At 36.1% G+C, this 144179-nt stretch overlaps 1 protein-coding gene, 1 long non-coding RNA gene and 1 other non-coding gene across 3 annotated transcripts; 1 reads left to right on the top strand and 2 right to left on the bottom strand.

The window, feature by feature from the left end:
* Positions 1–16657: 16657 nt before the first annotated feature.
* LOC129146470 (uncharacterized) lies at positions 16658–81637 on the top strand. Its single transcript, XR_008553248.1, has 3 exons — positions 16658–16670; positions 77469–77509; positions 81613–81637. It is a non-coding gene; the product is annotated as an uncharacterized LOC129146470 (long non-coding RNA).
* LOC119253649 (U1 spliceosomal RNA) lies at positions 81610–81772 on the bottom strand. The gene has a single exon (XR_005127179.1). It is a non-coding gene; the product is annotated as a U1 spliceosomal RNA (small nuclear RNA).
* A 37989-nt stretch (positions 81773–119761) lies between these two features.
* LGSN (lengsin, lens protein with glutamine synthetase domain) lies at positions 119762–137448 on the bottom strand. The gene is given in 11 exon segments (XM_037518733.1): positions 119762–119955; positions 119958–119992; positions 119994–120085; positions 120888–120958; positions 120961–121094; positions 121364–121540; positions 121542–122016; positions 127438–127516; positions 127518–127557; positions 136598–136722; positions 137443–137448. Coding segments are annotated over 11 exon segments (1428 nt in total).
* Between the last annotated feature and the right edge of the window lie 6731 nt (positions 137449–144179).

The following is a 144179-nucleotide window of genomic DNA, read 5'->3' on the forward strand; positions in this document are numbered from 1 at the left end:
CTTCTTTCAGGAATGGCAAAGATGCTTTATGAGTCCTGGAGCCACTTTATCTGGATTTAATTCTTAACTTCTCCATTTGCTAGCCATGAGGCCTTGGGCAAGTTCCTTAACTTCTCTTTGTCCCAATTCATCTGTAAAATAGGATGATAGTACCTACCTAACAGTTTGATACAGAGCTTTAGATAGCTTTTTTACTTAAAAAACACTTAGAAAAAGTCTCAGCAATTGATAAACAATCTGAGAGAGTTAACTGCTGCTCTTGTTGTTTTCTTGTTGTTATTGCTGTATTTCTTTGTTGGATGATGTGAGCAATACATCATGGTCCCTGAACAAAGCATGTGGCAAATACTGAATGATTCTTGAATTAAATTAGCTTAACAATCTAATGAAAGAGTTTGAGTGCATCTGTCTTTTTGTTTTGATTCCTTTTTGTTTGTTTGCAACATAGTTAATGTGTACAATCTTTTCACTTGGTATTGAATGGGTAATTTTAGTAGCTAACAAATTGAGTTATTTAGAATTAGAATGCTTTCTTCTTAGCAGTGTCTTAAAGGCAAAGTAAATACTGAGTCCATGCAGCTGACTAATGACGTTCAGACAAAATGTTCAAGTATCTGAGTTTCCCACTTTTCAGCACATGTTGTAGTTGTCATCTTGCAAACAGACTTGGCATGCTTCACCTACATTTTCATTAGCTACATTTGCCAAACAGTCACAATCAGTGGTCTCTGAATTTCCCACAGAGAGGATTTAAGACCACAATCAATCACTTAATGCTAAACATGAGATTTTATAGACTTTGCTCTCCAATCATCCTAGATGTGTACGGAAATATAATAAAACAGAAATTTACATAAAATAAGCTTTTATTCTTTCATGTTTTTTATTCATAATATGCTGCATGTGAAAAATAATACTGCAGAAAAGTTATTTGAATTAGAAATAATCAAATATATTATTTTCTCCCTCTCTTCTTGAAATGTGCCTGCATTCTCTTCCCCTCAATTTAGTATCACTCACCTATTCCTTTCCCTATCTCTCTTGCCTTTTTCCCCTATGTACTCTCTTTTAGAATCTGAGCCCAAGGATACTGTCTCTTGTTTTCTCTCTGATGATTTTGGTGTAGACAGTGGATGTGATGGGACCGTGCCGATAAAAAGAGCACTCAGTACCACAAATACCCTCATCTCAGTGGTTTTAAACAGCAAGGTGTAGTTCTTATGTATGTTTCTGCTGTAGCTGTGACTTTGCCACATGTGATCCACCTTCTGGGAATCAGGTTAAGATTTATTTTTATTTATTTATGCATACAAGAACTAGGGTATAGTCCAGAGGTATGGGGGCAGCGGGGAGAGGATTCACCAGAGACAGAGGAGGGAGCAAAACAGGCAGATCTACGGAAATACATTGCTGAGGGGAGCAGTGGATGAGACAGGAGAGGTCTGCTGTGCCATATGGGTCAGCTCCCTGGCTGGGGATCAAACTTGTGCTGCAGTGGCTATGGATAGCTTGATAGCACTGAGACCTTAACCTCTATGCCAACAGGGAGGCCCCATGGAATCAGGTTAATACAGCAGGCATTGTCTCTAGTCACCATATCACGGAGAGGCATATCACTCATCAACTATTAAAACTGTTATCCAGAAATTACCCATAATGCTTCTTACTTTTCACTGGCAAGGCAATTCTCATAACTATAACAAGGCAAGTCTCATAACAACTATCTTGAAAGGGCAGAAGATCTGCCATTCTACCAATCTTAAGAAGAACTGCAAATATTTGTGAAAGAGCTTCCATGCAAAGGTCAACTCAAAGTTAGCCATAATGTGATTCCTTATAGCTGCATGCGTTGGCTAGAAAAAATACAATCCTCTTTGCTATTTTTTTAACATTTTGTTGTTGTTGTATTGTTTTAATATTTATTTATTTATTTATTTATGCATAAAAGAACTGGGATGTAGGCCAGAGGTTCCAGGGCGGGGAAGGGAGGTGAGAGGATTCACCAGAGACAGAATGGGGAACAGAACAGGTGGATCTACTGAAATACACTTGAGGGGATGGTAGCAGCGGGTGAGACAGGAGAGGTCTGCTGCACCCTGTGTGTTAGCTCCCTGGCCGGGGATCAAACTTAGGCTGCAGTGGTGTTAGCGTGATAGTGCTGAGAATTAAACCCTATACCACCAGGGAGGCCTCCTCTGCTAGTTTAAGCTAATATTCATTTCTTTATTTAAAATTAATTTTTTAATATTTTTTCTTTTGCATTCTTATTCAAGAAATAATTTTATAAAATGAGATATGTGTCATTCCTTCAGACCTCTCAAAGAGCAGATTTTCTACTCTTTACTGCAAAAGAGTTTAGTACCAAATTCTGTTTAAATGCTGGTTGGTTTGTGTGGTGGATTGTTCCGTAAATTGGTTATGTTCAATTTAGCTATTATCTAAAACTTAGAAGCCATGAAAGGTATGGTACAGGTCTTTCCCTAAGCCACAGGCATTTGTCTAATAAGAGAGCTAAGTCAAGTCTAAAGGAAAATTGAGAGCTTTTACTCTATTACATGAACCATTTGGGATTAAAGTAATAAAAACTACCCAAGCTGTTTGTTATGATTTATACTGTATTAAAATTTTCCAGTAAGTGATAAAACTATTGTAATCAACATTGAAAGCCACTGAAATATATTTTACATTTAGGTCGTTTCTTTCAATCATCTGATTTTGAGTATGTCCATATCAATTTTGTTTTTGAGATTAAAAGAGAGTTTGACTCTACACATGAAAAAAGGAAACTATTATTATCTCACTGAGAAATTATTAATTATATGTTTATATTGTCTCTATTGGAGCATTCTAAACTAGGGAAATATTGTCTACCAATTGATACCATTTATTTATTTCTACTTTCACCTCACTTTTATAACTTTTCTATGGCTATAAGAACACACTTCCCCAAAGATCTCAAATAAGTACTTGAGTAAAACTACAATATAAGCATAGCTATAAAGAATGCATTTAATTTCAATGGCTGCTATAAAGAATTTTACAAATGGCATGACAGGGTCCTTTTATTGTCCCAAATTTAGTTACATGGACTCCCCAACAACCCTCCAGAGAGCAAAGCAGGCTAATGTCAATCCCTTTTATCAATTCACTCAGTTACAAAAGAAGAACATTATCCTGACATTATGGGTATTGTTCCAGTTATTTTCAGTGTCCTAGTTGTAAGTTTCTCTGAAATATAGTGCTGAGCACAGATGCAGTTTCTGAAGAACCTGCAGTATTGTCATTGGTAATGGGATAAGCTCAAATTTTTTCCAATAAGCCAAAAAGAAAACAACCCATTAGCTAAAAAACAAATGCCTTCTAGAATCGGCACCAGCACTCAAACAAGTTGTGAAGTAGTGAAAAAAAAGTTCTGCTTCTCTTTTCTGTAAGAGTTTTCCAATGAAAGCCCATTTAATAAAGCTGTTACTCAGATAACTATAAAGGCATATATGATGAGATAATCAATAAATTTTCCATCTAAATCAGCACATACCAAATTGGGACCCACAGGTTTCAGAGTTCCACAAATGATCTGTTAAATTTTTAGTTTTGTAATTTTTTGATGGCTGTAATCTTTTCTTCTTTTTATTGAGGTAACATTGATTTACAATGTGGCATATGACTCAGAGATATAGGTTCATATCTCTTTAGATTTATGTTACCACACCACGCATGTATGGCATCCAGTTATTCCAATGCCATTTGTTGAAGATACTTTCCTTTCTCGAATGTATACTTTTGTTGTAGATTACTTTGTTGTAGATTACTTACCATATAATTGTGGGTTTACTTTTGGGCTCTCAATTTTATTCCACTGGTTTATAAATCTATTCTTACTCCAATACCATACTGTTTTTGATTACTGCACCTTTGTATTATTGTGATGGCTATATTTAAAAATAATAACTAGACAAAAATGACGGAAGACTTACAGAATCAGAAAATATTAACACAAGATAGTCTAAGATTACCAAATTCAACAGAGCTTTGGCTTACATCATCAGTATTGTGCTCATCTCTTCAGTAATAACTGATTCTTAAAAAGCAATTTTATATTAAGATAATGCTTCTTTTGGAGAGTCTCAAAGACAGTATACTATTAAAAAAAAAGAGGCAGATACAAAATGGTACACTCCGTATGATTTTATGTCCATGAATCTCAGGAAGAAGCAAAATTAATCTCAAAATAATGTTTATATCAGTGACAAGGAGAAAGAGAATGAATCATATTGACTATGAAAGATGTAAGGGAATTATTTGGTGTGTTGTCAATATTTTACTTCTTGACTTGTGAGTTCACGTGAGTATAAATGTAAATAATGTACATAAAAAATAACATTATACCTGATTGATCTACTTTGTTATATGTCTGCTTCAACGATGAGTGAATGTTGTTAAAGAAATCAAGAGTATATAATGCAGAAAAAGGAAGTTTCTTCAACAAATGGTGCTGGGAAAACTGGACAGCCATATGTAAAAGAATGAAATTGGACTATTTTCTCATGCCATATGTTAATTCAAAATAATTACAAGTTATTTCAAAATATATTAATTAAAAGTAATTGATTACAAATAGATTAATTACAAATAGATCAAATACTTAGATATAATACCATAACCCATAAAATACATAGAAAAACATAGGTATAAAACTCCATGATGTTATCTCCACAGATGTCTTTGGACATCTCTACTTTTACAGCAAGGGTATTCTTCTAGTTATTTGTTCTAGAGCAAAAATAAACAATTTTATTATTTTACTGTCTGTTCTACTCTCCACTTTCTCTGGTGAATCCTCTCTGGTGAATCTTCTCTCTGGTGAGTCCTCTGCATCTCTAGCTTACACCCCAGTTCTTGTATGCATAAATAAATAAATCTTTAAAAAAAAGGAAAGAAAAAAGTACTCATACAACTCAAGAAAACAAAGAATCCAAGCAAAAAAAAAAAATGGGCAGAATAGCTATAGAGTCACTTCTTCAAAGAAGACATACAGGTGACAGATTAGAACATGAAAAAATTATTCATAATCCCTTGTCATCTGGGGAATATAAATTAAGACCACAATGTGATAACATTTACACATGTGAGAATACCCCGTGTCAAAAAGACCAGAAACAACAAGTGTTGGCTTTTGTGTGGAGAAAAGAGAACCTTCTTACTCTCTTGGTAGGAAAGTAGACTGGTCCAGTTCTTATGGAAAACAATATAAAAGTTTTCAAAATATTAAAAAATAGATCTACCACATAATTCAACAATTCTACTCTTAGGTATCTACCAAAGAGCACTAATTCAAATAGATATATGCACTCCTATGTTCATTGCAGTCAAGCAGCCAAACAGATGAGCAGATTAAGAATAATTGGTCTATATACACAATGAAATGGCACTCAGCTATTAAAAAAGATTAACTCTTGCCATTTTTAACAACATAGATGAAATCGGAAAGGATTATGGCAAACCAAATAAGTCAGAAGGAGTCACATTCCAGATGACTCCACTTATATGTGAAATAGGAAGAAACAAAATAAATGACAAGGGTAAGCCTGGAAGATATTATAAAGCCAAGAACAAGTCCTCAAAGTTTTGGAATCTAAGAATTGTCAAATAAACAAAAAATAAAGTTCTTCTGCCAGTTTGCATCCGTGTTTCATATTCCATCATTCCTGAAAACTGGGAAAGTTTTCCTACACAACACCTAGCATCTAGGCAAGCTGGTTGGCTTTGCTCTCATTAAATGCTTTTTCAGATCTTAATGGAATTGCTTTCAGCTTTTCACCATTGAGAATGATACTGGCTGTTGGCTTGTCATAGATGGCCTTTATGATGTTAAGGTATGTTCCTTGTATCCCAAGAATTTCAAGGGCTTTTATCATGAATGGGTGTTGCACTTTGTCGAAAGCTTTCTCAGCATCTATTGATATTATCATATGGTTTTTATATTTCTTTTTGTTGATGTGTTGGATAACGTTGATTGATTTTCAGATGTTAAACCATCCTTGTGTCCCTGGAAAGAATCCTACTTGGTCGTGGTGAATTATCTTATGGATACATTGTTGGATTCTGATGGCTAGAATTTTATTGAGGATTTTTGCATCAGTGTTCATTAGGGAGATTGGCCTGTAGTTTTCCTTTTTTGTGTTGTCCTTGTTCGGTTTTGGTATTAGTGTAATGTTGGCTTCATAGAAAGTGTTTGGTATTGTCCCTTCCTTCTCAATTTTTTGGAAGAGTTTGTGAAGGATAGGCACTAATTCGTCTCTGAATGTTTGGTAGAATTCATTTGTAAATCCATCAGGTCCTGGGCTTTTGTTTTTGGGGAGGTTTTTGATTACCATTTCAATTTCACTAATTGTAATTGGTCTGTTTAGGTGCTCTATTTCTTCTTTATCTAGCTTTGGGTGATTGTAGAGTTGTAGGAATTTGTCCATCTCCTCTAGATTGTTAAATTTGTTTCCATATAACTGTTCATAGTAGTTACTGATTATTCTTTTGATTTCTGCTGTGTCCGTTGTGATTTCTCCTCTTTCATTGATGATCCTGTTTATTTGTGCTTTCTCCCTTTTTTCCTTTGTGAGCCTGGCTAGGGGTTTGTCTATTTTATTGATTTTTTCAAAGAACCAGCTCTTGGTTTCATTGATCTTTTGGATTGTTTTTTTAGTTTCAATTTCATTTATTTCTGCTTTGGTTTTTATTATTTCTTTTCTTCTACTGGTTTTGGGGTTTTTTTGTTGTTCTTTTTCTAGATCTTTGAGCTTCGAGATTAGGTTGTTTCTTTGAGTTCTTTCTTGTTTCTTGATGTGAGCTTCTATTGCTATATATTTTCCTCTTATTACTGCTTTTGCTGCATCCCATACATTTAGGATATTGGTGTCCTCCTTGTCGTTCAATTCAAAAAATTTTTTAATTTCTTCTTTGATCTCCTCATTAGTCCAGTGGTCTTCCAGTAGTGTGGTTTTTAATCTCCATGAGGTAGGAAAGTTCCTTGCCTTCTTTTTATGGTTTATTTCTAGTTTGATGCCTTCATGGTCAGAAAAGATGGTTGATATGATTTCAATCTTGGTGTATCTGTTGATGTTTGTCTTGTGCCTCAGTATGTGATCGATCTGGAGAATGATCCGTGTGCGCTTGAGAAAAATGTGTACTCCTCACCACTGCTTTTCAATATAATACTGGAAGTCCTAGCCAGGGCAATAAGACAAGAGAAAGACATCCAAGGAATCCAAATAGGAAAAGAAGAAGTCAAACTATCACTATTTGCAGACGATATGATATTATACATAGAGAACCCCAAAAACTCCACAGAAAAGCTAATTCAACTCATCAATCAGTTCAGTAAAGTGGCAGGATACAAAATCAACACGCAAAAGTCAGTAGCCTTCCTATACACAAACAATAAATCTGAAGAAGAAGAAATCAAAAAAAACCATCCCTTTCGTTATTGAAACAAAAAAAATCAAATATTTGGGAATAAATCTAACAAAAGAGGTAAAGGACCTATACAAAGAAAACTATAAAACACTGTTAAAAGAAATAGAAGAAGACACAAAGAAATGGAGAGACATCCCCTGCTCATGGATTGGAAGAATAAACATTATTAAAATGGCCATCCTTCCAAAAGCAATATACAGATTCAATGCTATTCCAATCAAAATTTCAATGTCATTCTTCAAAGAAATAGAACAATTATTGATGAAATTCATATGGAATCACAAAAAACCCCGAATAGCCAAAGCTCTCCTGAAAAAAAAAGAAGGGAATGGAGGCATCACACTCCCAGACTTCAAACTCTACTACAAAGCCATAATCATCAAAACTGCATGGTATTGGAACAAGAACAGACATACAGACCAATGGAATCGAATAGAAAATCCAGAAATAAACCCACAGATTTATGGTCAACTAATCTTTGACAAAGGAGCAAAGACTATGCATTGGAGCAAAGAAAGTTTGTTCAATAAATGGTGCTGGGAAAACTGGGTCGCTACATGCAAAAGAATGAAGCTTGACCACTACCTCACACCATACACAAAAATCAACTCAAAATGGATTAAAGAACTAGACATAAGACCTGAAATCATAAAATATATAGAAGGAAATATAGGCGAAACACTACGTGATTTGCACATCAAACACATCTTTACAGACACATCACCCAAAGCAGTGATAGTGAAGGCGAAGATAAATAGATGGGACTACATCAAATTAAAGAGCTTCTGCAGAGCAAAAGAGACAATAACAAAAACAAAGAGAAACCCCACCAACTGGGAGAACATTTTTGCACACAACACTAATAATAAAGGACTGATCACAAAAATCTGCAAAGAGCTGATGAGACTCAACAACAACAAAGAAAATAATGCAGTCAAAAAATGGGCAGAAGAGCTAAAAAGAAACTTCTCTGAAGAGGAAATGCAAATGGCCAACAGGCATATGAAAAAAATGTTCAACATCACTTGTAATCAGGGAAATGCAAATCAAAACTACCATGAGATACCATCTTACACCAGTGAGAATGGCACATATTAAAAAAACTAGCAACAACAAATGTTGGCGAGGGTGTGGAGAAAAAGGAACTCTTCTGCACTGTTGGTGGGAGTGCAAACTGGTCCAACCACTGTGGAGAGCTGTGTGGAGATTTCTGGACCTACTAAACATAGAGCTTCCATATGATCCAGCAATTCCACTCCTAGGAATTTACCCAAAGGACACAGAAACATCAATTCCAAAGAACACCTGCACCCCTATGTTTATAGCAGCACTATTTACAATAGCTAAGCTTTGGAAACAACCCAAATGCCCAAAAATAGATGACTGGATCAAGAAGATGTGGTACATATATACCATGGAATATTACTCAGCATTCAAAAAAGATAAACACATGCAATTTGCAGCAACATGGATGGCGCTGGAAGGGATCATGCTCAGTGAAATAAGCCAAAAAGAAAAAGAAAAATACCGGATGGTCTCACTCATAGCAGGAATCTAGAAAACTTAAATAAGGGACCAGGAAAATGAATAACTATAAGAAAGTGAAAATCAAAATCAACAAAAAACTATGAACCAGAGACACTTTTAGGGGGCGGGGCGGGAGGGGAGGGATTGGGGTCAGAATGGGGGGCTGCAATTGTATGGGGAATATAACAATAAAATTTATTATCTAATAAAAAAAAAAAAGAAAGTGAAAATCAAAATCAACAAACAACTATGAACCAGCGAGACTCTATGGGTCGTGGGGGGCGGGGAGTGGAGGGATTGGGGTCAAAATAAGGGGATTGCAATTGTATGGGGAATATAAAAATTAAAAAAATAAAAATAAAGATGTTACTGAGATGTAAAAAAAAAAAATAAATAAATAAATAAATAAATGCTTTTTCAAATGGAGACCCACATAGAATACTTCCAATATGTTGCATTTTGAACCTTTATTTCTTCCATTCATTTTAGAAGTAGATATATAGATACTCAGTTTCTTGTGAGCTAATCTAATTTGTAAAGATTCAGCACTTTGCCTTCATATGTCAATCCTAGCATTCATCTCCACCAATACACTGAGAATCTTGGCAACAAGCTATCATGAACTTTGCAAGCTTGATATCAATCATGTCCACATAATAAATATTGAAGGAATAAATAAAGGAATGAATATGAGTGAAAATGCAGAGTAACTAAATTTTTTTCATCGAGATAAAAATGATCCTAAATCAACCAGGGAGAAAAATAAGGAATACAAAACTAAGCAACTTTATTATTAAAATCTATATTGCAATTTCAAGAGGCAAAGTTACTGTCAAGAAAGTCAGGCAATTCTCAATTTGTAGTTCAAGGTGAATAGAAATTCAGATACAGTATTCTATTATTGGAAGGTGTTGGCAAGGGATCCCAATTAAGTAAGCTTTCTTAGATGAATAGAAGGAATTTATTTTAAAAAACTGTCTTGGCGTTTAGCCTTTCATTATTATTATTATTTTTTTACCTTATAGGAGTAGCTTTCTCATAGGAAAAATATTTTCAAATTCAGTTGTATTTCTTATAAAATGTTTTTAGAATGACAATTTTATTCATTTCTAGATTTCATATATTCAAATCTATTATAAATCTTATATGAAATGATCATGTGTATGTAGCAAACATAACAATTTTGTCTTGTACTTTAAAAGAGCTAATGTGATACATAATTCCAGTTGTCAAATAACCAGATCTCTCATTGCTGGGTATCACCCACAATAGCACTGAATATTAAGAGCAGTGCAGACTAGTCATGGTTAAAGATGAATTTTGCCTTAAATTTTTTAAATTTGTTTGGCTCAAAAACAGCTTTTGTTTTCCTTTTTGTTTTCCTGTATTAGTAAAATAAACAAACAAATGGTAATAGTTCACCAGATAGAACATTTTGTTCTGGCATATTCTATGGTACTACACCAGATTATTTTTTTTAAATGAGGTATGTATTAGTTTTAGGTGTATAACTTAATTTGATATATGGCGGGAAATAAAAAAAGCAAACATTGTTTAAAAATGAATATATATAGAATATATATAGAATATATATAAATGTATAAATAAAAAATAATCTGGTCTAAAATAGGTAAATAAAAAATAGAAAATGAGAAGTTTGAGTAAGGTATATGGCAAGTATCATGACTCGTTATTGCTCTTTAAGTTTTTTTTCATAAGTGAAGTAGTTTTTATTATCACAAACTTCTTGACAATCTTATTGTGATATTTACATTAGGCAACAGTAACATATTACAGTTAGATGCTTTTACAAGACATTGAAAAATGTGATAAAAAGAAATCCCCATTAGAAGATTGATACTTCTGTTTTGATAAATTATTTACTTACATTTATTGAACACTAATATTTATCAGTCACTGTGGTAGATCCTGAAAATCACCAAATTATAATTCCTATAAGAACTTAATTAAGTAGTTTTATCTTCTAAAGTATACACCAAACTCTCTGGAATGTAATAGACACACATTACATACATACCAAATGAATGAACAAATGGAAAAATTAGTTCTGATAAAGAATACTAGGTGACTGACCCCAGAATACTCAGTAAGCTTCAGAGATATGACTTGAATCCAGTTTTCTCTGTCTCCAGAAGTTGTGTCAATAATCAAATGAAAGCAGAGAAAACCATATAGACATATAGAAATATGTGAGTGTCCAACAAATGTCTTTGTCCTTCCAGAACCTGGAACCCAGTTTCAACATGCTCATCGTGATGTATAAGATTGTTGAAGATCTGTTCAGTCACTAGTAAGAGATGAAAAGAAATACCAAATAACAATCTAATATTTATTCTTCTACTTTCTTGAGAGTTTAACTCCTCCAGTCCTCACTGCCTAGGCAGCACTCTGATATGTTCACACTCATTTTTATGCTTTTCTCATGTTTCTAGTTATTCTTAAACTAGTTCATGATTATCAGTCAGAAATCCGGGATGGAATTTGAACCACAAAACATTTTGAAATATTGAACACAAACTTTTACAATTAAAGAATAAATTTGCTGCTTGATTTTTCTCCCAACATTAAATGTATTTAGCCTAAAAACTGGCAAAAATCTTTTGATCAGCATATCACTAAGTATAACCTTCAGAGTTCCTGATGAGATATACTTAAGTATTAATTAAGAATAGACTTTCAGAGATGCACTACAAATGTACTGAATTAGAAAACTGGGGATAAAATGGGGATTTTTATTTTTAATTAACTTCCTGGTCTATTCTTATAATAGAAATTTAAGACAATTATTATTCTGTTGTATGCAAAGAGATAGTTCACCTCTATATTTGTTTCTCATCTAGTGCTAGAAGAATCACAGGATTTAAAAATCTGGACTCACGATGTGAATTTCTTACAATCTGATATGCTTACCAGTATACTGTAGAGTTAAAAACTCAAATTTTCAACTTTGTTTTAGATAGCTATCTGCAAAGCACACTATAATTTTTGTATTCAAATAAAGTTTACTCCTCAAAATAAATCTATACATTTATGATATCTATTGTTTCCATATTGTCATGTTGTTTGCTTGTTCTACTAAAGAGTTAAAATTTAATCAATTAGAAATTGTAGTAGAACTTTCATAGTATAAAATTTGGGAGGCCTATTGTGAAATTTTATATGTTCTTACGTGTTTTTCTCAAGGTGAAAATTACTGGCTTTAAAACTTAATAGCAACTGATAATTGAAACTTTGGTTTCAAGATATTTCCTCAAGAGAAAATTTCAAAAGATATTTTACATCTTTTGCAGACTTGATAGCTACAGATTAATTGATAAGTCTTCACAATATATAAAAAGCTGGTTTTATTACCTATTCTGTTAGTAGGTAGGTTTTGCTGGGAATGTAAGACTTTTTTACTGTTTTGTTTTTGTTTGCTTGTTGTTTGATTATTTCTCAGAAAGGCCACATTAAATCCAGCCACCAAGGACATTGATAGCAACGGTAAACTTAAATAACAAAAGCAGAAGGATTTTCATGTTAGATACAAACTTAATTCAGACAAGTAGTGATGTTAGCCTTGTAGATAAAATATTGGAGCATTCAGTCATGAAATAAGCTATAATAAAGTTTTAAAAATTAATTTAGAATGAAACTAGATCCTTGTAGAAAAGTATGCCATAAAAATAGATGAATTATATTACTATTAGAGTGCTCCCACTTAAAAAGCCTAGAATATTATTCATCTGAAGTAGCGTTGTGTGGTGGTGAGGTGACCAAACTTTGAAGTTAAAATTCATGGTCTGCCGCTAACCAGCTCTGAAATATTGAGAAAATTACTTAGTCTCTTTTAACCCCACGTCCTATTTTTGTAAAATGGGAATGATAAAAGATCTAACTTCAGACTTGCCATGTTGAGTGATTTAAATTAATGTAAAATATTTAGCATAATGTACAGCACATATAAAATGATAAGATTTAGCTTACTAGTCATCCTTGATTCTTTTATTTTCTACAGTTTTTCATGGCATGTTATATATTTTTGAGTAATTCCATACACATTCAAAACAGAAAAATGTAAAATAGCTAAAATTTTTTTTAGCAACCCATTATGTTTATCATATATCTTTATTTCTACTTTCCCACAAAGTATCTACTAGCTCTCTGATGTTCACTAGTAATCTATGCCCAATGTCATATCCTCCACCTAAATATATTTCCTCTTCTGAGCATGGAAAAAATAGACTTTTTAGTTTTTCTCAGCATCTTCCCAATGTTTCATTCCTTCATCAATTTATATCATGAAATATTAAAAGGTGATAAGGTTAGTTTGTGACACTTGTACAAACACATGTATGAAGTGATTCCTTAGATAAAATGTGACATGTTAGCTTCCTAACTGCCACCCAAATCTTTTTCTTACATTTTTTCATGCCTGGATCTTTATGCTCTCTTGCCATCATATGTCCTCAGCTCTGCTTGCCCAGGTACTTCCATCCATTAATACTATTTCCATTTCTACTGTCGTGAAGTATTTATGACCATTTCTCTCAGATTTTCCTCTTTGGACTGTTACCTGAACTTATCAAATTCAGTTTTGTAATTATAATATAATATTTTTACCTAATAAGTCAACTGTTTGTGTCCTCTTTCTCTAGCTATAGTTTACTGAATATAGGAAATGGAGAGGAATTAGAGGTTGAATCAACCCTAGTGACCAATGATTTAATCAGTAATGCCTGTGTAACAAAGCCCCTGTAAAAACCCTAAAGGATAAAGTTAGGAACACTTCCAGGTTGGTGAACACATGGAAATATAGGGAGATTGGACAAATTCTGAGAGTGTGAAAGCTGAGTGCCCCTGTCTAATACTTTGCTGTAAGCATCAGGCTGTTCTGAGTTGTATCTTTTAATAATAAATCAATAATCTAATGAGTAAAATGTTTGTCTCAGTCCTTTGAACCACTCAATAAGTTAATAAAATCCAAGATGTGGATTTTATGTGGGTGGGGGGGAGGGATATTGGAAACTCCAATCTATAACCATCAGTCAGAAGCACAAATAATCTGGACTTTCGATTGGTATCTGAAGCTGGCGGAAGACAGTCATGTAGGATTGAGCCTTTCACCTGTGGGATTTGACACTATATCCATATAGATAATGTCAGCATTGAGTTAATTGCTTAGTGGAATTGGAAAATACACATGCATTGAAATCAGTCAGAAAGGAAATGTTAAGTGAAATAAAAGGAATATACAAGTTCAGTGTAATCCCTATCAAAACCCCAAAGAGATTCTTCATGGAAATAAGACAAAAAGTCATGAAATTTATTTGGAACTATAAAAGGACCTAAAGAGTAAAAACACTCCTTAGAAAAATGAATAAAAATGGAGGTATCGTGCTTCCTGACTTCGAACTGTATTATAAAGCAATAGTAATTATAACAACTCAATATTGAAATAAAAACAGGCACACAGATCAATGGAACAAATTGAGAACCCAGAAATAAAATCACACAAATATAGATCACAACTATATGACGAAACCAAGAGCTTACACTGAAGAGAGTGAAGTCTTTTCAATAATTGTTGGAAAAACTAAAATATTGCAAAAGAATGAAACTAGGCCACTATCTAATAATGTATACAAAATTATTTTAAAATGGATTAAAGACTTAGATATAAGACCTGGAACCTTAAAATACGTAGATGAAATACAGACCATAGTCTCTCTGACATCAGCCTGATGTCTAATATGTCTTTGGGGACTTAACTATTATGTAAAAAGAGCCAAAAGCAAAAATAAACAAATGGGACTACATCAGACTAAAATACTTCTGCATCAAAATGAGAAGGAGAAAAAATACTAAAAGGCATCCTACTAAATGATAGAAGATTAAACATCATATGGCCAACAGGAGACAATATCCAACTGTGTGAAGAAGAATTCATTAAATTTAACAGTAAAAATCAAATAATGCAATTAAAAAATGAAAAATCTGAATAGACACTTCTCCAAAGAAGACATAAGGATGCCAATAGGTACTTGAAAATATGTTCATCATCTCTTATTATTAGATAAATGCAAATCAAAACAACATTGAGATATTGCCTCACACCTATGAAAATGGCTATTATCCAAAAGACAAGAAACAAGTGTTAGAGAGGATGTGGACAGAGGGAACCCTTATTTATAATTAGTGGATTGTAAAGTGGTGCAGCCATTATGAAAATCAAAAGATTTCTAAAAATAATTGAAAATAAACATTCTATTTAGTTATCCCACTTCTAAGGTATTTACCAAATATACACACACACATATATTTTATATATACATATGTACTAATTCAGAGAGCCATAATCACCTTCATACTTATTGAGTATTTACAATAGACAAGAATTAGAAACAACCTAAGTGCCCAATGATTGAAAAATGAAAAAGAAAATGTGGTATCTGTACACAATAGAATGCTATTCAACTACAGATGAAATTCTGCCACTTGCAACAATATGAATGGACCTAGAGGTATTTCTGCTTAGTGAAATAAGTCAGAAAGACAAACACACCAAATGCGATCATTCATCTGTAGTATATAGCGAAGACAAACAATTGAACTAAATGAAATAAAATAAACTTTTGATTTATCAGACCAATTAGTGGTTTCCACAAAAAAAGGGGGGGGGGAGGAAGTTTGGGTAAGTTGGGAAAAGGGGGGCAATGATAGAGTAAAAGCCAAACTGGACTTTTAGTGGTGAAATTTATGTAGTATATACATGTGCTGATTCTCGACAATGCACACCTGAAACTTATTTAATATTATAATGCAATTCTATTTTAATAATAAAGTTAAAAACAAGTACGTGAGATGAAATAAAATGCCAGTATACTTGTACAATTTAAAATGATGCAAATGATACATGCTAAAGTAGAAAAATGTTAATAACATTGACATCAGTAAAAGTGTTCAGAGTAGATTGTCTTGATGAATTTAGTATTTTACACTTTAAATTACTTTTTATTTAAAATTGCAATTTAATGGCACTATTAAATCTTTTCTTTTGGTAATATAAATACAACTCATTATTTTTTGCCTCTAAGTCAGGCCTTAATTATTTAAAATTGTATTATGTATATTTGACATCAGAATTCACATTTAAGCATATGAAAGAGAATGAGTCTTCTGAAACTTGTAACAGAAAAAGAATTTTTTTATTTTTGTAAAATATTGGGGGAGTTCAAAGAAATTGCTTTAAATATATAATAACTCAGAAAGAAGTTGTAATATAATTGTTTTTTCAAAGCACATTGTTTACTAATTCTAAATGATATTTAAATTCATTTTGAAAAAATGTGTCATGGCTGCAAGTATCTTTACTTTATACTAACCTTAAAAATAACTTTGTCTTATTACAAAACAAAACCTAACTGTAAAATGTATATATATTGACTTCTTTTTCAAGTTTCACCTGTAGGGAGTTTGGAAGTCAGTCATCACTCGGCCTTAACAAGTTAACAGCTGAAGATACTGAAAAATCACCAACTCCCCTTGGAGTCCTAGGAGATGAGAGGGCTCCAGAAATAACTCTGGCCTGGAGCTTGGAGAGATAGGAGAAGACAGTCACAGCTTGCTGGAGCAGAGACTCCTGTGAGTGACACTGTGTTTGGACCAGGGCCAAGGTAGGAAATCCTGAACTGTAATTGATGAACTGCTGGAATTCATTGTGAATAACTTTCAGAGTTAAAAATCTCCTGGTCATAGGCAGGGTGCTACAATATTGGGAGAATTAGCTCAGGAATTTGGGTTCCCACAGTAAATATCTGAGAAATAGCCATCTGTGTTTCCACTATTGAAAAGGGGAAAAAGGAACAATTTTTAAATATAACAGAGCTCTCCATTATTCTTAAGAAGGCCTGTCCTCAGGAGAAACAAGTTAAACAGTGCCTAACCTGCTGGGCAATTTTATCAGTGCTTTACCAACATCTGTGATGGGAAATATCCAAATGCAGTCAGTTCTGGCCTTCCATGGAGAAGGGAAATATCCAACTCCTAGTCACTTAAGTCAACCTATCCAATTTAAGATGGGGAGGGGGGAGGTGAGAGGAGGAAGATCAAAAACATTTGTGAAGTTCATAGTCCAGAGGATTAGGCTCAAGAAAGTCCTAACCATGGAACTGTAGAATGCTTCCTAACCCCCACAACTCACGGTTCCATTACTAAAGACCTACATACAGACACAGTACAAGATCAGAACCGGACACAGATATGGCAGGGATGTTGGGATTATTACATTAAAAATCAGTAAAAATTGCAATTAATATGCCAAGGATTCTAGTGGAAAAAGTAGCACACAAGGACATGTAAGCAATGCGATGGAATTCCTGAAAAAGAATCAAATGAAATTCTAGCGATCAAATATAATGTAACAGAAATGAAGAATGTTTTTAATGGGGCTAGAAATAGACAGGACAAGGCTAGAAAAATCTCTGACTTTGAGAATTTATTAATAGAAACTTCAAAACCTAAAACAAACAGAAAGGAATAGCTAGATTGTGGGACAACTATAAAAGCTGTAATATATGTGTAATGGGAATATCAGAAGAAGAGAGTAAAGAATAGAAGAAAATATTTGAAACAGTAATTATTGAGAATTTCTCCAAATTAATGTCAGACACCAAACCACTAAGCCAGGAAGCTCAGGGAACACCAGGCCGGATAATTGCAAAAACAAAACAAAACTATACCTAGACAGACCATTTTTAAATTACAAAAAATCAAAGGAAAAATCCTAAAGAAATCAAAGGGAAAAACAAAACCTAATAGGTATAAATGTTTTTAATCTTTTTACTGAGTTTATGAGTATATTTTTAAATGTGACATTATACCTCTGAATTTGAATGTTAGTTGTAAAGTGGTAAAAAAAATCTCAAATGATTCATACTCAAGTATTTTAAATATGTATCTATTGCAAAAAAACAAACAGTAGATGTGACACCAAAATAAAAGGATGAGAAATTAATTTGACCTTTTGTTCCCTAGAATCCTGCAGAGTATATGGTCTAAAGTCCATATTTAATAACACTGTACACTGATATGATAATGTATTATCAGTTCATATGGGGAAAATAGAATAAAACATTAAATTTTAAATAGTGTATTTTGTATTAGGGAAAATAACATCATTTCTGTTAATTTTTTCTGCTTGGTATTTCCATTATTGAGACAATTTATATATAATATTTTATTAGTTTTAAGTTTACAGCAAAATGATTTGAAATTTGTATACATTGTAAAATGATCATCACAATAGGTCTAGTTAACAGTCATCACCACACAGTTAAAAATTCTTTTCTTATTATGACAACTTTTAAATCTACTCTCTTAGCAACTTTCAAATATGCAATATAATATTATCATTAACTATACTCCATGTGCTATAGTTTATATCTGTATATTTATTTTATAACATTGGAGGATTGAAGCTTTCAATCACTTTTGCCTATTGTACCCACTCTCTACCCCGCAACCTCTGGCAGCCAGCCATATATTCTCTTTATCTTTGACTATGGTGGTGGTGTTTTTTTTTAAATTTTTCTTGGGGGTTAGTTTTTAGGTTCTGCATGTAAGTGAGACCACACAGTATTTGCCTTTCTCTGTCTTATTTAACTTAGCCTAATACCCATGTTGCCATAGATGACAAGATTTCCTTCATTTTTATGACTGAATACTATTCCTTTATGTGTATGTGTATGTATGTACCTATATAATATTTTCTTTATTCATTCCTCAAAAGATACTTATAGTAGTTTTCATGTGTTGACTATTACATATAATGCTGCAATTAATATAAAGGTGAAGATAACTTTTTAAGATAGTGATTTTGTTTCCTTTATATAAATATCCAGAAGTGGAATTGTTTGGTTATATGGTAGTTCTATTTTTAATTTTGGTATATTAAGTCTCCATACGGTTTTCCATAAGGCTGCACCAATTTATATTCCCACCACTAACAGTACACAGCAGTTTCTTCTTCCATACATCCTCACCAACATTTGTTCTTGTCTTTTATAAAATAGCCGTCCTAACAGGTGAGAAGGGGTATCTCATCGTGGTTTTGATATGCATTTCCCTGTGATTATTGAATGATGAGTATCTGTTGGTCATTGCATGTCTTTGAAAATACGTCTTTTCAGATCCTCTCCCCAGTTTTTTTTTTTTTTTTTTGTGGGACCCTCACCGGTGGCCGGGGAAACGAACCGGCGCTGCAGAGGCTGCAGGCAGCCCCGCAGCCCAGTGCTCAACCACTGCACCACCAGGGGAGGCCCTCTCCCCAGTTTTTAATCAGTGGTTTTTTTTTTTTAATTCTTGTTTGCTGTTGTGTTAGTTGTTTATATATTGTGGATATTAACTCATCAGATATGTGATTTATAAGTATGTTCTCCTATTTGATAAGTTGTTTTTCATTTTGCTCATGGTTTCCTTTAGTGTGCAAAAGCTTTTAGTTTGATGCAGTTGTGCTTGTTCATTTTTTATTTTGTTGCCTTTGCTTTTGGTGTCAAATCCAAAAAAATCATTGCTAAGATTGATGGCAAGGAGCTTACTGACTATGATTTCTTCTAGAGCTTTTATGGTTTCATGTTTTATATTCATGTCTTTAGTCCATTTGAGCTAATTTTTGTGCATGGTATTAAAGAGTGGTCCAGTTTTATTCTTATATGTGTTGATGCCCAGTTTTCCCAGCACCATTTACTGAAGAGACTTTGCTTTTCCCATTGTATATTCCTGCCTCTTTTATCACAAAATAATTGACCAGACACTGTCTACAACATGCTGGAATAGGGAGGTTTTGATAAACCTTTCTCCTGAGTAGTAGTAGGAAATGAAATATTGCTCACAGAAAATTTCACCAATCCATTACAGGTGACAGAGGACTGACCCATGGATATTTCACTGGAGATCAGTGGCTCACTATGGTAGTAAAATAGGGAGTCAGAGAAGGAGTTGCAGACAGGGTGTGGTCATTCTAATCAGTCGAAAAGCTGGGTGCCTTATGCAGGGGATATTTTCACTGCGGGGGCAGTGAAGACCCAGGCACACAGTTGATTCAGTGGAAGATAATCTGACTGTTGACAGCATGGCCAGTGGAGTCCATACCCTCCCCGAGAGAGGAGATCAGAGCAAGAGACCTGCTGCACACGTCAGAGAGGAGTGGCAAGAACATGGGACTGTTAGAATATGGTCCTGCAAAGCAGTGATCAGAGCTTGCTCTGGACCCTCTGCTATGTGGAAGAGCAGGGGTTAAATCTCAGGGCATTTAAACAGAAGCGACTTGAATGGTAAAAGTAAGCAATTTAACAAGTATAAAGAATAGACTTCCATCTCAATCAATCCATACATCGACCTTTCAAACACTGCTGCTAAAAGCTATTTCCAATTAGATACATACAGCTGTGGTTTTTCAGATTTGCATCAAGAAGTTTAGCTATTTCCTAATGAACCACATATCTCTACACTCTGTTGATTGTCTGGATTATACCTAACACTGAAGTGCTTTTCCGTCAGTTGACTATCCTCTAAGACTATCATCAATATCTTTTTGTTGTTGAATATGATGTTGCAGTGAATAGTGTTATTCCATCTCTTCAAAGATTTTATATTATTGAAAATAAATTCATTGATCTTTTTTGTTGTTGTTCATAATCAATATCTTGTGGAATGGAAACATTTTCAAAGGCCTTGGAATAGAAAATCCTCCCTTTAATATGAACGTGCCATGCTTTTCAAGAAAGATCATAGCTGCACACTTTGTACTGATCAGTCAGGCTATAAAGAAGTAGATACAATAGACATAATAACTCAGGATTTATTTTGTACTTACTGAAATCTTCTACTTGTTTGAAAATTTCATCAGTTTCTGCGATGTGTTTATTTTTAATAAGGCTTCTAAACAACCACTTTTCCTTATTGACCAATATAAACATCTGAAAATTGAATGAGTGATGTATTTAATTTATTTTAAAAACAAGAAATTCTTTAAATGTACAAAATTATAATAACTATATACTTCATAATTATAAGCATCCAGATAGACACCACTTAATAACTTGTTACTTTGGCAGTGAGTACAGATGGATAGTTACATTTCAGAAAACATAATAAACACCACATTTTCGACTCATTAAGCAGGTAAAAAGCAGTTTAGTCAAAGTCACTTCTCATCTATATTTACAATTCAATTTTAAGCTAAACAATTAAAAAAGTTAGAGATTTGGGTTGTGTGGTTTTCTGTAAATTTGAACCATATAAGTAAAGTGGGTAATCAAGCTTTTTCTCTCAATATTTTTATATCTGTTTCCTTCAATCCTCCATCCCTCCACCAAACTCTCCTAATTCATAGTTATTCTCTCAATAACACGTGTTTTAGTAAACTAAACATGTGCACTCTTACGATCAGAAAATCTACTAGAAAATAAATATTATCGACAAAGAATTATGCTCCTCTTTAGATACATATTGTATTAGGAGAAGAAAAGAATTTTCAGAGGAATATTTTATCAAAGTAGTCCTTTGGTCTGATTTAAATTCATAAAGTACATAAATATGTCATTAGATTAGATGAATACATCTAAATCATGTAAAAGTAAGTTCAAATAATAACACAAAAATTATCTAAAATTCACCAGCACTATAGATTAAAAAGGAAAAGCTTAAAAATTGCTAAAACCCACACTTGACTGCTTATCATCACTGAAGTGAACACTATTTGTGGGTCATATGTAAACTGTAGATGAGCGCCAGCTGGAAAACCAAGAAATCCTGTGAAGTATGTTCTTTCCAGCCATAGTAGTGTTTAAATCAGTTTCCACTGAATTGTATTTGTTCTAGCAAAGATATTTGTTTTTCTATATAATAGAGGGCATCCATTTACACTGTGTGTTTTAGTTGGGAGCAAGGGGTAAGGTGAATAACCCACCATATTTTGTGAGTTAGGTACATGGTTATTATACCAGAGCAAATAATGCAGGGTCCTTCATTTTCAAACCTTGAATCAGAAATATAAATACGTATACTCTTATAAGAAGGAGAAAAAACTCATAGTGATTTTATAAACTTTATCAATAAATGACAGAAGATCTGATTTTATTGGAATACAATGTTGGCAGATATTGTTTTTAAATATTCATCTGCTTTGTAAGAAAATGAACTGCATGCAAGCAATGATGCAAGAAAAAAATCAGTTTCGGGTAGTGGATAATAAATACAAAAAAAATGCTATTCCAGATATCTAATGTCTGAAATTCAGATCTTTATCTCAGAGACACAGTAAATTAGGTTAAATGATTTCATTTGCCCTGATTACATCTATACAAGTTTTTTGATTAAAGTTAAGACATACTCTTCACTTCCAATGACCGTTAGATTTGTTAATTAAGCACCTATTTGGAATACATGTAAATTTAGTATATTTCTAATATTTATGGTGATGTGGGCAATCCAAAGAAATTCAATACTCCAGTTCAAAACCCCTACACTATATCCCTGATGCACAGTGCTATTAGATGTTTATCAGCCTGATCTCCAGTGGGAGAAGGAGTAATGGAGGGAAGGATGATTTGATGCATTTGCTGATTTCATATATAAATTTTCCCATCACATGATGTCACTGAATCCAGAGTTGGGAAGAATTGAGCACAATGGACTTTCACATACCAGTATGACATATCTTCAACATACCCCTATTTTGTGACTTCCATGATTAATAATAGTGACACTCAATTGCAACTGTCCTTGAAGGGGCGGGGCCTGATAGAAGGATTTCATCTATTTTCTAATGGAAATATTACAAAGTTGCTTGTATAACTAATATCCCAAGACACAGAACAGAGAGATAAGAAATCTGCAGGATTCTTCATACATCTCTTTCTTTCCTTACTGCCTTGCACTTATTCTAGGAACACTGGTGACACTTCATAAAGCTCATCTTCCTCTAAATGAGGAGAAGATAGCTATGTAACAAATGATGATGAGTTCCCACCCACCCCTACCCCCATTATCAGGTTATGTTCCATTTTCCAAAGATTTCCTCACAGAGGAGGTACTCTTGGCCTCATGTTGGTCAAGAAATATGAAGCATTAGCAAACCTAAGAAATATGTGAAAAGCTTAAAACCCAGAATATCTGGACATTTTGGCCCCTATATGACTGAGAAAACTGCAAAGGTTCTCTACAGGTTACACTTCAATCATTTGGAATTTGATTTAACTTTCCTGGTTTAAAATTTATTCTAGTATTACCTGCCCTTAACTGTTTATCCTGTCTCATAAAGCATTAAGGCTGTCCATCTTTTATATAAGTGATTTTATAGGTTTTAGTTTTCCTAGAAAGGTTTAATTGCCAGGTGTTTTTTCACCTGAAATCATTCAATTTGTTATTAGGAATTCCTTTACAAATACAAGAATCATGACAATAAACACCATCTTCTCCCATAGATACTGGCATTTTTTTTTTTTTGGAGATATTGGTACTTTATGAAACGGTGATGTCTGAGGCTTTTATTTAATAGCATATTCTTTTATTTCTTATATGAAAACTTTAAAGTATCAGGAATTACTTATACAATTCAACAAATAACAGAAGGTTTCCTCTTGGATATCTGAGAGTCTGTTCAGAGTCTCATTTCTTAGAAAACTGACACTAAAAATGATGATTCACACATATGACAGAATCTTGAGTTATGAGCCAAGTTTCATACACTCAGAAACTATTAAGGCAGAAATTCAGTATCAAAACTTTTAGAAATATTTTCAGTTGAATATATTGAATCAAATTTCTTTTTGCTGGTTAGCTGCACAATAATAGTAAATCCAAGTGGCCTCAGTCTGTTTGGGCTGCTATCGCAAAGATTAGATGGTTTATAAACAGAGTTTTTGTTTCTTTCTTACAGCTCTAGAGGCTGAGTAGTCCAAAATTAAGGTGCAAGCAAAACTACAATGAGATATCATCTTACACCAGTGAGAATGGCACATATTAAAAAAACTAGCAACAACAAATGTTGGAAAGGATGTGGAGAAAAAGGAACTCCCCTGCACTGCTGGTGGGAGTGCAAACTAGTCCAACCACTATGGAAAGCTGTGTGGAGATTCCTCAGCCTACTAAAGATAGAGCTTCCATATGATCCAGCAATTCCACTCCTAGGTATTTACCCAAATGACACAGAAACATTAATTCCAAAGGGCACCTCCACCCCTATGTTTATTGCAACACTTTTTACAATAGGTAAGCTCTGGAAACAACCCAAATGTCCAAAAATAGATAATTGGATCAAGAAGATGTGGTACACATACACAATGGAATATTACTCAGCAATCAAAAAAGATAAACTCATGCAATTTGCAGCAACATGAATTGAGCTGAAAGGGATCATGCTCAGCTAAATAAGCCAGAAAGAAAAAGAAAAATACCAAATGGTCTCACTTATAGCAGAAATTTAGGAAACCTAAATAAGAGACCAGGAAAAAGACTATAACAAACAAAAAAATCAAAACCAACAAGCAACTATAAACCAGAGACACACAGGGGTGGGGGTGGGGAGAGGAATGATTAGGGTCAAAATAAGGGGAGGGTGCAATTATATGGGGAATATAGCCAAAATGAAAATGCTTACATTGTGCAAAAATGAAAAATGGTGTAAGAATTATATAAAATAAAATATTAAAAAAAAATACTGAGTCCAAAAAAAAATTAAGGTGCAAGCAGATTCACTGAGGATCCACTTCCTAGTTTACAGAAGCACCTTTCACTGTGTCCTCACATGGCAGAGGGGGAGAGGGAGCTCTCTGTGGTCTCTTTTATAGGGGGACTAATTTCTTTCATGGGAGCTTCACTCTAACAACCTAATCATGTCCCAAAGGGTCCAATTCCAAATAGCATCGCATTGGGATTAGGCTTTAGTATGTGACCTTTGAGGGTGGGAATGGGGGGGTAGGGGGCAAACATCAATATATAGCAGTCTGCCTCTGCTCTCCCTAATTCAAGTCTTTCTCACATGCAAAATACATTCACCCATTCCACCTTTGGTGCAATGCTCTGCCTTCCTGACTATTGGGGCTGCAGCTCCACCTCTGTAGTTCTCTAAAGCTGGAACCCCAAGCACAGATGCTACTTGTATGGGACCTCTTGGGCCCTCTCAATCTTGGGGCCCTAAAAAGGGCTCACTGCTCTGGCCCTGATCTTGCCTGGGTCCTACTCCTCAGGGCTGGAATCCCAGTTGTAGGCTCTCCTGGGCTGAGGTCCTGAGCCTGTGACTCTGCTGGGTACACTGAAATGAGAAAGGGGCAGCCATGCCCTCACAGCATGCATTCTCTGTGTTAATAGTTGTGGTGTCTTTGACTTCTGAAAAGGTGGTCACCAAAGTCCATGCCTCACCTGCTCTGCTGGAACCACACCTGAGGTGGAGGAAGAACACAAGGACAGGGGCCTGCTAATGGCAGGCAGAGCCAGGCAGGCGCTGGTCTCAAGGCACCAGCAGCCCTTCCTAGAAACTGCTCTGTTGGTGCACTTGCACTTTGGGCCTGTGGTGGGTGCAGCAGGCATGACAATTTTTGAATTGCTTTCAGGGTAATCCATTCATTGTCTTAAACAATAGATCCCAACCTTGTTAAGGGAGCTAATTAATATCCTTGTAAAAATTTCAGCCACATCCTTAGTGTTTCTTCCAACCTTTCTTCCTCATATTTTATAATCTGAATAGACTGCTATATTCCTAATCTTTAAATTCTGCTTTCTTTTTGATTAATAATTCAGTTGTTAAATCATTTAGTTCATCTCAAATTTTATAATAAGCATTCAGGAGAAATGAAGCACTCCTTCCACATTTTGCTTAGAAAGAGACTCAACTAAAAATCAAATTTCATCTCTTACAAGTTCTACTTTCCATAAAACATTAGTACATGAATACAATTTAGCCAAGTTCTTTACCAGTTTATAACACCTTTCCTCCATTTCCCTTCATTGCCCTCTGAGTCCTCATGTAAATGACTGTTAAACCCATATTTCCACAGATATCTGTTCTGGAATACATATAAAAACATTTGAGCCTTTGTCAATTCAGCTATGCCTTTTAGAGTTTTTTTCTGTTTTCCTCTTTTCTTTCTGTACTTTTGTCAACAATACTCTTAATTCCCTGTTCATTACACTATAGGCTTTTGCCAAAATGTACATCAAAACTCTTCTAGCCTCTACCCTTTATCCCCTTCCGCCATTTTAGTAACTTGTTATAGTAGAACCCTACTTCTAGGTTTTAGCTCAAACACCTCTCACAGTGAAGCTGGTGGGTCCCCAGGTTCAGAGTTCATAATTGTAATGGATATATTTAGCAACTGTCGAACCCCAAATTGGTTCCCTGTCCTATAGGATGAGTGTTATAATGGCAGGAAAGGCCAAGTAGAAACCATTAGAATTTTAGGAACTTTAATATTAGGAAAATAGTAAATTAAAAGCAATATTTCATTCCTGGAAGTAATGCAGGTATTAGTGCCACCACAAGGACTTGAAATATGCAGGGGCAATGATTCCCACCACATCCCCATTCAACTCATGTTTGCCCTTTGCAGAAGACTGATGGAACTCGAAGAATGACTGTGGATTATTGTCAGTTCAACCACATGGTGACTCCAATTGTAGCTAAAGTACCAGATGTGATTGCATTGCTTGAGCAAATTAACTTATTCCTTGGTACCTGGTATACAGTTATTGATCTGGAAATTGCCTTTTCTCCATACCTGTCCATAATCTCCACCAGAAGCAGTTTGTTTTCAGTTGGCAAAGCCAGCAATATACCTTCACTTTTCTGTCTCAGGAGCATATCAACTCCTCAGACCTGTGTCATAATTTAATTCCTAGGTATCTTGATCATCTTTTCCTTCAGAATATATCACAGACTCATTGCATTGATGATATTATGCTAGTGACTAAAAAGTAGCAACTGCACCTGATTTATTGGCAAGACCTTTGTGTATCAGAGGGTAGGAAATAAATAAGTCTCACTTACATTTCTAGGGGCCTAGTTATGCAGGATATGTCAAAATACACATTCAAAGGTATGTACTCTGAATCAGGGTCCAATATAAGGTACTTTTCTTCAATTATCAGGATTCACAGGCCTGGTAACCAAACAGCAGAAGAAAATAGGGGTGGCATCAATCACTGTTCACCTTAGTGACACATTAGCCACACTTTCATTTTCCCTTCCCTCAAGTTTATGCTTTGCTGGCCTAGAGGTCTCAGAGTCTTGATTCTAGAGGAAGAAATACTTCCAGCAGGAGACACGACAGTAATTCTATTGAACTCAAGAACATATCTTCTGTGTTCCCTGTACTGCTAAGATGAGTATAGGAAAATGAATGGACGCTGAAAAATGTGAATTCACTTCCTTCACATACTTACTGTATGATTATGACAAAATCACAACCTCTCTTACCTTAAAAAATAAGATAATTTGCATGGATGACTTCTAAGATATTTCAAATATACATATTTGTAGAGTTTTTAATTTAAAAACTAATACATAGATATAGTTAGAAAAAAAAGTCAATAATTATGAAGGGATTTGTCCTGAAATGAATTTTCCCATTTAAAAATTCTTAGCATTGCACAGTTAAAAACATGAACAGATTAATTCCATAATCATTTAAAAAACATTCTCTACATATAAGGGAACCTGTAAATACACATTCCCTTTTTCACAGATGATCACATAGTATTCATGCTGTTTTAAGCCTTGCTTCTTTGTCATTAACCTTTTCTTGCTGCAGTGTCAGCAATTATCCACTGCTATTTAAGTACATTTAAATTTTAAAAAAATCCTTAGACTATTCTGGAATTGATACCTAAGTAAGCTTCTAATACTCAAGTCTGAAACATCATGATCACCTAAATGAGCCTTATAACTAATTTGAAGTGATCAAGTATATAGTTTTGTTCCAAATATGGGAATAGTTTTAATGCAATTATTTGAAAAAATTATGACAGCTTATGAGAAAAAGAACTCTAATGATATTACCTGGGATAATCCAAATATTTTTTTATCAGAAAAGCAAAAATATCAAAGACAAGAGAATCTGAAATGAGAGAGAGAGTGAATCCTGAGGTAATTTGGGACATGGAACTAAAACAGCTTGAGAATGACAAATTTGCAACAAATTAATGGGATCAACTTAGAGAAGACTCAGGTAAAGTGGCAGTGTTTAATTATAAGAAGAGGTGGCCTCCATACACCTGATTATTAAAAAAAATGTATCTTTTGAGTATTCAAACTCATTTTCATCCATCTTTACCTCAGTATTCCTACACTACCACCCACACAAAACCATGGACTCTGGGATGGGACATCTACTGAGATGTCTGGTGTATATATAGTAGGAATCTGGTATATATATATATATACTAAACAAATGAATGCACAAAGGAAAATGCTGCTACCTGGACATTTGACAGTAATGATAGGCAAAGATGTCTACACTGTTCTTACCATCAATGTTTAATACAATCTCATGAACTTGATTTTGTGTGCCATCTGGGGGAAACATTTAATATGTTGGTAATTCAGATGAATGGCAGCTTACAGAAAACTAATCAACTCATAATCAAGAATTTTTCTGTGCAGTTTGGAGCTAAGAAGCAGAAACTATAATTTGAGATTTTCCCCTCAATATTCCTATTTTCAGTAACTTACATACATCTGACTATGATAATATAGAATTGGGGACAGCTTCAAAATGTAGTATATAACCTGATTTGGGGGATGGTGCTAGTTCATATGTGTAACAAATAAGAACTTCAGGATACAAGTTAATTATTTTATAAACTAGTTTTTAGATATACTGGTAGTATATCTAGTATACCTAGTATATCTAGTAAGCTAGTTTCTAGATATACTGGTATCTGACATTTTGGAATTAGTTTGATGAAGAAAATTATGAGACCAATATGTTACTTCACTGAATTTCACTAAAACACTAAGTTTCTTAGGCTGTCAGTACAGAGAAACTGTCACTAAAATGTATGTTTTTGCCAAAGAATCATCTTTATTTTCTTCAATGACTCAAGTAAACAATTGCTAAAATTATCTTAAGAAATATCTACTAAACATAAACAGGGTAATCTAAAATACTGCTATGTGGGAAAGTGTCTACTTTCATAAATCTGACTTACAAAGACCCCCTTAAAGTTTCACACACAGAAAATTAAATTCTGTCTTGCGCTTGTCCTGTTACTGGGAAAATCCTGAATTCTTAGTTGCTATCAGTGTCAAAACAACAAGGGCTACAGCGAGACAGTGAATGAAAAGAGAAAAGAGGCAAAGATTTGAAATTTGGCTTTTGTCTCTTAGGCAGCAACCACTGGAATAGCCACTTCAGATCATAAAAGTCTCCCAAATGCAGCAGAGCTCTCCTCTCTCCTTTTAAAAAGAGTCATGATTTCCTTTAGGATATCCTTGATGTTCCCTATGGACCAATTAAGGAAAGAAAGATGAGACAATCTCTTAATCCTTGAATATGTCTTTGTTATTACAGCACTAAATGTCCTTAGAAATTTTCAAATAGGTGAGTTCTTGCTTCAGATTTAGGCAAAACTACAAACAGTATTCAGTTCAATCTCAGTGCAGGAAATACAAGAAACTTTGGTACAAATGTACCAAAGCTAATCAACTCATAATCAAAAATTTGTGCAGTTTGGAGTGGCAAAAAGGCAATAGAAATCAGGTAATTTATTGCATAAAGGAGAATGAAACACAAGTGGAGCAGTATCTTAATATTTCCATTTCCATATGTTTGTTTATCAAACATGTTTACATAGCTATTGTTTTTTGTGTGTTTTTAGTTTTTGAAGACTGTTACATTTTCAAATAGACTCAGTTTTGACTAACGGATTATAATAATTTCTTAAGGGAGATCAATCCGAAATGTTCTTTTAGATAAAACTCCTTTTTTACATTTATGTATTACTTTTTTAAGGTCTGTATATATTTTTCCTTCATTGTATGTAATATTTTAAATACCTTGTTCAAATATATTACATAAAATATACAAAATAATTATGATCTATTCATTTGTATAATCAACTTACTATAAGTGCATATGTGGAAAATGTGTGGAAATGCCATTGGAAACACAAAGAATAGAAAAATCCCAGCCGCTTTTTCAAAAATGAATTGTTATTTCAAATGAAAATGGCTAATATATAAAAGAAAATGTTAGAACGAGGATGAGCAAAATATATATATATAGAGAGAAGAGATTTTTGTAAACAATGAACTAGAAGCAGGAAATAGATCATTGTGGAACTCTATAGATAGGGTAGTAATTTTGCAGCAATCAAATCAAAGAACAGGTGGCAGGTGACTAGTCTAATTAATAGTTTTAATAAGAGATTTAATATACAATCTAGAGAATTATTGTTTTGAAAAAAAATCTTAATATTTGGATAGCCCCAAGTATCTATTTAAGTTCTACCCCAAACAAAGAGAATCTTGTTTTAAAACAAAAAGCCTTGTAGAGACTGTAGACAGATGTAATGACCCTTTGAAGAGTCTGTCTTAAATGAGAAATCCAGGGAAATTTTAAGGGGACTCTTACCTCCTTTGGTTCCTTTGGTTGGCCCAATAGTAAATTGACATGAGAGATATTAGCAATAGAAAAGACAAATGTAATTTCATGCACATGGAGGCCCATATGATATAGAACATATTAAATGACTGAACTACCCAGTTCAGATGTTTTTAGAAAAAGAAACAATAAAATTGTATAGAAAAAAATAGGACAAAGAAACTTAAAAATTTTGGTTTGGACAACTACTTTAGAAATGAGTTAACCAGAGCTAGTTTATAAAAGTTTCTCATCCCTGGCTCTACAATAGGGTGTCTTTCCAAGTCTGGGCAGGGGAGCTACCTTTCACATAGATAATTTATTTCATGCTTTCAGGGGAAAAAGAGAGGAGACAGAAAAAATTCCTAATTTTAGGAGAAAGTAAGATGTAAGGTATCACTCACTGACTAATTTTTTTTTTAAAGATTTATTTATACAGGAGCTGGGGTACAGGCCAGAGGTGTGGGAGGGTGACAGGACTCACTAGAGACAGAGCTGGGAGCAGAACAGGCAGACAGACCGAAGACACTAATGAGGGGAGTAGCGGGCGAGGCAGGAGAGGTCTGCTGCACCATGTGGGTAGCTCCCTGGCTGGCCAGGAATCAAACCAACACTGCAGAGGCTGTGGACAGCTCCACAGCATGCCGCTCAACCTGCTGCACCACCAGGGAGACCCCTCACTGACTAATTCTTTAATTCAAAATACTCAATAGGCTACTTTTCCACATCTTAGGGCAGCCTGATCTGGGACCACACACTCATACACATCAGGAGCAGGAACTAACCCTGAGTTTCTCTCATCCTCAAAAGGCACAGTGCCAGTTCTCAATAGCCAATTTGATTAATTCCTAATAGCAAGAGCAAACATTGTGTGGATAAGAATGTTTGCTATTTGTTTACTTGTTAGTTTGCTTTTTTCCCTCATTTTTAACTGATAATTCCCAGTGCTTTGATGAATATCTATACATAGTAGGGAATCAATAAATATTAATTGAATAAATGTAGCTGATTTGCTAACTTTACTCTCAACATTTGGGTACTCTGCACATCTATACGATATTTGGAAATAATGATTTGGAAATAAACACAAAACACAAATTTAAATTTATCCTATCAAAATTAGTTTTGACATGTTCCCAAAGAAAGAATAGCCATACATTCTTGTAATATTTTTCAGAATGCCTTCCCACTTGCTAGTCATTCATAAGCATGACTGGAGAACTAATCTAGAGAATGCATATTCACTTATCTTTCACTGAGCACGTGCTTTGTATATTTGCTTTTCAACCAGAGAATAGGAATCAGTTGGAGATAGAGAAAAAAGGACTTATTATAAAGAATTGACATCCAATTGTAGGGTCTAACAAGTCCATAGGTGGTTGTCAATCTCTTCACAGAAATACCTAGATTGGTGTTGGATTGAATTATTGGAAGGTTTTGTTTTGTTTTGTTTTGTTTTGTTTTGTTTTGTTTTGTTTTGCTACAAAATCACAGTTGTCTCCCTTCTGTCTTTTAAGTCTTATTGGTGAACACTTTTGATAGCAATTTTTCTGAAAACATGCTGGAAAGGGAATTCTGGGAATTGTACTTTAGGGTAGCATCACAAAGTCCTCCATATGGATAGACATTGAAAACACAATAATAACATGACATGGACTCTCATTTAAAGAGGCTTATTGTTTATTAGAAAAGACCGACATATGTTCAGGTAATATGATGTGGTCTTATAAATATTCTAATAGCAGTATACACACTGATGTAATAAAGATAGTATATTGGAAGAGAGTAAGGAGCAATCAATTCTATATTCTTATTACTTAACAGATAAAGTTCAAATTCATTTATATCATGAATTATCTCATGGCCTGATCTCCGCTTTCAGCATTTTCTTTCACTAATCTCACCTATCTGTCCTGCTTATTTGTCACTGAATGAACCAGATTATTGCCTGGCTCTAGGTACTAGCCTATATTTTTTCTTTTCTGTGAAATCCCCACTTTCATCTCTAGTCTAACAGCCTATACCCTACCTACCCTTCAAGAACCATCACTATCTCTTCCCTTGGGCAAAATCAAAATTATGGACATTTAGATATAGATGATATAAATGATGTAGATGTAGATAACTAGAATGTGAATATTTATAAAATTCTAATAATCTGGGAACATTTTACTTATTTTACTGAAATCAAGAGGAAATGTTATCTTTCTATATAATTAGGTCATAAATGAAGAGTGTTTCAAGGAAATATTTGTATAATTGCAAAAGATGAATTTATCATAAGACAGGCTGCTTAAAGAAGACATGGTGGGAGGAGGCAGATAGAAATGAGCTTTTATGGAAAAAAAAGGAGAATTAGTACATTTTTCCAGGCAGAATAAGAGATTCTTATAATCATAGAATCCTGCTGCTTGTAGTACCATCAAAATCATTAACATCAAGCTCTCAATTTATTGACATAGAAATGAAGAAATGAAAAAGTAAAGAATCAGTTCACTTCACTTTTAGAATCAACATACTAAAGCTTGCTAAATATTTATTTTTAACCTAATATATCTTTGCTCTATAATTGCAGTTGTGCCCAATGCAGAGGAATGTTATCATTCATTGGTGATATTAAAGCATTATGCACACCAGTTTTTATAAAGGTTCTCCTCTCCCCCTTAAAAAAATGTAAAGTCAAAAGAAACCAAATATCTACTTCAAAGGATCTGAGACTGTATACTTCTGTGGTAAAAGCTACTATAAAAATCCTTGGATTGGGCCTCCTCGGTGGCGCAGCGGTTGAGCGCTGGGTTGCGAAGCTGCCCACAGCCTCTGCAGCGCTGGTTCGATCCCCGGCTGCTCCCCGGCCACTGGAGGAGGGTCCCACATGGCGTGCAGACCTCTCCTGCTGCCCGCTGCTCCCCTCAGCAGTGTACTTTGGTCCTTCTGCCTGCTCTGCTCCCCGCTCTGGCTCTGGTGAATTCTCTCACCTTCCCACACTTCTGGCTATACCCAGTGCTTGTATAAATAAATAAATATTAAAAAAAAATTTCTCTTAAAAAAAAAATTCTTGGATTAACTATAATTGGAAAGATTAAATATAACATTTTTATGTTCAGTCTAGCAACAATAGAATGAGAAATACCTTCAACTAAAATGGAACTAAGCTTGCAGAATTTAAGCAGCGTATTCAGTTTGTAAACTAATTTCCCCATATCAAGTTATGGGAAACTCCTGATTGCCACAAACAATAAAATATTCCATTAAGTCTATTTTAAAACACTGAATTTAGCCATTCAGTGAAATATCTGGAAGTTGGGGCATCCAGTGATATTCAGTTCTTCAATGATATTGTAGTTCCACATATATGAGGTTTTCTTGGGGTTCTCCTTGTGATTAAAGTTTAAATATCAAGTTTAGTCAGTATTGAAACTAAGAAGGAAGAAGTCAAGCAGAGTACATGTTTTTTCACTTGAGTAATTCTTTTAAGTAGGAGAGAAAAAACTTCCCAGAAGCCTCTAGTGAGAGATTAAAAACATCTCTATAACAGCCTATACCCTATGGCACAGAAGTGATGCTGTGATAATTTTAAAGCAAGACTCCAAGAAACACTGCCCATTTCTACACACACACATACACGCACATACATATTATATGATTAATTGTCACATGAAAAGGCCTGCCCAGTTGACGACAGACATGGAATTCAGTCTGTTATTCCTTTGCTTTGGCTAAAAGACTGTTAAGCACTAGATGTGTGAGAATGGTCATTCTAGATCATACAACTACCTGCCCAACTGTCAGATGAATGCAGACTTATGAGCAAACCCAGGATAGATTAGTTAAGATTACCTGGACCATAAGAAACACCCACCAAACCACAGAATCATGAATTAAATAAGTCATTAATGTTTTAAACCACTAGGAATAGGCTTGGAAGAGGTTTATTATCCAGAAAAGTTACCTAATATGTCTTCTATCAGCCCTTTCCTTAAATTGCTTCTGTCAGAAGCCAAGTTGCATTTCCATATCTAGCACATGCGTGCAAAGAGGGAATTATAATTATTGAGCTACTTCATTCCTTGACATTGGACATGTTAAACCACCAGAATAAAAAGTAGATTGTAAATGGTGGTTGCCAGAGGGGAAGAAGAAAGGAAAGCATGGGAAGAGGATGCCAATTGGTTGTTGGTAGATTGTGACTAGACATATAATGTTGAGAGTGGTATGAAAAATACCACCTTGTTGAGGTGAAAAAGAGTATACTTGAAAATTATATGGTGTTGTAAATTAGTGTTGCCTCTATAAAAAGAGGAAACAATGAAGATATATTAACAGGAAAGTAAATGTATTGGTTTTAGGCAAGCAAGCAACAGTATCATCTACTGAAATTTCAGTCTTTAGAGAAAATAAGAAAGGAAATATTAGAGGAATTAAGAAATCAAGAACTTGCCTTGACACATCCTAGTTATGAACCTAATATAAAATACCCAGCTTAAACTTATGCTAGAAATTAGAGTGTAAAGTTTTTTAAGTTAATAATTTCTCTTTCCTTTCAGGGCAGTTACTATTTGTTATTTCCTGATGATCAAAATTTAATTTAGACTCACTTTCTTTCTAGAACTGAGATTAAGATAATATCCAGAGTACGCAAAGTGACCTAAAAACCACTACAATTCCTAGCAAAACTCCAAAGATACTTTTTTACAGAAATGAAAAGTTAATCAACTTTTCTATATAACAAACTTTTTCCAAACCTAGAGATTTAAAACATTAATGATTTATTCATATGAAACCACAAAAAACTGAGTAGTCAAAATAATTTTGAGCAAGAAAAACAAAGCTGAAGGCATAACATTTCCTAATTGAAAATATATTGCAAGCTATAGTAAATAAAAACAGTATAGTACTCACATAAAAACATACACACCAATGAAATGGAGTAAAGAGCCCAGAAATAAACCCATGCATTTATAGTCAACTTACCTTCAACAAAGATGCCAAGAGTACACAATGGGGAAAGGATAATTTCTTCAATAAGTTGTGTTGGGGTATCTGACTATCAACATGAAAAAGGGTAACATTGGGACCCTGTATTACAGCATAATCAAAAATTAATTTGAAATGGAAAGACTTAAGACCTGAAACCACAAAATTTCTAGAAGAAAGTATAGAGGAAAAGCTTCCTGTTGTTTTTCTTGGCGGTGACATTTGGAATGTGACACAAAAAGCCAAGACAACAAAAGCAAATATAAACAAGAAAGACTATATAAAACTAAAAAGTTTCTGTACAAAAAGGGAAACCATCATAAAATGAAAAAGCTACTTGCATAATGCAATGAAATTTCAAACAACTTATCTCATAAAAGGTTAATGTCCAAAATATATAGGGAAGTCCAAAAATCTCAACAGACTAATAAATAACTTCATGAAAATATGGCAAAAAATCTGCATGGACATTTCTCCAAAGAAAACTATGCCGACATGAAAAAGTGTTAAACATCACTAAACATCATGAAAATCTAAACTTAAACCACAGTGAGATGTCATCTGACATCAATTAAAATAGCTACTATTTAAAAAACAATAACAAACATTGATAAGGATGTGAAAAATAAAAGAGACCCTGGTACATTATTGGTGGAAATGTAAATTGAAACAGCCACTGTGGAAAATTGTAAGGAGCTTCCACAGAAAAATTAGAAGTGGAACTACCATATGATCCAGCAATCCCATTTCTGCGTACATATCCTAAGGAATTGAATTCAGGATGTCAATGAGATATCTGTACTCCCCTGTTCATTGCAGCATTAATCACAACAATGAGGGCATAAAAGCAACCTAAATGTTCAGTGAGAGATAAATGGATAAAGAAGATGTAGTATGTACATACAATGGAATACTAATATTTTAAAAAATAAGGAAATCCTACCATTTACGACAACATAGATAAACCTAAAGGACATTATGTTAAGTGAAATAAGCCAGACATAGAAAAGCAGATATTACATGATACCCCTTATATGAATAATCTATGAGTGAATCTCGCAATAGTGGCGAATAGAATGATAATTTCCAGGGACTGTGGGGAGAGGGAAATGAAAGGTATCGGTCAAGAGAACAAAGTTTCAGTTGTGTAGAATGAGTAGTCCTAGAGATCAACTGTACAGCATAGTGCCTATAGGTAACAATACTGTGTTGCACACTTAAAAATTTGCTAATAAGGTATATCTTATGTTCATTTCACATAGTAAGAACAATGAAGATGAATAAATAGGGTAGGAGGAAACGTTTGTGGGACAGATATGTATGTATGGGATAGATTATGACAGTGGTTTCAGGAACATATATATATATCTCCATACTTAGCAAGTTGTATACATTAAATATGGATAGCTTTTATATGTTATTCATAACTCAATAGAACAATTTAAAAAACAGAAAATTTTAGAAAGTACATTTTGGAAAGAAAGGGCATAGTAACTGTAGGAGGTGAAAGATCTCACAACTACAGTTTGAAGAATAAAAGAAATAGCCTCTATTTTATAGCATTAAAAATGACACAGGACTGCTACTGCATTTTGAGGGCAAGAAAGTGTATGGCCAAATACAACTTCTCTACTAGCTAAAATCTCCAAAATTATGTATGTGTAGTTTTAGGAAACAAAAAATAGAGGGCTAGTGGACATGAGGGCTTGATATAGATTGCACTATGTTGGCTTACAAGTATAGCTGGCTATAAGTTAATTATCCAAGTGGAAAACATGGCCTTCTTAGGTGGATAGAAGCTCTCAGTATGGCTCATATATTAAGAATTTTTAAGTGGAGTCTAGGAATAAAACTCATTCTATTATAATTGGTTGCACCTGAAATGCTCTTCAATTAGGTAGTGTAGATTAGTTAAGGCTAATGTCCAGGCTACCGGTGTATTCAAGTAATAAATGGCCCCAGCAGTTGATTAAATGAAAAATGAATCTGATGTGTTTAATCAACCACAAATGCCTCTTTATGGCAAATAAGTACACTTTAACACATGGGTCATTATAACTTCTTTGTATCAAGGGAAAACTTTCAGCATGTTTGTCCAGAAGATAATGGAAATATCATACTATAATGGAGTCTTTTTGCCTCCAACTGATCATAGCCGCATCCACAGAGAGCTACCAAATTGATTATATTACAGAGTTAGACAAAATAACCAATCGCTATTTGGTTATAGCCAAAAAAAAAAAAGAAAAAAAAACAGATGTTTTTATTCTTCAGTTAGTGAAGTTGAATGGACTAACAGTACACAAGTGGCAGAATATTATCTAACCCAATAAATGTAATTAAATCAAGAAAATTATTTGAAGTAGTTAAATCTTGAAAAGCTGTAAGAGTATTGTGTAGCGTGACCAAATGTCCTCTCCTTTTCCAAGGGAGAGATAGAAGTATTGCCACGGTTTTGGTATTCTGCTTTCCCACCCCTTCTTACCACTTGTTACAAACCCGAATCTTCTCTTAGACTCTGTGACCTCTTCACTCTTATTTGCCTGTTGACTCATGGCACCTGCTAGTAAAATCGCCCTGATATTGTTCCAGGAGGGGGACAAGGAAATTCAGAACATTCCTCTCTTTCCTCTAAGACTTATAGAATTCTTTTTCCTCTTTTCAGTGACATAAAAGACCAAATTCTCTGTGCACCACCCCTGCTTTGTACAAACCTAGCTACACTAGGGAAATGAATCCAAGTCTATGGAAAAGAAGAAAATTCTTAGCAATAATTGCATCTATTTCCACTTTTTTTTTTAAAATAATAAATTTTATTTTTATATTCCCCCACACAATTGCAAACCCCCCATTCTGACCCCAATCCCTCCCCTCCCGCCCCCCACCCCCCAAAAAGTGTCTCTGGTTCATAGTTTTTTGTTGATTTTGATTTTCACTTTCTTATATTCATTTTCCTGGTCCCTTATTTAAGTTTTCTAGATTCCTGCTATGAGTGAGACCATCCGGTATTTTTCTTTTTCTTTCTGGCTTATTTCGCTGAGCATGATCCCTTCCAACGCCATCCATGTTGCTGCAAATTGCATGTGTTTATCTTTTTTGAATGTTGAGTAATATTCCATGGTGTATATGTACCACATCTTCTTGATCCAGTCATCTATTTTTGGGCATTTGGGCTGTTTCCAAAGCTTAGCTATTGTAAACAGTGCTGCTATAAACATAGGGGTGCAGGTGTTCTTTGGAATTGATGTTTCTGTGTCCTTTGGGTAAATACCTAGGAGTGGAATTGCTGGATCATATGGAAGCTCTATGTTTAGTAGGTCCAGAAATCTCCACACAGCTCTCCACAGTGGTTGGACCAGTTTGCACTCCCACCAACAGTGCAGAAGAGTTCCTTTTTCTCCACACCCTCGCCAACATTTGTTGTTGCTAGTTTTTTTAATATGTGCCATTCTCACTGGTGTGAGATGGTATCTCATGGTAGTTTTGATTTGCATTTCCCTGATTACAAGTGATGTTGAACATTTTTTCATATGCCTGTTGGCCATTTGCATTTCCTCTTCAGAGAAGTTTCTTTTTAGCTCTTCTGCCCATTTTTTGATTGGATTATTTTCTTTGTTGTTGCTGAGTCTCATCAGCTCTTTACAGATTTTTGTGATCAGTCTTTTATCATTAGTGTTGGGTGCAAAAATGTTCTCCCAGTTGGTGGGGTTTCTCTTTGTTTTTGTTATTGTCTCTTTTGCTGTGCAGAAGCTCTTTAATTTGATGTAGTCCCAGCTGTTTATCTTTGCCTTCACTATCACTGCTTTGGGTGATATGTCTGTAAAGATGTCTTTGATGTGCAAATCCCGTAGTGTTTCGCCTATATTTCCTTCTATGTATTTTATGATTTCAGGTCTTATGACAAAGGAGCAAAGACTATGCATTGGAGCAAAGAAAGTTTGTTCAATAAATGGTGCTGGGAAAACTGGGTCACTACATGCAAAAGAATGAAGCTTGACCACTACCTCACATCTATTTCCACTTAAAGCAGACATTTTTATTATTTTTATAGTGTACCTGTTTCCTCAAGCTGCTATATCAAATTACCAGAAATTAAATGATATAAAGCAAAAGAAACTTGTTCTCAGTTCTGGAGGTCAGACTTCTGAAATTGAGGTGTTAGCCATACTCCTTCTGGACTGAGTGAGAGAAGTAGAGAAGATTTAGGGCTCACCCAGATAACCCAGGATAACCTTCTCTCACTCATTCTCTCCTGTAAGATAATATTTCTCGTTCTGTAAGGTAATATTCACTCCTTTGCCATATAAATCAATATTCATATATTCCAGCTGTTGGGGTCCAAAGGAAATCAGCCCTTACTCCCCTGGGTTCTTCTAGGCTGGCAAATAGTATCAGACAGATTGATAAGAGAAAAAAAGTAAAGCAACATAGATACTTCCTATTTCCTGGTAGAGACCCAGCAAAACCGAGTAACTCCCTTAAGTGACCTCAGATGCTATCTTGAATTGTGTAGCTAAAAAAGAATTACTGGGAGAAGGAAGGGGAATTTCAGTTAGGGAGTTTACCAAGGAAGGCACAACAAACAAAAGGCCTGCAGATTAGTTCTGCCTTTTCCATTGAAAAGGGGTAAGGAGATGAGGTCTTTGCATGCCCTTACAGAAATGTGTATAAATACTTTATTGAAAAGTAACCTCCACTTAGTCTTTATAGCCCATTCCATGAAATTAGCCTTATGTCACAGACAGGTTTGGAGGGGACAGATTTTTGCTCTCCTGTACAGGCATTAGGATGTGTTAGAGGCTGCAGTGTGGCAGGATGCTCTGGACTCCACTCCCACCTCTGCACCTCTGACATCAGGTATTGAGCATTACAACTCAGCATGTCATAACCTCGACTTTCTCAATGTGGAGGGATAGGGGCTGCTGAACAGCCATGTTGAACTTAAAAAAATGAACATAGCTGAGCCCTCTCTTTTCCAGCTTTAGAACTTTGGACAAGCAGCATGATCCCACTTTCTTAGCATAATCCCCTCCCATTTCATTCTTTTTGTTTTTCCCAATTTCATTCTTGATAGTCACAAATGAAAAGAGTTTTTATCTATTTATTTTAAAATTTATTTTATTTATTTATGCCTACAAGATCTAGGGTGTAGGCCAGAGGCATGGGGCCAAGGGGTGAGAGGATTCACCAGAGACAGAGTGGAGAACAGAACAGGCAGATGGACTGAAATACACTGCTGAGGGGAGCAGTGGGCGAGACAGGAGAGGTCTGCTGTGCCATGTGGATAGCTCCCTGGCCGGGGATCACTCATGCTACAGTGGCTGCTGATAGCTTCATAGTGCTGAGACTTAACCCCTTGTGCCAGCAGTGTTTAATAATATTCCAAAAGTCATTATATTTTAAAAAGGTTATTTTTATTATATTTTAAAAAGGGAGTTCTAATTATCCTTTAAATTTTAGTTTAAAAGTTGGTAGTTTTAGGGCTCTCTCTTGACACAATGCTCTCATCTCTTCATGTTCTGCACTTATAATCTCTTCTACACTCTTGATTTTAACCACCACCTACATGCTGATGATTCTACAAAGCATTTATTGTTCTCCATGTTTCAGATTTATTTATTCAAATAGATCTAAGACAACTTGATGGTCAATGAACACCTCTAAGAGCACATGAATAAATCTAAATTTAACTTCCTGTCCTCCGAACATATACTTGCCATCACAGTTCCCTATCACAGTTCATAGATTCTCATTTAATAACCCAGGGAAAAACTTGAAAATCATCTAAGACTTTCTTCCTCCCTCCCTCTAATAGTCAATACTAAATGTTACTAATTTTGCTTCCTGGCTATTTGTTAAATCTACCCTCTCCCCTCCATTCATAATACAAGGACATGTTCATGAGGGTCTCAATTACGTCAGTCAGCAAGAAAATGATTGCAATTGTGTATATATGAATGCAATGCTATACAATAACTTTTCTTTAGTATGTCCATCTAAAATCCATCTGCTGTACTGTTTTGAATGTGATCTATTCAAAATCATATTATTTTCCTTCTTAAAAACCTTCATTAGCTTTTACCATTGAGACAATGAAAATCATTATATACATTTCCCTTCCTAACCTAACCTTCCCTGTTGGTTTAAGTCATTTTCCATGACCTAGTTTCAGTGTTTGCCTAATTATACCACATCATGGGTCTCTGTTCATAAGTTTTCTTATGTCTCGAATATGCTTCTCCAGACTTTTTTTTACCTCTAATAGCTATTCACCCTTGAAGCTTACCTTCTTTGTAAATTTTTCTTTCCCACTTCTTTCTGCTTTTACAGATCTCTGTGCATATTTCTATCAATAAACTTTCCATATTTCATTTATCATGTTTACATGTCTGTATTCTCCTCTAAGATATAATATCCTAAAGTACACAGGTTGTGGGCCTCCCCTGTGGCGCAGCGGTTGAGCGCTGGGTTGCGAAGCTGCCCGCGGCCTCTGCGGCGCCGGTTCGAAACCCGGCTGCTCCCCAGCCACCAGAGGAGGGTCCCACATGGCGCGCAGACCTCTCCTGCCGCCCGCTGCTCCCCTCAGCAGTGTACTTCGGTCCTTCTGCCTGCTCTGCTCCCCGCTCTGGCTCTGGTGAATTCTCTCACCCTCCTATGCTTCTGACTGTACCCAGTGCTTGTATAAATAAATAAATCAATCTTTAAAAAAAAAAAGTACACAGATTGTAATTCATCTTTGTACCCCTTTCTTTGGATATAGCACAGGTTGACTCACAGTATGTACTCCACAAATATTAGTTTAAATGGACTATGGAGATGTTGAATAATTAGACTTGTTACCTGAGGAATAACCTCACTCTATTTGCATAGTCCCTTTGAGCCAGCAACTTAGAATTAATGTTGTGAATTATGTCTTTGTGTCCTAGACTATCAGGAGAAAGCTATTCCTCTGTGTTCCAAAGCAAGTGTTTGAACTCCTTTTGATTGGAAGATTAACTTCCTTATTAGGGAACTATTTTGGAAAATAGAGGAGGACCCCACTGAATAGAATTAAGGATGCTATGATATTATGTTTAACCATTAACTTTCTCCCTAGATGCAAAATTCCAGGAAATTGAAGTTTAATTGCATCATCATGCGGGCTTGAAAAATTGCTCACCCTGAGTCTCCAGTTATGTTTTTAAGATTGTGATAATTTTTACTGAGGTGTATTGGTTTACAGTGCTGTATATGATTTAGGAGTATGGGTTCACACATCTTCAGATATGTTACACACAATGCCTACCATCAAATGATCCATAGTCCTCCATAGACCGCAGACCATTGGACCCCTCCCGCCTTTGTTCCCAGCCTCAATCATACCCCTCTAGTAGCCTTAATTCTGTAAGTCTAGAATTTACTTTGATTCATTCTGTCTGTTTCTTTTTTTTCTCTATACTCTACCTATGAGTGAAACCATCCAGTATTTATCTTTCTCCTTCTGCCTTGTTATTCCTAGTGGGTCTATATTAATGATGGTAACTTTTGGAAAACACCTGAAGATGGGGGCTGGTTGTCAGGGAAACCAACATGCGAGAGGCAATCAAAAACCTGATTTCTGAGGAGAGGCTAGGGGATAGAGGTTGAGTTCAATTATAAAGTTCAATGATTTGACCAATCATGCCTATATAATGAAATTGCCATAAAAGGGAGGTGCTTCCAGGTTGGGGAACAAGAGTGATCCCATGGGCCACACTGCCAGACCTCAAGCTCCAGGAGAACAGAAGCTCCTTTGTTCAGAAACTCATCCTATATTTCTCTTCATCTGACTGTTGATTCACATCCTTTATTATTTTTTCTAAGAGATGGTGATCTAGAGTAAACTAGTTTCCAGAGTTCTGTGAGCCATTCTAGCAAAGTAATCAGAGTCAGAAAGGGGTCCTGGGAAACTCAGATTTATAACCAGTTGGTCAGAAGCCCAAGTACACCTGATGTGATGGTTGGCATCTGAATTAAGGGGTGGTCTTGAGACTCTGAGCCCATAATATGTGGAATCTGATGCTATCTCTGGGTAGATAGTTTCAGAATTGAGTTGTATTCTCAGTTAATCTGTTGGTGTTGGAGAATAGAATAGCTTTGTGGTATGGGGTAGCCCCCACACACTCACGTTGGAATTAGATCCAGGAATACAGCACAATGACTGAGTTCCAATTGTAGGTTTGTCTTGTCTATCTTCTCTGTACCATGCTTTTCCCTATAAGTAAATGGAGAATGGACATTATTTTTTCATTTTGTTGTTGTGAAAACTCAATGAGTTATTACAGGTGAAGTGTGTAGAAGTGCCCCTGGCAAATAAAAGGCTAGTAACTATAGAACCATCAGCAGCTATAGAAGTGGTATAATTTTCATTCCAACATGAGATAAGGACAGTATTACAGGTCAATATCAACCTCAAACTTAGATATAAAATTCCTTCACAAAATATTAGAAAACTAAAATACAACGTTTTCAAAGATTACATCTTGACAATGTTAGGTCTAGTCAAGTAATGCATAATGACTGCATATTAGAAAATCTATTGCTGTACCTAAATAGATTTTAAAAATTGATAAAAATTAATAACCATTTATGATTTTTAAAAACTGTATACAAAATAGAAATAGAAGATGTATGTCTTAACCTAATAAGAGTGTCATACAAAAAACCTGCAGAAAATACCTTACAAAAATAGCAAAACTTTAAAATATAAGAAACAAGACACATTATCTCTCTATTGGCACCTTTGGTTAACATTGTAGTAGAGTTCCCAACCTGCACAATAAAAGAGGGGGGAAAGAAATAATTAAAAGGAGAACTCATTCCCTCACTATTATTTACACCTACAAAATAATTTATAAATTCCTAGAACTGGTGGGTGTTAACAACATTTCCAACCAAATATATTTTATACACCAGCAGCAAAAATTTGGAAGATTAGAAACAGAAAATATAAGCTGCAAAAAATAATGTTCTTTGTCCTGTGGGAAATTTTAAGGCTTCTGTAAGATGCCAAAAAAGTTGAAATGTATGAGGAGACCTAGAAATTCATGAAGTAGAAGGTATCTTTTTCAAAAAGCAGAATAATTGTACTTTTGATCAAAACTCCCAACTCTGTTTTACAGAACTTGAGATGCTTATTTTAATTTTCTGTGGAAAAGACAAGCTATTTCTGAAGAATAATAACAAAATAATAGGACTTGACATTGCAAAAACTAACTATAGACTATTGTAATTAAGAATGTGTGGCAACACCCTAAGAAGTAAACAAATAATTCAATGTAATAAAATAGTAAATGCTAAAATAAACATATATATAGGGAAATTTGTGATATGGTATAGAAACAGAATTACAGATCAACTAGAAAATGAAGGTATTTGGAAAACTGGCTGCCTGGATCAGAGGGAAAATAGCTGAATCCCCCTTACTCATGTCATGCACAAAAAAAGAATGTTAAATAACTTAAATATGAATGGTAAAACCTTAAAACTTTTCTTAAAATCTACAAGAAATATTTTATTACCTTGCTATGAAGTACTTTTTAGGAATTAGATAAATGGATAAATAGATGATAGATATATGATAGGTAGGTAAGTAGATGACAGATAGATAATTGATAGATGATTGATAGGTAGTAGATAACAGATAAATGATAGAGAGAGAATAAATGATTGTAAAAGCAAGAAATGGCACAATTTTCAGGGTAGTATAGTCTCTGAAGGAGAGGAAGGAAGTGTCAGGACATCAATGATACTTCAAGGATAATTAGTTGTCTATTGTTTTACACTGAATGTTGAAAATATAACTTTATTTCATCATTATTTTTATTTATTCACAAAAACACATTTAAACTCTTGAATATGCCCAAGCATTTCCAAAATGTTTTAAAATTCCAAAAGAATTTCCAAAAGAATTGTGTAAAAAATTCTATCAATGTCAGTTATAGAAGATAATATTAGCATTTCCTCTAAATGCTTTTCTAATCTGCTTCTTCAAAGGACAATTATAGAAAAGGAGTTGTTGATCCTAATATCTGCTTTTGGAAATTTACTTCACCAATATTTAGAAGAGGGAAACCTCATGTTTTCTATATGTGGAGTCACACAATCACATTTTATGAGCTTTACTATAGTCAGTGTAGAGGGCATATATTACTGGTCTGAAATTAATATTATACTCAAATTTTGATTTTTTAAAAATTTTTCAAAGTTTAATATTCAATATGCTGTAATTTCAGGTTTTCCTGTTGGATATTTCTGATGCATTTTTAGTGTCTGTAAATGTTAATGCCTCATATATTCCAGCCAAGCCAATAACAAAAATTAAAACATTCTCAAAAAAGCAGATTTTATAAATGATTTCAGTGAGAAAATAGAAATTTAATCAAAGCAGCGTTTATCTAATAAGCACCTTCTGTTTCATTTACAGTGAGTAATCAGGGCAAGTGTGATTTTGCTGGCAGCTGTGTTCCCCGTGTTAGGATTATGCAATTCAGGGGCATGACTGAGGCTGCAGCTCCATTAGAATTTGCTTCATTAAAAATATACTGCTAATTTCATTAAAAATATACTGCTAATGCTTGGCATAGCCTTTCTAGTAACCTACACATCTCTAAACTATCTTCTCAATTGTGGATGAAGTTGGCCTACCATGTTGTACTAAGAGGCTATCTTGAAACTGAAATCTTTCCTTCAAGATTTCCTAAGAAATGTTTAAATTGCAACCTATGTCATATTACTGACACCCCCACAGTCTGGAACTTTGACTATTCTCATACATAAGATGTACAAGGGGGTTCCTTAAAGACTGTGTTAAATATAGTTCATTGAATTCTTAGCTAATATCATAAGGAATCCTCGGATAGAAAGAAAGCACTACTCTATATCCTTAACATGACCAATCTAGAGTTTTCCAAAATAAAGTACAACATATCCCAATACTGCTTTATGGCCCAATAAACTGCAAAGTTATAGAATAGTCAATCTGATAAATCCACTGATGGTTATGTGGTTCTATGATCAGTGTGTAAGGATTTTTATAACTCAGTAAAACACAGGACAGCTTTACAACCCAAGTCTAAACCTGTGATAAAGAGAAAAAAAAAATAAAAGGTGTATACATATTAAAGGGAATCTTCAAAAGTCTCAGAAAGATGTATTTGCATATTAAAATCACACATGTCTGAAATCCAGACCACTTCAAAAAGCAGATAGAATTTTTCCTAAGGTATGAAACACAATTGATATTCATTATAATGACCCTTAAGGACTATTTGATCCTAAATGCCTTCAGGAAATAAACCCTAAATTAAAACCTATGTAGTATGACTATGGCTTAATTGTATTATATTCTAGTTCATTTAAAACTTGCCATTCATATCTTATAATGGTTAATTGGAAATTCAGCTAAACAATATGCCTTTTCTTATCATTTAGCATTAATAAGAATTTATTCATTAAGAAATTTTAAAAGGTATTCCAAAAGGCTCCCCTCCAAAAGAAAAGAAGGGCAGAGGTAATAAAGAAGGAGAAAGGGGAAGAGGTGTAGCATTGGCTGTAACCGCATTTCTTGTCATTTTAAAACTATGCATAGAAAGCATCCTATTTCTCAGATTTGTGGTTCAACACATTTATGGTTTCCAGAATCACTTGGATCTTCACTATTGCTGCAACCCTATTTGTTTCCCTTGTCAAATCTCATCCCCATTTTCCACATCAACCAGTTAAGACATTCTCCAATCTGCATATTTACATAATGTCATAGGTGCATAATGAGAAGAGATTGGAAATCAGCCCTGTCCATAATAAAGGAACTAGTTATGCAAGCTATGACACATCTACAAAATGGAATACTGTGCAAAAAAATAACTGCCCATAGTTTCTTAGTGTAATAGTTTTAGCATTCGTGCCCATTAATTTTGAAATACATGTGCAAATTTGTTTTTTTTTTTTGTTTGTTTGTTTTTTTTAAATTTTTTTTTTTTTAAAGATTTATTTATTTATACAAGCACTGGGTACAGTCAGAAGCGCGGGAGGGTGAGAGAATTCACCAGAGCCAGAGCGGGGAGCAGAGCAGGCAGACTGACGAAATACACTGCTGAGGGGAGCAGTGGGTGGCAGGAGAGGTCTGCGCACCATGCGGGACCCTCACCGGTGGCCGGGGATCGAACTGGCACTGCAGAGGCTGCGGGCAGCTTTGCAACCCAGCGCTCAACCGCTGCACCACCAGGGAGGCCCTACATGTGCAAATTTGAAAACTGTATTGAAGCTTCGGTTTATCTTTGGCAGGTCTGCTTGTTTTATCAATTTGTCACATGAAATACACCACTAAAAATATTATGTGCTCCATTTGTATTTCTGCCTTTTCAAATAATAATTTGGAAGTTGACATTTTAAAATATTATTTTAATCATTTTTTAAAGAAAAAACAATTTAAGAATTTATATACCAGTCAGTGACTTTGCAAATAAAAAAGCAGCCTCATTTGAGAGGTTGTTTTTTTTTTTCAGTGTCATTTAAGAGAAACCTGAAATGAGATAGCATTCTGCTTGCATATGTTATTTGAATTATGAATTTTATCTTAGCTCTCTAATAAAAATAAGTGATTTTGATCAGAGAACGTCTCAAGGAAAGCTATCATACCGAATGATAGAAGTTCCCAGAATTCCTTTGAATACAATATCCATTGTTCTTTGGATTATTAATGATAACTCTATACTACTGAAAAATAATACCCCTTGTATGCTTTGTGTTCTCTCTGGAGATAAACTGATTACTCAGAACACTGAAGACATTTATTTTACTGAATAGAAATGAATCACCTAAGGGAACCGAGAACTCTCTAGTTGGAGGAAGTATTGTTCATATATTTTCATCCCTGTTAGAAAATTCAACATGCCTGCCTTATAAAATTGCCATCATGTTAGATTAAATCAGAGGGGACTGCTTTCCTTATTATATTGCTTTTGCTTTGGTTATTTATACATTATATAACTCACACTTTTACTTTAAATTCCACTTTAGAAGATATCATAAATTAGCTTGTCAAAAACAATTCAAACCAGGAAACTTTGATATTGCATTTAGAATGAAGCTGGTACACTTAAATTTATTCTAGAAAGATCCATTAGACAAAACATATAGAATAAAGAATCCAGCACCATGGAAGCTGTACTATAAATCAGTCTTCTGTTTTTCCTTATTGGATATCAAATTAACATTATCTTGAACACCTTAAAAGTGAATCACTTTAAAATTTGATGTAAAATACATACAAAAATATCATTATATGTATATGTTAAAAATAAAATAATTCTCAGCAAACTAAGTAAATAAGATAATTGGCATTTTCAGGTTCTCATCCTGAATTGAGTATGGTTCTATAACCTAAATGCCTGAACATTTGTTATTATGTTTCAACTCACTGCATTCGCTTTGAATAAAAATGTTAATTTTAATGCTGATACTTCAGCAATAAATATCCTTCAATCATGTGAACATGAACAATGAAAGCCCTTTCTTTCATTTTGCATTATATTTATAAATAATAAAGCTACATTGATGAAATTCTAGAGAAGCATGTGGAGAATGTGATTCATCCATTCTCTGTTGCATTCTCTGCCAAATTCAATCGAAAAGAGTACTCTCTTCACTAAATGGCGTTGCAATAATTGGACATTGACATACAAAACATGAGACCATACAAAAAAACTAACTCAAAATGAATTAAAAACATGTGCATAAGACCTGAAACCCTAAAACCCTTAGAGGAAAGCATTGATGGTAAGCTCCTTAACATATCTTTTGGCCATGGTTATTTGGATTTGATGCCCAAATCATAGGTAACAAAAGCAAAAATTAACAAGTGGAACTACATCAAACTAAAAGCTTCTCATAACAAAGGAAACCATCAACAAAATAAAAAGAAAACCTGTCAAATAGAAGAAATATTTGCAAATCATATATCTGAGATGGGTTAAAATCTAGAACACCAAAATACATAACTCATTCAACTCAATAGCTAACATATAAAATTAAAAAATGGGCAGAAGATCTGAATAGACATTTTTTCCTAAAAAGATAAACAGATAGCCAACAGGTACATGAAAAGATTTTCATGTCACTAATCATCAGGGAATAAATCAAAACCACCACAAGATATTGCTTCATACCTAATAGAAGGGCTATTATCAAAAAAGACAGTAAGTGTTGGAAAGGATGTGAAGAAGTGGGAAGCCTTGTGTTGGTGGAAATACAAAGTGAGACAACTGCCGTATGTATGGCCATTACTTAAAAAAATAAAAATATAATTACCATATAAGCTGGCATTTCCACTTCTGGGCATGTATCTAAAAGAATTGAAAGCATGGTCATTAAAAAATATTTATATACCTATTTTCATATCAGCATTATTCACTATTATGGGCTGAACACATACCCCAAAAAAGTTATATATCAAAATCCCAACTCCCAAAATGATAGTTCTAGGAGGTGGACCTTTAGAAAGTAATAGGCTATGAGAGTTGAACCCTCATGTATGGGATCTGTGTCCTTATTAAAGAGACTCCATCATGTGAAAAAATAGCTAGAAGTAATCTGTGAACCAGGAAGCAGGACATCACCAGACCCTGAATCTGCTGGTACCTTGACCTTGGACTTCCCAGACCCAGAACTGTGTGAAAAAAAAAAAAATCTCTTGTGTAATAGCCACCAGTATATGGCATTTTGTGATAGAAGCCCAGCAAACTAAGACATTCATGGTAGCTAAAAGATAGAACATCAGTGATGAAGTATATATAAACAAATCACACACACACAGAGTATTATCACAAAGGAAGGTATAATGGTGGTTCCCAAGGACTAATGTGAAGTTATCTAATAGATAAAGAATTACAGTTTCACAAGAAGTAAAGTTCTGGAGGGGCCTCCCTGGTGGTGCAAGAGGTTAAGATGCAGTACTATGAAGATATCCACAGCCACTGCAGCACAAGTTCGATCCCTGGCCAGGAAGGTAACCCACATGGCGCAGCAGACCTCTTCTGACTTGCCCGCTGCTACTCTCAGCAGTGTATTTTAATCAGTCCATCTGTTCTGTTCCCCACTCTGTCTCCGGTGAATCCTCTCACCCCCGCCCCCACACACACACACCTCTGGCCTGTACCCCAGTTCTTATATGGATATCTTATATGGATAAATAAATAAATCTTAAAAAAAAAAAGAAGTAAAGTTCTGGAGATGAATGATTGCAATGGCATAACTTTATGAATGTATTTATTACCACTGAACTATACACCTGAAAATAGTTAAGATGCTAAATTGTATATCTTGCCACAATAAAAAATTATAACAAATATCCTGTTAATAATGATCTACATTACCTAGACTATAAAAATATTACATTAAAATTTCATCAGTAGAATCATAGATTCTCTTTTTAATATTACAGATTTGCATTTCTCAAATTTTCCTTTTTACTTGCATTCTATAACCACACAAGGGCAAGAAAAACAGCAATCATTAAAGTACCAAATTTTGCATAGTTAAAATTCAATCAACTAATACTTGGAGTGGTTTTATGGTCTTGGACAGACTTCCTTGGATTTTAGTTCCTGGTTTAGTTGTATGACCTCGATAATGTTAGTTACCTTTGCCTAATTTGCTTCCTTATCAACAAAATGAAGTGTGTATTTGGTTATTTGATTTTATAGGTTAAATTAGAATGGAGGTGCAATGTTGGCTTAATTGTGGGACAAACCTTATTAGAAGAAATATACCTCACCCCATATCAGGGTTCCTCAACCTCTGCTTCCTCCTAGAAGTAAAAAAGGAAATAAGACAAATAGGATTCCACAAAGCCTGTTCCCCACTGGACTGATGGATTGGGCAAGCTCTTGTGGTTCAATAACATGGAACCAGCAACTGATGTATCTGGTAAGATCTAGGTGTAGACATAGGTGGTTTGAAGATGAGGAAACAAATATGGCAGATAATTAGAAAGGAAACTATTTGCCCTCATTCTTCATAAGAACCAACAATAATCCAGAACCCCCAAGACTGGCAGGTTTAGAAGGGAACAGTCAGAATCAGGTTGCTTTACATTGACTTTGAAAGTTCCAACACACTCAGTGGCCATGTGGCTTCTCGATCAGTAAATGTGGACAGATGGCTATCAGAAGAGGATGAAAAAAGTAATACCCTTTATAACTGTAGCCAACTGGCTGGATTATGAGAACATCTGCAGTCTCGTTTGAGTAGTTCTGAAACTAATGGGAAACACTTTAAGAGGGATATACATTCAACAACCCACAGAGATGAAGGTTCATGGAATTCTAATTTCAAAATAAACAGTTTTATTGTAATTTGTAAACACAGGCTGGTGAAGACTACGCCATAGCTGTTACATGTAACTGACTCAATATTATCTTCATCTTACCAATAGTTTATAAATAATCGTATTTTTCCTCCTTTCTTCCCTTTACATCCTGAAATACAGGAGGCATTGAAGTATTGCATTGTTATTTGGGTTAATGTTTTTCCTCTAAAGTGACTGCATTTTAAAACCAGTATGTGTACCTTATCATTCACAACTAAAAAGTCAGAGTTTAGCAGATAATTGTTAAGATGCTGGTGTTGTCCCATAGCAACTAGGTAAGAAAAAATGTAGCTCCACAATGTTATAAATTTTGAATTCTAAATTTTGTAATCATTCACCCTTCATGGTGGAAATGTCATTGTATTTTTGTCATCCATAGTGTACAAAATTGAAAATGGAATTTTTCAAACATTTATTGTAGTGCAGAATGTGACAACTCCAAATTTTCAGAGCCAGAATAAATCTTCGACTTAAGATTTAACTTCCAAATACCATAACACAGTCAGTGATGTATATAAAGAAATAAAAATTATCATCATTATGTTATCAATACATTCAGAAAGTTTAGCAACAAACTCTGATATCTAGTGTATAAGGAATCTCTAACATTTTTTCCATGCAGACTAAGTATAAATTCATTGCTAGTTTAATTATTTAATCCATTATACTGAAGATTTTCTTCTCTTGCTAACAACTGGAGTTTTCTGATCTCATGCAAATATGAGCTAGGAATACATCATGAGGGATCCTTGGGGATTATACAGATACATGTAATTTTGGCAGGGCACAGACACTCATATAATAAGAATAAATTTCAAAAGCTGCATTCCTGTCTCATGGTAATTGCCAGTCCTCTCAATTTCCAATCATCAACATCCTGTAATTCTTAATATTCGTGAAATATGAGCCACTGTCATACTATTAAAATTGGCTTCTTTCCTGCTTTCTTAACAGAGTTATATTAAACCCCACAAGAAAATAATTTCAGTGTTGCTCTTGCTTTTTTTTTTTCTTAATGTAGGCAGGAATCACTCCATTACATACCTTTGGCTTCATGCAGTATAGTCATGTGAAAGGGTTTTGAGGTTATGCTGTCTCTCCCATTGAATTTTTAAGTCCAGTATAAATTTTTCACATGCTAAATTCTTCTAAGCAAAGAAAAAATAGAGAGAACCACATTGTACCAAGTATTTTTCACAACAATCCAATGAGGTAACATTAAAATAGCAGATAGGGGAATGAATAGATGTCTCCTAAATGCTAAGTAATAATAATAAACACATCTAGTTGTAAAACAAGCCAGGATTTTAACTCAGGTCTAGCTTTTCTGATACCCCACTGCCCTGTAAAATTTCAGCCCAGAAATGTGAGAGAGTTATTGACACATGGCCAACTCTCAACCAATGGATAGAGGAGCTGAAGGGTAAATGCTACCCGTTTGCCTGGATCATTAATTCTTCAGACTCTCATATTTATTTCCCAGGATATCCCAGTGGAATAGAATCCTCATTCCTAAGAGCAGTGGCCTTAGAAATATGCCATAATATTAACTTTTTCTTCTGTCTTCTCTTTCCCCTAATCCTCACTCTTGCTATCTTAAATGATCTCTCTAGTAAACTCTGCATCCAAGTCCTTGTCTCAGCTTCTGCTTCTGGGATACGCAAACTACCATGGTCATATGTTTCTATCATGTCTTAATCGTATGTGTATAGCATGTCTTACTGCTCTCTATGGAGGTTGTCCCCAACAGGATTATGTTGATTTAATTTTATAGACTACCAATAGTTATATTTTTTAAAAAACACCAGATGCCATAGAGGAAGTAGACAGCAATGGAAAGAATGTTGGGTTGGTAGAGTGAACACCTTACAGGGCTTTGAGCCAGTTACACCTCTGTGCCAGTGTTCTCATCTGGAAGAGTAGAACTTCATAGTTTATCAGTTATTTCCTTCCCAGGACCTAAATTCAGTATTCCAAAGTCTCTTAAGTAAGAAAGAGATATTAAATTAATCAATAGGTATAACTTAAATTTGTCTAACCTGGAATAATGAAGTGCTAAAATTAGTTCATCTTTATGGGAAGTCAGTGACCCATAGTCTAGGTGGTATGACATGAGAGTATTTTAATAATTGCCAGACACTTTTTCTGAAAGTATTTACGTTTTTCTTTGTCAGCCACAGTGGAATTTATGGGGCTCCATTTCTATTGACATTACCTAAGAGAATTGCTCTCTATAGCTATGAAGAGAAATGTTATACAATGAAATGATAGACTGAAGTCAAACTTGAGAAAAAACTAAATTTAGCAGACTATATATTACCTATAGAAGAAATTTTTGCTCATTATTGAAATAGCAAAAGGATAAAAGGAAACATTTTTTCTCTAGCTTTTGCATCTTGGGAGTCATAAACCAGTTTAATTTCAGAATAAACAGGAAGTGGGTGGGGGAATCATTAAGCCCATTGCTTCCTGGGTTCTCTCCAATGTGTCATAAGTGACTAGGATGTTCTGTCTGAATGGAATGAATCTTGTTCCAGAAGGTAAGATCATGATAGATGGACTAACTGCAATGATCTCTTTCTGCCACTGCTTTTATGAGAAAACTTTTTTTTTTCATTTTGGGGACAAAAAAAAAAATATATATATATATATATATGAAATCTTTTCCATTTTGAAATTTTACCCCGTCATAAGGTCATTCTTACACATACTTATGATGTACCCATATTTACATCCCTGTCTAAAATAGTTTTTCTCTGTTCTAGTCATAGATACCAAACTATATGCAAATATATAGGAATTTTGGGAAACACAAAACATAGCTACATAATATATTACCAGGATCCCCTCAAATTCCATATATTTCTTCCAAGCAAAACACATATATTACATTCCAACAATTTCAAAATTCCTAACCCACTCCAATATCAATTCTAAAGTTTATAGTCACCTTCAATACCATCTAAATAACATATGGGTGATTTTTGAGATATGGTTCATCCTGAAGCCAAATTCCTCTCCAGCTATGAATCTGGGAAACCAAATGAGCTATGTGCTTCCAAAATACAAAGGCATATAACAGATATCCCATTCCAGAAAAGGAGCCAATCAGAAATAAAGAAAGGGGTGACAGGTCCCAAGCAAGTCCAAAACCTAGCAGATAGTCCAAGGACCATAACTATGACTCATCCACCTCTCCTCTTCATTCTAAATTCTTTTCTCTCTCATTTGTCACTCAGCAGGTAGACTACCTGGTGGTGTTATACAAATCTTCATTTCAAATGAGCCATTGGCCCATACCTTTCTCAGTCCAGGACTTATATCATCCCCCTGGCTGTAAACAAGAATGACTATGTTTGCTTCTCCTAGTGATATTGGTGCCACTCTCACCAGAACATTCTTTTATTATTGTTATATATATATATATATATATATATATACATATTTTACATCATTGTTCATTTTTGTAGAATGTTTGATTTCTCCTCTCAGGTGTGATCCCCATAAAATTCCCACCACCAAGTCACCCAGGAACTGTCACCATAGTCTCTTGTGCTTTTCCTTCCCCTGTTTCAGTCCCTCTCCCTCCCTCTCCCCTGCTGTATGTCTGTGATTTATAGTTTACCTGATAGTTTTGTGTCTGTTTTTCTTTCCCTATCCCTTGTTTCATTTCCCTATATACCTCCAATTATTCCCTATATACCTCTGAAATAAGTGAGACCATCCAACGTCCTTCTTTTTCCATCTGGCTTATTCACTGAGCATAATCCCTTCCAACTCTATCCCTGTTGCTGTAAATAGCATGAGTTTATCTTTTTTTGATTGCTGAGTAGTATGCCATCGTGTATATATATATATATATATATATATATATATATATATGTATACATATATATATATATATACTACATCTGCTTGATCTAGTCATCTATTTTTTGGACATTTAGGTTGTTTCCATAACTTAGCTATTGTGAATAGTGCTGTGATGAACATAGGAGTGCAGATTTCCTTTTGAATTAATGATTTTCTATCCTGTGGGTAGATTCCTAGGAGCATAATTGCTGGGTCATATGGTAGATCTACTTTTAGTAATCTGAAGATCCTCCACACAGCTTTCCATAGTGGTTGGACCAGTTTGCATTCCCACCAGCAATGCACAAGGATTTCTTTTTCTCCACATCCTAACCAGAATTTGCTGCTGTTAGTTTTTTTTGTTTTTTTTTAATGTGGGCCACTCTTACTGGTGTGAGGTGATATCTCATTGTAGCTTTGATTTGCATTTCCCTGATTATAAGAGATGATGAGCATTTTTTCATGTGCCTGTTGACTATCTGCATTTCCTCTTTGGAGAAGTGTCTTTTTAGCTCTTCTGCCCATTTTTTGACTGGATTCTTTATTTTGTTTTTGTTGAGTTGTGTAAGCTCTTTGTCAATCTCTGATACTGTTCCCTTACCAATTGTGTAGAGTGAAAATATTTTCTTCGAATCTAGAGTGTCTCTTCATCTTGGTTATTGTCTTGTCTCTTGCTTTACAGAAGCTTTTTAGTTTGATGTAGTCACAGCTGTTTATCTTTTCTTTCATTTTCTTTACTTTGGGGGAGAAGTCCTTACAGATGTTTCTGAGATGTATACCATGGAGTGTTTTGCCTGTTTTCTTCCACGTATTGTATGGTTTCAGGTCTTTTATCCATTTTGAGCTGGTTTTTGTATATGGTGTTCGGTACTTAGTCCAGTTTTATTCTTTTGTATGTAGCAGTCCAGTTTTCCCAGCACCATTTATTGAAGAAACTGTCCTTGTTCCAATGCATATTCTTTGCTCCTTTATCATATGTTAGATGTCCATATATGTGTGACTTTATTTCTCTCACTAGAACATTCTTAATGGCCATGGCAAATGGTGTTTTCTGACTTCATATGATTTACCCCCCCACCTCCTGGTACACTTCCTTGCTTTGGCCCATTTCTTTCTTTTTTAGCATCTTTAAAGTCAAGAAAAGAATTTCTACTGGGCCATAATCCTTTTCTCAAGGCCTCTAAGATCCTTCTTAGCAGTGAGTTTTCCATATCCCATTGTGTTCTTGCCAAGGTATTAAATCCAATGTCCTGAGACAGTGTCCCCAAGTCAACAGATTCTTGCTTACCCAGCCTGTGTGCTGGCTCCCTTGATCACCATTAAAACTCTAATATGAAAAAAAAAAAAAAAAACTCCAATATGCCATTCCCCTGACTCTCACTGGTAAATGCTAGCTCAATTTTGTAGCTCACTCAGAGTGTAATCTCTTCCTTCATTACTAGACCCAATGTGATCCAGCAGGTTTCTTTTGGGAGATAATCCTATTTACCAACTTGGCAACCAGGAGAGGAGTTAGGACAGTCAAGGTGGGACCACTATTGCTTTGTGGGGGAGAGGCCTCTGCAGCTTCACTCTGTAATAAGGTAAAATGCTCATTCTTACCAGGTGTGGGGGACCTCTGCAACCTCCAAGAGGTTGGAGAGGTCTCCAAGGGCATATACCTAGATTTCCCTACATTATATTCCAGGACCCCAAATTTTTTTCAGCTATGGTCCTGACTTTAGGATAACAGATCTTCACTAAGCATTTAAATGTCTGCTGCTCTAACCACAAAGAAGGTGTGCAACATTCTCTTCTGAACATGAAGCTCTAGATGGTGCATGTACAACTACTTTATGCCAGTGATGATCACTGTTCTGTCCTCTGAAAGGGACAGGACACTCTCTGAGTGGTTCCTAAAAAATAAGTAAATAATATCTTCTGGACCTCTATGACCTTAATCATCAAGTCTGTCTCCTCCTTATATCTAAAAGATATTAGGGCCTGTTTGTAACACACTAATACATCCTCTGTCTCTCACAATTAGCCTTTTACAGTGTGTTAACCACACTCAATTTCTCAGTTCTTCCTTAGAGTAACAGTGCAACTTGATAATAACCAGCTAACTCTACTGTTCTTCCAGGCATTGTCCAACACTGCCTCCAGCACTTTATCTTCTGATTGCTTAAATGATCACTTCAGCCAGACATTTCTCTCCACTGGGATATTATAGTTAAATCATCAGCAGTCAGGCTGCCACAATGATCCAGAAAATCTCCATAGCACACATTTCACTCAGAATGGGGTTCTTCTTGAAAGCCTCCTTGCCAGGTTATGAATAGTGCTATTCAGAGAATGTCTCAGTCAGGCTGAAGGAGAATTCTTGAGCAAAGATCACCTGTTAGAGGAATTCCCCTTCCTCACCCCCACCCAGCAGATATGACCCACCTCCAGTATCCTTCATTGGCTTAGAGCAGCCGAGGAGGAATGTGGTGTATGCAGAAGTAACACAGTAAATCTGAAGGTACAGCAGATGAAGAATGTCAGACAACTGTGCTCTCTGCAGCAGGTTCTCTATTTTTTAATAAATTAATTTTAATTGAGATAATATTTGGATAGCCCTATCAGGTATTGCACCATAGTGTTCCTACCACCAAATCACCCATATCTATTGCAAGAGGTTCTCTTAAAGGGAGATCTTGACAGAAGATAAGCCCATCCACCAAGATGATCAATACCTACCCATTGGGCTTGCATAGCTATAAGCTATGTCTAGAGGGGCCAGACTGGAATAAAGTGATAATGGTAGTGAGTATGTGACCTTTCTGAAAAGGGTGGATTGCTCAGCAATGACTGATGAGTGACACTTAAGAAAAAATTGAATTAGTGGTATCAGAGCTCCCAGTTACTCAAGAGAAATGAGATTTTTTTAAAAAAAAAATTCTAAATATTTAATGAGAGAAGTTAATAAAATTTTAAAACACAAATAATAAAAATAAATAATGAAAAATTTGCATAAGCTTTTTCAAATCTCTTGAGTCACCTCAATTCTCAGATCTGTCACAAATTGTTTCTTTTTAGTAACAGAGAACCAAAATTTGTCAATTTTATTCTTTAAAAATAATGATATACACTTCTCAGTAGGATATAGTTTACTGCCATTGTAAAAACAAGGAAATAAATGTACAATAATAAAATCATATTTTATATTGCCTGAAGACTTGCAAAGAAGTTTAAACAAAATACATTCTGAAGAGAAATAAGACATTACTAAGAGATAATAACTGGCTTTCCTATTTCAGAGTATTTCTGAATATGAACAAAGACTGGAAGAGGACTTTCACAATGTGAGGGACACTACTTCAATGAAGAAAAATCTGGGATATCTTTTAATAACCACATAGTTTGACATGATAGATTGGATCTGGGAGAGAGTTATATTGCAAAGCTAGTTCTTTCCTTCTCAGTTTCTACCTTGGGATTACAACTGATTTCTTCACTGTATGGCTAGGAGCTGGACAAGAAGAACAGAAGATATGTTTTGATGATAAAGTCTTGCTTAAAAGAATTATAATAAGAGTAAACTCCAAGTAAGGATTTTCTCTTGAGACATTTGAAACCAGTGTAATTAAACTAGCTACCCGGTCCTAATCCAGCTCAACATCTGATTGAATCTAAGTGATAAATCCCTTACTCTAGCTTTGAGAAAAGAAAGGAATGCTCACTTTGAAGAAAATAATATCAATTTTGTTTTCTATGGTCTTCTAGTCAGAATGTCTAGCAAATAATAAAATATTAGGAAATATGACCTACAATAAAAGAAAAAGATAATCAATAGAAGTAAAACCAAGTATGATCCAAATGTTAAAATTTCTAAAAAAAGACTTAAAAATAGGTTAGTCCATTGCAAAAAAAAAAAGTTTAAATAGAGAAAACAAAAGATGAATAGCAATGAAGATGAAAAATGGAATCTTTAAAAATGATCCAAAAATGGTATAATTGTAATATTTGCTATAAGAATTCTTGGCATTAAAGAAAAAAAATGATAAAATTTCATGATATCCAGAGGAAAGTGTCAGTGAACCCAAAGACATATCATATAAACACCGAGAAAAAATAATTTAAAAATAATTTAGATAATATTAAATATATCTCACTTTTATTTCAATATGCAATACTGATTGGGGGTAAAAAGTAGAACCATATTTAATTATCTGACATTTTTTGCTAAGTCAGATTAATGTATGCCACAAAGTAGTGACTATATCCACTGTAAGTCTAACCACACACAAAAACAATTCTATACACTAGTCCACATAGAGCCATATTTCTGCTACCAATTCTAACACTCTGGACCTTAGCTTCCAAACCTATAAAAGATTAGTATTGGCTAAATCTTTGGTTTTCAACTGGGACAATGTAACTTAAATGGTTCAGAGAGATTTTGGAAAGATTATATATTCAAGGATAGTTCCATAGGTTCTATGCTTAAGGAATCTGTTTAAGGGTTTTTACTACAAATTGTTTTTATGTCCTATCAGTTTCATTCTGACAGGATTCATATTGCTTGAAGCTCCTTTCCATAATAACCATCACTTTTCAAAGGAAATTATATATCTTACCCACCCTCTATCTTATATTACATTTAGTTTTAAATTTTAACTAATATATTTTAGTTGCAAAAGTTGGTAGTATTGTATAATTAGGAATTTCCATGCATGGATTTGTTAAAATCTTCAAAACAATGAAAAAATGAAAATATGTAACTGAACGCTAGCAACTGTGTAACAAATTGTTATGCTCAAGATATCCAGACCTTAAAAATCAACAAAATTTAAAACCCTCATGAAACTATTAACTGAACTTTAAACATAATCTTCAATGATACATCATAATATAATTTTTGCATGTCTCTAAGAAAGGCACAGTTAAGTGGTATTTTCATTTAAATGCATTTTTATATAAACAAATTTGCTCAGTACTTACAGCTATAATAATGAAAATAAGGAATAGCATTCTTAGAAAAAGTTACTAAGCACAGATGTAGGAATTATTTTAAAATTCCAATCATATTTAACATTTACTTATTTCAAATTGTTTAGTTTTTTGATCAATTGTATTCTAATAAACATAATAATTAGAGGAAATTTTTAGCACCTAAAATCACTGACTATGGAAAATTTAGTTTTAAATTTTATTTTAGTTGCAAAAGTTGGTAGTATAGTCTAATTATGAATTTATATATCATAAATTTATAACATTCATATGGAATTTTATGGGATAAGTGGATTGGAAACACAAATCCTAACAAAGGAGAAATTAGAAAATTTTTGATTGTTAAATGAAGTCATTCATGTACTTTTTTCCAAAAATTTTAAGTATAAGTAAATAGAACTTTTGAAAATAATTTAAGTATCACCTAAGATTATTTTATTGACTATGATTCCAGAAAGCATGAGAGTTTTCTTAGTGATATTTGCTGCTATTGACTGTAGTTGTCTTTAGTTAAAAAAATATGCTTGAAAGATAAATTACAACAACAAAGAGTAAACTACCACAGGGATACATGTTTTCAGGAGGTGATACATCATGTTCAACAAATTTCCAAAAGATAGCATTGGAAGATCTTTAACTTGGAAAGTAAAATTTTTTAAAAAGCCTAATTTGCACTCTCCTGAGAAATCTTCAGATATTTCAGAGAAATTGGAAGTGACCCTTCAGGCATTTAGTTATTTGAAATTCTCCTAAGCAACTTTACATTTTCTTCTCTCTCCCCTAACCCATCCACCAGGCAGGATCTAAAAATAAACATGCCCAGCAATTTTGATACCAGTAAATTTGATCTATTTGTTAAGTTACTAGTATTTTTTAATGTTTGACTGTATAAAGCAAGCAAATATTTTTCCATTGCAAATTCCTGAATCAGTTGGAAACTGAATGCTTTCAGTTGAAAAGAAAACCTTCCCCCTTCCTAAAAAATGTCCTATTTTATTCTATAACTTGATGGATGATATTATAATATAATATTGACATGTTTTGTTTATGGAAATGAAGCATTCATGAATAGCAAATTGTGCAAAGCATGGTTTCATAAATTATATAATGACGAATTACCTGTGAATTAATGTAAATTATAATTTACCTTCTGTTAGTTCTTAATTGGTTAATATGGAATCAAAAATTTTTACTCTCAGTTATGTTTGTTGGATTTTTCCTCAAGGTTTTTTTTTTTTTTGGTTTTGTGTTTTGTTTTTTGTTTTTTTGGGTTTTTTTTGCTGTATTTGTCATTTAAAATTTGGTTTTTAGCCCACTGTTAATAAGGGAATTTAAATTACAGTGAAAACTCACTAGCAAGAAAATTCAATAGAAAAATAGCAATATCCAATCATATGTGTCCAGAGTTCTCATCAATCACAAAACACATGAGATCCATAATTTCAGTACTGGTGCATGACTATAAAAGTTCTAAGATTAACATGCCTCCAGGTAGTATTGAGTTCATTATAGAAAGCTGACAGAGTTTCTTTCAAGCATATAAAAGAAATATAATTATTGACCTCTTGAGGAGACAGTTTGTGTCTACTTTAAATGTCATAGGTGTGATGTTTAGTTTCAGATATTTTTTATAACCTACATTATAACCTATAACGTAGAGAATCTTACTGATTCTCTACGGCAACATAGTTCCCTAAATTGATCTGGTATTTCAGCCAATCTTTTCAGAAACCAATCTCCTTAGCAAAATGACTCTCTTTTTATTTCCTTATCACATAATAAATATGAACTACCCCTTCAAAAACTATTCAAAAATGGTGACAGAATTTCTACAGCTTAACATTTTTGTTTCGGCATTTAAGGTATAACTGTGGTGCTCACTGGCTTCTGTATAAAATGCTCAGAAAAATAGAATTGAAACCTCTGAAAAATGTTGGTTTTTATTTCTAGTGTTCATAGGGATTTTTTAGGAAAAAATGATCACATGAGTTTTAAATAAATGATTTTTCACTATTTTCTTTGAAGGAAATAGTCTCATTGAATCAAGAACTGAATGCCTAAGAAACCTCTACTCTAATAAATATAGTCTTTCCCAAGGAAATCAAAGTGTTTTGATGATATATACTTTTAACTTCCTTATGCACCCCTGGACTATAAATACAATTAATGAAAGTATTCATTAATTCCCAACATTAAGGAAAATGAAAAGAATGTACTTTCAAAAGCAAACTACTTAAAATCTACTTAAAAAAGTGTATGTTACTATTTTCTTTCCTGTATTTTAAACTTTATTCAGATTTACAATAAACAAAAATATATGAATGATATGTGTGTGATCATTTAGGTTTGCTTTAAGTGACAGCAATCAAATGAAAGGAATTAAGGAAAAATCATATGCTCAGGATCTCTACAAGGGTGCTATATGCACACTCAAATCCCATTCTGCCTGTGGAGTAGACCATGAGACTGGCTTTCTTCTTATGGAATGAATTTTGCCAATTTATAGCCAAAACTTAAAATTAGATTAGGTCACACACTTTGATAAAAGAAAAACAAAAAACCTCAAAATTATCTCAGGGATTGCATACAAATGTATTTGTAATTGCTTTTAACTATAATCTTCCTTTACAAACAAATATCTAAACAAACCTCTAGCTAGGCTTACTAAGAAAAAATGGAGAAAACTGATAAATAATATCAAAAATGAAAGAGAAGTAACAATAGACACCCCAGAAATATGGGAAATCTTAAAAGACTACTATCAATGTTTTTATGTGAAAAGACTGGAAAATCTGGGAGAAGTGAACAAATTCTTAGAAATATGCAAACTTTTAAGACTAAGGGAGAGAAGAAAACCTGAACAGATCAATTACAAGCATGAAAATTGAAATAGTGATCAAAAGTCTCCCAAAAAAATAAAAGCCCAGGACCAGATGGTTTTTATAGCCAGTCCTACCAATCCTTCAGAGAGGAATGAATACCTATTCTTCTCAAACTGATCCAGCAAATAGAGGAAGAGGGAATGATTCCAAACATTGTTTATGAGGCCAATACTCTGATATCAAAACCTGACAAGGGGGGGCCTCACTGGTGGTACAAGAGGTTAAGACACAATCTATGAAGCTAACTGCAACCACTGCAGCATGAGTTCTATCCCCAGCCAGGGAGCTACCCACATGATGCAGCAGACCTCTCCTGACTCGCAAGCTACTCCCCTCAGCAGTGTATTTCAGTCTATCTGCCTGTTCTGTTTCCCATTCTCTCTCTGGTGAATCCTCTCACCATCACCACCACCCCACACCTCTGGCCTGTACCCCAGTTCTTGTATGCATAAATAAATAAATCTTTAAAAATAAATAAATAAATAACCTGACAAGGACATCACAAAAAGGAAAACTACAAACCAATAACCCTGAAGAACACAGATGCAAAAAATCCTTAATAAAGTCTTAGCAAACTGAATTCAACAATACATACAAGGGATCATACATGATATCAAGTGGTATTTATTCCAGGGATGCAAGGATGATTCAGCATCAATCAGTGTAATTGACCATATCAACAAAAGGAAAGACAAAAATCACATAATCATATCAGTAGATGCAGAGAAAGCATTTGTCAAGATTCACCATCCATTAGTGATAAAAACTCTTAGTAAAATGGAAACAGAAGGAACCTGCCCTCATCATAATAAAAGTCATATATGCAAAACTCATAGCTAGCATCATACTCAATGGAGAGAAACCAAAATCAAGAATGTCCACTCTCACTGCCACTGTTCAATATAGTATTGAAAGTCCTAGCTAGCACAATTATACAAGGGAAGATATAAAAGGAACCCAAGATAGAAAAGAATAAGTAAATCTATCACTACTTACAGATGATATAATCATATATATAGAAAACCTGAATTTAAAAAGTTGAAAACTCTTAAAAACTCTTAAAAAATGCTAATAGAAACTATAAATCAGGAAAGTGGCATGTTTCAAAATCAATATACAAAAGTTGTTGCATTCCTATATGAAAATAATGAGCTAGAAAAGAGAGATCGAGAAAACAGTCCCATTTACAGAAGCATCAGAAATATTTAAGTACATGGAATAAATCTAACAGAGGTAAAAGACCCATTCAATGCAAACTATAAGACATGCTAAAAGGAATATAAGAAGAAATGGAAAAATATTCCATGCTCGTGAATTAGAAGAATTAACATTGTTAAAATGTTAATTCCCAAAGCAATATATGGATTCAAGGCAACCCCTCTCCAAGTCTCAATGGAATTCTTAAAAGAAATAGAGCAGGGCCTCCCTGGTGGCGCAGCGGTTGAGCGCTGGGCTGCGAAGCTGCCCGCAGCCTCTGCAGCGCTGGTTCGATCCCCAGCTGCCAGCGAGGGTCCCACCTCTCCTGCCGTGCCCGCTGCTCCCCTCAGCAGTGTACTTCATCAGTCTGCCTGTTCTGTTCCCCGCTCTGGCTCTGGTGAATTCTCTCACCCTCCCGCACTTCTGACTATACCCAGTGCTTGTACAAATAAATAAATAAATAAATCCTTAAAAAAAAAAAAAGAAATAGAGCAAATATTACTGAAATCTATATGGAACCATAAAAGATTCTTAACAGCTGAAGAAATCGTGACAAAAAAAGAAGAGGAATGGCAGTATCATGATCCCAGACTTCAACTGTAGTACAATGTCATAGTAATCAAAACAGTAAGAGACTGAGATAAAAACAGGCACACAGACTAATGGAATAAAATTGAGAGCCCAAAAATAAAACTACATTTATCAATATGTGGACAGTTAAACTATGACGAGGGAGCCAATAATATACAATGGAGAAAAGAAAAGTCTCTTTAACAAATGGTGCTGAGAAAACAGGACAGCCACATGCAGAAAAATGGAACTAGACCACTTTCTTACACCATACACAAAAATGACCTCAAAATGGAATAAAAATTTGGACATAAGACCAGAGACCATAAAATACATAGAAGCAAACATAGGCAAATCATTCCACAACAATGGTTTCAGTGTTGTTTTGGGGATTTAATGCCAATGGCAAAGAATACAAAGGAAAAAATTAAAAACAAGGCTACTTCAAACAAAAAGTTTCTGTACAATAAAAGAAACTGTCACCAAAACTAAGGTATCCTACTGAATGGGAGAAAATATTTGCACACAGACATCTGACAAGGAGCTAATATTCAATATCTACAAAGGACTCATGCAACCTTCAACAAACTGAAAACAAAGAACCCAAACAAAAAACAAAGAACCCAATCAAAGAACCTAATCAAAAATATTTAAATAGACAAAGAAGACATATAGATGGCCAATAGGTACATGAAGTATATATGCAGTCACTCCTATTGTACTGTGAATTCAATACACATCTGTAGGTATGGCCTCCAGACATGTGATCTGGGCAATTGAACTGGGCCCTGAACTTTGTTAGACCTTGATTTGCTTTAATATTCTGCTATTGCTGTCCTTAAAATCGTAATAATTTTTAACAAAGGGTCTTATGTTTTCATTTTATGCTGTACCTCACACATTATTTAGGCTTTCTTGAGTATTAGGTATAATGATACAACATTTATGGCAATTTTATTAGCATTGCCTATTTTCAGTCATCCCCACTTTACAGTTAATCCTTGATAGTAGAAAGTTTTATTTTCATTCTCTATAGTCACAAGTAAATTCCTCCTTGAAAACTGATCAGAGTATAACATACTTTCTGAATTCTAAGAACGCATGAAGCAAAACCTCATGATGACTCAAATTGAGAAATAGCTTGGTTGTGATTCATCCTCATCTTCCCCCAAGTTTCCATTCTCAAATGGAAGCAGATGTAGTGTAAGTTCTAATCTTCTGTGGGAAGAGAGGAATAAACCCAGGGAGCTATTAATATCTCAGGATATGAAATGGAACCATGAAGTAGCAGAGGAGAATCTCTCTTCCCCTGTCTTCTCCTGTATTGAGGAACAAGAAGGTTCCTGAAATCACTACCACATGCAGGAAATCCCAATCTCTGAAAGGACTCAGAATCTTTCCCACTGATATTTCTGCTATGTCAGATAACTACCACAAGATGGCGACAAAATACAGCAAAAAAAAATTGAACCTGCTTGTAGTGTTCAACCCAGAATTCACTATCTTCTAGTATTCAGTATCAATGACCTCCACATCTTGCTGTTTGTTTCATTAACCTAGCAGATTTATTTTTGAATACAGTTTGTTGGCATTGACATGTATTTTGTGGCTGGGAAACAAAAACAAATGATTAAAGATAAGTTACATGAATTCTAGAAGATAGATATTTTTTCAATCTTAAAGATTAAAAAAATTTGCTTGAAGATTCATTTTTCCAAATAATAAAGTAGATACCTATAACTGAAAAACTTTCAAGAAAAGTTGTTGAATTGTGTTTAATCTATATATTTTCAATTTACTTTTACTAACATTTTCATACTGAACTTCACAGAAAATGTCTAAGCTATTTGATAAAATAAACTATTTGATAAAATAGTTATCAAAAGATAGAAGGATTCAGAAACAGGAAAATCTGTGTGGCCTGGGAGAATAGGAAAAATACTCAAGGTCTAGCATCTCATTTCTCTGATATCACTTCAAATCTGTGAGACAGAGGTATTTTGTCAAATTCACTGAAACATTCAATTCAATAATATATTCAAAAAGATAACAAATTGACTATTTTGTGGGGCTTTTAAGGGAAAACATTCTTATCAATATTACACAGCAACCATGCAGTAAAACCTTCCATTAAATATTTCTATTTTTCATTCCTCCCTTCTAAAATTCTTCTCCCAACCTGACCACTTAGTCTGTTCTCTTCCCCCATAAAGCTCCCAAGACACATCCAAATAGTACTGAACAATCAACTCCTCCCTTAGCTTGCCAACCCCCATTCTACAAAATAATCATTTACTAGTTACCCAAACAATGGATAGTCACCATTCATCTTTCCTCAAGGAAATCTCTTCATTCTGCCACTTCCTCCTCTGCAAATAGCTTTTCAAAGTACTGGCTTATAAGACTTTTAGCTGCAAAAACCTATTACTGAGAAATTAAAATTTCATCCATATTTTTAAAAAATTAAAGATGAATTCTTGGATATTTTAATTTAAGGATAAAGTCTGACTCCAAGTTTTTTTTTTTTTTTAAGATTTATTTATTTATACAGGAACTGGGGCACAGGCCAGAGATGTGAGGGGGGTGAGAGGATTCACCAGAGTGGGGAACAGAACAGGCAGACTGACTGAAATAACACTGCTGAGGGGAGCAGCAGGCGAGACAGGAGAGGTCTGCTTCACCATGTGGGCTGCTCCCTGGCTGGCTGAGGATCTAACTCGTGCTACAAAGGTTTCAGATTGCTTCATAGTGCAGTGCTTAACCTCTTGTGCTACCAGGGAGGCCCGAGAAATAAAAATTCTTAAAGAAATGATCTCTCCAAAATCCAGGTTTATAAACTGCCTTTCTTCCTTTTTTTTTTCTTCTAAACAAAGTAATCAATCACCTACATGGAAGAAAATACCTCATGTTTTCTACACAATCTAGAGCTGAAATTTTGGTAGCTTTCATCAGTGCCTCGAGTGTTTAATTTAGCTGTATCAAGTGTGTGATTATATACTACATTTACAATATTGTGACAGTTTAAGTCATGGGAGATTTCAGTCTGCATTTTAAACTCCCTATGTTGAAAAGAAATAGGACTTGTTTCTGAAATTTATTAAGACTGGAAAGTCAATTTCTGAAGCAAAGTGCTAGCCACTGAGCAACACTATGCTGGTTAAAATCTGGAGTGTGAAAGTGAACCAGTGGAAATGATGAAGGATGCAGATGAAACACAGAGTTTGCACTATGATAGACCCATAGTGTGTGCAGTTAAACCCAATCATGCAAGCATTCAGTCCATTACAGACAACAAAGTGCCCAAATTAAAATTATTTCAATCAAAATGATAAAATAGCTTTGTATACGTAAAAGGCAATTTCTCTAAAAGACCATTAAGCTTAATGGAAACAGAACTTTGACATAAAGAACAAAATATGTGAGCTTTTTAAATATGTCTTTCATATAAGCTGAGCCCCCAAAGTCTTATGAAACAAAATGAGAAAAATAATTAAATAATGTAGTGGGTAATCATATCAATTATGTGAAACAGTGCAATGCCATTACACAATGAATACATTTCAGTCATTCATTCACCAAACCAATTATGAGAGAAAGCTATTAAGGGAATAGAATGGAGGAATGTATGTTTTCACATTAGATTTGAAAAGCAAAATAACTAGTTGACAAAATGTGCTTAGAGTCTTTCTGGTGTCAATATGGAGATCCTTCTGCAGGACATATGAATAGTAGAGTCCTTATTTGCTCAGAAAATAAATGCGGGAATATCCAATCTCTATAGGTTAAAGAAAATATTTGCCTGACAGAATATCTAACTGAAAGAGATTAGTAAACCTCAATTTTATTTTAAACTTCTTACTTTTTTTCCTTTCCCACCATTGTTTTCTTCCTGATAGGTTTCTTCCTTCCTATTGTGTAACATTTTTAACTTTCAATCTCTTGCTTTCTAAGCTCTTCTGTTATCTTTTCTCTCCTATTGTTTATCTGTTTCCAGTTTAAACATCCTTTCAAGCTGTCAAAGGATAATGTTAATTAAAAAAATTGTAAAAGTTCTAAATTTTAGTACTTGTTCTTAAATATTTGTTTCTCAATAAAATTATGTCAAGTAATATCTGTTTTGTATCTGATTCAAAATGCAGACAAAACTGAAATGTGGAAAATCATTTTTAATTGGGACTTTGCTAAAATATTCCAGATGGAATATTGGGCCACATCATGGATTTCCTTTGCACAGTGGGCCTTTCAATAGTTAATAGTCAGAAAAATCAATAAACCTTAAGAATCTCATGGTTTAAAATCTCAAGGTTGTAGATGAATCAGTAATATTAATATCACTGGTAAAGAACTCACATAAATTTTCCAGCTAAAATGTCTTTGTTCTGATTACACTTTGGAGAGCTGTTAATTCTTCAGAGGAAACCTGAATAAGACAAGGAGTGTATATGAAGATGTCATTTAATGAAGTTTGGGCTTACAAAACTGCTCATAACATAAGTGGAAAATCAACATTTGATGTTTCTATGTCCATGGTGTGAAAGCTGCTAAAAAGATTTCTACATGCTTAAAAAAAAAAAAAAGCCTTGGATCTTAGAAAATTTAACCAGATAAATCTGCACATTACAAGTCTTAAAACTAGATACCATATTATTAACTGTGAAACTATGTAATTAGTTTCTTTATGGGCCTTCAATTTTTTGCTAGATAAAATTAAAACTGCCACCAAAAATTGAGGCGATTATTAACATGACAGGTCATTTGTTGAGAAAAAGGTTATGTAGAAATAGCATCTGATAATTTGTTGGAAATATTAGCATATAGATGGCTATGGAATGTGTGAAGTATTATCAGAAGAATTCTAATAAAAAAATTTTGCAATGTAAGTCAAATATGTTTCCATTCCCAGTGTAGTGTGCTTAGCCCTCATGGCAAACATAAGCTACATGGAATATATTTAACCTGAAGAGAAGTTTGCAATTCTACTATTTTTTAATCTCAAACTGTACATAGGCATAACATCTACAGCAACAAAGAATGAAAACATTTTCTTACCACATAAAAAAAAAAAAAGATATATACAGAAAAACGTATCGTGAAGAATACTGCAAATTAAATTTACTTTTCCATTGACCTGGTGTTTTTGTCACCAAAGGTGCTTGCATTGTCAGCCTGGCCCACTGTGTCTCTCTCTGTCCCGGGAAACCAGATCCCAAACATCCTCCAGCCTTTTATGTTACCATAGTGCAAGACAGAACACACAGAAAGAGTAACAGAAATGTGAATCCATATTCAAAGCACTGAATGACACTCTCAACTGTCTAAATCCTGTCATTTATCTTTAAAATCAGACTTTCTCTCCCTCCTTCTCCCTCACTCCCTCCCCCTCCTTATCCCTCCCTCTCCCCCTGTCTCCCCTCTTCTGGCAAAAACTTGGTAACAGTGTCTCACTAATCACAGCACCCTCTTTAGATGAACAACAGCTAATTAGTCTGAGTAAAAGTTTTAGAGGTTTGTGATAGATCTAACTCCAAGGATGATGAACAGACTGTTTGCAATAAAATAGTAACATTTGCGGAAGAGTTGGAAAAGTTAATTTAGAGATTCTTGAGTGACTAACTCAAGAAATTTCCTCAGAAGGTACTAAAAGGATTTTTAAAGTTTAAAAACATGGTATGAATTTTCAGCTGTGGAATTTTTACAATGAAGAGGGGTAATGTGGCTTGTCTTATAGGTCCTCCTATAAATGAATTGGATTAAACTATTGACTCCTGACATTTTAGTTTCGATTACTCAACACACCAAGTAAAAGTACATTTAAATTAAATGCTTGAAGCCAAAATGCATTTTAATTCTTATTGTAGCAGTTTCAAGTTATGCTTTATTGATTCCTACCCCTTTAGAAAATATATGCAATTGTAAAAATGAATTTTAAAAATGTAAAATAATTAAAGGCACATCAATAGACTATTGCCCCCCAAATCCATTCTCCCCCTTTACCATGGGAAAAACATTTCAACTAGGCACATGGCCAGTCAGGTGAAAACTACCTTTCCTATTCCTCCCTCAGACATAAGAGTCACCCTGTGTCTACATTCCTACCAAGGGACGCTTCAAGGAAAAGAAAGTTCCAGCATCATTTGCCTTTAAGGAACATTGCTTCCCATCCTCACCTTCTCATTCCTTTTTCTTCCTGCTGGAAATGGCTGTAACAATGTTGAGGTGTTTCAGGAGTGAGGGGCAACCCTGTCCGCATGCAGGCTTGAGTGACCTCAAGGAACAGAATCTACCCACTCACCCTGCACTGCTAACTGAAAGGGACTAAACTCTGTCTAGTATGAGCCCCTCCACTTTAGGGTCTCTTTGTTACAACAGCCTAGCCCATACCCTAACTGATCTAGGTCATCCATTTATATGAATCATTTCTTAAATTATAAAAGTTCAACTTATAAGTATTAGACAAATATATTGTTCTCTACTCTTAGTTGCAAACTCATTAATGGGGCTACATATTTATATTTTCGATTTTTTCCACCATTATTGTACTACTTTCTTAACAAGGATATTTCAGATTTCCAAATTATGAGACTTCCATTTCAGGGAGCAAAATAAATTGATTATGTTTAAAAGCAAAAGATTATTCCGGACTCCATGGCTGAAACAGTTTTATTTTCTCATTTCTAATCTTCTGTTAGATCATAGAGTAGCATGATAAACAGATGAATAATCTTGCATGAATAATGCATAAGGAAAAAGGAAGAAAGAAAAGGCAAGAAACAATTGCCCTTTCCATTTAAGAAGTGTTAGTAAGTGTTGCTAAGCTGATGAAGCACTTTAGTGCAGGGCCCTTGAGCCTCACTTGATGCCCTACATCAAATGTATCATCTCAAGGTGAGAAAAATGCAACATCTGGTGTCAAAGGTAAAGAACTCGTGTAACTCCCCCGAGGGACCACTGCTTTGCCCTGTGAATGACAGCCCAATCTCTCCTACCCCCAAGGGACCTGAATCTATGTGACTGTTGGAAGACCTTAAACTCATTCTGTATGGCTAAATCAAAAGATGAATTTACTTCTTTTAAAGAGAAAAGACACAAATGTACTATACTTTAAAAAACTACCATACATATGCAAACAAGATATGGTAAGAAATGTAGACTAAACTCTCATTTTCACCTGAAATTATCTATGGAGGTTGTGCCCAGGTTCTTTCTGTATCTACAATTTATTTTATTTCAGGAGCAATACTAAGAACTTGCCCCAGCAACCTTAACAATAAGATACTGAGACTGGAACTCAATTCAAGCAAATGGCTTTGGCCACTTGCAGAACTTTGGGAAAATTAAAAATACTTTCTTACTGCATTGTGGGAAGATGAAGGTTGTTTTGATGTTGAAATTTGTAAAACAAATAAATCTTGAAATATAAATATACACTCAACACAACTTGCTTGTTATTTTATCAACACAAATGGGACTATAATATATACTTTGTACAATATATTGTATCCTGGAACTTGTTTATTTTCCTCTCAGCTATATGTCACGAGATCTATCATATCTCAGCAATATATCAAAAAGACATGATAAATGACATTGTCGGGCTAACTTGCAATATCATGGGAATATTTCCAAGTCATCATGTCCACCTTTGCCTCATCCTTCTCTGGGGCATCCATAGTATTTTACCAGATAGATTACTAATATTCCTGTAATCACCTTCACATTCAGGTATTTTCCAATATTTTGATATTATAATGTGTTTCTGTGTGTGTGTGTGTGTGTGTGTGTGTGTGTGTTCACTCACATATGACTGAATTATAAATCCTTAATAGTGCAATTACTGGGTCAATGTGCCTTTTCTATTGCATAGATATTGCAAATTTACACTTTAAAATGTTAGAAAATATACTTAGCAGAAATATGCCGCCACCTAAATCCTCATGCTGTTGTCAAATTGGATATTATCAAGGTCTTTTTTTAATTCAAAAAAACATGATGAATGAGATTGTGCTAATTTGCAGATTTAATTGAGAATGAACTTTATTTAGCATTTTTTCTGTGAAATGACTATGCATGTCTCTTGACCTTTTTATTGAAAAATAAGAGGGGCTTGAATACTAAAGAAAATGAGATTTTGTTGTTTGTTTTTAGACTGTTCTTATTTTTCTTCACAGCTTTTAAAAAACTTTTTGTAAGCACTTTTAACAATCTTTTCCTAATGTATGGGTTTTGGGTCTTTCTCTGTTTTTGTGCTTACTCCATTCAAAGTGTATTTTATAAAATTGTTCCTCTTACTTTCTAATATAGATCCTCACACCATCCAAAAGTAGAGCACTCCTATGAAATCTATCCTAGTTGAAACTGGTGTGAAGGAGAGAAGCAATTACCATTCATTTCTATGGAAAAACTCTTGAGTGTTCCCAATCCCAAAAAATAACCAACCAAATCATTACAAATAACATAAAACACAAAATATCAAATACGTAAAACCTAAAACAACACTAACATAAAGAGCAGAATGCTATGATAAATATAAATGCTAAATAAAGTGGTTCTTGCTGCTCAGAATGAGCTGTTTCTAGAATGGCTGCTGCAAAACAATTGCTAGAAACTAGTATTTCTTTTGTTTTTCAGTTTTGCTACAAAAGTGAAAATATTTTTTGAATTTTCTTTAGTTTAGTGAAAAATAGGCACTAATGAAGCTTTTTGTAAAAGTGGTATAAAGTAAACTTTCAAAAAAACAGGGAATACTTGTGTATAATTTTTCACTTATTGTGTTTTGGAATGTCATTTATTATCTAGATGTTTGAGTTATATCTTTATGTAACTTTATATAATTATATATATATCTTTATATAATTTATAGAAATTTCAGAAATGTGATTCCCACATTACATTATGGATACATGCCTCTATTATAAAGATGCACAAGGAAATATGTACATATATGATTGCAGTCATAGGAAAAAGATTTTATACATCAGCCAAATATTATTAAAATTACTTTGTAGGTCTCATTTGTATATCATAATATCTTTTAAAGCTATGGTTTTCCACATATAAATAATTTGAATTATAGATTCTATTAAATAAACAAAAATTTATTTCCTTACATTTTGCCCCCCCCCAAAAAAAAAACCTCCTGACCACAGGCCTTAACTATATAATAAATTATCACACAGAAAGTTGCCCAAATGAAACAGGGTTAAGTGATACTAAAACCTTCCCACAGGCCTTTAATTCTTTATTCTTAAGTAAATGATGATCAGTGCAAACATAGGCAATACAACTTAGTTCATGATGGGAGAAAAATACTTAAGCCTGCGGAAATTAAAATCAAATGCTTCAAACAGCTAAAATTTTATGGCCATCTTTATTTTTTATAACTCCCCCATATAACAATAAAACTTCTATATTTCAAAAACTTATGGAAATAGTATACTCAAATAAGTTACTGTAGCATCCATTAATGTAAAGCAAATATAATACAAGATATCATAAATTCACCAAAAAAAAATGCAGACCAAGATCTTATGCCTTTATACTACATAATACAGGGATGTGTAAAAATAAAATAGATATATGCAGATTTATACATGAAAGTGAATCTATACAACAATAGTGGGTGACTCTTTTAATCATTACAGAGGTCTGCTATTTTCAGAGATCAGTAAATGAAAGTTCCAACATACCCTGGAACTAATATGGTAGCTAACATGTTCTCTAGAGAATTTACCTAAATTCAAAATACAACCATATTCTTGTCATTTTCATCCTGTCTCAAAAAGATTTTTGTCCAGTAATGTAAAATGAACAACTGTTAAATTCTCATTTGTTTTTTATATTCTTTCTCTATTTTCTCTCTTATTTTCCCTGGTGAACAGATATTCAGTTTTTCAGATATACATAACAATCTGAGCCCCAACTACTATGTAAGTTACAAAGACCCGGAGGCTTAAGGTTGAGGTTGTGAATTTCTCGCTGTAGCTGTATCTCAAGCAGATGCTGGCCTAGCAGCTATCTAGAGCCATTAAGAACACAAAGAGAAATATAGCAGCCAATGGCTATGGGAAAAAAATCTCATGATCAGCCAGCTGTAGTGCTTTGAATGCTGCTGAAATATGAGGACAGAAAGGACAATATGAGAGCTCCAAAACATTCAACCATTGTGTAAATGCTTGTAGTGGGAAGATTTTCTGTTTGAGTCCACCAGGGAAAAATAGACAAAGCACATAAAAAGAATAGGAGGGACTAACCTAAAAATTATAGAAACTTATATTTCTGTAGTCTTACACATTAATTAAAATAGACCAAATTGGTCAAGTCTTCAAAGTATATTCTAAATTGGTGCAATATTTTAAAACTAGCCAGAATAATAAATTGGATAATGTTAAATATATCACTTATTTTATATGATTCATTTTACTAGGAATATATTTCTTATTGTTTCAGTTGTTTTATTATTGTTTTCCCCTCTTTTCTTATTGATTTATATTTTTTGATAACTGAATGCCTAAAAAAATACTGAACCAAGTCACACGATATATAATTATTTTTATTTGTCTTTGTCCAGTTTTTTTTTTAGATTTATTTTATTTATTTATGCATACAAAAGCTGGGGTACAGGCCACAGCTGGGGGGAGTGAGAGGATTCACCGGAGACAGAATGGGGATCAGAACAGGCAGATTGACTGAAATACACAGCTGAGGGGAGCAGCAGGAGAAACAGGAGGGGTCTGCCTCACCATGTGGGTTGCTCCCTGGCTGGCTGGGGATCTAACTCGTGCTGCAGAGGCTGTGGATTGCTTCATAGTGCGGTGCTTAACCCCTTGTGCCACCAGGGAGGCCCTGTCCAGTTTTTTTTTTTTTTTAAACTAAAAGAAATAATGTAATGACTCTAAGGTTAAAATATATCAGTCTTCCTAGATTCAAAGCTCCAGCTATCTGGAAAGTGTTTACATTTTGATGGTTCTCTGGCATAGACAATGTCTACAACAGCACCAAAATGCAGACCACTTCAAACTTAGCTAATTATTTCATGGAATTTTGGGGACAATTTTTGTCAACTTGTACAACCTGTTTTGAGGATTAAAACAAATACCAAATAATTTGTAAAATGTTATGAAATGCTGAACAGATGTTGGTTTTTAATAACTCTGAAGTAAAAATTTCTACTGTTAGTTATCTTCTATACCCCCAAAGATATTTTTTAATGGCTGAGGAAGAGCAATTTAGCGTCATTTATAACTAGCATGAATTGAGCACTTAATCATCTACCAGATTATACAAAGGTGTTTTCTTTTTTAAAGATTTATTTATTTATTTATACAAGCACTGGGTACAGTCAGAAGCACAGGAGGGTGAGAATTCACCAGAGCTGGGAACAGAACAGACAGACTGACGAAGTACATTGCTGAGGGGAGCAGCGAGCACAGCAGGAGAGTTCTGCGTGTCATGTGGAACCCTCGCCTGTGGTCGGGGATCGAACCAGCACTGCAGAGGCTGCAGGCAGCTTCACAGCCCAGCGCTCAACCGCTGAGCCACCAAGGGAGGCCCTATAAGAAGGGATTTTAACAAAGGGTTATTTAGTTAATTCTCCCATTGTTTCTATGAAGTAGATACTCAGTATCTCCACTTTACAAGTGAGGAAACTGAGGTTTGGTATTGTTACTTTGTTGAAGATCATACAAGTAATAAGAGTTAGAGTCAGGATGTGATATTGCAATAAATTTTATTACATTCCTAGAGGTTACTTCCACTTTCTATTATTTATCATTTGCAATCATCTTTAAAATTGCCCATATTCACTGGCTTAGTTAGCTATCCTATTTAACCACACTTTTCCTTAGATTTGCTTCCAGTTAACAGGGTTGATGCTTACTAAAGAAGAGAAATTGATCTTACTATTTATATTCCTCTGTGTTCACTGTCATTTTCTTAAGATCTCAACTATTTACTTTGTGAAAGAATGTCTTCTAAAATCCAACCCTCTTATCTATCCAGGAAGTGTGCAGAAAGAACAAAGACTGCATAAGCTGAGACAAGTAAGTTACAAGACAAGAAGTATAATTTTTACAAAGGGGCATTGCTGAGGGTAACCTTACCATGGGCAACCCCTGCAGTGATGAGCATGTGCTCTTGAAACCAGACTGGGTTTATCTGAAATTCAACTCCAACACTTGTGCCTTCATTTCTCATCCATAAGATGGTCTAGCACCCATTTTATAAGGTAGTTTTGAGGATTAAATGCAATTATAATATATAAATGTCTAAAAGAGTACTGAACCCAGTTACAATATATAGTATTTTAAAAGGTAAATTTTTAAATCAACATCTACCATTTGGATGAGTATTTGGAAGTTATTGGCCTCTCCCTGTGTTGACTAGTAGAAAAGCTCATAGACTCAACTTCTGCTCAGAACTCCCCAGAAGCTCAGCCTGAAACCCCGCAGGTCACAGCCTGTCCTGGCATGACATTCCTTTGCTCAGGCTGTTCTCAGTCCCAATGCTTAATGGTCAGAGCCTGGAGTAGGAGTGTGCTGGGTGTAAATCCTAGTGTGACACAATTCCCTGTGTGGTCTTCCACATACTACCTAACCTCTCTTCTGAAAGTTGCAGAAAATGGTTCCATCTCAAACTACAATAATATAAGATGACATTATGAAGGGTCTATGTAGTTCTTTTAGATTAGTTACAGTTGTTGCGATTGCTGATACTTTTCTCATTGTCATCTCTGTCATTTTTTCATGCTCTCAGATTCTCAAAGAATCCTCCATTCTCTCCTAGTCTAAAAGATATGGGACTTAAAGACACTATAAAGGCAAAGTACAAGAATTATCAACTGATGCTTCCAAAACCATTTCTCCAATGCTTGCTCACACTTAGGTTTTTTAAATTACTCACATTTTAGTTTTAGCTTGCTAATTAACTAATTTCCCTTGTGAGAGATCATTTAAGCTAGTTTCAGCAGAAGTGAGAAGTGGGAGATTATTTACCAAACCAAAGAGTATAGGATCAAATCTTTTTCCTAAAGGCCAAATAGTATGGAAGAGAAGGGGAAGGAGGGCAATATGAGAATTATTTCAAAAGGTTGAAAATTTAATAATACACACTTGTAAGTGTCAGGGAAAGATGTGAATGGCTTTCAGAAAAGCAAGTCCATACAATGGAATGTTGTGGGTTTTCTGATTCTGTAAGGATCTGTGTCTTTCATTGTCTTTGATCAGAATATTCCACAGCTTTGTGGCGATGGAAGTTAGCCCTTAGAAAAGTAATGGTATAGTCCTTCCTTTCCTCACCCTTCCCTCCCCCACCCTCCATAGTATATCTCTGGTTTATAGTTGCTTGTTGATTTTGATTTTTTCTTTATTATAATTAGTCTTTTTCCTGGTCCCTTATTTAGATTTTCTAAATTCCTGCTATGAGTGAGACCATGTGGTATTTTTCTTTTTCTTTCTGACTTATCTTGCTGCGCATGATCCCTTCTAGCTCCATCCATGTTGCTGTAAACTGCATGTGTTTATCTTTTTTGATTGCTGAGTAATATTCCATTGTGTATACCCAAAAAGAAAATGCGCACATTGCATTGTGCAAAGATGAAAAAAGATGTAAGAATTATATAAAATAAAATATTTAAATAAATAAAATAAATAAAAAGAAATATTCCTGAAAAAAAAAAAAAAGAAAAGTAATGGTAGTTCAGATGTTCCTTGTCCACAGTAAAGTAAATGACACTTGTTTTGGGCAATGCAAATGAATTTTTCCAGTAAATATATAAATTTCATTTAAGTCCAATCTTATTTGAAGTGGTATAACATCTGGTTCACTCACTAATTGATTAATTAAATTGTTCACATATGCTTTTATTTTATATTTGTATGAGAGACATAATTTCATCATTTTGAAAATTACCTCTTAATGAAAAGCACAAAATTAAGACACATTATCAAATGATTAAATCTCCTGCAATGAGAGAAGAGGTCAAGAAAGACTTGACAGAGCAACTTAACATAAAGATTATTAAAGGAAATAGGAAGAAATTTCCCAACTGACAAGAAGAAATAACTCCTAGGCAGGGGAAATAACAGGCATAAGGATTCACAAACATGAAATGACATTTATTCTTGCAACCTAAAGTGAGAGGCAAAAAAGTTAAGTTATAGTTCCAATTGTCAGGAACTTTAGAGATAAAACAATTAAAATAAGACAGGTTGATGCAGTGTAATAAAAAGTTCAAAAAAAAAAAACAAGGGTTTTGTGACAACACAGAGGAAGGGCATCAGATTTAGAAAGAGAAACTAGAAAAAATTTTAAAGTACTGTTTATAATGAATCATAATAAGTAAATAGAAATCGTCTATATAGAAAAGGGACAGCGGATATTTGAAGCAGAGAGAAAAAAAACATATAGAAGCATGAACCCCTGAGTTTCTGACAGCCTGACAATATTTTGAATCTATGGATCCCCAAGGGTAGCCCCTTGACAAAGTTTTCAACAACTGGGGGAAAAAATGTTAAAAAAAAAAAAAAGCACTGAGCTTTTAATTTATGCCCATAATACTCTAGAAATGGGAAACGAGCAATTCATTGCCCAGAAGCATATCTTACTGTGAAACAAACATGCACATAACCCAAACATTGTTTTTACTGAACTCCCAAGTTAATATTCAGTCAATTCAGTGTATATACTTCACATCCATAAATTTCCCTTCTCCCTCTATTCCCTCACCTCCCTTCTGCTTCTCCCTCCCTTCACCATCCTGCCCATCACAAACACCTTGATCTTTTCATCTGGGCTATTCTCTCAATTTTCCAATTCCTCTATTGTCCCTTTTGGTATAATAAAAAGTTGTCAACCCCAAGTTTGTTCCCCCTTTTTAAGTTTTCTTAGTGATATCCATAAATCAGAGAATTAGACTAGTTAATGTTCAAACAATCTTCCAACAATATTTCGTTGTCAAATCCTTCAGAGCCAGGAGACGATGATCCAGACTCTAAGGGCTCTGTCTGGCCCAGGGTTCTTTCTAGTGCTACATGCTAGAAGATCTCAGAGTACCTGACCACATTGTGTACAACTAAAAAACATTAGTAATATGAGCAATGTAAGTGCTAGCACTGAAAGAAATAATAGTTTAAGATGCATTTTGGTATTGTACAAAATTGACATTCAAATTTATAATCATAACATTCATATTGAACCTATATAGCATGATACTTTCTGAACTCAAGGAACTAAGAGATAATTTAGGTGATTATGCAATCTCATTTCAAGAACTCAAAGATAACATGTCTAAATTATTCATTTGTACTGAATCCTAATAAAATAAGTGGAATAGGTTGTTGTAAAGGGCAGAATTTTACTCCCCTTTAATAAAAAAGCTTTCAAAACCTGAGCCACATGTTTCATGAGAGTAAAAACATTATATTCACCCTTCACAGGTGAAATCCCATGTATTTGTAATGACTCACAGAGCCACACTCAAGCTATTTGAAGTGATAAAAGAGAGAATTTTTAACCCAGTGCATTTAAATGAAAAACAAAGATGAAACCAGAATAATTTTAATGAGAATTTACCAACATGTGTATGCTGACAGGTTGAAATTTTAGATTTTGTTTGAATAATTGAAACATCAGCTTGATAAATACATTAACCAGGTTTTGTTTTGTTTTTACTTTAAAAATCTTCAACTTCCAATAGAAAAGGTCGAAAAAAGTGCTCTATCAACCTCAGACAGGACATCTGAAGATCCTTCTTAAACAATCTTAGCTCAATGAATGAATGAAATGATGCCTCTGTTCTAATTGGAGTATAGATCATTTCTTAATGTTCCTAGTGACATTTTTACAAATTTGATTGTAAGGTTTTACTTAGCACACTAAAAAACATAACATATTCTATGGACTATTTTCCAGATGACATTGTTAAGTGAAAAAAGCAAAATACAAAATATATACTACCTTTATTTAAGAGAGAATGAAAAAATAAAAATAAACATATATATACCTATCTCTACAAAAAGAAACAAGGCAGAAAAATAAGAAAACTGTAACATTTGCTACCTACAAGGTGTAGGCTAGAAGGGAGAAGAATGCTATAGCGGGAAGTGATCACCACTATTTTAGCTTTTCTTTTTTCTTTTCTTTCCAGGAGAAAGCACAAATTTAATCCCTTGCCACCACAAATTATGTGGCTAAGGTTCCCACATTTGGGGAAATCACAGGGGTCAGCACATTCAGAGCGCCATGGATAAGCCTCAGCCTGGGAAGATCACTTTGGTGATCACATGTCTTCCCTGCCAAGTAAGTATGTGACACTTCTATGTAAATACCTTTTTGCATAGTGTTAACTGTTACAAGCAAATTAATCTTCTATATGTTCTTTAAAAATCAAATCAACAAGTATGAAAAATGGATAAGTGAAAGAGACTGAAACGGAAAGCAAATAAACTGAAACTAAAATTGAAATAAATGAATCCAAATGTTATTTGTATTTCAAACAAATAACAAAACCTCAGGGAAGGGCAGAAAAAGGAATGTAATAAAAGTGCTATTAGTGGGGGAAGAACAAGATATTCTTGTGATCTTAAATACTCTCCCTGCGGACCACAAGTGTAGGGGGATAGGAAGGAAGCTTTTAGCCAGACAGAGATAAACACTTCCACCAGGGTATCCAAGAGGATTTCTACTTGTAGCTCCCTGAAAACACTTTCTGGTATAGCTGGACTCCTCGTGCCAGTAAGGCATTAGACCCGTAGATAAAGACCAATAGGCAAAGACTCTGCTGGCAGAGAGGATCAGCTCTGACTACTATGAGGAGCTAAGTAGCTACTAAACAATAGGCATAGAAACATATATATTTCAAACTTATAAAAGTTGCTAGATCATGACTTCCTTTGTCTGTACAGAGGAATAAATGATGAGCAAACAATCGAAATTGCTAGCCAACAAGGTCAAAAGAACTATCAGGAATAAGAACCAGCTTATTCATCAAGGCATTGGCAACTTAAATGTTGTCCCAAAATAGGGGAAATTTAGCATGGGAGGCAGAAGAAGGAGATGATGAATATCAGTTACAGCTGTGAGACCTGCTTGGGGAAACTCTTGTATTAAGTCCCCAAGATTGCAGCAGCTCATGACCTTGACTCTATAATAATGGACTTCATAGAGAAGGCATAGTAGGTCTGAATGAAACAAGAATGGATTGGATGAGCCACCTCTTATTATATCACTTCAGATCCTATAGTTTCACTTCTCACTACGGCTGTGCATACAGATTCATGCAGGCTTCATACAGCTTCTTGCAGATGCAGCTTAACAGTACCTATATTTTTCTTTCTGTCCAGTCACTTCTCTTACTTATGCAGAGCCAAAGTGCAAAGGAGTTTACACCCAAGACCAGCCATGACCAACAGAGGGTGGGAACTGATGATTAAATGTTTCCCAGTTTTGTGCCCCCCACGCCCACCCCAAAAAGTTTTGCAATATATTTCATTAGGCTCCTCAGAAGGTACCAGTGAGATCCTCTCCAGTCATCCACAATGGAGGCCAACTCAACAATGTGTGGCCTTGTATTGCTTTTCTCTCTTTCCTTTCTTCTGAACTTTTCTTGCTCCCTTTTTCAGAATCACTCCCCAGATAAACCACCTCTTTGAATAACTCTGAGTTTCATTTTTATCATACTTACAAGGGGAGTAATTCTTACAACACAGGGCATTTGAGAATCAATAGAGGGACAGTACATAAAGCATCTACGATAGGATCTGGTCCAAACAGCCACTCAACAAATGACAGCTATTATTTCTGTCTCATTTATGCCACAAATCACTATAAATTATCTTCCTCTGAATGACTTAGAGTATGTTTACATGGAAAAATAAGGCAGAAAGCCAGAAACAGAAACACCCACTTATGTTTGTTACTAATTTATTCTGTCCTAGATCATTTTGACATGACTCAAAATAGTACAAATAGGACAAACTTACATTTGTGGCAACCTGTTCTCACAAGAGCTCATAATTTATTCCAACAATAATTTGTAGAAAGATGTGAATCAAGAACATTATTAATAATTGATGGAGCAAAAATCATGCATAGGTGGAAGATGGCAGGATCCACAGCCATATGAAGAAAGTCACCTAGATGTGAAACATCTACTCCTCTTACACAGGTGATAAGAGGGAAGATATAATATGGCAGGACATTTTATAGTAGTACCAGGAAGTTGATGACTTCAGTTTCATTTTATGGCAGAAAAGTCATTTGTTGGGATAAGAGGACGGAAATTAACAAGAGTTTAGCATGGAAAATGTTTAGAATAGTAATATTAGATAGAAAAGAGATGATTCTATCAAATTATTAGATATAAAAAGATAATCTGTGTGAAATGAAAAGATTACTGAGGAAGACTAAAAATTGTGCTGAGACTGGACATAATAAATGTAGACTGGCATTAAATTATGGGTGATCTACCACTTTTCACACCATACACAAAGATTAGTTCAGACTGGATGAAAGACTTGGATGTAAGACCAGAAACCATTAAGTACACAGAAGAAAACATAGGTGATATTATCCTTGATGTGAACCTCAGAGATATGTTTGGAGACTCACTCCAACAGCAAGGCAAGCAAAAGCAAAAGCAAACAAATGGGGCTATATCAAAGTAAAAGATTTCCGTATAGCAAAAGACACTATCATCAAAACAAAAAGCATCCTGCTGAATGGAAGAAAATATTTGCACGTTTAACATCTGACCACAAGATGTCAATATCCAAAACATACAAAGAACACATAAAACTTAACCAAAAAAAACCACCTAATTAAAATAATGGGCAGATGAACAACACATTCAAAGATGGCAACAGACACATAAAAGATATTTATCATCCTTATCAGTAGAGAAATGGAAGTCAAAACAACAATGGGAAACTATATCATGAGCTTCAATAAAGAGTTCCAAATGGCAATGTAAATGTTGTGGTATAGCAAACATTGCCACAGGTTAGACATCTCTATGGATTATTTTGCTTTAAAGAAAAAAGTGTGACAAATCTGGATGTAGGCTACATTTTAGTATTGCTAAACTAGGTAGCATTTAGCATTGCTGCATATTCTTGTGAAGTGTGTTGTTTGTGCACATTCTCACTAAAAATTAGGGTTAATGGCCCTTAAAACCCCAGGAAGTACTTATAAAACTGATTTTTACCAGAAGTTAAACTGAAATTAAGACTTGGAAAATTAACTAAATTGAGCCTTTGGCAGTTGATGAAGACAAGCCTGATGATGTCCTATTAAATGAGTTAAGACTAAACCTGACAAAGTTAGAATTTTTAGTGTTTTGATCATTGTTTCCTTGTGCAGTGTAATGATATTTCTGGGAGCTGAAAGTGAAGTGACACCCTTACGGCTAGGGGTGAGACTGCCAGTTTTCCATTGGCATGCACTAGGCGCACCTTAAGATGTATATCAACAGCTGTCTACTATACAGGGCAGCTGTGCCCAATGAAATGGCAATTTCTAAGGGACTAATAGTAGTAGAATGACCTGGGAGAATGACTGGAAAGCTAGAAAGATGAATTATGTGAGATTATTTCTGAGATAGAAGTGAGAAAGCCTTCTAGAAAACACAGCAATACAAGGTGGGTCATCATGACAGGGAACCGTTTGCCATCAACATGGTTGAACCTCTTGCCATAACACTTTAGTGTATAAAAAGAAATATGACATTGTTTTTTAATCACAAAATGAAAATAAAACAGTTTAGTAATAGAAAAGGAATATACTAGCTGATACACTGCTCAGTCAACATGAGTATTGTGGAATTCAAAATATGACAGTGATGTTTCGTGATGATACATCCAGACAGCTTAAGAATTGCAGGGGTTAACACAAATCTTCTGCCATATTTTCACTAAGGCAAGGTGCTACAGAAAAGTAAGCAATCCACCTCCCAGCACTGTTCAACACAGAACATGGAAAAGGAACCACAGATAATTATTCTCTTCAAGAAAATGCCACCTTCCAATATGTGATGGGTAAAATGATATGTATTAATAATGGAACTGAGATCACACAGAACACATTCACCGTATTATTCATTTTCTCAACAAATTTTTTTGATTGATTACTATATCAGGCATAATGAGAAATGTTGCAAGAGAAAACAAAAGTAATAAGATGGCCCATGTTAGGGAATGTACCATTAGTCTGCATATAAGATTCATGCTAGAAAATCAAGGAAATATAAAGATTCTACTGTTTGTTTGATGGCTAAGAGTAATAGAGTAATGTTGAATTCTTGTTGAAATTAATCCTTGTAGTAGTTCCTTGAAGGCATAGGTTGTGGTAGTTGGTACTTCCAGAGACCTACAATTTTGAAACAGAGACCACTATCTCTCCACCAAAATTCATTCTTATTTCTTCCCTAGTTAAGGAATTATAGGAGATGCTTTGATTCTCTAAGCATGGTCATGCTTTGATTCTCCTCCTATGGTCAACCTTGTATTTTAAATTTTGTCCAGTGAGCAAAAATGATGTGTGTGCCCTCTGGGTCAGGACATTTAGTAAAGCAGACATACCTCCTTCATACTTTCTTCACTCTTCTATCTTCCTCTCTTTTCCAAAGCACTAGACAAAAATGGCATGGTCCAGGTGGTGGTAGGACTTCAAGAAGAAAATCGCTTAGATCACTAAATGACCACATGGAGGAGAGCCACCCCACTCAGGTGAATGCCTAATCTAACCGTTGCATGAGTAGGAAATGAATTTATGTGGTACCAAAACTTCATACATTTTACGTAGTATTTATTAAAGCACTTTGTTCTATGCCAACTTTTTTTTTTTATTTCTACATAGAAGAACTGGGGTGTAGGCCCAAGGTTCAGGGGGGGAAGGGTAAGAGGATTCACCAGAGACAGAGTGGGGAGCAGAACAGGCAGATTTACTGAAAAATACTGCTGAGGGGAGCAGCAGGAAAGACAGGAGAGGTCTGCTGCGCCCTATGTGGGTTTGCTCCCTGGCCAGGAATGGACCTCAGGCCATCGTGGTGATAACACTGAGAACCTAAAGGCCACCATGGAGACCCTGTCTGTGCCAACTTATAGAGATAAAAAAGAATATTGTTTTTAAAAACTTTGTGAAAATTATGTATTTCTTTCCTTGGGAGCTAAGGAGTAAATATCATTGACCTCTGAAGCTATCATCTTGTTTGAGCTGTTTTCTGAAATGTTTTTGAGGACTCAGGTCTCAATTAATGGAACTCAAAAAAAAAAAAAACCTTCTCTTGGCTTGAAGGAACTATATCTCTAAATAAATCTTTGAATAGTTGGCAATAAAAAATTAGCTCACTTCAAAAATCTCTCACCTCCTGGTCTGGAGAAAAGATGTTACATTATTTTCTGCCTGTGCAATAGGCTGAGAAAATTTCCACCCATGATGGAAATTATTATTTAGTAATACTCGTGTTAAAAAAGAATGATATTTGTTTTTAAATAGGAGCTAAGGAATAAGTGATTATTATAAAGTAATTTTTTGATCAATATTTATTCAGCAACTGCTGTGTGCTAGGCACTGTACTACAAACATGACCTCTCTCTCACAGAATTTGGAGTTTTGCAGTAGAAGTTGGCATGTGAGTGTATAAATGCACTGCAGTATGGAAGGGCTGAGAGGGGAGAATAAAAGCTAAAGGAACACATAGTCAGGACACCTACCCTGGGTTTGGGGATTCCAGAAGCACTTCACGGAAGAAACTTCATACAAGTTGAGACTAGAAAGAGAAGCCAAGGAAGGTACAGAATGCTCTAAGAAGAAGGATGAAATGCTTAGCTTCAAAAACTGAGCACCTTTTCAGAGCTTAGAGATGATAGGGATAGATATCAGGGACATTTTATCATGCTATGAAGAACTATTTCTTGTCTGAAAAATACTTTGTTATTCTCTTATTTGCCTTTTTCTTTAAACTATCAATAAGACAAAAGATTATAAGTGAAATTCTGCTTCACTATCAATAAGACAAAAGATTATAAGTGAAATTCAAGCCCTGTGTTGAATGGACAAGGAAGAAATAAAAAGGGTTTTAGTGTTGATAAATTGAAAGAGAGAGGAAGCATTTGTAGACAGAACTTTTACCTCTAGTGGGAACACTTGTAGGACCAATTTTGGTGAATCTCTGAGAGTCCTCTAGGATTTTTCTTTTGTCCTGTTGGATACCAGTAACAGCCTCCAAGGAATGAATCTGTTAACTTTGAGACCATGTCAGATTCACTTTGTGTGGTTCTTACAAAGGTGAATACCAAAGAACCATCACAGCCTACATGGGGACACTGCAATTCTTGAGGGGTCTGCTTTTATAAAGTATAATTATTTTCAGTTTAGCTTACTCAGACTAAGTGAGATACTGTGTGTCTCACTCTTCCTAATGGTGCTGACAGATTTAGTATATATAAAAGTGTCTTTTTTCTGAATTTCAGAGGAACAACAATGATTTTGCTATAATTATGGATCCAGTATCTAGAAATCCTACTTCCTATGAATGGGAGATGTCCTAGAAGGATGTCTGGAGGACCATCATAAATTATTTTTCTCAATGTTTTCTCAATATGCTTAACCTATATTTCATGGTTATCCCCATGTTCCTATATCCTGGAGAGGCACTCAGGTAGAAGTGCTTAAGCAGAGATAAACAGGCATTTGATACCTAGACCTTAAGCATATCAGAAGGTTAGATCTGACCCTGCTCTTTATACCTGCTCTTTATATATATTTTAACTGATACCTCAGGAAAAAGAACATGCATGGAACTATTTAAAGATGGTTTGACATAAAAAATTTTCTATATATCTTTAAAAGGATAATGTATACTCTTTGGGAATCAGTCTAGAGTAAGGCTTACAGCATTATAGGTGGCAGAAACAAAAGAAGTGTTACCCCCTCCCTGCTTTAGTAGATAGGAATGGTTCAACTTTTGGTAAAAACAATGCAAATAATAGCAAACATTTCATCACTCTTTTTATGAATGTGGCATTGTTCTATGTATCAAACACATTTAACTTACCGAATTTTTGCAACCTTCAAATATACAAACAAGCTGAGGGAACTAGCTATAGAGAGTAAATAATTGATTTAATTCACATACTATAGTTTAGGGCCTAGCATATCAGGTTCTTGGGGGTGTATGTGTGTTGTTGCTTTGGATTTCTTTTATTTTTTTTCCTTCACATCTAAATTTTATTTAAAATACTGTACTTTAAAATGATAGTACATAAGAATTATAGTAAGATTTCTTTTTTGAGCTATGGAAGCAAGCCCACACAAATATAAAGCACTGTTGAAAAAGGCCATTTTGAGTAGTTCTACTGACATAATTTTTTTCCTGTGGAACTCAGAGTCATCATTATTACCAGTAGTACCCAAATATCACAGATCTGCTTATGAAACACTATCTTTAGTTGTTTGTTAATAATATTTTTAAAAGAGAAGATACTTTGCTGGAAAATAAGGAATGAAATAATGAATAAATTTATATTTTAAAATATAAATAATGAATAAAATTTGCTGGAAAATAATGAATGCATACTTATATTTTATTAATTTAGCCTATGTCTATTTTTTAGTGAATCTTTATATTTAGAAAAAACCCAAAAAACAAAAATGCTTTCCAATCACAGAGGAGGAATCTCAATAGAGGAAGGTCCATCCAGACCAGGCCCCCAGTCTATGTATTTTGGAAGGCAATAGGGTGGGGCGGGGAATCATCCAAGAAATGAAAATGGTGTGTGTATGTGTGTGTGATGAGAAACAGTGGGGAGTTGTCAGGGGAAGTGGACAGGGGGTCAGTACTGAGAAAGCCACAGTGGGAGGGCATTTCCTAACATTTCTTTTTAGAAATGTTACCAGTAGTACTGGCATTTGACTAATCACCACAGTAACTGGGATGTTGAAGGTGTAGGTTCTGCCATCTTTGTTACAAGTATCCATGGTGGGGCCTCCCTGGTGATGCAGGCAGTTGAGCACCGCACTGTGAAGCTGTCTGCAGCCTTTGCAGTGCCGGTTCAATCCCAGCTGGCCGGGGAGGGGCGCACTTGGTGCAGCAGACCTCTCCTGTCTCTCCCGCTGCTCCCCTCAGCAGTGTATTTCGTCAGTCTGCCTGTTTTGTTCCCCACTCTGTCTCTGGTGAGTCCTCTCACCCTCCCGTGCATCTAGACTGTACCCCAGCTCTTGTATAAAAATAAATAAAATCTTTAAAAAAAAAAAAGTATCTGTGGAAATTCCATATCCTGTGGCAGTAAGTTCTAGATTATAGTTCTAGATTATAGAACTATAGATATAGTTCTAGATTATAGATTATAGAATTTATAGATTAAATTCTAGATTATAGATTATATAATGTTCTATAATACCCCAAGTATTTACCCATCATGAAAAAATTTGACCAATATTTGCCAAACAACAACATTAACTGGTGTGATGTTGGCAAAGATTTTCCAGGGTCAGTGACCCAAAAGGAAGAAAAGTCCTTCAAGCCCACATAGCTGTGTCCTGACAGCCCCCAAAATACTACCTTGTCAGGTTGTGATTTAAATGTGTAGTATCCCCTGAAAAATATGATGAGAAAACTGAATTTTCTATTCAGGTTAAACATCAATCTTTCTTTTCTATTCTTTGCCAGTTGTCACTTTCTATTTAGTGTATAATATCAGTATTCTAACTTTGTGGCACTCTTATCTAGGAATTTTTGAGAGTTTTAGACTTCAAACCTTTTAAACTCAATGCTTATTTAAACAGTGACTTTCATTTAGTTGAGGTCTATTGAGGATTTAGTTGCTGTCCAATATATACTCCACACAACACTGACTCTTGTCAATCTAAAAAGGACTGTGAGATTCTACTCTGCTGAGTCAGTTTTCTTAACTATTGCACAATGCACTCTCATGCAAAAACTCATTTTGAAAGTCACCCAATAGAGACGGAAACACTTGGTTCCAGAAGTGCTACTTTCACACTAAGTGTAGTAACTTGGAATGTTTAGGTCATCCCTAGAATATTTCAGAAATTCAAAAATACTTAGGATTACTTTGAGCTCTTGAAAACAAGCAGTCTCAAATATTTGTTATATTCCTTACAATTAGTTTTTTTTTTGTGCTTTATGCATTTGTCATAAGCTAAGAAATTATTATTTATCTTTTTTAAACTATTATATATTAGAAAGTTGAATTAAGTAAAAAACAGCAATTCCCCTCTGAATCTGCCCACACTCATACTTGAGTGTATACTCTCACCTACAAAAAATCCTTCATTTCTAACTCAAAAAAAAAAAAAAAAGCATCCAATACTCACTGAAAAAAACTAGCAGTTAAACGCCCAAAGTCCTACTCCATAGCCAATGGGAAATTGCTCTAAATATTTATTACAATTGCATTAACTTACACTTTTTTCTTAGAACATTTTGCTGCTTAGAATGTGCTTTGGCTTTTTGTTAATTTATACTCAGTAACTGAATTATTGTGAAACCTATTTGGATATTTTCTTTAAAAAAATTGAAGAGGGGCCTCCCCGGTGGCGCAGCGGTTGAGCGCTGGGTTGCGAAGCTCCCCGCGGCCTCTGTGGCGCCGGTTCGATCCCCGGCTGCTCCCCGGCCACCCAGAGGAGGGTCCCACATGGCACGCAGAACTCTCCTGCCGCCCGCTGCTCCCCTCAGCAGTGTACTTCGGTCCTTCTGCCTGCCCTGCTCCCTGCTCTGGCTCTGATGAATTCTCTTACCCTCCTGTGCTTCTGACTGTACCCAGTGCATGTATAAACAAAACAAAAAACAAATAAATAAACAAACAAACAAATAAATAAATAAAAATACATGCCTCTTTAAAAAAAAAATTGAAGAGGCCTTTCCTTTTCCAATTAAAACAGGTGTACAGTTTTAAAATAGACTTTAATCTCTCTGTCACATCTTGTTTTAGTCATATCTGATATTTTATTGACATTGCATAAAGCAAAGCAATTTAATGAGATGAATACAATTTAAAGATATACACAGATTATCCTTACTTATCTAAACATTAAGTGCATGCTCTAAGATTTTAGTTTCAGAGACAAACTGATTTCTATAAATTTGATTGAAAAAATTTTTAAAAAGCTGAATTCCAAGTACCAGATACATATTCATGTACATACACACATGTATACAGATACACATGCAGATCCTGACAGCTAACTCTGTTTTAATACTATTAATGTGTTCTTAAGAAATCTCAACATAATAAAAATTTTATCTAATAATTATATAATTTTAAAAGTTGAATCATATAAATTAAAAAGTTGGGAAAAAAGATAGACACTGGGACTAACGGATTCATATAACAAAATTATTACATATTTCTAAATTAAAAAATATTAGGGTTTTTTACACAGAAATACATGAATATATTGTCTTTAAAGCTCCAAACAATATAGAAAAAAATATAAATATAGTTCAAGTCCCTTTTTTGGCTTTCCCCTTGTTCCCTTTGAAAGAAATTTAAAAATTATAATGTATCTTCAGTAGGTGCTCAATGTAAACATGTTCTTACCTGTATCAGATAATCCATAGCTTAAAGAACTGATTGTTTTCTCAATGAGATATTATATTATAGGTACAATTTCAGAAGGAACACAACAGAATCAGATTAATATGAAAGAAATACAGTAACATAGACAAGAAATGAGGACAATGGCCTCTTGAGGCTCAACTGTGAGCTAAGTACTATTAGTCCAATTGTTTCAGAATTTTTAGTTAATAAGAGTTTTACATCTTTATCCCAATGCCATGAACACCAGTGTTGATATTATTTACTTACAGTTACTTATTCACTTGCCAGTTGAACCAAGCCAAGTTTACTTTTTTGTCCCACAAGTGTAGGGTTTGTCATGTTCCATTTCAATTCTAGAAAGATGCCTAAAATTTTCCCATTGTTGCTTTTCGTGCTTTGGGTTTCTTCAAAATATATAAATACCTCTTCAAAAAGACAAATATCTATGGTTATATTCAACAAACTACACTAGCCATAATACAGTAGTAACTTACCAGATATTTTACTTTTGATGGGTGGAACATAAGACTCAGCTGGAGAAAGTACAATAATGATAAAAGACTCCAGAAAAAGTTTCGTGATCACATCACCAGTGAGTTTTGCTTCTTCCCAATTTTAACGACAGTTGTCCCTAGTATCCCATTCAAAGACATTAATCTCCAAGACATTCCCAATAGCTTGCTTAATATTGGCAATGCCTGTAATCATGGATTCAAAAAGAATGTATAGTATTCTTATAGCTCTGCATCTATATTAATTGCACAGACACAATTCTGAATCATATTTCTTACTGTTTTTATATACTATCAAGTATATTGACCATGTTAATCAGTAGATCAGCTTTCTAAAATGTAGATTTTGTTTTATTTACATGGATATGCATATGGATATTTATGTGAATATTCCTATTGCCACTGTAACAAACTATCATGTTTGGTTTTTGTTTTTTAATTCTTTTTTTTAAAGATTTATGTATTTATTTATGCAAGCACTGTGTACAGTCAGAAGCACGGGAGGGTGAGAGAATTCACCAGAGCCAGAGCGGGGAACAGAACAGGCAGACTGATGAAGTACACTGCTGAGGGGAGCAGTGAGCGCAGCAGGAGAGGTCTGCGTGCCATGTGGGACCCTCGCTGGGGCCGGGGATCGAACTGACTCTGCAGAGGTTGCGGGCAGCTTCACAGCCCAGTGCTCAACCACTGCACCACCAGGGAGGCCCCCACAAACTATTATGTTTGATAGCTTAAAACAACACAAATGTATTGTCTTATAACTCTAGAGCTCAGAAGTCCAACATCAATCTCACTAGGCTAAAGTTAAGGTATCAGAGAGTTGGTTCCTCTGGAAGTTCTAGGGGGAAATCTGTTTCTTATCTTACAGCTCCTTGAGGTTACCATTAGTCTTTGGCTTATGGCCCCTTCACCATCCTCTGCTTTTATCACATCACCTTTACTAATTTTGATTATCTTTTCTTCCAATTATAAGGAAATTATACATGGTTCTCCCATATAGAGATATAAACAAGAATTTAACTCTGTTGACAACTGAGTAAAAACTAGTATTATTTTACTGAATCAAATATATCATCAATTTTTGAATAGCATAAAATTTTTCAGAAAATGTTGTCCTTTAGTGGATCTAAGTTGTGTCAGTAAAGTCCATGAAGTCATTTTATGGATAGAGGTATTCAAACCTTTCTTTAGTGAGCATTTGCTAAATATGCAAGGGGCTTTTTCCCTTTGAGTTTTTAAGGACAATTTAAAGACTAAATGTGGATGTCAGTAATTTATTCAGCAAAGAACATCATTTAATTAAATAGTAACTAGGATAGTTGTTGCTACTATACCCTCAGGACTCTTTGAAAATATGAAAAGAATGATTCAAATCATTTCTTCTGATTAAAAGTGAGGATTTGATAGAAGCAGTGGCACGTAAGTATAGAAGAAAATTAAAAGCTCTGAGAAGTTTCAAATGCTGAATCTGATCATTTTTTATTGTTGTTCTGACTGTGCCAAGCAGTATGGGAAACAGAGAAGCCTGGATTAGTGGATTGAGCTTAAGGAAAAAGCAGTGCAACTGAACAACCCATATGACAGCACAGTGAAATCACTTCAGTGACTAGAGAGTAAAAGTCTATCTTGTCCTTTCTACCAGATATAGGTCAGAAAAAAAAGCATCTTCATAGAAAAAGAATGTTATTTTTAAGAAAAATATAGTGCTTTAAATTCTCCAAAACTCCCCTTAAGTTTCTACAGCACTTAAAAAGAAAAGATAGGACATTTTATACTGGCTTTTATTTAAAAAAATAATAATAATAATTTGCTCACTTCCTAAGAAATAAGTCTTTGGAAAATGCTAATCCAAATATTTTATCAATAATATATTCATTCAACCTAAAAGGTTGGCAATGTGTTAACAAAAATCTCCATATTTATTGTTTTATTTTGCTGATCATTTTAGCACACTATAGATGAAGCCAAAATTTTATTCAGATTGAAGATAATCATAAATGATGATTTTAAAATATGGATTTTAATTCATAGGATTCATGATCTTATATTTGGATATCTGCTATGTTCCATGCACTACTTGAGGATAAAACAGAAGGCACCAGTTGGGCCCAGAGAAAAAGCAGAAATATTCACAGGGACCTCTAAGTTCCCAAATGTTCTGCTTTCCCCTCTTTACATCTGGATTTCAGCAACTGCTCCTATCTGGAAAGGAGGGCACCCTTTCCAGACATGCCCCCAGGCTGTCTCCTGTCTGAAGACCTTCACCAAAGCCCAGGGACCCTCTTTTTCCAGTTATCTACTTAGCTATTTGCTCACTGGCTGCCTCCTCAAATCTTTGCTTATATCTCTTCCTCAGTGAGTCCTGCTCTGATTGCATTTCCGACACTATCGCATGGTGCGTGTACACCAACCCCACAGGTCCAGTTCCCTCCAGTGTACTCTATTTTTTTTCCTTTCTGTGTCACTGTGACTTTGCAACATTTTATATAACTGATTGATTGATTGATTGATTCATAACTGATTGATTGGTTAATTGATTCTCTCTCTTGAGCTATAAGACAAGTTCCATGATGGCAGGAGTGTTCATCTGTTCTGTCTACTAATGTGTCCCAAGAGGATAGCTTTCTTCCTGGGACAGAGCAAACAATTAATTAATGTATGCTGAATAAGTGAATATAAACAGGGTAGGAATTTTTTGAGTTACATTTTATTCCTTGTAATAAACTAGCTATCATTACTAACTTATTTTTGTAGAAGATTAGACTAAGAATTTGAGAAGTTAAATGGTGTGCTTTTATCATGCAATTAGTAAAAAACCAAGCTAAACCTCAACTCAAAATCTTAAATATTGTCCACCATACCACACTGCAATACCAGGCTTTTTTCCTTTTATTTTTAATTATGTATATTGAGATAAAATCGGTATACATCATTTTACCTGCTTTGAGGGTATTTATGGGTAGAAATACCAGTTTTCATTCTTTAATTCAATAGTTATTTCCTGATTGCCCAAGCATTACAAAGCACCTTGCTACACGAATTATAAAGGAGAATAAAATGTGGAATTTATCCTCAAGATGATTACTGTCTGTTTGATGAATTTTAAAACGAGAACACTCAAATGGGGATAGAATTTATCTAGTCATCCAGTTAAATGTACAGAGTGCTTAAACCTCACCTTGGTCTACCTGTCTCAGCTCCTTCTTCAGTGTCAGATTGAGATTTTAGCATAAATAGCAACTTTTCTAATAACCTACATTTTATCATCTGAGAAAATGAAGAATTCTCTGAATTCTATTTTTTTCCTGAAATATTTTACAACCTACATTTAGAGTCTAGCTAGGTAATTAGAAGCACTTCCTTTAATACCCTTCTTATTTGTTCTATAGAATTTTAATTAAGATGAGTTCTCATTTTCATTTGATCTATGGATTGTGGACATGAAGAGAGTAAATAATTAGCAGAATACTTCAGGCCAAGATTTCATACACTCTCCAAAGTACCTAGAACTTGTACTGGAAACTGAGCAGCTACAAATATATTAAGACAAGTGTTGCATACTGAATGAGTATATCCATTCAAAATTCATTTATTAGAACCCTAATTTGCAAGGTTATGTTATTTGGTATTGGATCCTTGGGAGGTCATTAGATTTAGATTCATTCATAAGGGGGGAGTCCTCATGATGGTATTAGTGCCCTAGTCAGGAGAACAGCCCTCATTCTCTCCCCTGACAAGTCACTGGGGAAAGTTCAAGTGGACACATAGTGAGACTGCAGCAATCTGCAAGTCAGAAAGAAAGCCCCCACCAAGAACTCAATCTGCTGGCACTTTACTTTGAATTTTCCAACCCCCAAGCTGTAAAATCAATGAAAATCTGTTGTCAAGACCACCCAGTCTATGGTATTTTGTTAAAGCAACCTGAGCTAAGACAATAAGACATTAAGAAATAAAGTACCAGATGAAACACTTGAAGAAAAATACCAAAGTTCCCTCCATCTGCATCCTCTTCTAACTCTCTTAATAATAGTCCTTTTCAGGGACTCCCCTGGTGGCGCAGCAGTTGAGCGCTGGGCTGCAACACTGCCTGCAGCCTCTGCAGCGCCGGTTCAATCCCTCTGCAGCGCCGGTTCCATCCCCGGCAGCTGGGCGAAGGTCCCACATGGCGCGCAGACCTCTCCTGCCGCCCGCTGCTCCCCTCAACAGTGTACTTAGTCGGTCTGCCTGTTCTGTTCCCCACTCTGGCTCTGGTGAATTCTCGCACCCTCCGCACTTCTGACTGTACCCAGTGCTTGTATAAATAAATAAATAAATCTTTTTTAAAAAAATGGTCCTTTCAGAACGAAGAGTCAGGTTTTTCTGCTATGTGAAGAAAGTTGAACTAATCAATTGTTTATAAAAGATGTTGTACCATTAATATAGGATTTGTCGATATTGGATGTGAGATCATGTTTGCGTCTTTGAGTCTGGATGCTGCGTCTATTACTCAGAAGATCCTGGCTGAGTTTATGGGATCCATACTTTTCTTCTAATATTCAAGCTAGACCAGGAGTTCAAAGTCCGCCCCCCAAAAAATTATATAGTGTGTGACTTGAAGGAAATAAGAAATAAAAGACAGTGTGATGAACATTGTATTGCAGGTAGTTTTTTTTTTTTTTAAGATTTATTTTATTTATTTGTACAAAAATTGGGGTGTAAGCCAGAGGTGCAGGTAGGTGAGATGATTCACCAGAGACAGAGTGGGGAACAGAACAGGCAGATCTACTGAAATACGCTGCTGAGGGGAGCAGTGGGAAAGATAGGAGGATGTCTGCAGCACCATGTGAGTCACTCCCTGGCTGGGGATTGAACTCATTCTGCAGTGACTGGCCATAGTTTGATAGCCCTGAGACTTTAACCCCTGCACCACCAAGGAAGCCCTGCAGCTAGTCCATCTGAAAATAAACCAAGAGCAAAAGCAATACAATGGTGGAGAAATACCAAGTGAAAACAGGAATTGTGAACAGTTCAGGTTACTGAGTTATGGGGTCTTTGAAGATGAAGGTTGGCTGTGGATAAAAAGTAAATTATTGTTCTATAGGTAGCTGTGAGCTAATAACATCTTTTTTTCCCCCTAGAAGGATATCTGAGCTAAATTAAAAAAAAATAATAATTTATGTGTGAGTAGGATTAAATATTCATATTATTAGCAGGAAAAATGTGAGAAAATAAGATCCTCCATGTATAAGATATCAACCCAGAAAGACATGAAACTCATTAAGAGAAGAGGTATGCTGTGTTGGTACCTAAAAACCGAAATAGGGAACATAGGATGACTAGTGCATAGGTTACCTAAGTTGCCTCCGCTTATCAAGAAAAATGACCAGATGTAAGTTACCTGGGAGACCACAAATATTAAGATTTTGGGTTATTCATTATTCTGCCCAAAATTTTTTTCTGGAGAATCCACCTTTTAAGAAGACCTGAATCCTGGAAGTTTCTGCCTTTTTGTTAACGATATGAGTCCAATCCTTGGAGATATCCCCCTTTTGTGTGAATAACATAAAGTATATTAAGTTCACAAAAACAACTGCTATTCAGATCTTGTAAGAATCCCTGGCACTCTTAGTATATTCTAATGCAAATTTCTCTGGTTTACCCGACTCTGTTGGTCTCTCAAAACCAGTGTGAGCGATTGTAGAATAACCACACATTTAAGCCAGTTATTCTATAATTGTGATCAAATCCAAACTACTATTAAGTAGCTATTCCCCATCAACATTATAAATTTTCTTCATAAAAGAAGTCTATTTGAAATCTCCTTTTCTCTCCTTATACTTTAAATCATTAATTTCTCATGTGTGCTTTGTAGTATTGTTACAGGGCAGGGAGAGGGGCACCCCAGCCCCCCCAAGCCTGCCTGCTCTAAATAGGTTCTGCCATCCACTGCATCAACACAAAACAAATGAGACTTTAATGGGAAGGAACTTTAATACAATTAGGAAACAATACAGGAAAGGCAAAGAATATAGTTTCTAAATCAAGCACCCAAAGTTACTTGTCCCCTCATGGGTAAAAGTCCACCCAAGCAGGATTGGCCCAGAGCAAGGCCCCAAAGCCTGCCATAAGTCTAAAGCATCTTCCAGTGGGGACCCACAGAAAAGGATCAGAAACAACCAGACAAGTCTGAAAGGAAAAGAGCAAAATCAAAATCAAGACAAAAACTGCCGTTGTCACCTCCCCACGGGTCTCTCACCCACATCTGTGTCACCCAGTCCACGACCATAAGGCAAGGGCAGTTTCTTCACGTGTCTCTCTGCTCCATGTGCCTCCTCCAGGTCCCCTTCAGGCTCTCCATCCTGCTTCCTTCCTTCCTCAGTCTCCTCTGCAGCTTCTTTTCTCCCTGCTCAGCTCCACCCTCCCTTGGGTGGGGCAGGGAACCTGGAACCTTCCCCTTTCCTGGGGACCACCCTGTTACAGTATCTCTTGAAACTTGAAGTCCTCACCCCATAGCCTTAAGCTACTGTGAATTCCATTTTTCATCATTACTGGCACTGGAGGTACCTCTAGATTATCTATGGTTTTCAAACCTGCTGCAGGGGGCCTTGCTGCCCCAGCCAGGTAAGACACTGGCAAGCAGCTAAGAAAAGGGCCTCACACCATGGGGCTGAATTTTAAAGAGCTTCACACCATGGGGCTGAAGATTAAACATCCCTTTGTTTTTTATTCTTGGTCATAAAAAGAAAAAACTTCATGGAATATACACTGGGTAATAAATTACACGTATAAGAATATTATAAGTACATGGCATGGAAAATTACTTGCTTAAAAATTAAACACTGAATAATTTGACCCACTTGACAATGGGAAATAATTACTGTGCAAGGGCATGTCTGATAAGCAACCCAGACCTGGTCATAATAATATTCCTCATATGGAAGTTCTGTAGAGAAGCCTTGTAATGAATCATGAAGTTGATTACGTTAGGAGTGTCTAGGTAGAAAAAAGTTCTAACAACCGATTACCTGAAAGCAACTGGTCTGTAGCTACAGCCATATAGATAGAGGAGTCTGCTGATATTGTAGCCTTGGTGATAGGGCGGTACCAAGGACTATTAGCTGACCTAGGTAGTTGGTTAGGCTGAAATAATGAGTCTAAGTTTTAATTATCTAGTAACTTTTAAGATCGTTTCTTTTCTCAAAAATTCGTAGACGCAGCCCACAACCTCTACAGCGCCTGTTCATTCCCCGGCCGCCGGCGAGGGTCCCACAAAAAAAAAAACGAATGTCAAATTCACTAATTTTTCCTGTATTTTAAGAAACTTAGCAGGGTTTTAGAGAAGAGGAAAGTATTCAAAATAATAAAGCCAAAATCAATCTCTTAGGCTATTTTTACATAACTAAGATAGAAAAATAATATTTCTGTGAATGATTATACTACTAGTGATAATTGCAAATGCTCCTGGATGATTAGATAGAAGACACTAATGATCTTAATAGGAAATGCTTCAAAATAAAATTCCATTTTTTAGACCGCCTACTTTTTAAAAACTATATAAGACCAAAATAAAAATAACCTTGAAATTTCTATTTTTTCTAAATAGATGGCAATTAAGCTTTATGATTGCTCCAGACTTGATATGCTTCTGTCTAATTATCCTTGTCTCCTTGTCATCCTCTAAACATGTATTATTTTTCAGAAAAAATCCATATGCTATAAAAATAACAACTGCATCCTACTATTTCCATATGAGGACTTCAATAGGCACCTTACTTAGGTTATTTCATGAGAACTCAATAAAAGATGTGGTCTCATATCCATTTCACAGATGAAAACACAGATTTCTTGAGTTTACACAATGGAAAATGACAGTTCCTGGATGTAACATCAGCTCTTTTGCATCATTCGAAAGTTAATTGTTTGATTTCTACTTAAGCTAGGTTTGGGTGGGTAATTGGGTGAAAGGGGTCAATTGTATGGTGAAAGATAGATTGGACTTTTCATGGTGAACTTAATATAATATATCCATATATTGATTTACAATGACAAACACCTGAAATATACAATGCAATGTTAATTCAATAAAAAAAAAATTGTCTGAAAAGATGGGTTTATCAATAAATAGTATTAAATTCGTCAAAAAATATTTTCTATGTTTCCCTCTGTTCTTCCTACTTGGAAGATTTTTTTCTAGCATAACTTCCACTTCTCTGCAAACTTCTTCCCTCTTCTCATCTGTGAATAATAGTGTCAACTGAAGTTTCTGAGGGACTGAGGCCATAAGCCAGTAGAAGTTGTTCTTTTTAAGATTTCTTTATGCATACAAGATCTGGGGTGTAGGCCAGAGGTGCTGGTGGTGAGAGGATTCACCAATAAAGAGAGGGGAGCAGAACAGGCAGATCCCCTGAAATACACTGCTGAGGGGAACGGCAGGTGAGTCAGGAGAGGTTTGCTGCGCCTAGGTCATTAGAAATTGTTTTGCAATTGTCAGCACAGAAAAAAAATTCTCTTTCTCAAGTGGCTGACTACCTAAAATATCACTGAGGTGGTATTTTCATAAAAGCAGATTGGGGGGTACACACCCTCAAGTAATTCTGCTTTGTCAAGCTGGAATGAGGCCTAGGAATCTGTATCTTTAACAGTCTCCCAAGGTTCTATCACAGGCTAGGGTGAGTAGTACTGGCTAAATCTAAAGCAGAATTGACGGTCAGTAATTCCTTAAGGCCAGCATGAAGGAAAAAAACAGCTGAACATTAGAATCACCTCAACTTTTTTCAATCCTTGATGCTCAAGATCCCAGCCCAGACCTATCACATCAGTATGTCTGAGGTAGAAGCTGAGTACCAATGTTTTTTAAAGTTCCTCAGAAAGCTACCATGTGCAGCCAATGGGAGAACCAGAACTTTAAGAGGTAGAATTCATCAGACAGAGTTGATTTGGCTTGGTTTTTCCCTCAGCTACTCTCTCTTCATTCCTTCTTCCACTCTCTGGGCTGCACTTGAAAATTGTCACCTTAATGTGATGACATATGAACATGTATCTGCTGCTTGACTGAGGTCCCAATAGGGAGCAGGAAACTGAAGCTGCAGCCTCAAGTGGCCTGTCTCCCACTGGATCAAAATATTTAGGTATACAAACTAAAACATGAAAAGAAAATGTTTCATAATTTCATTTATTTCCCCTCTAGTTACATAAACTGAAAGTAAAATTATCTTTCACTTATTGAACGAAATATAGTAGATGATTTTCTATTTCTAACTTGCTTACACACATTCACACAAACTCTGAAACACACACCAATTTACTCATGTAATCTCCTTTGCAAACTATTATTTAAATTTCATCTTTTGGGGCACTGCAGGACTGTAATGGGAAGATAGGAAGGCAGAAGTCTTGGGTGCTCCAGGCTCCTGTGAAAGACTAGACACATAAAAGGTAAAATTAAAATTTCAAAGATTATTGAGTGTTAGAGGTGCCCAAAATAGAGCCAGTAAAAGCTTTAAGTGGAGCAGGGGAATAATTCCAATACCTGAGAGAAAATGAGAGGCCAACGCTGACATAGCTGTGAGCATTGAGGGTCAGGCAATCAAAAGCTAATGAGGTGATAAAGTACTGGAGAACTATGAGTCATCGACACCTGCTGGCATTTTTTCTGGAATAGGCTTGAATACATTTTTTATCTAAAATCTCCCACCACTTCTGTTTTTCCACCTTAACGTGTTTGAATCTAGTCCAAAGAGCTCTGAAATCACCTCAAGGATTGGGATGCTTTCCTCAGTATCTATCATAAGAACATAAAACAGAACGGCAAAAGTCTGGTGATTGGGAAGTAGAGAAAAATTGGAAATTATCTCCAGTTTATGTCTAAGTCAATTTAAATCAGGGGATAGGCCCAAACTCTAGCAGGACAAGCTCACAGTTTTATGAGCCAATTCAAAATGAGTTTTAAAACAAATTTAGTACCCAAAAGGCAATTTAATTCAAAATTCCTCTAGGCAGAAAACCAATAGGACTTTAAAACATGGCAAAATGCAAATAAAAGGGCAGAGTCAAGGGTAAAAATATTTTACAAGTTCCAGTGACAGCACAGAAATTCTATTTAAATATTGTATAGCAGAAAGCTGACATTGTACAGCATTTAAAAAAAAAAGCACTAGATGGAAATTAGCAGATCCTGATATAGTTTTGGCTCTACCAGTAACTAACAGCCTTAGGCAAGTCATATAAAATTTTCAGGATTTAGGTTTCTCATCCCTAAAAGAAAGGCACGAGATCACTGTATCTTTCACATCCCCAAAAGGTTTGATTCTGTATCTGCTAGTAAATATCACACTGAATTCTCTGCAAGCTCTATATCATTTGCTTTTTGATAATTATAATTCCTTCCCTTACAATAGACTAAACCTAACCTGAACTCACCTCACTTAAATTTAGTCCATAGTAAATTAAGTGTTATACCGAAAAAGACAAAAAGTTTCCAGAATTGAGAAAATATTTCAAAATTGGTAAAATATTTCCTCTAGAAATTTTTTTCTTCTTAATAAGCTTAAAGAGAACATAGAATCAATTAACTATTTCTCTTTTGCAAGAAAGAATAAAATTCCTACTAATGGAGGGAAATTTCAATCAATGCTTGACCAGCATGCCTCCACTTTTCTCCTGCAACTTCCTCATTCTCTTTGAAGCTCTTTTCTCACCATCTTGCCTCCCACCAAAAGAAACACTTCCCTTAGCCCTCAATTTCTTCTTTAGTTTTTGGTTCAAAAAATTTTGTCACTTCCAGTAAGTTTTCTCTTTTCCTCCAAGTGATTACAATATTTCACATCATCAAAATTAATTTCTTTATTCTTCAGAAACTCATTACTGATCTTTTTTTTAAGATTAATTCATTTATGTATACAAGAACTGGGATACAGGCCAGAAGTTGGGGGGTGAGAGGATTCACCAGAGACAAAGTAGGGAGCAGAACAGGTAGATTGACTGAAATACACTGCTAAGGGGAGCAGTGGGTGAGACAGACGAGGTCTGCTGCACCATGTGGGTAGCTCCCTGGCCAACCCAGATTGAACTTGTGCTACAAAGGTTGCAGATAACTTCACAGTGCTGTGCTTACCTCATTGTGCCACCAGGGAGGCCCTCATTGGTGATCTTGAGGCAACTCTTGGAAATAAGACTACATTCTTATCAGAAATAGTATGACTATAGCTTTATTGCCATATGTGATAACAGCTATCCCATTTTAAAGTAAACAAAGATACTTGATTTACCATGCAATTCATAGAAGCTAAAAGGTGAATCCTGTTGTGAATCTCCATTGATTTAGAGTAAACCACAGGGAAGCTTACTATGTAATTCTGTTGTAAAATGCTATCAATTACCTGCATGATGTATAGAAGCTCATGGTGTAGCTTTATTGGGAGACTCTTATTCACCTTGCAGTAGTGTGAAACCAACTGAGTTATCCGGTGGCAAAATTCTCTGGGGAAAAAACTCTTCAGGAAAAAAAGCCTTACATAATTTTCTAATTTGAAAATGATATAGAAGCCATAAACTTGTGCTTTTTCCCTTGGTCCTAATGCTGTTATCTTTCTCTTAACTCTTCTTATTCTTAACTTAACATGAAAAATGTACTTAGTAGTAACAAAATGAGTGAATAGTTTGCATTTTTGTATCTTTTGTTCAAGAAACATAATTTAGTATGCTAGAAAGAGTCCTTTCAACTTCACAGGCAGATAAAAATCTATGCTATATGGGATTTCTTCCATAAAGTTTCACTTGGGGATGTCGCCACCTTCTATGTATAAAAAATATAACTGTGAAGAATGTTTGAGGGACTAGTAGAATCTGATATACTATCATATTTTCTGAAGTGTATGTCAAGCAATAAAATATATTTTTAGGAATCATACACACTCAAAAAAAAGTTTTACCTTATCTGTCCTGAGCAATGTGAATTATTTAACACGGGAAAGATAAAAAAAAAAAAAAAAAAAACCTACAGACAGAAGATATCAAGATGACTAAGACTGGTCCTTACACTTGCTTCTTCTGTATACCTTGCCCCAAAGAAACTCTTTTTAAATTATAGCCCCCAACTGCAGAGGTCTCAAACCAAAAGAACAGGGTAAAGGAAAATCTTTGTTGACTCTCTTGTCCCAAACACATAATTCTGTAGTTCACTTGCAGCAGATATTCACTGCATGCTTAACATAAGCAGGGCAGTAATTTCATTAACTAATTTAATCCTCACACAGACTTTTAAGATTTTGACATGTGCCTCATTTTACAGATGTGGAAATTGAGCCCTAAAGGTTTTTAAAAACTGTCTAAGAACAGAGATGGCAAGTAATAGAACTGGGACTTCACCTCATTTCAGAGACTGGGTTACAGGAAACTCTACAGTAGACTTCCCCAGTAGGCATAGTGATTAGAGCCTTTCAAATTGTATAGTTCATGTTCTTTATATAGAGTCTTTGATCTATTATGGCTAAATGCACCATTTCTGTCTCTCATGTTGCTGTGTGTGTGTGCGCACGCGCGTGTCTGATGTGAATAACACATTTCCAAAAAGTCATAAGCCTTTATGAAAATGGACAATGCAGCATGTAAAAAATGGTTTCCTATTTTATGGGTGTGTCCTAATGTAGATATTTTGCCCTACAATAAACAAGCTTATTATTAGAATTGAGGTATTAACAGAATGAAGAGGCATTGCATTACTCCAACCAGTACTGAACAATAACCACATGACTTCTTTTTTAAAAAGATTTGTTTGTTTGTTTGTTGGTTGGTTGGTTGGTTGGTTGGTTGGTTTATGCAAGCACTGGGTACAGTCTGTAGTGTGGGAGGGTGAGAGAATTCACCAGAGCCAGAGCGGGGAGCAGAACAGGCAGACTGATGAAATACACTGCTGAGGGGAGCAGCGGGCGTGGCAGGAGAGGTCTGTCGCACCATGTGGGACCCTCGCCGGGGGCCGGGGATCGAACCAGCGCTGCAGAGGCTGTGGGCAGCTCCGCAGCCCAGCGCTCAACCACTGCGCCACCAGGGGAGACCCACCACATGACTTCTTGATCATGCAAAAATTCACCTCTGAGGAATATCAGATAGCACAATAAGGTTAAATGTGCAGCCAAAATTCTATTCTTAAAAATATCCCAAATCCAGTAAGTTGGGAGCCATTCACTCAGAGACTATTCTTTATAGAGTCTCTTTCCTTTCTTAAAAGAGTAGGTGATGAAGCAAAGTGAGATCATTACATGTCAAGAAGCTTTTAACTGTCTTAGCTGCAAACTTGATTAATAGTCTTCACATTGGACCTAATAGCACAGCAGACAACATATTTTTTTGAAGCGTGTAAAAGCCTTCTGTGGGTATTAAGAAGATATCCTAGGTGTGAGAACAACTGTTCAGCTCCTGTTGCCATTTAGAATAGCAAACACTAGCCCCAGGGGCACAAGAAACTAGAAACGTGAAAGTAGCATCTTGAAAGCAGCAGATGCCTTTGTGTGCTTTTTTCTCCTCAGATTCAAGGCTTATGGAAATCTCGTTGAACTATTGGACAGGTCTTGCTTGATATTACGAGGCAGAGTTTCTGAAATTTAAGCGTGCAAAGGAATGGCCTAGAGCGCTTGTGAAAACACACCTCCCTGGCCTGAGAGTAGGAATTTGTAAAAAGCTGAGAGTTGCTGCTCCCACTGCTGCAAGGACCCCCTCAAACAGCCTGGAATAACCCCTACCTCAGGACAGCCTTGCAACCACTGTGGTTCTGGAAAGTGCCTCACTTTTTCACTATTTTTTTCCTCTTCTCTTGTACCAGCAAGACAGAAACAGCTGTGGTAAACAGGACATGCAAAAACAGTAACTATCCTCTCTCCAAAAATACAAACTATAAGGCCTTCGTGGAGCACAGAGCTTCCTTGACTGGGCACATGAGTACAAAAAAAATGACAATCCCCGAAGTGGAAAAGCCATTCTATTTGACCCTCTCCATGAGTTTTATCTGTGGCAGGTGACCTTGCCAATTGAATCCTTAGGGTGTAGTTTCATACTATAAAGAGAAGTCAAGAGGATTTGAAGTGGAACACCTGGGGGTTCAATTCAGTCAGTACCTTATTTATTCTTCACTCAGCTTTAGGTTTCTATTAATCCAACTCATAGTGACGTTTTCAGTAACTGTTGCCCATTTAAATTATATAATCATTCATTTGGTGGCACACTTTTAAAGGAATACTCATATGAGCTTAGAATAATACATTTGTGAAGCTTCTTAGCAATGTGGTATGATTTTGAATGATTTTTTGGTAAAAAAGAATAAAGGAGAGTTAGGGAAATTATTCTGACAGGTTTGCGGTGTGGATAAGGAGAATAGACTGATTTTCTCAATGAAGGAATTATGGCTCAAAGAAATTAAGATCTTGTCCCAAGAGCATAGAAAGAAGTAGACCCACTGCTGACCACAGGTACGGGGTGAGATGAAGCCTGAATGAAGCTGCCCTGAGGACCATGTAGGCCCATCTGTGGATGGAGGACATGACTGAGACTCAGAGGAACTTTAGTGTGAGAAGAAGATGTGTGGAGCCAGCTTGGCAGATTAGGAGGAACTGATCATGTGACGAAAAGAGATCACAGGTCTCAACTGTCCTCCTGGAATTGAACAATGATGATAAACATAACAAGAGACCTTCTAGAAGGAGGTCAGTGAAGACTTATTGACTAGCAAAATATGTTGAGTCTTAGGTCAAATGAACATGAGTTAAACACCGGCTGTATTGAGTTGAGATGCTTGTAGACATTCCAGTGGAGAAACTGGTCATCATCTACTTATAGATGGAAACTGAAGGTATGGGACTTACCATAGACATTCGCTGTCTTCCCACAAAGAAACCTTCTTCTCTGCTCTATTCACATTGTAATAGAGAGAGCAGCTGTGATTGTGCATTGTGACTACTGCCTTCCAGGGAAGTGAACTGGATAAGGATTGGATACATTTCCCAAACTGAACCAGGCAATTTAGATATGGAACTCTGAAAGTCAAACTTTAGGCAGGTTGCTTGTTGAACATAAAATACATAAATATGGTCTGTTTTTTCAGCAGCCATTTTCCATTGTGTAGAGAAAGAAACAGAGAAAGCCAGTCCAAAGCTAGAAAGAAGGCATGATTCTGGCATGAAGACCAAAAGAGATGGAGAGAGGAAGAAAATATTCTCAGTCACCAACAGTGCTTTGGTCCCTGGTTAGATCCAATCCTGAAACCTTTGTACATTGAATGTCTTAAGGTCCATGAGACATCTATCTGAAGCCCCCAAAGTCTTCCGTTTTGTTTAATTAAGTTCAACTTTTTTCCATGACTTCAAACCAAGAGTTTTAATCAGTGAAAAGTATGAATAATAGATGAGATGTTATGGGGACACTTTTTTGAATGAGGAGAGGAATTTTAGAGAAAGGAAAAGGAACCTGAATAATAGCCAACACTAAACAGATAAGGTTCACAAGAGAAAAGTTCACAGGAGATTGAGAAGTAGCTAGAGTGAGAAGAAAATCTGGAGCCTAACGTGTCTTACAAGTCAAGAGAAAACTAGTTCAACAAAGTGCCAAAGGTCAACTATGTGAAATTCTGCCTGTCCAGTCAGTAGTCATGGTACATAGAAAATGAGATGTACTCAAAGTATTTAACATGAGGGGGGCTTATGATTAACCTTGGTGAGGGCATTTAGTGTGTATTGGTACAGAGCTCTGAGAAATAAATAGAAAAGAGGGTAGAAGAAAGAGCAAGACTATGTAACCTAATCAAAAAATTTAATTTTAAACAGAAGTACCAAGGGTACTTGGTATTAAATTTCTTTCTTTTCCCCTTGGTATATGTATGTACTTCTGTGTTACACACATTGAAACACGTTGGCATGTTTGAATTCTTTTTTTTTTTCTTTTTTTTTTTTTTTTTTGTGGGACCCTCACCAGTGGCTGGGGACCGAACTGGCACTGCAGAGGCTATGGGCAGCCTCTCAGCCCTGAGCTCAACCGCTGCGCCACCAGGGGAGGCCCGACATGTTTGAATTCTTATGCAAAAGAAACATCAGGAGAGGAACATACTGGGGACATGATGGAGAAGGGAGTAATTGGTAGTATTAATGCCTGAGAAGCAATAGGATGGGATGTTGAGAATACCTGAAGGACAGCTCTTAAATTGTAAGTAGAGGAAAGAATGAAATGGAACATGATGAGGCTGAGGGCAGGGAATTAAGGAAAGAGTGGATGACACAGAACTCTTAGTTTTCTTCTCTCCTTCCTAAACCACACTTCTTTTCCTTCTTCAAGAGACATGGGGCCTGATATCCCTTGCAACCTGGGAGAAATAAGGTTAGAGCCAAGGGAATTTGTGATGCAGACAAGACCTTAATTCTGTTTGATCAATGTCTTCTTCCTCTACACTGTTTTGTTCTTTTCCACAATGTATGTCTTCTGTCCTCAATCCATAGACATTTATCAATATGCCTTTATTGACTAAATAGAAAGCTCTCTGTGGGAGAAAAAACCTGTATTATCAAGTTTTGTGTCCTCTTCTTTGATAATTTACATATAAATGACTCAAACAATTATTTAATAAATTGAACCATTTAAAAATCTAGCCAATCCTCTTTCATTTTGGACACTAATGTATCTTAATTTCTAATTATTTCATAAAAAGTGAGTTGGCCTATGTGTTTTCTAGTGGTCTCAAAAAGAAAACTAATACTTTGTAGAATTAGGCTAATTTGTGGAAGTTTTAGAGGTTTTTATAATCTTATTTTTTTAAATGAACCTCCAAATAAGTAACAAATTATAGCTAGATTTTTTATTATTCCATTCGTAGTTCCTTAAACATTTCTTTTTTAGTTCTTTTCAGAACTATTTATTCCAAATCTGTTGCAGATTCATACAGAATTTTTAAAACCTGGATTAGTTTCAGGCACCACATAACGCAGCTAGTGTTTCCATGGTTTCATATTTCTAATGGTTCTTGAATATATCCTTTAATATCAATAATATTATATCCTTCCAATGCCCCACTAACCTCTCCCCCACATATTGAGCCTGTTCTTAATATTTGTTAACCTAAATATATTCAAATGCAAGTAATATGATTGGAAATGCACTTCTGCTGTTAGTATTTCTATTACATTTTTCCAATTTCCATTCATTTCTGATCTGGTTACTTTCATGTTTCATATTGGTTTTGCGATGAATTCTGAGATGCCAGCACTGATTGTTTAATGGTACACTGCTGCCCTCTAGCTTATGTTTTAAAAGTTCTCTAAAATACAATTTATTCAATAAATTTCTTATATATGGCCAACAAATAGATATAAATTAGTGTTCAATGACGCATATGTTGGCAGTTCATACTAATTAAGTGTGCATGGTTAATTAAAGTTACATATAAGTCCTTATTTTCTAAATAAGGTTAATGTGATCTCAGTTAATCATATTAATTTTAATAGGAAAAATCTTAACCAGGAAAGAAAAAATTATATGATCTCATTCTGCCAATTCTCTTTTTACCTTAATTTATATCTTTTCCCTTCATGTAGGCTGACTGTTTTTATAAATCAATGTGCTTTCTTGTTTGTTATCTCTTAAACACATAAGAAGGCAGAAAGAAGTATCAAATCTTTATGCTCTCAGTGAATGCTGAGTACTTCTCAAATGAATTTCTGAATATGGAACAAAGCAATTTTATTTCAAATTGCAAGGGCTGTCAGAAATGTCAACTAGGTGTTTCTATATTTTTTAAAAATGTATACAACTATTTAAGTCTTGAGTTACTTTCTTTCCCTGAGAATAATTCCCAAATAAATTCTTCAGGGCATGAGAATTCCTAGCTATGGGATTTCCTGGTTTAGGTAGAGTTAGAAACAAATAGCTATTACCTGAACAATTCCACATCTGGTTTGCTGAGATTTGTTTGTGGTCAAACATATTGACTGAAACTACACTAAATTGAACTGCATATTAACAAAAAGGATAGATCGAAATATTTACCCGCATTTTGGTACCCACAAGCCTTAAAACTGAAATATAATATACAGCATAATCTTCTGTATTGTACTTGGCTGCAACTGGACAGGGAGTGGCATTTTAGTGGAGCACAGAGACTAACAGATCCAATGGAAACCTAGACTGGGTTCCAGTTCTCAACATCTGACTTCTCTGAGTCTTATATCTCGGAAGTAGGGTCTGTGAAAGTTCTGTAAGCCCTTATTTAAATCAAATATAAACATTAAACTGTTCTGATTTAAGGTGCTCTCTCTGCCTTTATTCCACTCTTCTCATTTATCAAAGTTTTCTTGTTCTTTCTTTGTCCTTCTTATACTATTTTTCAGTCAGATTCCTTTTTTGTAAAGTATAGCTAATTCAAGCAAAAAAAATGAATTTATTAGATATTAGGTAATTCACAGAATCTAGGAGAGTCACAAAACCAGGTTCAGGAGCTACACTAGACTGCTCCATTGATACCATAAATCAGTGTCACTAGACAACAGCAGTGCCACACATGCCACTCCAGGATGCTCCCACTGGGACACCTGTCACTACTGCTGCCTCTCCATTATGCAGAGTGGAGTCTACTAAGGTTGGACTGATTGGCAGAGCCATGGCTGCAAGAGAAACTGGAAAGATGAACACCCATAAACATCAGGAAGCTATTGGAAAGTGCCACATACCCGAAAAGCATGACCATTTCACCCACTGTTTGTTATGACCCCTATCAAGGTGATAAAATTATATTTACTGGGCCTCCCTAGTGGCACTGGCAGTTGAGCGCAGTGCTGTGAAGCTGTCTGCAGCCTCTTGCAGTGCCGGTTCAATCCCCTCCAGCTGTGGAGCAAGCCACGTGGCTCAGCAGACCTCTCCTCTCTTGCCCGCTGCTCCCCTCAGCAGTGTATTTCTGTCATCTGCCTGTTCTGCTCCCCACTCTGTCTCTGATGAATCCTCTCACCCTCCCGCACATCTGGCCTGTACCCTGATTCTTGTATAAATAAATAAATCTTTAAAAAATAAAATAAAATTATATTTACTCAGGAACTCCTAGAACCTGAGAAGCTAAAGATGTACATCTAATGGCAGAGGTTTTAGAACTGATCACAAACCACAATCATCAATTCTCTTATCTGCTGCTCTCTCTGTGTATGTGCATGTATGTGAGAGTATTATACTGTACATGTATAGAATTGTACTGCACTTACACTATGTTGATTGATCGATTGATTGAGTGATTAAATAATTATTGAAGTCCAGAACATCTGCAAGGAATAAGAAATAGAAATATGAATATGAATAAGGTCTGTGCCCTTCATTCTTGGAACTTACATCCTAATTAGAAATCTGTCATGTAAACTACTAATTATAAGGAACATAACAAGCTTTAATAGGGGAGACACTGTGCACATATGTAGTATTTATAGCTACACGTTCTAACACCCATAATAGGAAACCTAAGATTAAAGGTACTGTCAGACAAAACCTATATCACAATACTGGCAAGTCTATTTTGTTAAACATGTGACTGGAGATATGTCAATAGATTATTGAATATTGCTGATAAGTTCAGATTTTAGTGTATGCTTTCAATTTTTATTCATATTAAAGTTTTTAGAGCTTTCATTGTCTTCAAATCATCATTTCAAGCTTCATTTTTATTCAAACACTGTAAAATGAAATTTTAGATCATAAAATGTCCTTGAAAATAGAAACATCTTACTATGATACTAATGTTTTAGTTTCTAGTCTTAAAACATTATAGTTTTAATTTACATTTCTTATGTATACTCATTTAATAACCAACTTTAAATTCAGTAGTCACATTTTCCCCTAAGCTTTGATTAGAACAATTATAGTAAATGAAAATAAGAAAGTAATTTTTGTAAAGAGATTCATAGAGCATCCTTTTCAAATCATAAAGCAGCCTTTGAAATGGCTTTTTTTTTTCATCATTAGGGCTACAAAAAGTGCTCTCCTTAATACCCACAGATGAGCTCATCTTCTTTGTCTTGGTCTCCTCGGTACTGTGGCTCCCAGGGAAGGATTAGCACGGAAAACATGCCTCGTAAATGCTATGGAGTGACTGTCTGGCTCTTCCCTAGACTAAGAAGTTAGAAGCATTGGCAGGAATGTCTCCTCAGAACATAAAAACCTATGAACAGATAAACAGAAAAGAAACAAATAATCCATTGTATATTTACCCCAATTATTCTTTAGCACTAGACTCTCTTGACCAATGTTTGCTTTTGGTTTGCCTTAAAGAACAAATATATAGGTGTTATATATTTCCTCAGGGAAATCTCTGTGAAGATTACCTCACCAAGTTATGTTAGAAACTGAATATTTTCTGTCAACTCACTACTGTACGCTAAACATAAAAAGTAATATAATATTCCTTCACACTGACATCTTGAATATTGTGTTTTTAAGTCAATAAAATGAATAAGGAACAATAATAAAGATGCAAACACTGTGAACAACAGAGTTTTGTAACAGCTCTTACCCATTGTGGTAAAACCAAGCCTAATCACTAGCAATGTCTCCTGAAGCACTGCTCAGTCAGGGTGAGAGACAGAATATGTGGATTGTCTGCATATGTGGATTCCTCTAATTCAATTCTGCTCTCTACAAGACTGAAGAAGAGGTCTTTCATTGGTTCTTATATTTTTATTCTTTCATTCCCAGATCCCTCAAATGTCCTCCCTGAAAGGGTCAGCGTGTTATAGGACAGGGAGAGGGTCAGCCCAAACCCTGCAAACCTGCCTATTCTAAATGGGTTCTGCCATCCGCCGCATCAACACAAAACATGACACTTTAATGGGAAGGATCTTTAATAAAAACTAGGAAACAATACAGGTGAGGCAAAGAGTCTAGTTTCTAAATGAAGCACCCAAAGTTACCCATCCCCTCGTGGGTAAAACTCCATCCATATGGGGTCGGCCCAGAGCAAGGCCCCAAAGCCTGCCACAAGTCTAAAACATCTTCCAGTGGGGACCCACAGAAAAGGGTCACAAACAACCGGACAAGCCCGGAAGGAAAAGAGCAAAATCAACATCCAAATAAAAGCTGCCATTGTCACCTCCCCATGGGTCTCACCCACATCTGTGTCACCCAGTCCACGACCAAAAGACAAGCGCAGTTTCTTCACATGTCTCTAGGCTCCATGCGCCTCCTTCAGGTCTCCTGGCTCCATCCTGCTTCCTTCCTCAGTCTCTTCTTCTGCTTCTCCTCTTGCTGCTCAGCTCCACCCTCCCTTGGGTGGGGCAGGGAACCTCCCCCTTTCCTGGGGACCACCCTGTTGCAATCCCCCCTTTTAATTTTTATTCCACCATATCTATGGTGGCACAAATGTTAGGGTGTAGTCTTAGGAGACAGTCTTTTTTTAGGGTTCCAATGTGTGTAAGAGAAGCAACAATTAGTCAGCAGTATTGTCCATGAATGTCCAGTATGACAGTTTCATTACTTAAAAATAGTCCATTATCCAAGCCAAAAGAAAAAATTTGGAGCATTGGCTAAAACAAGATAGCAAATATATCAAAATCACAGGGAAAAAATGTTAAAATGGTTCAACTGATGTAAAAAACCACAAATTTTCTCAACCTTGATCCCAAACTTTTAACAGCAAAGCAAAAGTTTGCAAACTAAATCTACTTTTAAACCATTTTTCCTATTTTTGCATAAAATCACAGGGCAGAAAATAACTAACAGCAATTTTAGCTGGCTTTGTTGAAATACTCCACACAGGATCAGAGCGAACCGGTGGCATGCAGTCGATGTAGGCTTCAGGTATAAAGTTGGTCTCATCAGACTCCACCTGGGCTTTCCTCTTCTCGAGGGTACCAGGGCATTTTCGTTGGCCGGGTTGTCCAGTCCTGCCAATGGAGGCAAGCTTCCTCACCTTCTTTGGAGGTCTCTGGAACCCTACAAACAAGGCAAACAGGTTCTCTTCTTCTTGGTTCAGTTCTTTTTTAACTTTCTGGAAGAACTCCACACAAAGCCACACAATCAAACTCATGTCCAATTTTTTGTTAAAACAGACAAAATCCCTATGGAAGTTATGCAAAAACAGACTCTGAAATAAGTAGCAAAAATTACTACCACTATTTGTATGCTGTGTTGGTATCAAGGGGAGAGAAAATGTGACAAGTTAGCTTTGCTGGAAAAAAATTACAACCTTTCTGCAGATCCTGGTTACTCAAAACAAAACAAAACAAAATAAAACAAAACTTTGTGGATTCAGGACAAAATGCATAAAAAATTACCAGTATTATGTCAAGGAAAACTTAGTAAATGTCAGGTGTATTTCCAGGTCTATTCAGTCCTTTGTAGTAAAGTTTTTTTACTCTCAACAGTTCCATCAATAGGAATCTGTTGAGACCTTTTTCCCTATATTTCCGGAAACAATTCACTACAAACAAATTACATACAGACACACAGATCTTCAAATCGACATATGAAACAAACACACCGGAGAAACCAAAAATCACATTTGCGCTTATGGTAGCCAGTGCCATAGGGAAGCCCAATTTCCCCATGGGGCTGACTAACCACGGATGGCTCTGTCCTAAATCACGTTGGACGCCAAATCTGTTATAGGACAGGGAGAGGGTCAGCCCAAACCCTGCAAACCTGCCTATTCTAAATGGGTTCTGCCATCCGCCGCATCAACACAAAACATGACACTTTAATGGGAAGGATCTTTAATAAAAACTAGGAAACAATACAGGTGAGGCAAAGAGTCTAGTTTCTAAATGAAGCACCCAAAGTTACCCATCCCCTCGTGGGTAAAACTCCATCCATATGGGGTCGGCCCAGAGCAAGGCCCCAAAGCCTGCCACAAGTCTAAAACATCTTCCAGTGGGGACCCACAGAAAAGGGTCACAAACAACCGGACAAGCCCGGAAGGAAAAGAGCAAAATCAACATCCAAATAAAAGCTGCCATTGTCACCTCCCCATGGGTCTCACCCACATCTGTGTCACCCAGTCCACGACCAAAAGACAAGCGCAGTTTCTTCACATGTCTCTAGGCTCCATGCGCCTCCTTCAGGTCTCCTGGCTCCATCCTGCTTCCTTCCTCAGTCTCTTCTTCTGCTTCTCCTCTTGCTGCTCAGCTCCACCCTCCCTTGGGTGGGGCAGGGAACCTCCCCCTTTCCTGGGGACCACCCTGTTGCAAGCGCAGTAAAGAAAAGAAGAGCCAGGCCAAGTTTCTCAAAGGCCGGGAAAATTTATTGCGCCCCTGGGCAGGACTCATGGACCCAAGATGGGGGTTTGGTGAAGTTGCCCACATTGCCAGGGAGAGGCAGACTTTTATAGGGTGAGGAGAGGTTGGTGGGAAACTGGGTTTGCATGGCGGGGAAAAAGTCTGTAGGGCACAAAGAAAAGATTTGTAGGAAGAAGTTTACTGTCTGATTTTTCCAGGTGGGCTGCCACATTCTTGCCCCCCTGGTGGGCTTCCTGCCCCTAGTGGGCTTTTGCATTCCAGCCCCCTGCATCGACCTTTCACTCCCCAAACATGTGCATGTATGAACACATGCCACACACACATTCACATCCACAGGGACACACACACCCACACCAGTGAAAAGGAAAGTGAGTTTTATCACAAGTAACAAAGTTCCCAAACTATGGTGCATTAAAACAGATAAAAGCTTCTCTCTCAGATAAAAATCTGGGTGTAGGTAAAGCAAACTCTGTTCCAACTAAGCGGAGCTTCCTTGTTTCTCCACCTTGCAAAGCCTCCATTCCCAGGCATCACTCCAGGACTTCATCCGCAGGCCAGCCAGCAGGAAGGTGGGGAAGGGGGAGGAACACAGCAACTGTCCTTTGAGGAAGTTTCCTAGAATTTCCTTACACTTGTGCTTACAGTTCTTTGTTTGCTTTGGTTTGGTTTTCCTAAAGATTTATTTATTTATGCATACAAGAACTGGGGTGTAGGCCAGAGGTAAGGGGATCACCAGCAACAGAGTTGGGAGCAAAACAGGTGGATCTACTGAAATACACTGCTGAGGAGAGCAGCGGGCAAGACAAGGGAAGTCTGCTGTGCCATGTGGACCAGCCTCCTAGCTGGGGATCGAACTCATGCTGCGGTGGTTGGCATTAGCTTCTTAGAGCTGTGTCTTTAACCCCTGTGCCACCAGGAAGGCCCCTGTACTTACAGCTCTTTGACGAAAACCTAATACCATGACCACATTCAGTACCAACAGAAGCTCAGAGATACCATTTTTATTTTTTTTTAAAGATTTATTTATTTATGCATACAAGAGCTGGGGTACAGGCCAGAGATGCAGGGGTGGGGGGTGAGAGGATTCACCAGAGACAGAGCAGGGAACTGAACAGGCAGACTGACGAAATACACTGCTGAGGGGAGCAGCAGGCACAACAGGAGAGGTCTGCGCGCCATTTGGGTTTCTCCCTGGCCAGCCGGGGATCGAACTTGTGCTGCAGAGGCTGCAGATTGCCTCATAGTGTGGTGCTTAACCCCCTGCGCCACCAGGGAAGCCCCCATTTTCATTTTTCATAGTGTGTTTCCAACTGACACATTTAGGTTTTACTGCTGAGAACAGAGGAGAAAATGAATATTGGTTGGCAACTACTAGCAAGTCACCAAAGGTTTCCTCCCTGCTATCCCCTCTATGATATAATTGTTATAGGACAGGGAGAGGGGCAGCCCAAACCCTGCAAACCTGCCTATTCTACATGGGTTCTGCCATCCGCCGCATCAACACAAAACATAGGAGACTTTAATGGGAAGGAACTTTAATAAAACTAGGAAACAACACAGGTAAGGCAAAGAGTCTAGTTTCTAAATGAAGCACCCAAAGTTACCCATCCCCTCGTGGGTAAAAGTCCATCCATATGGGAATGGCGCAGAGCAAGGCCCCAAAGCCTGCCACAAGTCTAAAGCATCTTCCAGTGGGGACCCACAGAAAAGGGTCACAAACAACCGGACAAGCCCGGAAGGAAAAGAGCAAAATCAACATCAAGATAAAAGCTGCCATTGTCACCTCCCCACAGGTCTCACCCACGTCTGTGTCACCCAGTCCACAACCCAAAGACAAGCGCAGTTTCTTCACGTGTCTCTAGGCTCCATGCGCCTCCTCCAGTTCTCCTGGCTCCATCCTGCTTCCTTCCTTCCTCAGTCTCTTCTGCCGCTTCTCCTCTTCCTGCTCAGCTCCACCCTCCCTTGGGAGGGGCAGGGAACCTCCCCCTTTCCTGGGACCACCCTGTTACATAATGTGTGGGATTTCAGGGCAGATTCTGTTATAGGGCAGCCCCGATATTGAATGGATTGCCTGGCTGTGGGTCCTCACCCGTGCGCTTGAAAGGGACTTATTAATACTCCACTACAGGCATACACAAAAGGTTAATAAAAGGTTTATTTACAAGGGAGAAGGAAATAAGAAAATGTACAACTCAGGGAGAAAATAGGGAAATAAAGTCTTTAACGCGTCCTACCTGATCCGCCGACCTGGAAACCCAAAAAACACTCTCAGAGCTGGCCGGATGCTAAGAGCTGGCAGAGAGTCAAAATGGGGGACCCCTCCAAAGCCCACCTGTCTGCCTTTTCTATCCACCTGGCTGCTTAACCCCACCCTCAGGTCCCAGCCACCTTCCCTTTGGTGGTGATGGGATTTGGAGTTCCCAGTGTCTTTGGCTTTGGCCTGGGGTGGGGGTGGAGTCCACAAAGCCTGTACGGAATTAGCTTTAGGACATCATTTTCCCCCTAACAATTCCTTTCCTTCCTCACCAACCAACACTACCTTTGCCTGTATATTTTAATCCACCAAAAGACACATATGCATGTATCTAAACACTCATCTCCTGCTCAAAGGAGGAAATAGAGGAGCAATTAAGGAAGAACAGACTGACTTTCCCAATTTAAGCTACTGAGTACTGTGAATTTGAATAGGAGGATCTGAGCCAAATTCTAATCCTCTTCTTGTGTTTTGCTATCTAAATTGAGACCATAGTCAGTTTTAATTGAACATAAAATCTCCTGTTTGATCCTAAGTGGTAGAATAGGGTTTTCATTTGCTAGTAAGTGGATTTTGGATTTCTTCCCAAAAGAAGCTAAACTTTAGTGATAGTTGCTATATTATCTCATTCAAACAAAGGTCTGACACAATTAGTATTCTCTGGGGCATACCACCCTCTGCGAGTAACACAATCAGTAATTTAAATATAAATCTTAGCTGCAAACATAGCCCTGGTTATCTAGGCAGTTGTTGTCATACCCAACAAGGCTTTAGAGGTATCTTTGAAATCTCTAGTTTCAAATGCAGCAATGCAGGCAGAGCACACCCACCCCCACCCACACATCCCTTCCATCTCTATTTTACCCATTGGAAACATTGAGATGTTGTCTAAAGAAAGATTTTGACTGTTTTTAAACATCTGATCTCATTGTTCCCAACCCAAATTCTAAATATGGATTTATTTCTTGAGGGAACTTCATAACTTTGAAGTCCCTAAACCTTTTAGGAGCTGGGGAAGAGGGTGAAAAAGAAGACATTTGTGAAAACTTCTACTGACTTGTCATGATGCCATGTTTTTTCAAAACATATTTAACATATTTAGAAATTCACAATGATGTTTGCAAAATAGATACTCAATGTGTCTTGAGATTATATTGATACTTTAATCTCTCTGGCAGCCACATATGTGTATGATTGAAATTATTCCTTTTTTTTCAGTCATTTAAATCTTGCTTTCTAATTCTTAAGTATTTTTGTGTGAATATATTTATCACCTAAAAAAAAAATGAGTGTTTCTATGTAGGTCAACATGTTATAGGGCAGCCCCGATACAAAACAAGGTGCCTGGCTGTGGGTCCTCACCCGCGCACTTAAAAGGACTTATTAATACTTTACTGCAGGCCATTGATGACTTTGGTCTGGAGTGGGGGTGGGGTCCACAAAGCCTGTATGGAATTAGCTTAGAACATCCCTTCCCCCTAACAAACATACACAGAAATGATCACTGACTAAAAAACCTTGTAAATTTGCATATTACTGCTTTAACACAACTAACTATTGTTTGTTTCTGTTATCAAAATTCTCTCAGCAGTCCCACATCACCTGTCAAATACTCCATGGGGAAAAAAAGAGAGAAAACTTTGGTAGTCTTTTTGTTGTTATTGCTGTTAATTACAAAGCTCCAATCTTTTCTGGTAGATTAGCTATTAAAGTGAAAATCACATCTCTAAAGGAATAAGTGAAGAATTCCATTCTAAATAAAATACTCTAAGAACTTATTTTTCTCATCATCTGATTCTTCATTTTCCAGCTCATATTTCTTCATGGCAACAAAACATCAAATAAAAGTTTCTCTGAGAGCCTGGCTCAGACATTGATCTCCCAGTGCCACAAGGGCATCTTCCAGTTGCAAAGGGATCTGGAAAGGCTTTGAGTGATAAGCACTATGCTGTCATCTGGACCAACCAAGACACCATTGCTGCCAAGCTTATAGTAACAGTTGCAGCAGCACCAGGTAAGGATATGCTGTGGCTAAGCCCATTTTATTTTCTATCTGGGCACATTTTGCACCATGACACTTGATATTATTATTTTTTTATTGTTTATTCTTTCCTTCAACATTTTATTTTTATTTTTTTAAAGGTTTATTTATTGATGCATACAAGAGCTGGGGTACAGGCCAGAGGTGAGGAGGGTGAGAGGATTCACCAGAGACAGAGAGGGGAACAGAACAGGATGATCGACCGAAATACACTGCTGAGGGGAGCAGCGGGCAAGACAGGAGAGGTCTGCTGCTCAATGTGGGTTGCTCCCTGGCTGGCCGGGGATCAAACTTGTGCTGCAGAGGCTGCAGACAGCTTCATAGGTTGCGTCTTAACCCCTTGCGCCACCATGGAGGTTTTGTTAGGGGGAAAGGATGTCCTGAGCTAATCCCATACAGGCTTTGTGGACTCCACCCCCACTCCAGACCAAAGCCATCAGGACATTGGGAAAGACAAATCCTGTCACCACCAAAGAGAAGGTGGCTGGGACCTGAGGGTGGAGTTAAGCAGCCAGGTTGGGTATAAAAACCAAACACATGGGCCTTGGGGTCTCTCGCTCTGTCGCTCGCCTCCTGGCTTCACAGCTCCTGGCTCGCAGCCAGCTCTCAGAGTGCCATTTGGGATTCCAGATCGGCAGATCGGGTAGGACGCATTTAAAACTTTACCTCCCATTTTTCTCCCTGAGCTGTACATTTCCTCATTTGCCCTTCCCTTGTAAATAAACCTTTTATTAACCTTTCGCGTGTGCCTGCAGTCGAGCATTGGTAAGTCCTTTTAAGCGCGCGGGTGAGGACCCACAGTCAGGCACCCTGTTTTGTATCGGGGCTACCCTATAACAGTTCGACACTTGATGTTAAAAGGACAGCCATTACTGCTAAATCCCCATGTTGGAGGCACACTCTCCTTCAGTCTTTACTCTCCTTGGATTAGCACTTTTGGCAGCTAACAGCAAGAGCCACCAGGCAGCTGAGAGCAATGGAGTGTTTCCAGGGTTCTACCAATCATTTTTTCCCAGTGATTGTGAGCTCCTTGATTCCAAAACTTCTGCATGTTTTTCCTTCTTTTTTAAGATTATTATTTTTTTTTATAGAAAAACTAAGGTGTAGGCCAGAGGTTTGGGGAGTTAGAGGATTCACCAGAGACAGAGTGGGGAGCAGAACAGGCAGATCTACTGAAGTACACTGCTGCAGGGAGCAGCAGGTGAGACAGGAGAGGTCTGCTGTGACATATGTGGGTTAGCTCCCTGGCCTGGGTGGCACTCAGGCTGTGGTGGTATTATTGCTGAGACTTAACCCCTAGGACACCAAGGAGGCCCTCAGAGCAAGTTTTTCTTTCTTTCAACAGCCTAGAGACTATGAGACAAAATTCCTGAATTGCAGGACTAGGTCACAATGAAAAATTTGATAATGTGATTATATATATATTTCTTTGCCATTTCTTTGACACCTGTTCAGAGGGTAAATGTATTATCAGCTGAACGGATGCCAGACAGGCAGAAAACAGATTTCCATCTCACTGTGTCTGGTAAAGGACGAAAAGCTCTCAACTTTGGCTCCAGTGTGAAATAAGCCATCAACAAGTTCCTGAAGGAAGCGCTGGTCCTGATTATTTAGTAATGGTGATGCAGGAAAATATATGGTCTTTGAATTGATAATCAGACACACAAAAACACAAAAATCATAGATGAAGGCAGAGAGCAGGGCAAAGCCAGAATCCTGCTGCTGACGCAGCAGTCTGCCTGCAATGCACCTTGGGGAAGTCAATAGAAGCTCTTCAGCCACGATGAATGTGTCACAAATCACTCTTGCAATTCTCTCAGCCCATGGCAAAACTCTAATGGTTGATAACTCTGGCATTAGGGCTAGGTCACTATTAAAACCTATTGCTCTTATGTGATCCACTTCACTGTTCTTAGGATTCGGTATCAATTCAAGATAACCTTGGGGCATGTAAACACCATTGATCACTTTTTCCTAAATAAATTAAAGGATAGAGAAATCAGGTTTTCAAACTTGGAAACAAACAAGGGAGGAAGAAGAAGCTTTGATAATGAGGGAAAAAAACATGTTTAGCATCTGTTAGTTAATACTATTTTGATATCAGATAAATTTTAAATATCTTAAAACCCCAAGAGATACTTTTATAAGCAACTCAGTATTTTTCAGTTTTGAAGTCTTTATATGCTCTTAGATCTGAAACATCAGTCATCAAAAAAGGTATAATGTTAAAGAAAATATCTTCCTAGCAAAAGACAAAGGTAAAGCTTTACGGAATTTTTGAAATAATTATAGTCAGAAGTACCTTTTAAAGAAGTTTTTTAGGGCCTCCCCGATGGCGCAGCGGTTGAGCGTTGGGTTGCGAAGCTGCCCGCGGCCTCTGCGGTGCCGGTTCGATCCCCGGCTGCTCCCCGGCCACCGGAGGAGGGTCCCACATGGCGCGAAGACCTCTCCTGCCGCCCGCTGCTCCCCTCTGCAGTGTACTTCGTTCCTTCTGCCTGCTCTGCTCCCCGCTCTGGCTCTGGTGAATTCTCTCGCCCTCCCGCGCTTCTGACTGTACCCAGTGCATGTATAAACAAAACAAACAAACGAACAAAACAAAATAAATAAAACATGCCTCTATAAAAAAAAAAAAAAAGAAGTTTTTTATTTTATGGCATAGTTGAGACTATTTCAGTGAAGCTTTATTTGGGCTTAGTGTACTTTAATTCCCATAGTTAACTGACTCTCAAAAATCTATAATAAAGAATCCTCTTCAGTCCTCTGAGAACAGACTGTTGCCAGCCTTACAGCATACAGGACAGTCGTCCAAACAGGCCTGCTGACCGCTGAGCTACTCTTATCCATTTTCACCTAAGAATGAACTGCCCCACTCTCTGATATTCCTAGAACCACTCCCTGTGATGTGACCCATACCCCTAAAGTTATAATTTCCAAAATTGGAAAGTATTTGGAGCCATCAAGTTAGCATGACCGGATATCACCAAATTTGCTTTCTAGGCCTAGATCTTTCATTAATTACTGGCATGGAGTTGAACAAGCCACTGCATTAGGTCCCTCAGCTCACAAGAGTATAACATGAAAGTATTAGACTAGATGACTGCTTAGGCACTGTCTAGCCATATACTTCTAGGGTTCAATGGACTTGGTCATTTATTTAATTTCTACTATGTGCCACATAATAAGGAAGTGATGAGGTTATCAATTTAAACAGACACATTAGCTATATTAATGGGTGGATAAGAAAATTAACTGACTATAAAGTTTGGTTCGTATAATGTCAATGAATACCGCAAAGTTGGAAAAACATAGTTACATTCTGCAAGACTGATTGTTAATGATGTTACCTCCAAATCCCAAAGAGCATGGCTAACAAAGAGAAAGTAATCCTAGCATAAACAATCGACTGGTCTGTTCTTCTGCCTCTGACCATGAACCTCTGACTCTTGTACTTTCTACCATTTCTACACATATTTTCAAATGTTATTTGATTTCACTGATCCAAATCTGCTGTTATCAGTAATAAATGGAATAAGTTGTACACTTCTTAATGTCTCCTTAATATTTCAACTCACTCAAGCACCTGTGTGGGTATGTTTGTATAAATATATAATGCATCCTGAATTTATACACACATACCTTGTGGAATTTTAATGTACTTAAGTAGTACTTTTAGAGGACTTTAATAGACAATCTCTTAATTCATATTTTCACTGTAAAAAATAATATTTCCCTACTTGTCAGTTTTTTTAATTTGAAAACCTACAAGTTAGTTCTGTTGTATCTATAATGCCAGTGTCTTTTATTCATAAGGCTTCCAAGAGTTTCTGTGATTTAAATCTTTTCTTACATTCATTTGATTGTGAATAATAGAATACAACTGGTTACCATTTCACCCTAATAGACCTTGAAATGTAAAACAGCACACTACTTTTCAGGGATTTTAATTTGTATTTTTCTCAGCACTCTTTCTAACACTGTTATTTTCTTTATTCTTTTTTGAACATTCTAAATTTAAACTACTCTTTATTAAATTGTGGGAAATAATTTATAAGCATATCTTGTTCAAAACAATAAATTACAATATTTATGGACATAAAGCACTAGAACAGCTTCACACACTATAGATCATCATGAATTCAATAAAAATTCTTGCAGAATAGCTCAAATCCTTAACAACTGAAATTTGGAACACAGTAAATGTCACTTTTTCAAATAACCAGATTTATGAGTTGTATAAGCATGTTTTGATTAAAATTAGAAAGAATACACCTTATATGCATATAATTTAAATTAAAAACCAATCCTTTGATAGAACAGAAACAATGTAAGTTGGCTGTAAGGTCTAAATAAGTTAATAAGAATAGTCACCACCAATTTATAATAGGTTTATCCTTTGGATTTTTCCGAAGTTTTCCCTCTATTCTTAATAAATGTTTTTGTTTAAAAAATCAATATTTTTTGATTTACTAAGAAAGACCATAGCTCAAATGAAGACTGAAAGGAAATACAAAGGTTAAGAAGGTATAGTAAAAACAAACCCTGAGACTGGAAATAAAGAATCACAATCTGATAGCCAGCTTTGCCATTAACTGCCTGTACAAACTTTAGAAAACTTTCCTTAACTTTTCTGGTCTTCATGTCCCTCATCTATAAATGAAGAGAATAGGTTATATCATCTCTTCTATCCCTTCATGGTTGAACTTTATAATTTTCAAAACATTTTCTACAAATAGTAAAATATTTAATATTATTTTATAAAGATTGAAATTGCTTTTCACTAAGCCCCAAGTAAATTAGAATTATTGACTCCACATTTTGTTTCATGAATTTCCCACACAGAATTTTATATATATGCAAACACACAATGTTTAAATAGATTTGTGAGGATGAGACTATTTTTAATGTCTATTCATAATAAATTTTCAAAATGAATTATTTAGTCTTAAAGTACAAATATTCATGTTACTATTTATACCTTCACAAATTCTGAAATGAATTTAAAGTATTGTCAAAAATATAGGGCCTCCCCGGTGGCGCAGCGGTTGAGCGCTGGGTTGCAAAGCTGCCCGCAGCCTCTGCGGCGCCGGTTCGATCCCCGGCTGCTCCCCGGCCAGTGGAGGAGGGTCCCACATGGCGCGCAGACCTCTCCTGCCGCCCGCTGCTCCCCTCAGCAGTGTGCTTCGGTCCTTCTGCCTGCTCTGCTCCCCGCTCTGGCTCTGGTGAATTCTCTCACCCTCCCGCGCTTCTGACTGTACCCAGTGCATGTATAAACAAAAAACAAACAAACAAACAAATAAAGAAAGAAAGAAAACATGCCTCTATATAAAAATAAATAAATAAATAAATAAATATATGTATAGATATTGTGTAATCCTTAAATAAGAATGAAATAATAATTACTAGGTAATGGAATGTATTAGAAAACTGGGGCTAAGAATAAATATAGCAATTGAGAGAGAGTACAATGAGTTATATTAAAAATCTCATGATAAACAAGCTATTTCACCTAGCTAAACTTGGGGTGGGGGTGCGGGGGACAAGGGGAGAAGTGGTTCTTATATGTACGGTATTGAACGAAATAATGGTTAAGTATTTTCAATAGCAGTTTGAAAATAAGAAAAGGATGCAGACATTTTCTCTTTATGTCACTTCTACCAATCCTACCAAATGTTGGAAGCATATTAAATTACGCTTGCAAAGTAGTTCTACACTAATATTCTAAATCTGTAGCTTTTACATGCCATGAGTGAAGTAAATTATTAGAAGTTAACAAAAACTGAATAGCAATTGGTTTTATAGTGAAGTCACTCACAAGTGCCTACCTGAAGTGCCAGGTATGTTTTCTCATTGTTTTTCTTTTTTCTTTTTTTTTTTTTAATTTATTTATTTATGTATACAAGAGTTGGGTGCAGGCCAGAGGTGTGGGGAAGGGGGGTTGAGAGGATCACCAGAGACAGAGTGGGGAGCAGAACAGGCAGATCCACTGAAATACACTGCTGAGGAGATACCCAGGCAAGTGAGTAGAGGTCTGCTGTGCCATATGTGGGTAGCTCCCTGGCCAGGGATTGAACTCGCACTGCAGTGACTGCAGATAGCTTCATAGTGCTGTGTCTTAACCCCTTGCACCACCAGGGAGACCCTGTTGTCTCATTGTTTGAAAAATTTCATGTGAATTAGAAATGGCCTGTCCACAGTAAATTTCAAGTTTTATTATCAAAATTAAGTAGCATATGTTCTTGTCTGGATGAAGAGGAAGCTATATCTTCAGGCAAGTCTAAAGAATGTCTTAAGAAATAAAGTTAAGGGACCTCCCTGGTGGCGCAGCGGGTTGAGCACAGCACTGTGAAGCTGTCGGCAGCCTCTGCAATGGCTGTTCAATTCCCAGCCGGCCAGGAAGAATCCCACATGGTGCATCAGACCTCTCCTGTCTCGCCCGCTGCTCCCCTTAGCAGTGCATTTCAGTCAGTCTGCCTGTTATGCTGCCCACTCTGTCTCTGGTGAATCCCCCTCACCCTCCCACGACTCTGACCTGTACCCCAGTTCTTGTATAAATAAATAAATCTTTAAAAAAAAAAAAAAGAAAGTTGAATCTGTTGAATTTCATTTAAAAAATATTTTGAAGAAGCCCAGTTTTCCCTAACATAAAGCAAATGAACAAAATTATAATTCAATATTAAAGTAATAAAAGGAAGATAAAATTTTTTAAAAATGAACTTAGACAAAGCTTAGCTCTAATACTTTAATACTTAGTACTGACATGTCCTTAAATTAAAAAATGATGTTTCAACAATTCAATGATTAATCAGTGATAACAAATACATGACATAAACTAATAAAAAATTTTCAGAAAATCTCAAAGTATATCCAAAAATATACTATTTCTTAATGTTACTATTTTCAAGGGTTTGATATTCATTAAGTCATCCAACAACAATAGGGTTTTTTCTTATCAGAATTAGAAGCTAAAAGGGATATGCTTTTTATCTAGCAAGTTCATTCTATTTAATCACTTCATTCCTTTCATATTTGCTCTTGGGTCTTCTGTTGCAATTTTCTCATGTCAAACAAACTATAATCTTCATAATTGCAGTAAGAAAAAAGATAATTCTGTGGAGGGAAATTATTCAAGGAAGGGCAAAAATTACCAGTCTTAATTAGTTTTGTAATTCTGTTGGGTAAAGAATTGCTGCTTGGTAACTAAGAGTATATATTCAGCTTCTTAAGGAGCAGTAATGTGTTTGGGGAAGGACAAGAGAAGAAATAAAATAAATTATTGGTTTTCAACTGAACTGTTGTATAGATTACAAGAAAATAAGAAAGAGTAATAAGGAAACTTTGCTTGCTAATAATCAAGAAGCTATATCAACCATTACTTTACATGTTAAAACTCTCTTGGAAGAAATATGCAGGGATACTCTTAGATCTGGACACACCAGGGAAGTCTGTATCTTCAAATCTCACATAATGGAAGGTGATTTTTGGCCATCTCTTGTTTAATGTGCTTCATTCTAAAGAAATGAAGTGAAGTCGAAATTTAAGTACTGTTGGGGCCTCCCTGGTGGCACAAGGGTTAAAGTCTCAGAGCTATCAAGCTATTGCCAGCCACAGCGGCCTGAGTTCCATCCCAGGCCAGGGAGGTGACACATGGCATAGCAGACCTCTCCTGTCATGCCCCTGCTCCCCTCAGCAGTGTATTTCAGTCAGTCTGCCTGTTCTGTTCCCTGCTCTGTCTCTGGTGAATCCTCTCACCTTCCCTCCTCCCCCACCAGCCCTCTGTCCTACACCCCTGTTCTTGTATGCATAAATTAAAAAAAAATAAATCTTTTAAAGAAATTTGAGTGTTGTCCCTTGTGTCAACTGTAAAGAATGAGAATTCTAAGTCACTACATCATGATGACTGAGAAGAAAGGGAAGCTAGAGAGTCGTGAGTTAGTCATTATGATTAACAAAAGCCTCATTCATGTATCTGATACCGGTTTAGAGTTGATGTTACCATTCTTTCCCTTCAGCATATTGCCAAGAATACAGTCTCTGCGTAGCTTAGAGATTATCTATCACATCAAACTGGGTGAAAGTTAACATTTTTGTGCAAGTATACAGCAATGCCATATGTAAATACTTAATGAAAATGCCTTTGCTTATGGAAATTAGGATACATTTGCATGACTGCACAGTGTTGGCACCATGGAACTCTGTATGGAGAGGACTACGTTAAGAATTTTAACTTCTTGGGCCTCCCCGGTGGCGCAGCGGTTGAGCGCTGGGTTGCGAAACTGCCCACGGCCTCTGCGGTGCCGGTTCGATCCCTGGCTGCTCCCCGGCCACTGGAGGAGGGTCCCACATGGCGCGCAGACCTCTCCTGCCGCCCGCTGCTCCCCTCAGCAGTGTACTTCGGTCCTTCTGCCTGCTCTGCTCCCCCCTCTGGCTCTGGTGAATTCTCTCACCCTCCCGCGCTTCTGACTGTACCCAGTGCTTGCATAAATAAATAAATAAGGGCCTCCCCGGTGGCGCAGCGGTTGAGCGCTGGGTTGCGAAGCTGCGCGCGGCCTCTGCGGCGCCGGTTCGATCCCCGGCTGCTCCCCGGCCACCAGAGGAGGGTCCCACATGGCGCGCAGACCTCTCCTGCCGCCCGCTGCTCCCCTCAGCAGTGTACTTCGGTCCTTCTGCCTGCTCTGCTCCCCGCTCTGGCTCTGGTGAATTCTCTCGCCCTCCCGCGCTTCTGACTGTACCCAGTGCATGTATAAACAAAAAACAAACAAACAAACCAGCAAACAAATAAATAAAGCATGCCTCTATAAAAAATTAAAAAAAAATAAAAATAAATAAATAAATAAATAAATAAAAACATGCCTCTATTAAAAAAAAAAGAAAAAAAAGAATTTTAACTTCTTAAAACCAGACTATTATAAATCAGAGACATCCTGCAGGGGAGGAGGAGGGAGAGGGATCAGAGGGAGGGAGGGAGGAGCACAGGGGACTGAGGTGATGGTGCACAGGTGCATTGGGGAAGGAAATTCTATGGGGACTACACCTGAGGGTGGGGGAAAGCAAATATTGTCTAAAAAATGTAAAAATGATAAGTGTTAAAATTTTAAAAATCTAAAAAAAAGGAAAAAAAGAATTTTAACTTCTTGAGCTAACACTTTAAAGTTCCTATATGCCTGAAGGTAAAATTGTCTGATTTTGCTTATTTTCTGTGGACTTGGGGTTTGTTTTTGTTTTTTGCTTTTGCTTTGTTAACAAAAGGGTTAACAGTGGCACATGAATCTAAGAAGTCTTCATCTCTGTCAAATTTAAACTTTCTGTAAATCAGCAAACAAAGGTGTTTTTCAAGAATGAGTGTAGGAGATAAAATATCTAGGCTGCTTACTCAATTTTTTAATTAAAAACCTTAAATACTGCATTATTTTCAAGACTTTTTAAAAGATTTTTTCAAATTAATTTATTTATTTATACAAGCACTGGGTACAGTCAGAAGCGCGGGAGGGTGAGAGAATTCACCAGAGCCAGAGCTGGGAGCAGAGCAGGCAGAAGGACCGAAGTACACTGCTGAGGGGAGCAGCGGGCGGCAGGAGAGGTCTGCTCGCAATGCGGGACCCTCCTCCAGTGGCTGGGGAGCAACTGGGGATCGAACCGGTGCTGCAGAGGCTGCGGGCAGCTTCACAACCCAGCACTCAACTGCTGCACCACCGGGGAGGCCCTAAAGATTTATTTTTATTTATTAATGCATACAAGAACTGGAGGGTAGGTCAGAGGTGTGGGGTGTGAGAGGATTCACCAGAGACAGAGTGGGGAGCAGAATAGGTGCTTCAACTGAAATACACTGCTGAGGGGAGCAGCAGGTGAGACAGGAGAGGTCTGCTGCACCATGTGTTTAGCAACCTGGGCTGGAGATAGCTTGATAGCCCTAAGACTTTAACCCCTGTGCCACCAGAGAAGGCCTATTTTCAAGACTTTTAAGATAGCCTGCATATTCTAAAACTTTAGAGTTATAAGAGACTTTGGAGATAAATCATGTAATCCAAACAGCTCATTAGCTGGAGTCCCAAAATAGTGTAACTAGGTACCCCAAATCATACTCTCAATTTATTGCCAAAACTTAAAGTAAAATCTGGGCCTTTTAACTTCCAATGGGTGTCTCATTACTGTTAAATAATTGAATGTATCTAAAGCATATAGGAGTCAGGCATCCAGTATACATCCTAAATGTTAGCCCCTGTCGGAAGACTAGAAGCAAGCAGTGTAGCCACTCAGCACAAACACCAAAGCCCATCTGCCTCCCTCCAAATCCTGCTTTTGTCTTGACAACTTTCTTTTAAAAAAAAAAAATTATTTATTTATGCATACAAGATATGGGGTACAGACCAGAGATGTGGTGGGTAAGAGGATTCGCCAGAAACAGAGTGGGAAACAGAACAGGTGCATTGACTGAAATACACTGTGGGGGGGAGCAGCAGGCAGTCAGGAGAGGTCTGTTGCGCCATGTGGGTAGTTCCCTGGCCGGGGATCGAACTCGTGCTGCAGTGGCTGCTGGTAGCTTCATAGTGCTGCATCTGCATCTTAACCCCTTGCGCCACCAGGGAGGCCCCTGTCTTGACAACTTTCTTATCCTCTATGCCTTGGCTTTCTCATTGATTAAATAGTACCTAATTCATAGGCTTGTTATGCCAATTCAAGTTATTTAACAGTTCCTGCAGATAGTAAGCAACATATAAGTGTTTCTTAAACATATAAGGTGAGCATGATTATTCTAACCCTAGTAAATGGCACCATGATCACTCCTGCATCTGAATACCCATCAATCTGTCACATTACTGACATGGAGCAGGTATAATTTTAATGTGATACCTGAGCATCCTTTTTCAAGATATAATTAGGCTCTAAAAATAAGCATAAAGATTGACAGTTTAAAAACATAGATTAAGTAGATTTTAAGTACATGAAGCATGAGGAAAACAAATTACTGGTTCCACCTATGCAAATATATTAAAGATAATGTCCTGTCACTGATACATTTGGCTACTCTAAAACTCCTGAGGCTTTATAACTACCTTCCATTTAACACAAACAATTAAGCTGTAGCAATTACAATGTTTCATGCTAAATTAGTAGTTGTGTTCCCAGCCTATTCTGAAATATTCTGTATCCTGTCCAAGTTGAATAATGTTCCTTAAGGAAAATAACATTTTCCTTAACATTTTAACATTTTACAATATGGAAATTTTCTGATAACCAGTGTTCTAAACGTAATAAACAGTTACGTAAGCTACATATATCTTAACAACATGAAAACATCAGAAGACATATTCTATGAGAGGAATAAGGTCATTTTATTGGCTCACCAGTAATATCATCCTATACCCATTTTCTTCAGAGTCCTTATCACCATCTGACATAACGTGTAATCACATATTTGCTATCAGTGTTCCCCCACTTTCATGTGAGCTCCAGGACTTAGCTTTACTTGCTGCTGTATCCCTGGTATGTGCAGAAGTGCAGCTATATCGTAGGCACTCAGTAACTATTCCTTTTATTAAGTGGGTTATTAGTTATTTAATTAACATATTAATTTAGTAATATATTGATTTATTGATACATCCTGTGTGATCTGACCTTGTCTATTAACTTGTACAAAGTGGCATCACCTATTTCAGTATCTTCAGTATCCATTTTTTCATTTAAAATTTCAATTATCTCACCAAATATGAAAACCCTATCTAATCTAATTTCATCCTCAGAAATCAACTAATCTTGCTGCATCATTATCTGTATTTCTTTTCTTCAAATCAGTCTTTCTTATGAGTTACAATTAAACCTTTTGGTCATCCCTCCCCAGATGCACATGATGAATAACAGGCAGATAGTTGTCGGGTTCAGGGGCTCATTTGTTTTTCTTACAGGGTGATTCCTGGGAGGTATTCTCCTTTTCCATCCCTCAGAGGACTGATAAATTAAATCAATGTGCTTTTATGGAGGAAGTTTTACTGCTGTGAGTGTTTAGGGGGAAAATAAGAAAACATTTAAAAAATATACCAACATTCTATAGCAACTAGAAGGCCTTAGAGAATTGTTGTCCGTGTTCCGTGACAATGAGGACATATTTCAGTTATAGAGAACAAGTCATGGCCACTTATCAAAGTCAGATTGAATAGGCAGTTAGGTTTTCAGCTATCCATTCAGAAAAGGAAAAGTGCATTCAAAGGTAAACTCAGTAATACATTCTGTTTACAGCAGGTCTGGGATGATCTGCAGATTCCTTTCCCAGGCTCTGGCACCTTCATCCATGTGGCTATGCAGTGAGGTACCCTATTAGTACAAAGAGGACCCCCTCCTCCAGCCATATTATGTCAGCCCACTTGTACAGAAAGAAAGCCCAGGTAAATGAATAACCAGTACACAGCAGGGACAAAAGCAAAAACAATAAATATTAGGGTGGGGGGGGGCAACTTCATTTTGAAAACTCAAAATAGTTATCTCAGAGAAGAAAATATCATGTTGAAATGACTTATTGGGAATGAGTTTTATATTTATTTTTAAATTATGTTTGGTGGTGTTGGGGGTTATAACTGTTTTGGTGATGAAGGCCTATAAAAAACTTAATCTAGCGCTGGGTCAAAGAGAGAGTGTCCGAATTAACCAAGTTGAATCAATAATAGTACTTATATGCCTAGTCATAGTTGATTCGTGCAAAGAGAGTTCATGACTACTATTTCATCAGATTTTTTAACTTAAAACTAGTATCTGGTAAACTCCATATTTTTGTTTATTTTTTTTTTAAATAATAAATTTTATTTTTATATTCTCCCATACAATTGCAAACCCCCCATTCTGACCCCAATCCCTCCCCTCCCGCCCCCCACCCCCAAAAAGTGTCTCTGGTTCATAGTTTTTTGTTGATTTTGATTTTCACTTTCTTATAGTTATTCATTTTCCTGGTCCCTTATTTAAGTTTTCTAGATTCCTGCTATGAGTGAGACCATCCGGTATTTTTCTTTTTCTTTTTGGCTTATTTCACTGAGCATGATCCCTTCCAGCGCCATCCATGTTGCTGCAAATTGCATGTGTTTATCTTTTTTGAATGCTGAAACTCCATATTTTTAAATGACTATGTAAAGCAAAGGCTGCAAACTGTGGAAGAGCCAATATAACCAGCAGATATTTTCCACTTTTAATTATTATAATAATTTATTGGTTTGCACCAGTGTATATAATTTAAGGTTAGGTTCCTACCTACTCAGATGTATGCTGCCACACCATATCCACCACCAAAGCACCCAGAGTCCATCAGAGACCCACAAGGCCCCTTCCTCCTTTGTTCCCATGCTACCTTCCCAACCCCTATAGTAGTCTCAATTCTGTATTCATATTTCTGTGGTTTGTTGGTTTTTTGTTTTGGGGCTTTTTTTGGTTTTGTTTTGTCAGTTCTTTGTTTTGTTTCTCTATATTATTTGTTTTTCTCCTTTTCACTTATTTCACTTAGCATAATCCCGTCCAGTTCCATCCATGTTGGTGCAAATGGCAAGCGTTCATCTCTTTTTATAGGTGAGTAGAATTCCATTGCATACATATACCACATTTTCCTGATTCATTCCTCTGTCCTTGGACACTTAGGTTGTTTCTATACCTTGGCTTTTGTAAATAGTGCTTCAGTGTAAATATATCCCTTCAGATTAATGTTTTGTGTTCTTCAAGTAGATACCTAGGAATAGAATTGCCTGATCTTATGGAAATCTTTTTTTTTTTTAAGATTTATTTATTTATACAAGCACTGGGTACAGTCAAAAGCGCAGGAGGGTGAGAGATTTCACCAGAGCCAGAGCAGGGAACAGAACAGGCAGACCGACGAAATACACTGCTGAGGGGAGCAGCAGTAGCAGGAGAGGTCTGCTCGCCATGTGGGACCCTCACCGGCAGCTGGGGATGGAACCGGTGCTGCAGAGGCTGCAGGCAGCTTCACAGCATGGCGCTCAACCGCTGCACCACCAGGGGAGGCCCTGGAAATCTATTTTTAATATTTTGTGGAAACTCCAAACTGTTTCGCATAGAAGTTAACCAGCCAGCATTTCTGCCAACAATATACAGGAGCTCCTTTTTTCTCCACATCATTACCAACATGGTTGTTTCTGTTTGTTTGTTTGTTTGTTTGTTTGTTTGTTTGTTTGTTTTCCATATGGGCCGTTTCCCATGGGAGTGAGGTAGTGTCTCACTGTGGTCCTGATTTGCATTTCCCTGAACATAAGTGATGGTGAGCAGTTTTTCCTCTGCCTCTTGGCCAATGTATGTCTTCTTTGCAGAGGCACCTTTTTACCTCTTCTGCCAATTTTTGTTTGGGTTCTTTTCTTTCTTTTTATTGAGTTGTATGAGTTCTTTCTAGTTTTTTCATTTTAGCCCCTTCACATATTTTCTTAGTAGTCTTCCTGGTGTTTGGAATCTTTTTTAAATTAGTTGACACTTAAATGTTAGAAAATTTTATATAAAAATCTTGAGTACAAGTTCTATTGAAAAAAACTTGATTTGACAGCACTGAGTAGATATTTCCCCATAGCAACCATTGTCTGGGTGCCTAGGTAATCCTGAGGGGGATACACAGACCCTAATTCATAGATTGACAAATGTTTGCTGTAAAAGACCAAATTGTTAATATTTGTGTAGCTTTGCAGGCCATATTTTATCTCTTATAACTACTCAACTGTGCCATTGCAGCACAAAAGGAGTCATAGTCAATACATAAACTTTACTTACAAAAACCAGCCAGCAACTGAAATTTGGCCCATGGGTCACAGTCTGTCAACCTCTGCTGTAGTTTCTCATAATGAGCACAATTGCCTATTTTCTTCACCAGCCCACCTCACTCATTTGTACTCTCTACCAGGCCCCTGTGGTATTTGTATAGGTAACCCCTAAACCTGTCAGTGCTCAAATTCTTTGCTTGTTGGACAAATCCATGAAGCCCTAGCACAGAAAAATGCAAAGATGTAAGACTGTGGTAGGTAGAATTGTCCCCCCAAAATGTGCACTCCCTAAGCCATTGAGCTTATAGAATATGTTAAACTGCAGGATAAATGGGACTTTGTAAATGTAATTAAGGTTATGAACCTCAAATAGGGATAATGTTTTATATTATCCAGGGAACTCCTTAAATGCAAAAAAAAATCTTTCTCCAGCTATAGTAGAAAAGAGTTGTGGAGGGAAATTCAGAGATTCCAAACATGAGAAGGATTTGCTGGCTCTGAGAGATACAGAGCAGCTTCTAGGAACTGACGTCAGCCACCAGTTGACAACCAGCAAGGTAACAGGAACCTAAGTCAGATATTTAGAATAGCATTCACTTTCAGAAAAAAATTGAGAACCCCTAAATCATATCCAGCAATATAAACCAATGTTACCTCAAAAAAAATACAATTAAAAAATACAATTTAAAAAAATGAAAGACTGGAAACATCCTTCATTTTCATCACAGCCCCTTCATTCTCCAGATGAGCTGTATAGTGGGTAAAGAAAACTATAAAGAACTTCTAAATTACAGGTGTATTATTTTAAGAGTTCTGACTTCCAGTCTGGTAGTCCTCAATCAACATTCATTATCTCTAATTCAAATATAAATTTGAGACTAGTGGTCAGAAGTAGATGTCAGTTTGCTCCAGAGTTCTTACCAGCCTGGAGTTTGGGTTTGATTCACCACCTGGAGCACCAGCTGATGTTGGGGGGACAGGGCTTTTTCATTGCTATCTGGGAGGTCCTTGTCATCTTGTGGCAAATGAGCCTCAGCCGAATCAGGTTCTGTGACTGGTTTGTTTGTATCTTTCCATTTGTGGCACAATAAAGAATAGCAATAAAGAAAAATGTTAAGATATGCTGCCATTGTTTTCAACCTTTTTTCAATATGATATGGAGAAGAATACTTGAAAATAACAATTTATTTGTAGGTAGTAACATACCACATCAGAGGCAGTGAGAAGGATTTTCCCTGTTTGCATGTCATAAAGGAGTGCATTGTCTTAAAGAATTTAAAAATATAATCAAATCTATAAAAATTCCAACTTCTTTTATTGTCCCATGCACTGACCATCCCTACTGTCCCTGCCTTTGGACACTACTATGATTGATCCTGTTGTTATCCAAAATGAACTCCTAGTTTCAGCACAGCTTTGATATATTGAGTCCAATTGGAATGTCAACATGTGGTATGAAAATTTGTTCCACACCTTTATCAAACCTCCCAAATCCTTAGTAATGACCTTTGTACTCTTTCTCAGAGCAGAAATGTGATTCTTTTTCAACATATAAGTCCTTTTGTTCTTCCTCTTCTTTTCCACTATCATCATCCTAGTTTTAACCTCTTAAATTCTGAACATTTGGTTATTTTTAGAACATTTTCATTGTAAATATTTTGGGCATCTTTTATATTACTTATATAGGAATAAATTTTATTTCTTTGTTTTTGTTGCTCTCACAGAAGAAAAGAAATTGTTTCCAAACAGGAGGGCAAAATAGAGCATGTCAGTGACCACATATTCTTGATGGGTCATGGAAACTAAGATACCTTACAAGTTGGACATGTCCATTTATCCTACTTCAGTTGAAAAATTATGTGACTTCATAACTTTCTTCCTTTTCCTTCTTAATTTACTCTTCCTACTGGTTTCATTCTCATTGCTTTCATCCCCTGCATCCTATAATAAATAAATAAAATGCCAAATAACAGATCATGCATACAAATAAATTTGATGTTAAGATAGTATGATGATGGGATAGCTAAATTTCAAATTGAGTATAAGTAACTTCTGTAATGAGGTAAATTTTGTCACTTCTATATCCACTTGAATAATTCAAAATTAAGAACCCCAGGCCTCCCTGGCGGTGGAGGCGGTTGAGCACAGCGCTGTGAAGCTGTCCGCAGCCTCTGCAGTGCCGGTTTGATCCCCGCTGGCCTCGGAGCAATCCACATGGCGAGCAGACCTCTCCTGTCGCACCCACTGCTCCCCTCAGCAGTGTATTTCATCACTCTGCCTGTTCTGTTCCCCACTCTGTCTCCGGTGAATCCTCTCACCCTCCTGCGCATCTGGCTTGTACCCCAGTTCTTGTATAAATAAAATCTATAAAAAAAAAAATTTAAGAACGCCAACATTCTGCTGACAGGCTGAATTTTCTGTATCTCCTTTTATATGCGCACCAAAAATATCATCAAGTAAAGCGTTTGTCCAGTTGGTCAAGTTTTCTAACTTTTACCACTCTGAGGTATTTTATATTATTTATTCCTAAATAAATTTACCAAACCCATTTCAGCTAAAGAAAAAGTCCTCTTTATGTGACTTCTGTCATTTTAAAGTCTCTAACTTTTTGAGCAAAGGTATACGTACCTAAAGAATTAGATAGTCTTTCATTTTCCTTACCGTCATTTTTATTGTATTAATAATTATTTTATTTCAAAAACATAGTTGCATTCATACAATGCTATGTTGTGACTATATTTTACATGTGTAAACAAATGTCATAATCAAACTGTTTTATAGCTTGGGGAAATAAAAAAAAAACAAAACAACATTTTAAGCCAAAATAACCTAACTTTTAGAATGTAGTTCTTTTCTTTGACAGGGTCCCTTGAAGGACTTGTCAAAGGCTATTCCCAGCAGGAAGTCAGGCAGTGAGGCTGACGCTGGGGTTGGGGAGTGCAGGTATCTCTGCAACAACAGTAGGCTGAGTCAGCCCAGCAATCCCAGGACCAAAAGCTAACACTGAAAATCATTTAAATGTTTAAGAAAAAAGAAATTGACTTTAGTATTTTTTCATGAGTTTGTAAATTCTTCATTGTGACTTGAGGGGGGAAAAAAAGTGTCAGGTTAGTGTCAAAAACCACATTCTAAAATGTTTTGAGCCATTGTCTTTTTCAAGAGCAGGTTCTGAGAGATTATACAAATATATGTCCAGATTGGCTTCTGAGGAACAGTTATACCAATTCTCAGTAAAAATAATTTACCCTCAGTAGACTAAAGGAGGAAAAAAGAATTTCACTTTATGTGTTTGTTTACAATTATGACACATTATTACTATTGTTACTGTATTAAAGATATCACAGATACGGTCTTTTTAATGATTTTAAAGTTTCACTTAGAAAATTATAGTTTTTTTCACTCCAGATAATCTTATACTTAGATCATATGACATTTGTGAGACATAGTTTAATTTTTTCTAGTAACTTAGGATCTTATAGAAATATATGTATAAATTTTCCCACATACTTTTGATAGGACTCTAACAGTGATAGTCTTAACACTTTGTACTTAACACTTGCATATCTTCACCACTTCTAAAATGCATTGCCATAAATATACATAATTATCTTTTGATAAATGTTTTTATATACATATCTCTTTTTTATCTAAATCTTCCTTGCCAGGAACATTATAACAAAGGAAACACAGCAGACTAACTTTTGACTTAGTTTGGCCCATTAAAGATCCCCACACATACATATCGAAGGAATCAAATGAGAAACCTTTAACACTCCTTCTAGCTTTAAACTCCAACCTGCAATTGAACAACACTATACTAAAAATGAAAACTTTGTGGGGCATTTTTTCTCAGCATAGCCCTCAAGATCGTAAATCTTCATTTTACAAAGGAGAAATTTGAGGCCCAGAGTCTTGCCCAAGACTACAAGGTGGATGGAAAATACAGTTTACACAGGTCCTCTGATTTTCAAAACACTAGTCTGTTTCCTAAATGCCAGAGATTCAAGCCCAGAGAAATTCATTGTATTAACACTCACCTGAATGCATACAATCCTTTTCCAAAGATAAAACAAAGGTAATTCACCTACCTACCAACCTTAGAGTTTCACTAAAAAGAGCCTGAGAACTAAGACATAGTATGTACCTCTGACTCCATATAGGTGCTTTAAATCTTTTTTTTTTTTTTCAATTGAAAGATAGATTTAGTTCAGTCCTTGGATTTCCTTTTATGTACTAGGATGATCAGAGTATTGACATAGCTATAATAGCTGAAACAAATTTAGTGGATGCCTGCTTTATCCCACCTCTAGTAGAGTATTTTTATTCTTCGATCTTTCTATTATACTTAGTTACAATGTGAATGATGTTTGAGTAAAATAAAATAAAATTCTATGACCATGATTCATCCTGATTTTTCTCCTAAGTATAAGTCCTTTTGGGGCCTTGATTATTTAATCCATAAATCTGCTATGAATATAATCATAGTTATAGTTACAAGTATTTTCATACAGGCATTTTTTATACTTAATTTAATATTCCCAAAACAACCGAGGAAACCTCTACTATTACCTGCATTTTTGGCAAGGCAGAAATAGGTTCACAAGTGTTAAGTGCCTTGTTCAAGGTCATCTGACTGTCAAGGAAGAATGGGAATTATTTGGAGATTTTCCCACATCACCACAGCCGGAGAATTGACCGAGATAGAATTCCATTTCTATTACATAATGTTATCTGCATGAGTCATAAAATTTGTACACTCAACTTCCTCCATTATCTATTCTTTTTCAATTATGTGTCTTTCCTGTGTACATGTGAGAATCATCTTAACTAAGTCACCACCAGCTTAAACGTCGTAAGTCCAAATCCTGGGTGCTATGGGCAATCTACTATGGGTAAGACAGTCAAACACACAAAGTAAATAAGACATGGTCTCTTTCATAAAGAATCTTACAATATGAAATAGGTAACAAAGTGTTATTGCAGAAGTTGAAGGCTTCTGTGTGGTAAAGATAGATGTAGTTCAGTTACCTCGCCTTGGGGATAACAAAGGCAAACACACCAGACAGATAGTGCAGAGAGGCTGTGGGCTGGATGGTGAACACTGGAGCTGACACCCCTTCCCGGGAAGGAGTCTACACTACTCCTAGCATTCATTGTCATGACAAAATGACCCCAGTGTGGCCAGTTTTCCAAATTTTGCAGGAAAGCCAGATATCTGGATTTTTATGCAAAATGTTAGGATTTTTAATGTCAGCAATTGATTTAAAGTATAAACTAGGAAATAAATAAGGAAGTTACTGAACTACCACATAACTAGGTCTCAAAAAACTAGCAAGGTGTTCAGAATATGAGTAGTACTAGAGGGCCCCTGGGCACAGTGAAAGCAGCAGGGGTATCTAGAGTGGTACTAAGAGATAATGGTCAAAATATTTAGCCATTAGTACAACTAACAAAAATAACAAACTGTTATTGTACCTACATCATATCAGTTCTCTTCTCTTTTTAAATTAATAATTTAATGGAATTAACATTGGTTTACATAGTCATTTGCATTTAAGAATTGTAGGGTGCCCCTCCCTTCAGATATTGTTGCCATAGCCTGGCCACCACCAAAGAACCCATGGTCTAAATGCTTTGTATGTATTAATTTACTTGGTCTCAAAACAACCCATTGAACTAGGTATATTCTCATCCCCATTTCTTTGACTTTCTTTGAGTCAATCAATGACTAGTTAACTAGATCACATATCTTTTAAGGGCTAGGATTGAATATAGGCAATTGGCTGCAGAATACAAGTACTTTACACATCCTTAATGAATACAGTCATTAACAGTGCACCCACATCATTGATGGGGTACTGAGAAGTTAGGACAGGGTTCTAGAAGGTCTCTGCAGGACCAGGTTAATTCTTCAGCAGAAGAGTTGTAGAAAGGTTTGACAGTACAGGGGAGCAGAATGACAGCTAGAGAAGTTTAGAGACTTTGTTGGGGGGAGTGGGGGCAGGGTATGTAGCAGGGAAGGCACCATGGTCTGCAGCTATTTTCCAATCAGTTAAGAAACATCTCAGCATTTACAAACAGGAAAGCAATATAATTTCAACTGACAAATCTGGTTGCACCACTATGTTTGACAAACAGTGCATGAAGCACAGTAAATACTAAGTAGATGTTAGTGGTGAGTATTATTGCGCAGGCACCATGCATTGCTAGGGATCTGTTGTACCTATTTTAGGTTACCTCATGGGCCCCTGACTCATGGGTGATGGCCTATCTAAGCAGCTCTCAATGCTGAACACAGTTAGAAAATCTCTCAGATGGGTGAGGATATATCAAGCAGTCTGAATGTCCTCAGAGGGGCAGCATGACTGACGTTCTTATGCTTGGGCTCAGTAGCACTGCTATTATTAAACAGGCAGAATGTTTTATACATAGAGTCTTCAGGTAGTCAGGGAAATTAGCCAAGCTTAAACAGAAGGGACATTTGACCTGAAGATAGAGAAGGGTGAAATAAACCGAGTTGGAAAAACCATGAGCATAAGCACAGATGTGCAATTTCATTTTGATCACATGGCATAAATATGCAAATCAAATTCATGCTTCATTTAGAACATCTCAAAATTCTACTACAACAGGTTGATCCTGATTTCTTTTGACATTTTCCACCGAGAAACTTTTCCCACTTCAGGAAAGTTTCTGCTGTCATTCCATCAGATAGTTTCTTTTCTCATACACAAGAATGCCCTTAAAGAATATTTCATATGCAACATATTTCTATAATTCAGGCTTTTCTCATGGCAATGCTTTTGCTTAATATAAGTTTGTCGTTTTGCATTTCAACTCAATGATTTTACCAAATTAACTAAAAGAAGTTTGACCTAATTTTACCTAATAAGTTTCCTTCCAAAATAAGAACCAGTGTAATTAGATTCTAAATATCACTGATTTTATTCACTTGCTTTTAATTTTCTCTAAGTTACCTTTTAATGCCAATACTTTAAAAACCTCTCTTTTAGCCTTATATATTGGCTAGTCTGAAGTATAATCATTAATGAATTTTCTAAACACTCCAATTTCCTAAATGAGGGTGGTACATGAAAGAAGACAGACAAAAAGGCTCAAGTTTCAACCTCTGCTAGAAATAATGGGAAAAAAAGAATCAATGATTATCAAATTTAGGAGACTATGTCAAAGAGGAGAAAATGTGCCATCCATTTCTATAAAGTGTATTCTTCAAAGAAAAGGAAGAAAAATGTATTCAAAACATTTACAGTATAGATAAGTCAAAGAACACATCACAAACTTTCATCAACTAATTTAAAAATACCTATACCTATTCTGGCAACTTGGTTAAAGAAAATAATCCAAAATATATAAATTTATATGTATATCCAGTGCCACCTTTATTATAATATTGAAATGTGAATGTAGCATAAAAAAACAATTGAAAAAGTTCAACTCATTATGGTAATTCTGTTTAATTAATTTGCCATTTAATAAGAACTACTTTTCAAACTCAGTGTAATAGTTTTTTATATCTTAAATGTATTTATTTATTTTCCTACAATATTGTTCATTTGGGGGCAGTATTTGATTTCTTCCCTCAGGTGTAATCCCCGTAGTTCTGTTACCACTGTCATACCCATGATCCATCACCACAGCCCCTGGTGCTAAGAAGAAGTGTTTTGATCTGTTTCTGTTTACTGCTGCTAAGAGTCTGGCTGAATGCATGATTTTACAATGTTGTTTTGAATAGACAATCTAAATGAAAAATCTTTAGGGAAATAACAAATCTAAGATTAATAACTGCATTTTTGCTGAAAATTCTGCTGAGGAATTTGGGTTAGAGAAGTGATTCTCCTGGGGATTTTTTTCATATACATAAAATGTCCTTCTAAGTCCTTCAAGCCTTTGTTGAGCCACAGTGTTTTGCATTTAACCTTATGCTGCTACTATTCATGTTACTAGAACATCTGGTATGAAACACAATAATTGTCCTTTCCCAGACATTAGTTAACTAGAAAAGGAAAACCATGCACCATTATCCTCCCTCCACCTGTATTGTGTTCTCTTCCTTAAAATATTATTAATGCAGGAGGCACAGGAGCTTACTCAATAGCTATTTGGGTGGGTCAAGTGAACAGCAGGGCTCACCTTTATTACATCAATTGATATTAAATATAATGCTCCATCTCAGTTATCAAGGAACTTTTCCCCAAAAGACAAAATACGTCTGATACTGTGAAAATTGTGTACTTTAAGATCATACCATTGGTTTTTCTGTTCTCCCAAGAGTGAACAATCAACATTTGGTATCAACTGGTCTTGAGGAGAGTGTGATTCTTGAGGATTTTTGCAAAATTTGGATTACCTGAAATCCTTAGGAGGTATAGGAAAAACATAGTTCTTCCATAGACTCAGGAGTAGTATAACCTACTCTAAGAATTTAAATAGCTAAAAATCAAATTTCTAAAAAATTAATGATATATATAACTACCTCTATTTTCCTTCTCTAAGCCATTTTGCAACTACAAATTTACTTTCAGATAATTTCATTCTCTTACACAGTCATTATCTGATGCCTCTGACAGTGACAGGACACTACTTAGTAAGTCATAGCTACTCCTCAGTGAGTCCCTTTTTCACAGAGAGTTATCCAGTTTGCTAGGGGAAGTACACTTGTTCTTGTCTTCACCCCAAAACACCGGGTATACCGTCATTACACACAGCAGTGACCCTGTTTTTTCTTAGTTTTTTAACTGTTTTCTCCAGTAGATAGAGAGCAGGACTAATCCCTTTATGCCACTATGTCAAACACTGCATTGCATGTGGTCAGTTTGCTTCTTGCCTATTTTCTTAACTTTATCTATAAAACTCCATATCTCCCCAGAATGGACCACAGTTTGCCTCCACATCTACATTTCAGTCTTTCATAATGGTTTCTCATTAATACAAAAAGTTAGATACATGCATGCTAAGAAATGGGTTCTCGGGCCTCCCCTGGTAGTGCAGCGGTTGAACACTGGGCTGCGAAGCTGCCCGCAGCCTCTGCAGCACCAGTTCAATCCTCGGCCACCAGCGAGGGTCCCATGGTACCATAGACCTCTCCTGCCATGCCTGCTTTTCCCCTCAGCAGTGTATTTCATCAGTCTGCCTGTTCTGTTCCCCACTCTGGCTCTGGTGAATTCTCTCACCCTCCCACGCTTTTGACTGTGCCCAGTGCTTGTATAAATAAATAAATAAATCTTTAAAAAAAAAAAAAGAAATGGGTTCTCACCTTTAGTCATACAACCTCAAAGCCTATTTATTAGAATGAGACAAAAGCCTTTAGTAAACGTAAGATTATGTTCTCAGTAAGAACCAAAACAAGTATAAAAATTTTTATAGGGCCTCCCCTGGTG

This window comes from Talpa occidentalis, unplaced genomic scaffold (genome assembly GCF_014898055.3).
Source record: "Talpa occidentalis isolate TD23 unplaced genomic scaffold, MPIMG_talOcc4v2.1 talOcc4.2, whole genome shotgun sequence".
Taxonomy (NCBI): Eukaryota; Metazoa; Chordata; class Mammalia; order Eulipotyphla; family Talpidae; genus Talpa; species Talpa occidentalis.